Below are 144,179 nucleotides of genomic sequence, written 5' to 3'. Positions count from 1 at the left end.
AGTGAAGTCACTCAGTCATGACCGACTCTTAGCCACCCCATGGACTGCAGCCTACCAGGCTCCTCCACCATGGGATTTTCCAGGCAAGAGTACAGGAGTGGGGTGCCATTGCCTCCTTTTCATAGTTGACCCTATATCTCACTGCCAGGATAAGGACAGTGGGTCAGTGCAGCCCTTATCTAGGTCTTAAGAGATCTGGGTTCTGGTGCCAGCAAGACTGTGAATGTTCTTTATGTGATATTAGGGAAGATTCTTTCATTTTGCTGGGCCTCAGTTTCTTCCTCTGTCTTGTGAGTAATTTGGACTAAGGATTCCTTTCCAGGCCTGTGTCTTGGGAAATTCCTTATTTCCAGGCAAACTAGGATGGTTGGTCATCTTCCTTTCATCAAGTACTCAAATATTACACCAGATTTTTTTTTTATGCTAGATTAAATAGAAAAGTCTTAGCTGCTCAGTCATGTCTGACTCTTTGGCAAGAATACTTTGGCAAGAATTCACCAGGCAAGAATACTGCAGTGGGTTGCCATTCTCTTCTCCAGGGGATCTTCCTGAGCTAGGAATTGAACCCCGGTCTCTGGCTTTGCAGGCAGATTAAATAGAACAAAGCTGTTTACCTCTCCCCTCAACCCCCCAGGAAATATCAAAAGAGAATGCAGCAGCTGAATCAAGTTAGAACAAAATTCCAAATGTGTAATTTTTAACAGGCCTTTTGGGAAAGGGTTGATTTCAGATCCTGTTAAGAAGTCATCCCTCACAAATGTTCTGGTTAGGGAGGCTTGTATGTTAACGATTAGACAAGAGCTATTAAAATCTCAGCTGAGCAGCTTAAAATATTTTCTGCTCTTAATAAATAGCTTAGCCTCTCATAGAACCAACCGTAAAGCAGATAGGATTTTTTTTCCCCCTCAAAGTGCAGATTTATGTATTATGGAGGAAAAATGAAACAAACAGTAACAGTGAATGAACAAAACTAAACTAAGATGTGCTCTGTGTCTAATCCACAGCTAAAAGGAACGCTGAGCCTGGAAAATGTTGAAATCCCCCCTCCTTGTATAGGAATGTGCTAATGTGCTTGCCTCCAATCCCACATGAGTCCCCTTTACTGGGAGGACAATTCAGCCAGCTTCCAGCTGCCATAAAGGGGCAGGGCTGATGTGAACACAAGCAAAGAAGGTTTGAGGACTGTTAACTTCAAGGAGTGAAATGGAATCCTGGTTGATTTGGATTTCAGCTCAATTCATTGGTCACATATTTTGAGATTATTTGTAGTTTCAATCCTAGGTCCATGGGCAGTCATAGTGCATTATTGATTTGATTGAGTCTTGTTTTTCCAGTAGTTATGTATGGATGTGAGAGTTAGACTATAAAGAAATCTGAGTGCAGGAGAATTGATGCTTTTGAACTGTGGTATTGGAGAAGACTCTTGAGAGTCCCTTGGACTGTAACGAGATCCAACCAGTCCATCCTAAAGGAGATCAGTCCTGGGAGTTCATTGGAAGGACTGATGTTGAAGCTGAAACTCCAATACTTTGGCCACCTGATGCAAAGGGCTGACTCATTGGAAAAGACCCTGATGCTGGCAAAGATTGAGGGCAGGAGGAGAAGGGGACGACAGAGGATGAGATGGTTGGATGGCATCACCAACACAATGGACATGGGTTTGGGTGAACTCCAGGAGTGGGTGATGGACAGGGAAGCCTGGCGTGCTGCAGTTCATGGGATCGCAAGGAGTTGGACACGACTGAGCAACTGAACTGAACTGAACTGAACTGACATAAGACCTAAACAGCAACCTTGAGGCCATACAAGTACTTGTATGGGCATACTTGTACTTCTCCCTACAAGTGCATGGAAATGAAAAGACAATTCCCCACATCAATTATTATTGCCTATAGAAAGTGGTTTAGTGACCTGTTCTTTTCTGGTCTATCATGTTAGAATCTGTAAAACTTATTATAAACAAATGAGTCATTCAGATTTCATACATTAAGATAATCTATGTAAGGTAAGACATTATAACCCTGGGGACTCAGTCAGTAAAGAGTCTATCCACAATGTGGGAGACCTGGGTTTGATCCCTGGGTTGGGAAGATCCCTTGGAGAAGGAAATGGCAACCCATCCCAGCATTTTGCTTGAAGAATCCCAGGGACAGAGAAGCTTTGTGGCCTACAGTCCACGGGGTCACAAAGAGTTGAACATGACTGCCTGAGCAGCTAACACTTTCTTTTCAAGACATTATCTTTATTTTGTAAATGGAGAAATGGAAGCCCAGAGAAGTTATGAGTTTTTTGTACAGATACAAAATTGGTAAGTTGACAGAACTGGGCCCAAACCTAGGTCTTCTCAATCAAAATCTGGGCTCATTAAAATGCAAAGTAAAATGTGTTTCCCTTTTTAAAAATATTGCTTCTAGCATTTTTGCTAATCTTTCTCATGCATTGATATCATCTAAAGACAATGAGTAACAGGAGTTTAGGGAGAGTGTTAAGGGGAAGAAGGTCAAAAAGCAATGTTGGATAACGCTTCCACTTAAAGGACCAGCAGGGGGGAGAGAAGACAGCAACGAGGTTGGGGTTGGGGTATCTGAGAAGGAGCAGGGGACACAGTGGGCTTAGTGCTGCCTCCTAAGACGAGGGAGGGGAGAGGAAACTTGTCTGTAAGGACAATAACTGATCATGACCTGGGGGTTGGTGTTCAGGGAGATACTGATAACCGCAGGGATTTCATATAGCCAGAGTCTTGGGTTCAGTAAATTCAAATAATCACCCTTACTTCAACAAACCCTCAGATGTTGGCAGCTTTCCCACTTGACTCCAGTGACACTGATGAGCAGCTCTCCAAGCAGCCACTGCACCTTTGAACTTTCTCTCCTTAGGAGTTCATTCTTAAACAGTATGCCTACCGCATATTGGGTACTCTTTTAAGTACTATGTATGAGGGCTGTAAACAAAATGGTCAAACTTTCTGTACTCTTAAACTTACCTTCTGGTGGGGAGAAATGACTTAAACTAAAAGAAGGGCTCTGTCAGGTTGTACGAAGCGCTGTGAAGAAAAATCAAGCCTGAAGTGACTGTTCTTGGGTTCTCAAGGCAAGAATACGGAACTGGAATAACACTGAAGCAAAGGGCAAAGGAGAAAAGGAAAGATACACCCATTTGAATGAAGAGTTCCAAGGCTGGCATGGAGAGATAAGAACACCTTCCTCAGTGATCAGTGCAAAGAAACAGAGGAAAACAATAGAATGGTGGCTGGATGGCCTCATCACCTCAATGGGCATGAGTCTGAGCAAGCTCTGGGAATTGGTGATGGACAGGGAGGCCTGATGCGCTGTAGTCCATGGGATCGCAAAGAGTCAGACACGACTGAGCGACTGAACTGACCTGAGGAGACCCCTTGGTCATTTACTCATTCGTCAATGATTATTTGTTAAGCACCAACTGTATGCCAGGCACTGTGCTAACTGCTGCGTAGGTGGAAAGTGGAGAACAACACAGATGGTTACCATTCTCATGAGAATGACTGATACTGCCTACAGGAGGAGTGAGCTTCCCAGGCGGCACTAGTGGTAAGGAGCTGGACTGCTGATGCAGGAGACATAAGAGACAATGGTTTGATCCCTGGGTGGGCACGATCCCCTGGAGGGGGGCATGGCAACCCACTGCAGTGTTTTTGCCTAGAGAATCCCTTGGACAGAGAAGCCAGGTGGCCTACAGTCCATAGGGTCTCAAAGAGTCGGACAGGACTAAAGCAACTTAGCAAGCATGCATGCAGGGAAGGAGTAGAGAGTGAGAAGAAGAGTACGCAGGACCAGCCCCAAAGGACGCTAATAGTTCAGAGTCAGCTGGCCCACAAATGAGAAGCCGCCAAAGGGGAAGCCGCAAAGAGGCAGAAGGGAAAGCAGGAGAGGGCGCTTTCTCCTAGAAGCCAAGAAGAGAGATGTCTGAGGAGGTAAGGAGTAGCCTATCCTTAGACTACTGCTGAGACATCAGATAAGGTGCGGGGCTGTGAAAGATCCCTCCACAGTAAGATTCTTAATGGCAGGGCTAGAGTGGGTGTGTTGAAAAGTGGCTGGGATGTGCATTTTCAAATTCAGACCTCTTATTCACAAACCTGAGTCAACAAGACAAGAGCTGGATGGATGTGTGAAACTCAGGGAGAAAATTTTTTTCCCTTGTTTTTCAATTTTTACAATATGGTATTGGTTTCTGCCAAACAACAACACAAATCACCTATAATTATACATATATCCCCTTCAGGGGAAATTTTCACAGATGGAATATAATAGCTTATGTTTGGAAGCCGATGAAAAGAATTCATGAAAGCAAATTACTTAAGTCGCTTTTTAAAACACAACTCCTAGTTAGGAATATATCTTTTCGCTGGGACTCAGTATGTGCTCTACACACGTATGATTGAGACAAATGTTTCAGAAAACAATAGTTTAATAAAACAATGTTTGCCTTTATTATGTGTGATGGGCTCTGATAATTTCTATTTTCTTCTATCTCATTTTAAATTAAGTTATAAAAGTGCAACTGATTATGTACTCGATGTAATCAATTCAAACAAAGCAGAAATAGTACAGTAAAAGTGAAAATTCCTCCTTCATACCTGCTATCCTTCCAATTACCATTTCTTGGCTCAGAGGAGCACTTGGAATTAACAATTTAATGTTTTTCCTTTGAAAGCACTTACTAAGCATTAAGTATGAGCACGCACAAACACACACACACACAAGTTTGTTTGGTTTAGGTTTTTGTGAATGTGATCATATATACTCTTGTTCTGAAACTTGACTTTTTTTCTTTCTCTCTGTTGAAGGTATTTTATTTTATGTTATGTTATTTCTAAAGAATGAGGTGGATAATACATTATCATAATACATTATCCACCTCATTCTTTAGAAAGGCTAGTAGTTTTCTAGTGTATGAATGTACTGTGATTTATGTAAGTTCAGTTCAGTTCAGTTCAGTCGCTCAGTCGTGTCCAACTCTTTGCGACCCCATGAATCGCAGCACACCAGGCCTCCCTGTCCATCACCAACTCCCGGAGTTCACTCAGATTCATGTCCATTGAGTCAGTGATGCCATCCAGCCATCTCATCCTGTGTCGTCCCCTTCTTCTCCTGCCCCCAATCCCTCCCAAAGTCTTTTCCAATGAGTCAGCTCTTCGCATGAGGTGGCCAAAGTATTGGAGTTTCAGCTTTAGCTGAAACTTTTAGCTTTCCTTCCAAAGAAATCCCACGGCTGATCTCCTTCAGAATGGACTGGTTGGATCTCCTTACAGTCCAAGGGACTCTCAAGAGTCTTCTCCAACACCACAGTTCAAATGCATCAAAAGCATTTGTAGGACAGTGAAATTGCTTCTAATTTTTTATTGTTTCACACAGTGCTACAGTGAATATCTGTGTACAGATGTGAATATTTTTTAAGGAAGAGAATCTTGGAAATAAATAAATAGGAACATTTTGATAGATATTACCAGATGGGTTTCTTTAAAGGCCAAGGTCATTTATACACAATGACATATGATAATGATAATTAGTGATGGTCTACTGTCAATGACAGTCTGTAGTCAATTTGTCATTTTTTTGGTCTATTTCTTGATTTTGACTCACTTTTTAAGGACTTTCCCATTATGAAAATCATAAAAATTCTCCCATATTTCTGTTTATTAATTTATAGTCTTATTTTATATTTAACATACTTTAAAAATCTATTCAATTAAGTGGAGATAAATGTTATTTTTTTCCACTGAAACCCAATTTTTCCAACACTATTTTGTTAAATATTCTAACCTTTCCCAATGTTTTGAAATCTACCTTTATCTTATCTGTACTCTTATCTGTGGTTTCTGGGGTCTGTGTCACTGATGTATTATATCTTCTAGCAAAAATTCCGCATGATTTAATGATAGTAACTTTATGGTTTATTTGATAACTCAGAGAGTGATATTGCCCCTGTTGTTTTTATTTTTTTTCATTTTCTTGGTTGTTCTCATATACTTACTTTAATGTTCCACTGTGTTTTGCTTATATTTTCTGTGTGAAATATTATACAAAGTCATCCATTTACAGTAAGGCATGGAGGATCAGATGTTTGAGGAGAGTGAGCATTTGAGAAAATTGTAGTGGAAAGTAGAACTAATTTATCAAATGGTTCTGCAGAGAGGAGGCAGCCAAGAATTTATAACAGCATCTATCTGCAATTTGGGTGATTTTTTTTTTCATCCATCCTCAGCTGCTCATGAGCAGGTACAAAGAACAGTTTGGTTTGGTTCATGCTGGGACTGGGTGTTGCTAAGACAAGCATAACAGAGGGAGCCAAAGAATGAAAATATTTTTATTTGTTTATGTATTGGTCACACCATACAGCTTGCAGGACCTTAGTCCCCCAACCAGGGACTGAACTTGCTCCCTTGGCAGTGAAAGTATGGAATCCTAACCACTGGAGCACCATGGAGTTCACTTTTTAGAATTTTAAAATTTTTATTAGAATGTTTTTAGAAACGAAGATTTTTTTTTAACTTTTTATTTTATATTGGCCTATATTCAATTAACAATGTTGTGATAGTTTCAGGTGGACAGCAAAGGGACTCAGCCACACATATACATGTATCCATTCTCCCCTAAACTCCCAGCCCATCCAGGCTGCCACATAACATTGAGCAGAGTTTCCTGTGCTATATGGTAGGACCTTGCAGAAATGAAGATATTTTCATCTCTTTGTCTTCCTTTTGATAAAGATTGAAGACAAATAATTTTGTTTTCTATTCATCAAATAGGAATACGTGTGAATAAATGAAGAGAGGTGCAATTTTTTTTGTTTTGCTCTTGCTTTAAACATCTTGGTGGTTGTTTAGTCGCTGAGTCCAACTCTTGCAACCCAGGGACTGTAGCCTTCCAGGCTCCTCTGTCCATGGGATTCTCCAGGCAAGAACACTGGAGTGGGTTGCCATTTCCTTCTCCATGGGCTCTTCCCAATCCAGGGATCAAACCTATATCTCCTATATTGCAAGCAGATTCTGTACCAGCTGAGCTAAGAGGGAAGCCCATTTTAGTAAAATAAAAAATGTTAACTCGTGGGCAAGAAAGCTAAATTACAGTTGATTTTAGTATTGTATAAATAATTTATAATACACATATATAATCATGTGATACTTGAGATGTTTCCCTTATAATAGGAGAGCACTTTTGGTGTGCACACCTATTTTTTGAGTGTGTATATTTCCCTAACATTTTCTTTGGTACTGAGCATTTTCAAGTGTGTTCCCTGGGGAATCTGAAAATGTTGGTACATATCCATTTGGCAGTTTAGGAATCTGTTAGAGTGTGGGAAAATTCCAAGGTTATTTTCAGGTTACGACATCTGAATACTTCTTTGCAGGTCCAAAGAACAGTTTATTTTTAAAACTGTAAGGATACCTTAGTGTTGGTCCTCACTGAGAGAAGAAATTGCTGTTTGAAAAAAAGTTATTCAAAAAAATCTTGAGTTAGAAAATTGAAGACCTAAGCCCAGATGAAATAGAAAAATCTACTGATATTTCAAAGTGCTTGGTTTAATGATATTTTCCTTTACTTAGACAAGCAAAGTTAAGGCACTAGTGAAGAACATAGTCATAAGGGATATGACAATGGATATGATAGATCCGCCATGAAAATGATGGATATTACCATGGAAATAAAAAACAAACCTTTTTATATTTTCCCTCTCTGTGAACCTAGGCTTTCACAGCATGATTCTCTGTTCTACTCTGGGGAAATAACTCAAAGTCACTCCTTTGGGGCTTCCCAAACTCTTGAGATGCTCTCCATTCTCATTATAGCTCTTCCAGCGTGACTGCATTGTAGGTAGGGAAATATCCAAAAAGCTAAAGCAATCCCACTGATACCCAGGGCTCAACTACTTCAAAGAAGAGGACACAATGTCCTATAGGTTGGTCAGGAAATGGCCTCCCCTAAAGGCATTGACTGCTATGTCCATAGTTTTCAGCAGCCTTCAAAATATTCTCTGTATCTCCTTCAGTCGAGGCAAGCTGGACTCATGCAAATTTAAATGAGTTGTTGTAGTCTAGACTCTCATTGAATCAAAATGTGGTCAGATCTGGTGATCACATTTTTCAAGAGTTGCCAGAAACCTCACATTCAACTGCTCTACTCATGTATCCTATGGATGATCAACCACAATTTATTCCCTGAACTTTGAGGGAAGACAGTGAAAATAAACATGAGACATCAATGTATTCTTGGTGTGTACCAACCAACTAGAAAACTCGCATTTCAGATTCCGAGTCCTCTTGACACTGTCTTCCTCTAGTTATAAAACTAGTAAATTTTACCTAAAAAAATGTATATATATATATATCTTATATCCATCCCCTAATATCCATTGGCACTGCCAAGGCCTTGGTTCAAGTCTTCATCATTGCCCATCTGATCCACTATAAAGCCAGGCTCTTTCATCTTTTGAAAAGGTACATCTACTTCTCTCCTAACAATTAGCGGTGGCTTATCTGCTCAGATGAATCTTTCAGATGATCTGCCCAGATGATCTGAATTCTTTCAGGTTCTGGTCCTTACCTGTGTGTTTCCCGCCTTATATTCTGTTATTCTTTCACTGATGTTCTATGCTTCTACCACATAGATTGCCATGCACTTGCAGTGTTCCTCCCCTTGCCTAAGGCTGAAATATTAAATATTTATTTATTAAATTAATTTTTATTGGAATGTAGTTGCTTTACAATGTTGTATTAGTTTTTACTGTACAGAAAAGTGAATCGGCCATATGTATACATATACCTTCTCCCTTTTGGACTTCCTTCCCATTCAGGTCACCACAATACATGAAGTAGAGTTCCATGTGTTATACACTATGTCCTTGTTATTTATCTATTTCATACACAGTATCAATACAGTATATGTGTTAATCCCAACCTCTCAACTCCTTCCACCCCTCCTTTTCCCACCTTGGTAATCCAAGTGTGTGTGTGTGTCAGGCCACTTCAGTCATGTCTGACTCTTTGCAACTCTATGGACCATACCTTGCCAGGCTCCTCTGTCCATGAGATTCTTCAGGCAAGAATACTGAAGTGGGTTGCCATGCTCTCCTCCAGGGAATCTTCCCAACCCAGGGATTAAACCCCCGTCTCCTGCAGCTCCTGCGTAGCAGTCAGGTTCTTTACTACTAGTGCCACTTGGGAAGCCCTTGGTGTCCATACATTTGTTCTTTATATCTGTGTGCACTCTATCTCTGCTTTGCAAATAAGATCATCTATACCATTTTCTCGGAGAAGGCAATGGCAACCCACTCCAGTGTTCTTGCCTGGAGAATCCCAGGGATGGGGGAGCCTGGTAGCTGCCACCTATGGGGTCGCACAGAGTCAGACATGACTGAAGTGACTTAGCAATACCATTTTTCTAGATTCCACATATATGCGTTATTATACAATATTTGTTTTTCTCTTTCTGGCTTACTTCAATATATTTAAAGAACAGGAACAAGTCAATCAGAATGAACTCCACAACTACTGAGAACTGCTTATAAGGACAGTCTGCTAAACATCAGCTCTGACTGCTATTTCCAGCATCTTGACCATGATTCTCTTCCTGGGGAAATTCTATGGTTCCTTTACATGGTCCACAGAAGACTAGCCATTAAGCAGTGGCGGGAGGTAAAGGACAGCATCATTTAGAAAGGTTTAAGGACGCAAAAACACCATGATGACGTGTCCAGCACCTATGCAGAGACTGAAGTATTTTCACAGTAAGCACTACTTGCAGAACCTAAAATGACCATTTATATTTTTGAGATGTGCTAAACACACACACACACGCACACACACACACACACATGCACACACACACGCACACACACACACACGCACACACACACACACTGCCTTTTCTCTGGTTGTTTGTAAATAATTTTGCCTCCTTCTGTTTTTCAGAATTTAATCAGCAAGAGACTTCTACCTCTCAGGCCCTCCAGCAGATCAGTTCCCCCCACCCTAGCCTTAATCTTTTTATTTCCATGCTGACTAGGGAACATTATGTCCTGAACTGACCTAAAAGTTCAAGGAAAAGTTTCAGGATCCTCTCTAACAAGAAAATAATACACGTTTTTCTTCAATCCAGATAATGGTGTGCAAACTAGTCATTGTTAATTGTATTTCCTACATTAGCATTGTTAAGAAATTATCAATGGGACTTTCCTGGTGGTCTGGTGGCTAAGACTCTGTCCTCCCAACGTAGAGGGCCTGGATTTGATCCCTGGTCAGGGAACTAGATCCCACATGTTGCAACTAAGAGTTCCCATGTTGCAACTGAAGAACCCATGGGCTGCAACAGACCCAGCACAGCCAAGCAAATAAATTAAAACAAAATATTTTCAAAAAATACTTAAAAAAAGAAATGATCATCAAGTCATTGCTCAATACGAAACACTTACACTAGCATTGAGAGGAATTTAAAGAAGTAACCAACACAGTCCATATTCCCTGTGTGTGAGCTGGTAGTCTGCTGTGGAGATAAGACACAAACAACTAAACACTATGGCAATTCTGGGAAAGAAGTGTCTGTGCCTCTTTGTCAGTGAGGTGAGGCTTTCTGGGGGAGCTGAGTCTTCAGCTGGGCATTGAAATGCAGGTAGAGTTCCAGCACTGTCTCAACAGGAGAAGCGTGGATGCTATATGGACACAGATAAAACGCCACAGGATGAAGCAGGGCCCAGACCTTGAATTGAAGCTGGAAACGTCAATAGGGTCAGACTGCAGATCAAGTCGTTCCAGGAGGAGGCATCTGGGGTTTTTACCAGAAATAGACCTCTTAAAGTTTTGTTAAACAGAAGCTTGGCAGAAAGCAGCATTTAAAAATATTAATCAGGTGATAGTAGCTAGCAAGCAGTGTGCTGGGAAGAAATGTGGAATAGCACGAAACAGCAGGGGCCCTGTGTTGAAATACTGGATTTGAACCTGGCTCAGACACTCTCTGATTACAGGGACTTGGACAAGTTACTTAACCTCCAAGTCTCCATTTAATCAGCAATAAAAATAGAGATTATACTCATTCTAAGGCTTATGATGAGAATAATAATATTTCATTTATGCCTGTTATCTCATTTAATCCTTATATCATTATTCTATTGTGGCAAAATATACTTAACATGAAATTTACCATTTTAACCAGTTTTAAGTGTACAGTTCAGTATCTTTAAGCATATTCATATCACCATCCATCTCCAGATCCCAAAGTGAAACTCCGTATCCATTTAAAAAATAACTACCCATTCTCAGTTTCCAGGTCCTGGCAACCACCCTTCTACTTTTGGTCTCTATGAATTTGACTACTCTAGGTGCTTTATATAAGTGGGATCACACAGTATTTGTATTTTTGTGTCTGGCTTATGATGTCTTCAAGGCTTATCCATGTTGCAGCATGTGCCAGAATTTTCTTCCCTTTTAAACCTGAATGCTGTTTCATGGAGTATCTTACATTACTGTTTTATCACAAGAAACTTGGACTTAACTTATCCAAAATAGCACAGCTAATAAAAGAAAGAGGTAGGATTTGGACTAAAGGCTTCCCTTGTGAGTCAGCTGGTAAAGAATCCACCTGAAATGTGGGAGACCTGGGTTTGATCCCTGGATTGGGAAGATCCCCTGGAGAAGGACAATGCTACCCACTCCAGTATTCTGGCCTGGAGAATTCCATGGGCTGTATAGTCCCTGGGGTCGCAAAGAGTCGGACACAGCTGAGCAACTGCCGCTTTCACTTTTCAATCTGATTCCATAACTTATTATTATAAGCTTATATACTATATATCTTGTGTTTCCCTGTAATCCTGTCTCATATAAAGAACCCAGCACTGCAGCTGGCACAGGATGGCTATTGCAGGAAGATATTCAGTTGCTCTTGACTACCTAGCACCTCTTCCTCAGCTCATCCTGGTAAAAAATTCCTCTTTTTCTTTAGGAACTCCTTCTGTGACTGTTCCACTCTCCACACAAAGGCTACAAGTTTGAGCTCATTATCCAGGCTCAAATAGGGACCGTTTCAGGAGGGTGACAGGGATGCAGTCAGAATCCTCTCTGGTTGTAAGCCAGGGCCATGATGGTTCATTTTAAATTTAAGCAGGAAGATGGCAAGAGAGATGAAGTCCTGATCATTCATCTGATTCCTGGGTTTGGATATGGGCAAAGCCAATCGTCCCCATCAACTTCCCAGATACATGATCCAATATATTCCTGGTTTTTGCTTTTAAGCTACTTAAAATTGAATTTCTATAACTTGCAAGAGAAATAAACCTGACTAATACACTGGATCAAATGACCCTCATGGGAACAGAAAGATAGAAACTAACAAGAAGCATTGTGAAGGTATGTGGTGTGAAGAAAAGGGTCCTTCTAAAGTTTGGATACCTGGTGAGCAAGAATAATTTATTATTGAAGAAGTAGGAAAAGTTGCAGTTTGGGGTATGGAAAGGAAAGTTACTGGTACTCCAAGGAGTCTTGAGTGCTATCTAGCTTCCACAGGTAAAATGCACTTTATTTCTGATTACTAACCACTTCATCTGCTTCTAGGATCTCAAACTCATAAAGTGTTCAGGGTCTGTTTGGGGGTAGAGCTTTTGGATTCTCACCATTATCCTCCATCCCCACTTAATTACCTAGTACAAATTCTCCTTCCAAATGGAATCCATTCGTAATGTGCTCATTCATTCCTGTAACACATACTTGTTGAGAGCTCAGTGTATGTCAGGCACTGTTTTAGGTGCTGAGGATACAGTGATGAGAAAATAAACACAACTCCCTCTCTTTAAGGAGTGTGTCTTCTCGTGGAGAAAAGAGTCATAGAATGGACTAGCACACAAATGAATATAATGAGAAATTGTGTTACGGAAGGGCTATGAAGAAAATGGAGTTTCATAAAAGGGATGTTGGAATGTCTAATTTAGATAAAGCAAGGACATTAGGGATAGTTTCTCTGGGGGAAATAACATTTATACCAAGGCCAGGCCAGGGTAAGAGGTCAACACTGAAGTGAAAAGGAGAGGTGGGAACCAGAGAACAGTCTCCCCTACCCAGAAGAAACAAGTGATTCACCCATCAGGAATGTGAGGCAGGAAGACTTAAAACAGGTTTCTTTGAAGTGTAGCTCCACAGGGCCTTAGAGAGGGACCAGCAGATCAGTTAGCTATTGTAGGGACCCCGCTGCCTGTTGCCCAGTCACCTCTCTGTGACTCTGCTCATTCATTCATTTACTCATTCAAGAAATATTCATGAATAACCCACAGGTTGGGGGTGGGCATTGTGTTAAATGATGAGGATGCAGGAGTAGGAAGACAATCTCTAGTCTAGTTCTCAGCAGGAAGGCAGAAGTATGGGAGGGCTCTTCCTCCAGCGGCTCCAAGAGACAGCCAGATCCTTCCCTCAGGGAACAGTTAGACTCAGGTTTATGAGCTCGTTTCCTAAGCCTTCTTTCTCCAGGCACTCACCCCTAGCAGACTTGTACACTTTTGTTTTTCCTCGGAGATTTAAATCTAGTCGTTCCAGCAGAAGCAAAGCTCCTTAACCCACAAAAAACTAAGAAAGGAATCACGTGGGGCAACATGGCAGAAAGACACCCACCAGCAGGGCTGTCCAGCTCCTCCGGATAAACATAAGGAAAGGTCATCCAAACACAGGAAGACAGCCGTCCCCTTCCCTTTTCCTTTACCCCCTCCCCTTCCTCCCTCTGGCTCCCTTATCCCTAGAGGGTGGACCCAGCCTTTCCCAAAGTTTATTCTGAGAGCTCCAGGCTCCCACAATGGAACGTGCTGCGGACATGGGAATAAAACGGCCCAGCCAACAGGGAAAACCAAAAATATAAACGGAGAGATTTAATAGATTCCTTTCTCTCTCTCCCTCAGTTACAGCAGAAATGTCAGCTATTATTGCTTTTACTATTCTTGATATGTCAGCCTTCTAGGGAGGAGGCCTTCTGATGTTTACTGCATTTGTCAGCAAACACTTTGCCCAGAAAAGATCTTTCTTACGATCTCAGTGCCACTGACTTGGTCCATTAAAAAAAATGCAATAAAATGTTAGGAAGCGAAGTTCAGAAAGCCTTGCATCGCAAACCCTGGCCGTGAGTGTAATAAGAATATGAATAACACTAATACTGTAGGAAAACTTATAAGGCTAAGTTTCTTTTAAACCCACTATTGGAATTTTATAAATAGGAACCCTGAGCCCCAAAATAGGAAGTCATTTGATCTTTTACTGACATATTCTGATCAAAACAGTGGTGAGAATATAAGTTTTAGTTTTTATCCTCCACTTAGGAGAAAAAAAAGGTTTATACTACAGGACTGTGTACCTCAATGTTATAAACCAGCATTTGTGAAGAAATGTTCAGTACTAATTTCAAAACAAACATAGTGTTTGAAAGCAAAGCATAATGGTGACCTTTCTCATTAGCTGTTGCTCAAACAAAGATATGTTCCAGCAATATCCGATGCTTCCTTCCTGCCAGGGCCTCCACCCTGTGCAATTTAAAACACTTGTGTTACATCCAAATCAGAGCTGAGGATGTGGTAGAGCTGAGTTTCAACAGCATTGTGTTTATGGTTTATTATTACTTTCTAAGTTTTTAAACGTTTTGTTTTCATATATTTATTGTCATGAGTTGGATTTGCAAGATTAAGTATGTGACACCATACAAATGAACTAATTATTTACTTTTCTACCTCTTCACCTCTCTCTTTTTTTGTGGCAAATAGCATCATAGGTCTTTGACCATAAGGACAGATAATTATCTCATTGCTCTCTGGTAAACATTTTTATGAATACATTGACGGCAGCAAGCAAACAAAAAACAAAGAAGTTTTTTAAGGACTATGATTAACTTGCTTTGGGCAAACTGCTATGGATCTAAATAAACACAAATCTAAGAAGAGAATGAGAGAGATAGAAGGAGGGAGATTGAGAGACTGCTTTCATATAAGTAATCCTTGTGTTCATCATGACAATGCTCCTAAATTAGGTAATACAAGTTGAAGATTATCAAAATCGAGGTGAATTTTCCATGGAACTACAAATAATGAAGAACTTTTTTTTCTGGTCAAAGACTTAATGCTCAGTCTTTATAGAAGCTACCATAAACACTAAGTCCAACTATAAACAATATAGACTACTTATATTTTTATAATGGACATAATTTTATAATAGAAAAATTGAATGCATGTTATTTTTAAAGTAATTTTACCTCTTTGTATCTGTGCGGTACAAATTGTTCTCAAATATATGTACATGAGTTAAAAAGAGCTACACACTAATAAAACCCATGAAAGACCAGGGAGATGGGTGACTCTAATTAGCTGAAACCAGCCCAGGATTCTTCCTGCATCCAAGAGTGGAATTTGTCATCTTTTAACAACTTCGCTAAGAATGGGAGAACTCTGGTTTACCCCACAAAAAAATCTGCGCACTGCTAGGAAAGGAAAAGGGGGAATGGACAGTGAAGAGGCAACCAATGGCCATCCAATTCAGTAGTTCACAGGAATTTTCATGAAAATTAAATAGCACTGTAGACATGAGACAGTTTGCATAGTGCCCGGTGCAAGGAAGTGCTCAAGGGATGGGCTGAGACCTAAGCAATTTCAGTTTCAGTCCTTCAACAAAATTTGGTCTATGGAAACTGGAAGAGTCTCTCTTCCTAAAGGACCAGGAGGTGCCTTTAGGTGAGTGTAGAGTTGCCAGTAGCCATCTTTCCATATGGAGCGATGTGGAGAAAGTCTATCTGTTTTAAGAGGGCATAAGGAGTAGAAGCCTTAGAAATGAAAAAAAGAGAGCCTTGATAATGTCCTCCAAATCCGGGTACGTCTGAGGCCACTCTGGCCTTGGACCTCCTAAGTGAGCCAATAAAGTCCTTTTTATTTTAAGATAATTTGAGTTTAGTTTCCATTATTTATAACTGAAAGGACCTAGATGAATTGCAGCCTTCAAAATCATGCATTCAAGCATCGTGTTCTTTTCTATTACTTGTCTTTCTAAATAGTTTGTTCAACTATGTCTTAGCAAGGCACCCAGTCCTCTATCAACTCCTCTAATTCTTCCATATGGATTCTTCCCCCTCCTGCCTTTACTTTCCTCCCTTTGCAACTTAGATTTATGGTTCATCATTTCAAAAACTCCCTTGACTTCATTAAGCAAAAATTCCATCCATGGAGCCTACCTACCTGCTTTCTCCTTATTCCAACATGAGCAATTAAATACTGCTAGTGAAAAATCAGTGGTGGCTCAGCTGGTAAAGAATCCTCCTGCAGTGCAGGAGACCTGGGTTCTATCCCTGGGTTGGGAAGATGCCCTGGAGAACGGAAAGGCAATCCACTCTGGTATTCTTGGCTGGAGAATTGCATGGGCAGGGGAGCCTGGTGAGCTACAGTCCATGGGGTCAAAAAGAGTCAGACACGACTGAGTGACTAACACACAGAGAGAAAATCAGACAAAGAGCAGAGTGACTTTACCTTAAGTTCATGATCATACCTCAAATGGCCCTCAGTTCAGCAATCCTACTATAATCCTCTGGTTAGCTTTCTCTTATGTTCCTCAATGATAACATCAGAATTTTTATCATTCTCATCTCTTCACCCAATCATTTCCATTGATGATCTCTGCTTCATTGATGCAATAGAAACTGAAAAACAGTCTGCTAATATAGCCCATCCTCTATTAATTAGCCACGAGTCGGACACGACTGAATGACTTCACTTTCTTTCACTTTTTCATAATAAACGAGCTATCTTTCCTATTTAAGTCCCATTCTTCTGAGGCTGGGATCTCATACTGTCCCACCTTGTCAGAAATCCACACTATCAATTTGCCCTTCTCTAGCCTGTGTCTCTATAGGCACTTGGCTGATGAGCCCTGTCTTCCTCTCTGTGTTGCACTGTGCTTAGTCACTCAGTCATGTCTGACTCTTTGCAACCCCATGAACTGTAGCCTGCCAGGCTTCTACTGTCCATGGGGATTCTTCCGGCAAGAATATTGGAGTGGGTTGCCATGCCCTCTTCCAGGCGATCTTCCCAACCCAGGGATCGAACCCAGGTCTCCTGCACTGCAGGCAGATTCTTTACCGTCTTAGCCACCAGGTCTTCCTCTCTAGAGCTACTTTTATCTTATCTACTCTGCTGGGTAGAATGTTAAAACTCAACATTAAAAAACTAAGATCATGGCTTCCAGTCTCATCACTTCATAGCAAACAGATGGGGAAACAATGAAAACAGTGACAGGCTTGATTTTCTTGGGCTCCGAAATCACTGCAGATGGTGACTGCAGTCATGAAATTAAAAGATGCTTGCTCCTTGGAAGAAAGGCTATGACCAACCTAGACAGCATATTAAAAAGCAGAGACATTACTTTGTCAACAAAAGTCCATCTAGTCAAAGTTATGGTTTTTCCAGTAGTCATGTATGGATGTGAGAGTTGGGCTATAAAGAAAGCAGAGCGCCTAAGGATTATTGCTTTTGAATTGTGGGGTTGGAGAAGACTCTTGAGAGTCCCTTGGCCTGAAAGGAGATCAAACAAGTCAGTCCTAAAGAAAATCAGTCCTGAATATTCATTGGAAGGACTGATGCTGAAGCTGAAATTCCAATACTTTGGCCATCTAATACGATGAACTGATTCATTGGAGAAGCCCCTGATTGAAGGCAGGAGGAGAAGGGGATGACAGAGGATGATGATGGTTGGATGGCCTTACCTACTCAATGGACATGAGTTTGAGCAAGATCTGGGAGTTGGTGATGGACAGGGAGGCCTGCTGTGCTGCAGTCCATGGGGTCTCAAAGAGTTGGATATGACTGAGTGACTGAACTGAACTAAACTGACCCTGTTGGTGCTGGAGGACGCTGAAGTCTGTATGAACTGTATCAGCAGGCTTCTCAGCTCTCTGCTCTCTAGGGGTGTGGCCAATGGAAAGTACCAGTAGGAGATCTGAGAGAGGGAGGAGCATGAGATAGGAGTATTTATTTCTCTGACTTTCTCTCTTCAAAGTCTTCTTGTGTTTGCTGATTCTTCTGACCAAAGTCATTGTCCTCTCAAAACAACCCTCTCCTTTTGATTTCTGATAATATCTGGCTTCTTCCAATCCTTTAAATCTAAAGCTATTGTTCCACTGTTTTTTTGCCCCAGGGTACTCTACAATCCCGTTAGATTCCTGCATTGTATTAATAACTACACCATTGTAAAGGATCCCTTCCTCGGATTAAACTAATGTGAGTGTGTCATCTGTTTCCTACTGACTGACACTCTTTCTCTCTAATGAACTCTTCTCGTCAATGTAGAAATGTGTTTAAGTATCTTAGCCTCACAGATCCTTAATTATTACTGTTATCTACTTTTTCTATCCTACATTCTTGATTACACCCCAGGTCTCATCAACAATCAGAATTGTTCCGTCTCCGAGATCTTAAACTCCCATTACCTGAGCACCATCTTCTAACCTTATCAATGCATATTTTAAAATTGTATCAAAAGCACTAAGCCCCTTGACTCCTCCATCCTTCCAGCAATTGCTCAGTCTCGATTTGTTTTCACTTCCTTCTCTACGCAGTTTAAAAGACAAACATATATACATCTTTTCAGTCTCTCTCCTGCCTACTTAATACTCACAATTCTGTTTCTCCTCATTCTTTTACATATCCATCTAGGAAAAATCCCAGTCCTAGGTGAATTCAACTAACCACTTACTCCACCCTATACTTAACACTGGTGGAGAGAAATTCGCATTTGTACTTATTGGAATCACTATTATTTTATGATCTCCAACCTCATTTCTGACCCTTCCAGGTGTCCATACTTAATATCTTCTCTTTTCTCCCCACAAAATGTAATTTCAAACCTTCTTAAACTGAAAGGAGGGATCTATGCTTGCCATTTTAACTTTCTCACTCCTTTTCTCTCCAGTATCTTTCAGTCTCACACTGTCCACTGATGGTGCTTTTGCCACGTCAACAATGCAATTCCTAATTTCTCAACACAATTGAATTTTCACTCTTTGCCTTATTTGGTATCTTGAAGAACGTTGACCTTATTTTCAGTTTCCTTCTTGAAACTCCTCAGTCTTGCCTTCTAGGAAAATACTATCTCCTGCTGACCTCTTTTTCTTAAATGTTGACATTTTCCTGGGATTCCTCTTCCCTCTTCTCATCTCGCCAAGTATTCTTAGCCACGGCCAGTGTCAGTAGCACAAGCAATCTGTACACTGATGGTTCCTAAGCCTAGAAATCAAATTTTGCTCCTAAATTCCAGATCTAATTGCCGAGGATTTTGACTGTATATCTGACCAGTACCCAGAACTTAAGATAGTACAAATTAAATGATTAATATTTATCTCCATGTTACAGTCTGCTCAAAGTAAAAGTGAAAGCGAAGTTGCTCAGTCGTGTCCAACTCTTTGCGACCCCGTGGACTGTAGCCCACCAGGCTCCTCCTTCCATGGGATTTTCCAGGCAAGAGTACTGGAGTGGGTTGCCATTTCCTTCTCCAGGGGATCTTCCCAACCCAGGGATCGAACCTGGTTCTCCCTCATTCTAGGTAGACGCTCTAACCTCCGAGCCAAGCCATCCTTTATTGAATGGCCCCACTTTCCATTTTCCCAGCCACTGGAACTCAGCTTTCTGCAACCATCTTTGACTCCTCACGCACCAGTCCTTACTCATTCATTCAATCACCAAACCCTGGTTGATCTTATTTCTTTCTCAATAGTTCTGAAATCCATTCATCCTCTCTTTTCCTTCTGACCTCATTATTTCTCGCAGAGAATGTTACAACAATCTTCTAGTCAATCTCTATAATTCTAATTTACCCATCTTCCATACCACCAAAAGAATGGTCATTCCAAAACAAAAGATTTATTATGTTACTTCCCTTCTCAAAAAGCTTCAGTGGTTATTCACTGTCTTGAGGGTAAAATCCAGACACAGTATCATGATATAATAATAATCTTTAACAGTACAAATTCCTTTGGCTGAAAGGAATTTTTTTTTTAATTTCTGTTAAGTCAACAAAAAAAGGGCTCATTTATTGAAGCAATATTGGAGAAGCTTGTGGAATGGGAGGAACTGAACAACCAAGTGCCAAGAAGAACCTGAACCAGGGATGCTCTGAGGATGTCAGCAGCAGAAGTTTGAAAACCTTAACCAGGCTACAACTCATATGTGTGCACTGTTTATGGTGCCCCTTCTCTTTATGGAATGGCCATTAACATGACTCAGCTTAAAGATTCCCAGCCTCTGTGTCCCTTGCTTCTAGTTTTAAAATTCCCACTAATAACATTCTGATTAGCCCAGTATGGATACATCAGTTAATCTCTATACTCTGAGGAGCACACGGCACAAGTATGACTCTTGGGGGCTCCCTCCCGCGTGCAAGGCATTCACAAAGGACTGAGAAGCACTGTGAGCTGAGAGAATATCTAACGGGTGTCTATGATACTCTGTGTTTCTTACCTCTCAATTTTCTTTCTCCACTGTTCTTCAAATTGTACCTTGTTTTTCCCGCCATGGTGTGTGTTATGGACCGAATGGTTGTGCCTTCTCAAAATTCCTATATCGAAACTTTAACCCCAATGAGATTGTTAGAAAATAAATCACTGCTGTGTAAGCCACCTAGCCTGAGCTAAGACAGTGTGCTACTTGTTGTCTCCTGGAACAAATCACGTTCTTTAAGACTATCCCGTCCTTGTGACCTGCTTAGCTTTTCACCTACTGTTCACTGGGCTTTGAATTAATTTCTCCTTCTCTCTACCAGTATATCCCTTTCCTTCTTCATCTTGCAATACTCACTCATCTGTTAGGAATCAACTTAAGGATCACTTCCTGCAGAAAGGCTTTTTTGATTCTTTCAATGATTCCATTTTCCTTCTCTATATACTTCCCGAGCTTAACTTTATCACAGCCCTTATTGTTTTCTTCCCTGGTGGCTCAGACAGTAAAGTGTCTGCCTGCAGTGCAGAAGACCTGGGTTCAATCCTTGGGTAGGGAAGATCCCTCAGAGAAGGAAATAGCAAACCACTCCAGTATTCTTGCCTGGAAAACCCCATGGATGGAGGAGCCTGGCAGGCTACAGTCCATGGGGTCGCAAAGAGTCGAACACAACTGAGCCACTTCACTCACTAATTGTTTTCAAATCTGTCTCTCCCACTAGCATAGAGGAGTGTTGAAGACCCTAAAGAGGTTCAAATCCTATTCTGCCATCTTTCTCTTTCTCTTCTCTTTCATTCTTTACCAAGAATTAGCAAAATTGGATCATCACTTAAACCAATGGTTCCCAAACCTGTTGGATCACAGAAAGACCCATGGAACATTTTTAGAAGGCTCCAGCACAGATCTAAATCAGACTTTTGGGGTAGTAGGGGCTAAAAGTCTGTGTTTGTAAAGAGTTTCTTAGTGATTGTGATTATCTGCCAACTTTAGGAAGTAATAAGAGGCTTGCCAGGCTGTGGGTCACTATGATGTCTGCTTTTGGTAAAAGAACTGCACCTAGCCCTTAGATTATTTTGGAAATAGAGACACCTACTCAGATCCATGCCTCTCCTCACCACCCTCAGGCCCCTCCCTCACATATGCCATGCTGTAATGGTTGCTGAGGAGTGCAAACCTATGGACCAAAGAATATTCCTTGGAGGGGCTTTAGTAATTGCATGTCCACCAACACAGCAGTCCTCAGCCATGATATCCCAGGGGGGGAAAATCCCCCAGTAATGCTGCCAACACTGCATACATAGCTCAGAACTGATTTTCACCAACCTTAACTGCTCTGTATAGCATTTGTCAAAGAGTAGGCAGCTAGTCACTAGTTGATTTTATCCAGAACCCCCCTTTTTTCTTGAGTGCACATAAGCGGCAGAAACCCATTTAAAAAGAAAGCCTGCGTGTGCATAATTCAGATTCTACCTTCCCAGTGATAACACTATTATGTGTGATTGCAGTTCTCTAAATTCTTCCAGCTGATTTCCTGCCACCAGAGTGATGAATGCTTTGATACATTCCTGAATTTCTGTGATGCACTGCCATGAAGTGCTGTAACTCATCTCACTGATGGTGTTGATCTCAGGGTTAGCTTTAAGTGCTAGGTTGTTTCCAGAAAGAGCAGCCTCTAACGTACCTCCTGCCTCGTGCTTGCCCAGAGAGATATGATACCACAGGGGCCTCAATTCCTTCCCTATCATGCGGTCATATTTGGCAAACATAAAGATTTATGTTTGGAAAATTATAAATCCTTGCTTTAGAAAGTGTTTAAATGTGTATGCATATAGATCTACATGACTATTTTGTGAAAGTACATGTTTGGATACGTGTGCATATGGGTGTGTGAATGTGTGCTATATGGTACATGTGTATTCTCATATAAGATTCAACTTTTCTGGTTTTTTTTTTGTCTCTCAGAGAGCAATACTATGACCATCTCTATATCTAATACTCATAGCAGAGTACAACTGTCAGCTGTGGAAATATGATTAACTCTTGAAGGGAGTTAAAATATTTCTGTGTCACTGGAAGTCATTATTCAAAGTTGGGAAATGATGCCTAGAAGTTCAGGATTGATGGAGGACGTGACACAGGAGATGGAAAGGGAGGACATCAGTGTTCTCTGCTTACCCTACTGTTATTCCATCTTTTAGGTAATTTGACAAAACCACCCCATCCTCCCAGTTAGGAAAGAGGAATGGGTAATGTAACCGCTGAAGACTGGATTGCAGTTTACAGAAAAGAGTCAAGATAAACTCTAGGCTTTCTTTCTCTCCTTCCCAAAACAACTCTCCTTCCGGCTAGTGCCTGCCTGCCTGCTGTCCCCTCCCCCCCGCACCCCCCCCCCACCCCAGTCACCGCCGCCACTAGTTGTCTTCTTTTATTCTTTAATTCCCTAACTTCAGGGCAAAACATTTAGGGGATAAAATACAAATAACATAGTATTTCTCACTGTAACCGTTTGTAAGTATATAAATTCAGTGGCATTAAACTTCCATATTTAATGGTGAATTACCTGAGTCAGGCGTGCTCATTGTGATGAGTTTATATGACCCATGGGAGAGGTTAGCAAGAGTGTATATGCGAGAACCATGGAAGCCTTCAACCTTCCCATCTTCCTCTACAGAGTCCTTAATGGTTTCTTCACTTTTCAATTCAAGAGATTTCTTTTTTACTGTGGGAAAGTTACCTATAGAAGATAATGCCAAGTTGAGTCAGAAATACAACTTTGTAGACCATCTCCTGTCCTCCAAGAGCACCTCATTTGCTGAAGAAAGTCAAACCAAAAAACTAATCATCAAACAAAATACAATTAAAAACAAACAAACAGAAAAAGACCCCCAGAAAAACAAGTGCTAAGAGGGAGAAGAAGGAAGAATTAGGTCTAAGTAGGGGCAATCAGGGGATGAACAAAATTGCTAGAGAATGGTGGTCTTGGTTGAATACAGTAAGCAAAAGTGCTTAGCATATGGTAAGTGCTCTTTCTGAATGAATAAATGAGATGCAAACTATGTAAATGAATAATGTGAGTGAATAAGTGAATGAGGTCTAAATCTGAACCAAGGCTGGAAACTATGAAACTGTAAGGGAACTTTGATGGATGGTGTTTAATAGCTGGATATGGTCAAGATGTGTGGTAGAAGGTGGTATCAAAACGCTATGAGACAAAGTTAGAATCATATTAGGGAAATCTTGACCGAAAGAGCAATTCTCATGAGATGTCCATCAGAATAAATGGAAAGAAAGACCCCAAGGGAAAGACTATAAGTATAGTGAAAGTTCAAGTCAACACTACCCTTTAGCGTGAGGTTTAGTTTAGTTCAGTTCAGTCACTCAGTTGTGTCCGACACTTCCCATGGACCACAGCATGCCAGGCCTCCCTGTCCATTACCAACTCCCAGAGTTTACTCAAACTCATCTCTATTGAGTCAGTGATGCCATCCAACCATCTCATCCTCTGTCGTCCCCTTCTCCTCCTGCCTTCAATCTTTCCCAGCATCAGGGTCTTTTCAAAGGAGTCAGCTCTTTGCATCAGGTGGCCAAAGTATTGGAGTTTCAGCTTCAACAGGTGGAGGTGGGACCCAACAGTTAGGAGAGACATTTAGACCAGAGAAGAAACTCCACGAACACATTTATTGAGTGAGTCATGAACAATGAAGCAGTGGCATGCATTTGACAAGCATGGATGTAAAGGCACAGGGCCCTGCGGACACAAAAGAAGATGGTCACTGACTCCAAGGCCTCCGTTCAGCTTTTAAAGATAGGAAGGGTAGTGATTGTGTAAGTTCTGAAAGGTGCTATGAAAAGGTTGAAAGAAATGATGTAGAGTGGAAGGAGAAGTCTGTGCCACTCCTCAAGTTCAGAAAAACTTCCTGGACAGGTGACATTCAACCCTAGTCTTTGAAGTACAATGTAGAAGCTTATCAGTTAGACAAGAGGGTTAGGGCTCTGCAGGCAGAGGGTACAGCACAGTCAAAAGGGGGCATGAAATTGTATGGCAAGCAAAGAATTGCTTCATACCATAAGCAGCTGCCCACTAATCTTTGAAGAAATACTAAGACTGCTGGAGATTAGCCATCTGGAGGACCCTCACAGCTGCTCTTTGAGAGCAACAGTGTTACCAGACAAAAGGGAACCATGAGAAACAGCAAACCTGGCCAAAACAATCAAAGCTAGAAAGTAGGTCACTCTTGTCTGACACTCATAAGCATGTAGCTAGATTCATGACCTTAATTTCCTACAGATAAATGCACATTGCAATCAGTCTTCTTTGACTCCTTAACAAACATCATGACCATCTTATTCTCCTACCGGTTGGAGGTTAGTATTTCTCCTGATGCTCATGTGTGCACTTTTCCAATAAGACTATTGTCCCCATCACTTTCCTTCCTCTGAGGACTGTAACAAACCCAGGCAGCCACAGAGGTTCTTCCAGGCAGGCAGCTTCCTGCTATGGAGCTGCTAAGCATTTGCTTCTGTTTATTAACAGTCAGGTTGGTTCAAAACCCATCTTTCCAGGCTGGTATGTCTACTTAGCAATTAAAGTGAGGTTTTTATATGCCTTAAAATATTTTAATTTGACTGTGCCCGCAGGGTCCTCAGCAAAGGGTTTGGTTTAATAAATTTAATGACTAATTAAGACACCCTTAATTTCAACCTCCCTGAGGTTAATTTTTTAATGGGTTTCAGAATGTCTCAGAGCATTTCTCCCCTCGATGTGGTGAGAAACACATGCAGGCACATGTGCCAGGCATGGTGGATTTTAGCCTTTGATGTACCAGGTACTAGCTGTGCAACCTTGGAAAGAATCACTGAACCTCTCTGGGCTGCTTTTTCCTTATATAGAGAGAAAAAGGTTAGGACAAGGTATTCAAAGTTCTTGACTAGGCAAGGAAATTAATAAACTACCTTTTATTAAGACAACAATTGAATGCCTGTTCTCAGGACTTCCCCTTTAGGGAGGCAGAGGTTCCTAAATGGTACAAGACATACTGTGTGTGTGTGTGTGTGTGTGTGCATGTGTGCACGCTCATGCATGCTTTAATGAATATCAAATAATCTGATGGCTTTGTGCAAGTAGAATTAGGACTGGGTATATTTTCAGTATGCAGAAAGATTTCTTGAAATATTTTATTAACTGGTTGATGTACAGATAAAATTTGGAGACAATCTGGACTTACAAAGATATAGTTATTGCCCCCAAACTACTTAATCTTTCCACTCCTGAGAGTCTGAATTGCTTTCCTTCTAGGAGCTATATCCTGGAGGAAGACCCAGCAGCAACTGATGGAGAAGAAAAGCTCTAATCAACTTGTCTCCCTCCAGTAGGGATCTGATACTAAGAGCAAATCACCAGACTATCCTTTCCCTTTCTTTTCCCTGTCACTATGTCAGGCAGCTCACACACTGTGCAAAATTTACCTTAATCAGGGAAGGAGGAGAGAATTTCAGAGAAAAAGGAATAAGAAAAATAAAATATTAACTGTCTCATTGCTACAACGGAATTGCCCTTCTTCCCAGGTTGGAAAGTACAATCCCTTATATTTTTCTCTTCCATTCTGAAGCAACACACACACACGCACACACACACACTCTCTCACACACATGTACTCAGTTGCTAAGTCATGTCTGACTCTTTGCGATGGTATGGACTGTAGCCCACCAGGCTCCTCTGTCCATGAAATTCTCCAGGCAAGAATACTGGGGTGGATTGCCATGCTCTCCTCCGGGGGATCTTCAGAACCCAGGGATCGAACTGTGCCTTCTGTGGCTCTTGCATTTCAGGCAGATTCTTTACCGGTGAGCCCCCGGTGAAGCCCCTCTGCCCCCACAAGACAAAATCAAATGCTGAATTTGATCTACCTAGTGTCTACATAAATAATTGGTACTTAAAAAAATAACTATATTAGTTGTTTAAAATCGTAGTCAAAATTAGCATTTTCTTCCCCTTTGAGCAGTAATTTAGGGGAGCATGATCTGAGGAAAAACAAGGTCTGAATTGTCTCATTCAGTACAGCCAAATGTTGATGCCCTAAATCCATGACAAATCTGCCTTTCAGTTTCATTGTGACATTACTCCCTCCCCTTGCGTATTTAACTCATCTTTAAGAATGAGAAGTTGGCTTGCTCTCCGGATTCTTCAGAGTTGGATCTTCCCAGAAGGACGACATTATTTTACTTAAAGTCCAGTGAGTTCCCAGAATTCTAGAAACATCCCTATTCAAATGTTAAAATAAAAACACATTCCAGAGTGAGATGAAAAACTGCACTCTGCTCCAAAGCATGGAAAATTAAGAGTTGACTATTTGGGAAAGTTCCTGCTGTGTCAAAACCGGATGAAAGCAAGCCTGTTTTCATTTTTCATATTCAAAAAGGCCTCAGTAACAACAATTTGGGGGCCATAGCTAAGACTCTTAAGACAATTATTCGTTAAAGTTAGTTGGCCTTTTACAATGTCCAGGAGCAGCTTGACAAACATTACAAAAAAGAAGCTGAAAAGCATACAGGTTTTTTTTCAATACATCAACAATAGGAACTACAATGACAATGTAGAATTCGGACTCATGAATTTCTAATACTTTTATGTTTAAAAATATCTAAAATTAACGCTATACATGAACAATTAGAGCTTAATGCCACTATAGGCTTGTCTCGATGAGATTATATATTCACTGTGTAAACAGTCTAACAAGATGCTCTCTTCCTTATATGCTCTGAAGAGACCAATGTTAAGTATTTAATATCCAGGATGTCTTCTAGAAATTTTTTTAGGTTGAAAACCCTCCTGCTGGGCTTGTGGCTTTGCTTCTACCCAAATGCTCTAATTTAAAATTGAAGCTCAAATCCCAAGTCTGTGGAGTACCAGAAAACCCCAAACTCAATATATGGACTAATGTTTAAAGCAGAATCAGGAAATAAAGACTTTCTGCCACTCCAACATTATTTTTCCTTTTCACTGCCTTCTAACACTCCCTTTCTTGTATGTTCCTTCTCCTTTACCCTTTTCGTTCCCCTGCTTTTAACTTTTGCCAACTGGCACTCATTGACCCTGTGGAACATTAAACCAATTTGGATGCTATTAACAAGAAGACCTCCAATCTGGACCTGTCTAGAACCCGGAGGCAGGAAGAACCTTTCTTGTGCCTTGCTGGGTTTGATTAATACATAGGTGCTGCTCATTCACTATGCAAAGCATGCCTGAAATAAGCACGAAGGCAGATACATCCAAGATTCACATTTTCTCTGTAACCTAACAAAGAGGAACTCCTGGCCATTCTTCAGCATATTAGGGCAACAAAGTTGACTCCCACACAACAACCTATCACACAAACCATTGTCCCTATATGGCAGTGATGGGAAGGTAGAAACGGTGGTAAACATCCCCAAAACCAGTTAGAATTTTCCTTCCTTCTTGGTAGGATGTTTGTAAGTGTAGTCATGGCAATAAACACAGACTAGCTGGCTGGAAAAGTTAAGAGAAACTTTAGAAATCCGCCTGACCAGCAGTTTCCAAACATAGTTCATGCACATCAGGATCACTTGTGGCGCTTGTTCAAAGACTGGATTCTCAGACACTGAACTTCTAAGTCACAGTCTTTAGGGCCCTTGAAGTTTATTTCAAGTGAGTATTAACATCTCATAGATGGGCTTCCCAGGTGGTGCAGTGGTAAAGAATCTGCCTGCCAAAGCAGGAGACTTCAGAAATGTGGTTCAATCCCTGGGTCAGGAAGATCACCTGGAGAAGGAAATGGCAACCCAATCCAGTATTCTTGCCTGGAAAATTCCATAGACAGAGGAGCCTGGTGGACTACAAAGAGATGGACACGATTGAGCGCTCTCTCCCTCCCTCTCTCTCTCTCTCTCACACACACACACACATCTCATAGACAGTCAGGAACCACTGGCAGGCCAATCCACAGCTACCCATTTGGCTTATGTGCTGTTCTCTGGGGAAGTGAACAACTGAGAGTGAGCACAAAGGCTTCTTAAGGGTCAGGGTTCAAGGCAACATTAGAGAAAACTAAAATCCTTAAAAATTGCCTGGTGATTCCTTTTACCTTCAGGTGATAATGTCAATCCCTAATGCATGGGACATTTATACTCTGAAGAGCCTGAGAACACAGCAAGCTAAAGCTGTGCTCCAACTGTTTTATTCAAATAGCCTTCACTCCTGTAGAATGGAGCTGAGTGGTGGGAGCATGGAGTTGGCTCTCTATTATTGGACCATTTTGCCAGAAGACCCCAATTCCCCAGGCCAGGTTAGTTCTATGTTCCCTTGGGACCCTAATCACTGCCCCTATCATATAGCACTTGTCACAGTCTATTAATATAATAGTTGTCTATTTACTTGCCTTTTTCCCCCTGTACACTCCATCTAAGATATCACTGTATTACCAACATCCCAACAGTAGCCACTCAGCAGATATTTGCTGAATGAGCGGATTTATATTTTAGATAGCTTTAACTAGGTTAGAATTTTCTCTGCAGGACTCCAAATACATTGATTAAAAAAAAAAAAAACAATTGTGCCTCACAATTTAAAACACTGTTTCACCTGAGAAAAAGAACCAACATTCACAGAGATCAGACCCACCTGTCAAATCCAGATGAGCTTTTTCTGTAAAGTCCTACCGAAACACAGACATGTCCATTCGTTTACATTGTCATTTACAGCCACTTTCATGAAGCAACGACAGAGCTGAGTAGTTGTAACAGAGAGACGGAGACGGTGTGGCCCACAAAGCCCCAAATATTTACCATCTGGCCCTTTACAGAAAGGTGTGCCAACTCCTGCTCTAGAGTTGTATAGACCTGATTGGACACATTGCTTAATCTTTCTTAATTTCGCTCTCATCTGAGTACTGGGGTTTATCCTGGCATTCTACCTTATAGGGTTCTTGTTTGGAATAAAAGGGACAATCCTTATAAACCTGCACATAATAGGTATTCAGTGAATATTAGCTGTTATTTTAACAACCTTAAAAAACTTGCCTATATTCACTTTTGTCCTTTTTATGCTATTCTTCATCTGCTCTAAAAGTTTTTAATAAAAATAAAGCCAGAGCATTCTCTAGCTGTAACACAGGCATTGCCATTTGAAAGAACTTTGGGCTCAACTACTTTTTTAGTGATAAATTACTCAGCTCCTGAGAACAAAGACTAAAATACTCATTAATTCTATAAAAAAAATATCCAAGGCAAAATCATTGGCTGTTCAATAAACATGTTTTGATATGAGAGATTTGTTTTGAATAACTTTCAATCATAATAGACAGAGATGGGTCTCGTCTATTCCCTAATTTGGGATCTGTCCAACATATTTTTCCACTGCTTCTAAAACCAAACATTCACAGCCTTTCTATTAAATTTCTTCAAAAAATGTGGAGGTGGGGTAAGCACTAAACATTATGAAAGTTTTTTTTTTTTTTTTTGCAGCAAGAAATGTTTGCAAGAATGATAAATAAAAGACCAAGCCAAGAATCCCCAAAGGCATCTTTTATTTAACTTGTAACCATCACTGCTGGAAAACCTGCTGACCACTCTTGTTAAAATAAATTGCTTAAGTCCTTTAATCAGACAGATGTCCTGCAGAGTGGATTATAGCTCATGCAAAGGAGGACAGCTCTCTGACTCAACCAACAACTTATTTATTAGTTTCTCTTTCTGATCATGAAGCTTGAATGGAATTTCAGTTTTTCAGTTAGCATTCAAAATTTCCAAAGTCTTGGCATTGACCAAGACTCTCCTCTACAGGAACTGACAACAGCTGGACACTCCTCTCTCGACTCCAGTCAATAGTCATCTACCTGTCTGAGGAGTTACCTGCTTGGGCACTGTGTCTAAATCCCCATAGCAATAGGAATTTTACAGTTTTTGTTAACGTACATACCTAAGCTCTGAAAGTTGGACTTGTACTTGAGACACTCACACATTGGATTAGAAGTTATCTAGATTAAGAAATTTATTTTTTAGAATTTTACCCAGAACCCAAAGGGATAAGGGTTTTCCTTGTGGCTCAGCTGGTAAAGAATCCGCCTGCAATGCAGGAGACCTGGGTTCAATCCCTGGGTTGGGAAGACCCTCTGGAGAAGGGAAAGGCTACCCACTCCAGTATTCTGGCCTGGAGAATTCCATGGGGTCTCAAAGAGTCAGACGCTACTGACTTTCACATCAAGGGATAAAATCACTGCTTTGTGTCAGTCCTGGTGAGGATGTAGAAGAAACAGTCACTGAGAGGGAAATAGCCATGATCACAATCTCCTGAGGGCAAAGCCCATGAAGGATACAAGGGGCAAGAAAGAAGGAATAGGCAGGAAGAGCCTCCAGACTAGGATGTAGGTCTAACATAGGTGAAAGGCGAAAAGAAGGAGAATTGGGTGAAGGAAACTCCAACTGCAACACAACTCTGAGGAAGTCTCAGCCAGGCCAGCGGAGAGCTCAGGAGCTGAGACTGTTTATCAGAGGAGTCTCATGCTGGGCAGAAGCAGCCCAGCTCCAGTACCCTGTCATCTCAGTCACTGGTGGGGGCTTGTGGCCTCAGAGTGAACACTGGCGTGCTTCCAAAGGCTGGAGCCTCCACTACACAGCAAGCAGCTGGTTCTCTCGAAGGAAGGTCTGAGCCACCCACTTCCGTGGTCTTCACAGTCACCCTCACGCCTCACAGACACACTGTCCACACCAGGTCGAAGAATAGCTCCACCATGGTTCCCATAGTCCTCTCTTCCTGAGGAAAAGCTTAGAAGAGGGGGCTAGTGGGACACGCTGTAGTCCCATCTCTGCAGTCAGTCTTAGAGTCAAAACTGGTTCCCATCCTTTCCCATTTCTACTATGCATTCTGAATCTCCCTCATCCTCAGCCTTCACTTTGGCAGGTATTGATGACTCTCGCATTGGTTGAACCCAAATTCCCCTCCCTGAGGGATGTTCATAGTCTTCCTGTGCCAGGGCTGCTCTGTGTGACTGTTTGCAGTTATAATCAGGTAACAGATTACCAAGAGGTGCCCAAGTGCATAATCTTAGTTCTACATCTGTTCATCCCTGCCCGCTTTGTGTAAAAGCAGCCCTATCTTCTTGCTGATCAGGGTCAATTATTCCTGATTTTACTCCTGGTCTATTGGTCTCTGGCTATAAGGGTTTCAAAGTGTCCAGGTGGGATCTATAGCTTATAATTCAATGGGACTCTTTGCTCTGTCCCCTGGCAAGAGAGCATTTCCTTTAAGGACCAGTACTTTTAACCCTACAGAGCCTAGAATTACTAGGATAAGTCCTTGGAAGTAATGGTTAGTGAGACTATGCCTGCTTCTACTCTTTGTGTTCTTTGTAGAGGGGATATAATCTCATTAAGAGGTCTCTAAAATCTACTGTGTCCTGAAGAATGGCACTCCCACCTGTAGGACACCAAATTGACACCAAATTGGCACTCCACTACATCTGTAAGCCATTCTAATACTCTAATGGGTAGTTGTCCAGGAATCTATTGTGGAAAACAATTTCTAAGAAGGCTCCTGATGATCTCCTCCTATGGTAGTCATGCCCTTGTATAATCTCCTTCTTTTGAGTGTGGGTAGGACATAGCGGGGCTTCCCTGGTAGCCCAGTCAGTAAAGAATCTGCCTGCAGAAGACCTGGGTTTTATCCCTGGGTTGGGAAGATCCCACGGAGAAGGAAATGGCAACCCACTCCAGTATTCTTGCCTGGGAAATCTCATGGACAGAGGAGCCTGGTGGGCTACAGTCCGTGGGATTGCAAAAGTTGGACATGACTTAGCGACTAAATCACCACCACCAGGACATAGTGACTTGCTTTTAACAAACAGAACACAACAAAAATGTGGTATCATTCCTAAGACGAATTTCAAAAATGCTGGTTTCCATGTTGCTAGCCTTCTCGTAATTGCTCACCCTTATAGAAGCCAGCTGCCGTGTTGTTAGTTATCTTGCAGAGAGGCCCATGTGGCGAGGAACTGAGGGAATCTTCTGGCCAACAGGTGGCCAGGACCCAAGGCCCTCTGTCCAACATCCTGTGAGAAACAGTTCTCTGAACAACCACATGAGTGATCTTGGTTGTAGGCCCTTCCTCAGTCAAGCTTGAAGAGACTCCAGCTCGGCTGGAATGTTGGTTGGCACCACGCGGGAGACGCTAAGGCAGAGGATCCAGCCAAACCACATCCCATTTCTAACCCACAGAAACTGTGAGAGAGATGTTTTAAGTTTCTAAGGTTTAAAGTAATTCGTAATGTAGCAATAGATAACAAATACACTTTCTTATCTTGGGCCATTTCTTCTTCTTCACAAAGTAGACAATTCAGGTGTGTTGTTTGCAACTCTGCCTGTGGGGAGGATTTTCTTTCTTCATTCTCTTTCAAGTTTGTTCCTGAGGGTGGCTGTAACGTCGTTGGAGCCCATTTTCAGCTTGCTTCCATAAGCAAAGCAGATTCATCCATAACTCAAGCTCAAGATTTCCCCTCTATTTAAGCTAGTCATAGAGGGACCTCCTCCCCTCTTAAGGCATAGGTAGGGGAACCTGGAGGAAGAGATGCTAGTGTAACTGCGGTTGGTGACCTGGGGCTCTGGACTATCCGCTCAGGGAGCTTACTTGTCTTGTGGGGCTGCTTGGCCTTAATCCTGGATGAACCAGCCCTTTCTTGTAATGGACTACCCCCAATTTTATCTGACTTTGTGGGCCCCAAGTCATAAAGTCAGTATAGTCAAAGCTATGGTTTTTCCAGTAGTCATGTATGAATGTGAGAGTTAGACCATAAGGAAGGCTGAACGTGGAAAAATTGATGCTTTTGAACTGTGGTGTTGGAGAAGACTCTTGAGAGTCCCTTGGACTGCAAGAAGATCAAATCAGTCAATCCGAAAGGAAATCAGTCCTGAATACTCATTGGAAGGACTAATGCTGAAGCTGAAGCTCCAATAATTTGGCCACCTGATGCAAAGAACAGACTCAGAAAAGACTCTGATGCTAGGAAAGATTCAAGGCAGAAAGAAAGAGAATGACAGAGGACGAATTGGTTGGATGGGATCACTGACTCAATGGACATGAGTTTGAGCAAGCTCTGGGAAGTGGTGAAGGACAGGGAAGCCTGGCATACCTCAGTCCATCAGGTCACAAAGAGTCGGACACAACTGAGTGACTGAACAACAGCAACAGCAAATAACCCGACTCATGGATGATTATGGTACCTGGTGTCCCAGGGTCAAGCATTCTGTCCACCAGGGCTCAGCAACATATCAAGAACTATTTTTTTAACTTTCAAAAGATATATAATGTGTGGCTCCAGGTGGCATGGCCATCTCCAGAACTCCAGGGGTCTGCACTGTGATTCTCCCACTGGGACTTAACTATAAATTCCTTTTTTCACCACTGACAACTTGACCAGCATGGGTTTCCTGGAGCGTATGGCCCAAGCAACCAAGCTGCTTGCAGTGGCCCTACTGCAGAGCCCCTTTACATTCAAAGCTGGCAATCTTTTCTGACACCAGTATATGGCTTGCCACAATATTCCTAGGTGGAGAATATGTTGCTTCCAGAACCCCAAAGGCTTCTTTCTTTGTAGTAGAGAATGTAAGATGCAGTAATGTTTCTTACTTTGGAGGCACATTCTAGCACACTCTTGACCACTGGACCCTGAAAACTTTATTGATATGGCAGATTTCTGAATCTTTGCAGGTTTTATTTCCCACCCTCTGGTGTGTATGTATCTGAACAAGATCTCCAGCATACTAACTCTCTTTGTTGCTTTTTTTTTTTTTGCCTGATCAAAATGATGTTATCAAGGTAACTATGTACTGAGAGAAGTCCAGCTCTCTTCTTCAAACCATATCATGACAAGCAGGGTAGTTAACAAAACGCTGGAGCAGAATTGTAACATTATTGTTCATCCCCTTGACTTTCTTTATCTCCAGCTTCCGTGTTTGTCAACATCAATCATACACTTGAGAACAAGAGAAATGACCCCACTTAGATCCATGGATCCAACAGACCCACTGTAAACTGGGCTTCAGCTGGGACTTTAATCACAGGTAATCTACCTATTATTTGTTCCTTTGTTTATTTCTCTGCTGTATCTCTTGTTGTTTATTCTGCAAAGAATATGGGCTCTTTGAGAGCCATGACTTTGCAGGCTTTAGTCTCTGCGGTATCTGCAGCAACTTTAACATGCCTGGCACACAGTAGGTACTCAATAATTGACTAAATCTATTGAATTATTATTTTAATTTGTATTGCTTTAATTATTATAGTAAGATTTTATTTCTTGTTCTGTAAACTGCCTTTTCTACTTAATTATCATTATCACTAAAAATGTAATATTACTAGTAATAGTAATAATGATAATAATATAGTTTTCCCCCTCTATTCTGGCCACAAGCAATTGCCATTTCCGAGCAGACAAAGGGCTGATCTAATCTCAAAAATTTGATTGTCTAAAGGTGAACTGGGCAGCAATCTGGGTTATTAGAGACTGTGAATATATCCTAACCTTTTGTGTTCATTTAGCATCCTGCTGTCAGCTGTACAGAGGCACTTATACTTCATTATAACTGCCCTTTTACTTGCCCATTACTTTGCTTACATTATATTCCTTGAAGGAATGAACTTTCTCCTTTTATCATGTATTACATCATATATAACCAGGAGCTAACACAATGCCTGACAAAAGGCGAGAATGAATAAGTTAATTAAATGAATGTTCATGAATAAATGAATCAAGTCGGTCCACCAAGCAGCAAGAAGCAGATTTATTTAGTAAAATATATATTCCTTCTGAGCTTTGCTCTAAATGCTCCATACTCAAGTACCAACATGGTAAATGATTCAGTTGTCTGACTGGATCATGGCCAAAACTGGACTCAATTCTGGGAGTTTTGAAAAGGAACTTTTTCTGGACTTTCACCCCAGAGTATTTATTGCTCTGTAGGATATTTGAAGAAATATCTATGTCTTTTGAAATAAACATTGTCTCAAAATAGAAAAGGAAAAGAAAAAAAAACAAATATACTCTGTTGACAGACTTAATAGTTACTGCAACAAAAATTATCTTCTTACATATGTGGATATGTGTGCATTTATGCATATCACCCATGCATAAATATATGGGTTTCCCAGGTGGCGCTAGCGGTAAAGAATCTGCTTCCTGGCTTGGGAAGATCCCCGGGAGTAGGAAACGGCAACCCACTCGAGTATTCTTGCCTGGAAAATCCCATGAACAGAGGAGCCTGGCGGGGTACAGTTCATGGGGTCTCGATGAGCTGGGCACGACCGAGCACACACGCGCGTGAAAAGACAGAAGTTAGTGACTCAGGGATTTGTCTATATTTCTACCATAGAAGATAATCCTTTGGTAGTTTAAGTAGACCTACTCTAATTAAATATGCCAATATATGTATTCAACAAACATTCAACTGATATTGCCTGTATTTGCTAATCTTTTACTATATCCCAGGCACTGTTATAGGCACTTGGGATATATTAATAAAGAGAGAGAGAAAGAGGGAAACCCCTATCCATGTGGAGACATACAATAGACATAGTAAAATTAAATAGTATGTTAGATGATAAGTGCTATGGAAAAACAATTGAGCAAGATAAAGTGGTGCAGAGTGGCCAGCGTGTGTGTTGGTGGGAGGTGGGTGAGCGTGTGTGCGGCAGGATTGAGTGAAGGTGAAAGCTTGCAGAATTAAATGGGATGATCAGAGTAAGCCCCTTTGATAAGGTGAGATTTGACCAAAACTTTAAGAAGGGAGGGAATTAGTAAAGTGGATATTTTTGAAATTAACATATCAAATGTTGCCTACAGGTCTTGCCATTTAATACAAATATTTTTAATTAAACAGAGTTTGAATGTTACATTCAAAACGAATATCTGAATTGACAGACATAACTAATTAAAAAATCAAAGTATTAAACAAAACTATCACTTGTGAAATTTACTAATCATTCTTTTCTCTTTGTCAGAAGAAGCCTATGTTTTATTGAAGCTTATACAGTGTAAAAATAATTAAAAGAGCTGGAGAAAGAGGGACAAAGTAACAGGACAAATATCAACATTGCCAATATGCCAAAGAAATGCTGTGGTTTCATCTAATAACCTGAATATTCAGGCTCTTATTATATCATGAATTGAGGTAGTTTGAAGGAATACATTTGCTATTGGCCATACCCAGGGTTAATCCTTTTTCATGGATTATTTTTATAATTATTTCAAATAATACTTATTTTATGAAGAAGAAAATCAGATCTTGGAGAGATTATATAATTTGCCCAAGGTCACACATTTAGCAAGCGGCCAAGTCAAGATATAATTCCAGATTGGTTTGACTTCAAAATCCACCATTTCAGGCTTTTCGCTGAACTGCCTCTCTACTACATTTTCTATTATATTTGTGTCTATGATGGGAGATAAAATGTAGGTGAGTTAAATATTCACAAGAAGAAGAAATGTACACAGGATCTGATAATCATACTGTACTTTTGCCTCGTCCAAGAATTTAAGAAAGGGTTACTCAAGGTACAGGGTAACCGTGATCCACGTTCGAGCACCGTGACATGACAGCCACTGGAAACCAAGGCTTTAGAGCCACAGCATAAGTGAGAACACACCGAAACACACTTCCCCGCTTTGGGATTATCAGCACAACCTTTCAGGATCTAAGATCCAGTCGCAGACTTTAGAAGGCTTTATTTCCTTCCGGCAGAAAGCCAGAAAGAAAATGCTAAACCGGCAACTGACCTATTTCTAAGCTATGGAAATAATGTCAAGTCAAGAGAGGGTTGTGTCAGCCAAAGATGAACAAAGTTTTAAGGAAGTCACGACAGTGCAATGGAAAGATTTCCTGGACCGAAGACAGAAGATCTGAGTTCTTGTCCTAGTTCTACCATTAACTCATGCAACCTTGGCCAAGTCACGTCACATTTATGAGACTTGGTTTCCTCATACACTGGATGCCCAGTGCTGTAAAGCCTACAGGAGGCCGATGAGTGCACTTCCTCTAAGAGCTAAAGATTGTCACAAATAATTTATTTGTACATGTGTCTCTGGAACCACAAAGTTTGATTCAAAAAGCTTAGAATGGGAAACTCCACAGCACGGGAGGTTATGAACACTAAGAATAAGTTATTATGAACTTAGTAACTAAATGGCTAACAGATACTCCATTGACTCCAAGAATCATCTTTGGAATCAGATTTATTTTATGGAAATGAGTTGGTTCTCCCAGACCCTCTTTGTGTGTTCTATACCCTGAACCCCACCATAATGTAGATGAAAAGAAGCAAAGTCCGCAGCACTGAAGGGCATTCCGTCCATGAAGTGTGGAGGAGAGAAAAGTGGAGGGGAAAGAGAAGAGAGGCAAGGAGGTATCTTTAGCTCTTAGGTGGGCACAGTAAGCACAATACTCAGGAAAATTTAGTCCCTCTCTAGCAGAAAGGGAGAGAGCCTTAGAATCCTATTTGAAGCTCTGATAACTCCTCACCATAGCTTGGAGGGGAAAGAATGCAGACTCTGTGGAGAGCAGTTTCTAGAGCAGCATGAGCTTCGGAAGGTCCTCATCTCTGTATGGGGAGGAGGGAGCCCAGGAATAAGCATGCTGGCAAAGGAGGAGAATGACAAGGCCCAGTGTCCCTTTGGCCTGGCCTTTGAGCCTGGCTGACTCACTCCCCTGGATGTGTCAGTCAATCTGCCTGTGGAACCCACTGCTCTGCTAGTTCACCTTAGAGGGGCCAACCCCTCCTCTTATTCCATTTGCCTGAACTCTGAGGAGGTTTGGGTTTCTTTTCATCAAAAGCAGCTTGATCAGAGAGAATGTCACCGTGTGCCTTTCCTATGCTGTGCTGTGCTTAGTCGCTCAGTCGTGTCCGACTCTTTGCAACCCCTCGGACTGCAGCCCGCCAGGCTCCTTTGTCCATGGGGCTTCTCCAGGCAAAAATACTGGAGTGGCTTGCCATGCCTTCCTCCAGGGAATCTTCCCAACCAGGGATCGAACCCAGGTCTTCCACATGGCAGGTGGATTCTTTAACAACTTGAGCCTGCTGGCTCATAAAATAGCCCAGAAACAAGAACAGTGATTCTCCCTAAAATCCCTACATCCACATTCCTGCTTCAGTGCCAAGTCTGTAACAGCTGCTAGCGTGGATAGAGAGAACCAGACTCTCCCTGTGGATTTGGATTTGGTTTCACAAACCAAGAGATATCACCCCAACCTCTTGGTTGAGGTGTTCCCCATTACCTCTGGTGAAATAGCCCAGCCTTGTTGCACTTACTAAGGACATCAGCCATTCCACCCCTGAAGCAGTGGAACTCAGTCAGTTGCAAGTTTAAGGAAAAAGTCACTGGGGTTTGGGGAACAGGCAGCAACAGCAAGGAGGAGATGCCAGCTGTGTGCTGAAAGTGCTGTGGTAGCTCCCAGTAATTGATGATGTGGACTTGGGTAAGACTATCCCACAGGAGGATGATCAGGGCATTCTAGACAATGACTGATGGTTTGTTTCTTAGAATTTCTTTAGATCTGAGGGGCTGCCACTGTTTTCCACATTCCTTTCAAAGCCACGTCCCTGGAAAGGGTTTTCTATAAAAAGCTGGTCTGAGCCTGAGCTGCCCATGGTTAAGTATTAGCCCTTAACTTTTAGGGAGGAAACTGAAGGGGTTAAAATAGCCTATCTACATAACTTCTAGAGCAGGGTCAGAGCCAGGAAGAAGGCAGGGCCCCCAAGAATGCCAGGTCAGCCCTGCCCAGGCACCTTGTGAATACAGCCCATGGGGAAGCCAGACCATGCTGGTAATGCCAAGGCAGGAGGGGAGAGCCAAGGAGGGAACAAGGATATCCTATGGTGGGCCAGGGGCCAGAGGGAAGGTTAACCAAGATGCTGATGCCAGAGACAGACCCTTAACAAATGGGAGGCAGGAAGGACCACATGGAAGCTGAACAGGGAGAGGATAAGCCTGAGGAGCGAAATAGGGATTATTAAGATGAAACTGGCAAACTGCCACAGCCCTTCGGTGCACATTTAGTACACTCCCTTAATATCCTGGAGCAAGGCCTTGAAGTGTCAGTTTCTCACTAGACTTGCAGTGCAAGGGCCAGAGCTTGCTGGAAACAGAGAAGAAGCCCTGAGCCAAAGTGATAGAAAGTTGCCAGAGTCAGGGGCAAAAGTAGGGCAGAGGTGGCAATCCAGAGAAGATGATGGCAATAAGAGGCCGAGAGTATAGAAAATATTGCCCTACTTACCAGAAGTCGAAGTCAAAGGGCAAACTAACACAGAAGGGCAGCTTAAGAGAATGGCCTCACAGGCTCCCGGCTGAGATCATGAGTATGTGTGTGTGTGGAGGGGTCTGGGAGGTGGGATAAAGGATTAAGGATGGAGGATTGTGAGATGTAACGCTAAAGCTTCTAGGGAAATCTATCCAATAGAGGTAGAGAAGAGTGAGTGGCCCAGCCTCAGGAAATGGGACAGGCAAAACATAATGTAGGAGGAGCGGATCCCAGCTTGATGGTGGGGACAGGGTGGGACTCCCTTGAGCGAACTCAAAAGCCCATGGGAAGCAAGTGGAAGGAACTACAGAGGGACATTAGGGAGAATCACTTCCCAAAACCCCTTGAAGCCCCTGCATCTCATATTTCAGCCAGTAAGCCAAAGATCATTCCAGACCTCCACTGACTAGTCCAGCAAGGGCCATTAATGTTCTTCCCAAATGGAGCCTTCTCAGTCTCCAGATGGAAGGGGCAGCTTTGGATGTCTGGGTACCAATTACAAATGGTGGAGATGAGATGAGGATGATGATAGAATCCAACAAAGAAAGATTGAGAGAGGAGCCAGCAAGAATTCCTAAGGCTCAAAGCAACTAATGGTAACACATGGGAGAAAGAATTCAAGGGCTGCTGTGGTGAGATGGCAATTCTGATACGCTACTGCCAAGATTATGAACAGGTATATTCTTTCCGAAGCCCATTTGGTGATATGTAGAAAGATCCATAAAAATAGGCCCACCCTTTGACTCAAAACTCCACTTCTAGGGATTTAATCTAAGGAAAAGCTGATGTGGGCTCAGCTTTACATGCAAGGAGGTTCACCATTGTGTCATTTATACTCAAGGAAAATTGGAAGAAATGCAAACATTCAAAGACAGAGAACTGATCTGGCAAAAGTAAAGAACTTCTGGAAAATGTACTATTATGTAGCCACACTACATCATGCTTCTGGCGAATCCAAAATGGCAGGGGAAAATAAGTACATTGTAAAATTTAAAGTGGAAAAAAGCAAAAACAAAATAAGTAAACAGAAGTAGAAAGTTGTAAGTTTCAAGAACAGGGACCCACTTACTTTAGTTAATGGGGAGTCTGAGGGTGGGGATACAAAGATGGTGTCTTCTAGGGATGTAGAATGTGAGAAAGGGAACACTCCTAACAGCTGCACAGCTGTGCTTCAGGGGCCAGACTGTCATCTAAGAACTCAAAGCCACTTTAGAATATAATGCAGATTGGGTTATCCTGGGTGCCTGCAAACCTCTCAGCCTGACTCTAATGCTCTGCAAGCTTTATAGTGATGCAGCTACTCCAGGTCTCTGTTTTTACTACTCCTGCCACATCCAACTTCCTGTTTTCTTTTCTTTATCTCCTGGTTTCTGCTCACTAATGGCATCTGCTACCTCATGGTTTCTGCTTTCTGTGTGTCTTTTCAACTTCTGTCCGTACTACCAACAGCAGGGGCTCTACAATGACCTCCTATTGAAACTATCCAACATAGGTCTTCTTGCTGCCGTTGCTTACCCTTTCCCTCACTGGGTAGAGTTCACTTGCCAGGTTGCTTAATAGAACACCAGTAGGCCTATGGATGGGCTGGTCTGGGATGAGACATCCAAATTTGGTTGAATCAGCTGAGATCAGGATGCGGGAGCTGTGACTAGCTTTCCTCTGAAGGGAGCAATGGACATTTCAGTACTCAGAGGATAAGAGATTTCTTCCCAATGCAGAGAGTCCATCCAATTTGAGGCAGATCCCAGCCAGAGGTTAGAGTAAGGCAGGGATTTACCCTTGGAGAAATGAAAGCTGGTGATGTCAGAATCCCAGGAGAGAAACTGAGTCAGACACCAATCAGATAAATAGGGTACACGTGGCAAAGAATGGGAAGAGACTGCTACAGAATGCACACGCCAACGCCTGTGACTCACCTCAGCCGTATCAGATTTCAGGCTAGCACAGTATGATTAATGGTATAAGATTGGTAGAGGGATTCCCTGTTACAGCTAGTCTTGGTCAGGATTAGCTCAGAATTGAGCCATATTGAATCAACAAACTGGATGCCTCTGGTCCTCTGTAGAAATTCCACAGATGCTTTTGCATTATATAGGGAGAGAACTTTTACTCCCTGAATAGTTTGTTCTTTAACTAATGGTGAGTCATGAAATATTTCTTGAACTTTTGACTTATGAACTCTGAATTTAAATATTCAACACAGATTCCTCTGTTGCATCCTGAGAGGGAATTACAGTATTCAAATAGTTTTCTTTATGTGTATTAGTTTCCTGTGGCTGTTGTAACAAATGACCACAAACTTGGATGGTTTAAAACAATCGAAATGTATTCTCTCACAGCTGTGGAGGCCAGAAGCCCAAAATCAAGACACTGGTGGGAACATGCTCCCTCTGAAAGCTCTAGAGAATAATACTTCTTAGCCTTTTCCAGGGTCGGATGATTGCCTGAAGTCCTTGGTGTTCCATGGCTGACAGCTGCACTGCTCTAATTTCTACTTATCTTTATATGGCCACCTTCACTACGTATTGGCTATATGTCTCTTTCTCTTCTTATGTGGATTCTAGTCATCAGATCAGGGTTCTCCCTAATCCAGTATGACCTCATTTTAACTAATTAGATCTGCAAATACCTCATTTCCAAATAAGGTCACATTCTGAAGTCCCATGCAGAAACGAATTTGGGGGAGGTGGTTATTCAACCCAGTATAACATATTAAACATTTCCCAACCTCTGGCCAAATTAATAATGGAAAGAAAATCCTATGCTTTTCTTAGTCCCCATTAGATGAGGTCTGTTTGTTACCTGTATCTCTAAAATGGATACCAAATACAGAGATGACTGGGGTTATGCAACCTTAAATCTTTGACCAGCTGCCGAGCACCACTATAGATTCTCAAAGGGTCTGAGTAGAAGGGACACCTGGTAAATGAACAGTACTTATGACTAAGTGGGACTTTGGCTCTAAACTCCCTTGGTGCCCCCCATTCCCAGAGATTTTGGCTGAACCACTGGACCTCTGACCTAAAGCCCTAAATAAAAGCAAGAAATTGTCTTCTTACAGACCCAGTCAAGAGTATAATTTTCCACAGAGACAAGAGGTCAAAAAGGGTTTATTCAAATGAAAAATGTCCCAAGGGAAAGAGAAAGTTGATCTTTCCACCTTGGGAAAGCAGCAGACACAGAAAAAAGACATGGCCTTTGGAGCTTTGGTGTTAAGTTTGTTAGAAGCTCAGACCCTGGTTTCACCACTTACTAGTTGGGTGACCTCGTTCAGACTAATTAGTCACAAGTCTCAGTTTCTTCATTAGAACAATGGAGATAGCAGTGTCTTCTCTACAGACTTAAAGTAAGGAGTAAATAAGTAATGCATGAGGGGCTTCCTTGGTAGCTCAGTTGGCAAAGAATCTGCCTGTAATGCAGGAGACCCCAGTTTGATTGCTGGGTCAGGAAGATCCCCTGGAGAAAGGATAGGCTACCCACTCCAGTATTCTTGGGCTTCCCTGGTAGCTCAAATGGTAAAGAAGCCACCTTCAATATGGGGAACCTGGGTTCTATCCCTGGGTTGAGAAGATCCCCTGGAGGAGGGCATGGCAACCTACTCCAGTATTCTGGCCTGGAGAATCCCCATGGACAAAGGAACCTGGGGGGCTGAAGTCCATGGGGTCGCAAAGCGTCAAACACAACTGAGCGACTAAGCATGCATGTAATGCCTGTTCAGTTCAATTTAGTCACTCAGTCGTATCTGACTCTGCAACCCCATGAACTGCAGCACGCCAGGCCACCCTGTCCATCACCATCTCCTGGAGTTCACTCAAACTCACGTCCATCGAGTCGGTGATGCCATCCAGCCATCTCATCCTCTGTTGTCCCCTTCTCCTCCTGCCCCCAATCCCTCCCAGCATCAGAGTCTTTTCCAATGAGTCAACTCTTTGCATGAGGTAGCCAAAGTACTGGAGTTTCAGCTTTAGCATCATTCCTTCCAACAGGGGAAATGCTAGTTACAATCATTGCAAGGCCTAGAACAACAGATTTAAGGTGTTCATATTATAATTCCTGATCCCACACTGATTTCTATGGCCCTTCCTAGGGCAAGAAGGCCTTCTCTTGTGGGAAGAAACCTAAGACCCTTTGTCACCAGCTACAAGAGAGACATGTTCTCCAAACAGGCAAACCAAAGAACACTGTAGTATCAGTCCGAGGTTTTAATCTAGAGGCTGCAAACTGGCAGCTCCCAGGCCAGATCCTGCTCCTAAGTTTTCTTTGGTCTGAACAAAATGTTTAAACTTTTGGAATTTGTTGGCCACTTAAAAAAAAAAAAAATCCAAAGATGTTCTTTAAAACGTAAATTTCTGGCTTGAAAAATCAGAAGACCAGGCAAAACTTTACCTAAATTTTCCTATGACCAGACTGCCCGTACACTGTATTGCACAAGTTGGCATATTTCTAAGAGTGAGAAGAGGCTCTTTTAATAATTACAGCTGAATAACAGATATTAATTGAATCTGCCTGAGGTGTCCCTGGTGGCTCAGTTGGTAAAGAATCTGCCTGCAATGCAGGAGACTGCCTGCAGGAGACCTGGGTTTGATCCCTGGGTCGGGAAGATCTCCTGGAGAAGAAAATGGCAACCCATTCGAGTATTCTTGCCTGGGAAACCCCATGGACAAAGGAGCTTGGTGGGCTACAGCCCATGGGGTTGCAAGAGTCAGACATGACTTGGCCACTAAACCATCAAGGCAAATCAGAATATATGGTTGGTTACCCTACTCATGCAGGACCTCAGTGATCTGGAACTAAGAGTGAATGCCTCTGTAGGGAATCTGTCTCTCTCAGTTGCCCCTACTTTCCGGGTTTTGAGTTTTAAAGTTTTATTTTAACTAACCTTTGTATATCACACCTAATAATTGGTCCAATATCTCTGACCTGGGCTTCTATCATCTTCCTTCTCTTTGAACAAAAGAGTGTGGAGTGAGTCACCAGTCGTTGTATATACTGGACTTCATTCAGGTGCTATCATGGATTCTGAAAGAATTTCCAATAGCATAGCAACATCTATATAATCTCATTTATGTCTTATCATCATCAGAAGTCTTATTAGTCAGTCCTTCCCTGCATCTATAGAGCGTTTATCACTGGGGTATGGCATGTGTGTCATAATAATCATTTGTAGACATTGTGAGATTCTTGAAATGTCTTCTGAATCATATAAGGAAATTCTTAATTTTCAAGGAGCTCCCATCTAAGGCACTCCAGTGTTCTTGCCTGGAGAATCCCAGGGACGGCAGAGCCTGGTGGGCTGCCGTCTGTGGGGTCGCACAGAGTCGGACACAGCTGAAGTGACTTAGCAGCAGCAGCAGCAGCCCATCTAAGCAATGGATTGCATTCCAAAAGTTTGCTTGTACATCTAGCATAAAGAATCAAAAGGCACATCTTATAGAAACAATGTTGTTGCCCCCCACCTCACACACATATGCATGTGTGCGTGCTAAGTCACTTCAGTCATGTCCGACTCTTTGTGACACTATAGACTGTAGCCCGCCAGGCTCCTCTGTCCCTGGGATTCTCCAAGCAAGAATACTGGAGTGGGCTACCATTCCCTTCTCCAGGGGATCTTCCAGACCTAGGGATGGAACCCACGTCTCTTACATTGGCAGGAAGGTTCTTTACCACTAGCACTGCCTGGGAAGCCCTCACACACATATACATGCCACAGATAAAATATACTATATGTACCATAAAATAAATAGACCATAGAATATCTGAAGATTCATGCTGTGTGCTGTGCTGAGTCACTCAGTTGTGTATTGTACCCTAATCATCCCTGGGTATTAGTAGTTGGAACTCTGTAATTAAGAAAAAGTATCTTCTACAGTATTCTTTTTTTTTTAAGTACTTATTCTTGGACTCTCCTGGTGGTCCAGTGGTTAAGAATCCACCTTTTAATGCAGGGGACATGGGTTCAATCCCTGGTTGGGATTAAGATCCCACATGCCATAGGGCAACTAAACCCACCACCACAATGGATATCCCATGTGCCACAAGTGAGACCTGAACACAGCCAAAAAATAAATAAATAAATGTTCTTTTAAAAAGTTCTCATTCTTTAGAAATTCTGAATCAAGGCCAATGGTGTGAGAAGTAACTTATAGGAAGTTTTAGTGACCGTCTCCTCTTATGCCCGCTTACATGTGGCATGTGGTTTAGTCATGTAGGTTTGTAGGAGAGGTACAATTTCTGTAAGAAATATCAAAGATCTCTATTACCTAGAACACTTGATGAATACTGAATATGTCATCTTTTTAAATCAAAGTGGATTATTTGAAGCTTGCAGTGTGGAATACGTCTATTTAGAGCTGGTAGGGATATTGGAAAGGGTCCTGCTTGAGGAGACAGATGACCTTGCTTTGAGTTCAGTCTCTGCTCTTAGTTTGTGCAATGTTGGGTAAACAGCTTAACTTTATTAAGATACAGCTTTTTTTTAATAAGAAATCTGAATAAGAATGACAACAGTAACTCATATTTCACCAACTTGTTTTGAAGATAAATTGAGATAATGTAGCTTTGTACACTGTGAAATATTATAGAATCAAAAACAATAGAAAAAGTAAATGAACACTGATCAAGCTCTTATTATGAACCAAGCACTGTGATGAAATTACTAGTATTAACTAACTAGCCACCAACACTACCTACAGTGGCAGAAATAGTATCCTTAAAATTGTCACTCTCAAATCTTTCCCTACTGTATACAAATGAAGAGACCAGGGCAACCCTTCCACTCTGAGCAGAAACCAATCAGCCTCCTCCCACTGAAAATACTCACAAAACACCGGGCTTGTAAACATCCTGCCTTCTGATGTTAATGATAATATTACAGTGGATAGGATGCTACGTCCTGGTCTACACCCCAGAGTAGGAGTGATATTGACTCATTGCATCTCTTACGTATTACAAAGAAGATATAGCCCACTAAAAGAGTTGGGTAATGGCAACTTTCAGCCAGACTTGGACTTGATATTTCTATGGAGTAAAAGAAAGAAATGGTCTTGAGTCCAACTGGAATTCATTAATGGAAAAATTAGTTAATTAATTAATTTCTAGATCTTTGTGTTGTCTTACATGTTTGTTATGGCTGCCGTAACCAAGTGCCCCAGACAGAGTGGCTTAACAGAAATGTATTTTCTCACAGTTATGGAAACTTAAAGTCTGAGATCAAGGTGTTGGTATGATTGGTTTCTTTCAAGATGCCTCTCAACTTGTAAATGACTGTCTTCTCTGTGTTCTTGCATGGTCTAGACCTGGTCTCCCTTCGTCTTCACATGGTCTGTGTTCTAATCTCTTATAAGGATGCAGTCATATTGGATTAGAGCCTAGACTAATGGCTTCATTGTTACGTAAATACCTCTTTGAAGACCCTATCTCCCAATACAGTCACTTTCTGAAGTATTAGGGGTTAGGACTCCAACATATGGATTTTGAGGGGATAAAATTCAGCCTACAACACTTTGTCTGATAAATCAGTGATCTACTTTGTTCTCAAGAAATTTCCCCAGTAATATCTCTATCTCCTTTATTTTTGCCTCCTTGGCATAGTCCTGCCTCACCCACTACCAGAGCCACCTATTACCTACAAAACAATGAAAAGCCCCTTCAGTTTTCATGGTGCTTCAAACACTGCCATTGCCATTGGCAGCTCCATTTCACAGATTTGTTGGTGCTCAAGAAAGCTTGTGTAAATTGAAATACCAGTTCTCTGTGAAACACGTTCAAAGAGTCCTTCTAGAATCCACTGTTCCTTAGAATCCACATTCTATGCTTCTAATTTCCCAAGTAACTCCAAGTTTTATATCAATACCTCTTGTCTACCGGTCTATTCACTTCCTTAGATTCCGGTCTCTTGGTAAACTTGTTTTATCTTTTCAATAACTTTTTTTCCAGAATGGAACTCCCCTGCACACACACACACACTGATCCTTAGGTATTATCCAGATGGAAGATATTAGACATCAGCTTGATATTGTTCATTCTAACCAAGAGGATTGTCTTCATCTGTTTATAAGAGAGATACAAACCATGTTTCACCTTGCAGCCCAGCTCGGGCTAACTCTTAAGCAAGGCAACTGGCTGTCTTGATGCTTGTTTGTCATTCCATCTGTTCTCCACCCTGTGTATGCTAAGCTAATGGTTTCAGTTATGTTACATAACAGATATTTCATCAGCTTTTTGGTTATGCTTATGACCTCATGTAGTCTAATACCATGTAGCTCCTAGGAAAATTTAATTATACTGATGAACATCCTAAACTGAATATGTCATTGAGCATAATAAGTATGTCAAACCTTATTATTTGACATATTTATCAGTGGTAAAAGATGCCAATCCATCAGTGATACTCAAGCACTCTTTTTCAAGGTTTTTGACACTAAAGTTTAGAGACATTTTGAGATATAAATATTATAGGGTTAGTAAGTCATATAGTACTATTTTTCTCATATTTTATTTCTTCTAATTTAAGTCCTACATTGTCAGCTACTGAGATAGTTTCAAAATAAAAGAATTTAAACCCAGATAGCTACATGATTGGATAATAATAATTCTTCTGATGCTACAGAATGTGATAGTGTAACTAACCTGTTTTCAGCTTTTCCAAGCAGTCCCTTCTCAATCCTCTGGCAAGCATGCCACAGGCAGTCACCCCTCTATAAATACGCAGTTAGAAAGATAAACACTCATTAAAGTCCCTAGTGGTTGCATTGTTTCTCAGGGTTCCGCAATATTTATTCAGTGTGTAGATAAAGAAAGAGATTAGAAATGTTTCCACTGGGCTCTACTCCTTCCTGAAGCCAGCCAGCCAGCCTTCTCTCCAGGAGAAAGGCAGTAATCTGTGCATGTGCTTCAGAATGCCTCAGGACAACTTTCTACTTCAAAAGCAAACTGAGCTCCTCATTGGCTCCATGCTAAGCCACCCACTTTTTCAAGGGACATAATTTTTTAGTAACTTAATAAGTCAGACCTCTAAAATAATAGGAGTAAATTTGCAGAACAAATTTAATATTTAAACATGTGAGTATAGCTTAAATATTTACACATAAACTAAGAATGATTCAGGTAGGGGCTCTGATCTAATTTCATAGACTTATGGACATTTTAAAACCTTAATTTGTCAATTAGTATAGAAAGAGTCCTGGTCTTAGTTCCAGTCTAATTAGGCCAATGACTAACACTGTGATCTCTGGGAAAACTGAGCTGAGCTTTTTTATAAAAAAGCAAATAAAATTAAGGACAATGGAGTAGAGCTCTAACATCCTCTGGCTCTGAAAATTACAATATTCTTTCAGGGAAAACAGATCTCATCTTCCCATCTCATAAAGGTTTTTGAGAATTGGATGACAGGATTACTCCAAAGCACAGCATCATCCATTGAGTAGAATATGTCGATGAGGAGTAGCTGTATTTGTTTTCTCATCTAGTGAGCATTTGAGGGAATAGATGAAAGAAAAACAACAGCAGAAAATGTTCACCTTTCCACTTTAAAGAAAGAAGGAAATAATTTAAGATTCTAGAGTTATTTATGGTTCTTTCAGACAAAGATGAGGTTAAGTAATTAAACTTGGTATGTATTAGTATGTTGAATATAAACAGCAAATGTAAAATATTTGTCAAACAAAGTAATAAGGTCTTATCTGATTAAAACTTTCAAAATGTTAAACTTCTCTTTTTGAAAGATAAATCTAGTGTTTGGCCTGTTCAGCTCAGTTCAGTCACTCAGTCATGTCTGACTCTCTGACCCCATGGGCTGTACTGTTCTTTAAACTATTTATTGATTAATACCAAGTAATTTTCCAAGGGCAGGGGATACAATGGTGAACAAAACAGTGTCCCTTTCATCATGGTGCTGACATTTCCACACTAGTGAGAGGAAATAAAAAATATACAAATAAGCTAATAAAATTTACCAAGTCAGTAGAGGGATATGTGCTATGGCATTTTCTAGCATTTAAAACAGGGTAAGTGATGAGGTTGCCCAATTCAAGAAAATTACAGACACCCTGTGCAACATCCAGAAGGACCTGAAGGACTTGTGACTTCTGGCTGCTAGGCTGTAGAAACTTAAAAACTACAGTGTGATTAACCATGAACCTTTAGTTTTCATCCATGTACATGGAGTGCAGTTTGCTTGTATCTTCCGAAGCATGTGAATCTTGGCTCCCAGAATTACAGCCCATGCTTGGTTTAATGCTTACAAGATGAGTCCCTGAACAAATAAAGTTAACTATTGTAGTAATCAATAAGTAAGTAAATAAAGCAGGGTAAGGAAGATAGGGAGTGTCAAAGAGGGGAATGCTCTTTTCCATGGAATGGTCAGGGAACATGTCAATGACATGGAACATTTGAGGGGAGACTGAAAGGACGCAAAGTCAGGTATATGGGGCAGGGGAGCCATTCCAGGCAAAGGGAACCACAGAGGCAAGGGGTATCAGGGGAATAACAAAACATCAGAGGAAGAATAGGAGGAGTGACTCCCCACCATCTTTTTCTAAGAAAAGTATGGTCAAATTTATCATCATCCTAAGACCAGTTTTCATAAAATCCAATAAGAATCCTTTATGTAATCTCTTTTGTTCGGTGCCTCAATTTTTAATTTGAAAAATAGGGATGATATACCTCATAGGATTGTTGTGAGGACTAAGTGAGTTACTAAATATAAAAAATAATTAAGACACTGTCTAGCACAGAGTAAATCCTGTGTGCTCAGTTTCTAAGCTGTGTCTGACTCTTTGTGATCCCATAGGCTGTAGCCCACCAGACTCCTGTGTCCATGGGATTCTCCAGGCAAGAGTGCTATAATGGGTTGCCAGTTCCTACTCCAGGGGATCTTCTCCACCCAGAGGTCAAACCCACATCTCCTTTGTCTCTTACATTGGCAGGCAGATTCTCTACCACTGCACCATGGAGAGCTACTTATTACTATCATCATCATTATCTCTATCTACAACCATGTCAATAATTCAACTTTTTAGGCCAATAGTATAATTTTGCACCAACCATTAATTATCTGAAGAGTTTCCTCACATGTATTAGGATATTAGGTAGGGTCATGGTACATGGTGACTCAAGCACAGAGGTTTATGTCATTAAATGTCTTACAAAGAGCTTAAAATGACATAAACAAATTGGGGTTGAAATTTAATACCTTAATCTAGACATAAAACGAGTATGGTATCATGTTCATGTACTTAACTTTGTTTGTTTTTTATCTTTTTTTCAGTCAGTCTTACTCACTTCCCTTTCCTCACAACAACACAGAGTTCTTGGATCTTCGCGATGTCTTTCACATTCATCTCCAGCATGTGGGTCTGAATTGATTCCTTATTTCTCAATTGCAACCATCACAGAATCAAGATTAATAACCTGCTTGGTGAGTTTTGTCCACTTTGGAATCTGGGGCCTTTGTACTCACTGTGGCCCGGCGGGCTCTCCATGGTTCTTTCTGCGGGCTCTCAGCAGTGAGGGGCAAAGACAGCCGCAGTGACTGGGAATCTGCCTGCCTTTGGGCCACCCTGCCTGCTTCCACGGTCTCCTTCCCTCTCTCGGGCGTTTAGCCATGATTGAGGAGAGTCTGAAAGTGGGTTGAAAGTTCACTAACATAATAATCCCTGTGCTTAGAACAATGCCTGGCACAATGGAAGTACTCAGTAAGTGTTGTCTGTGAGTGATATTGTGCTCCCCTAAAAAGGCTGTCACTGAAGCATGACTGGCAGGAAAAGCACCTGTGCACTGGACTCGCCTTCGGGTTGGGCTCCCATCTCTATCACGTACCTGGAACAGCTGCTTTCATTGTCAGCCCCTTCACCCCTGGCCACAGGGTAACTGGGACTGTCTTTGCTTTAGACATGTGGTTTTTGTGGCCATTACACTTAATTTCACTAGTCACATCAGGTTGAACAGAATTTACAGTAAACAAACAAACAACGGATCCTAGAATTTTTATTCCTGAGCCCATTGGTCAGTCCCTCAACAGTCCTCCAGAAAATACTTAGTACGGACCCATTGTGTACTGGACACAGACTTGGGTAACATAACACTATAGACCTCTATAATCTAATTAGTATAAGTAAACATTGGTACTAGTATCCAATGAAAGAGGGCATGAGAATCACAAGTGCCCTAAATATAGGGTTCCAGGTACCATACTATGTTAAACAGGATGACTGATTTTCAGTGAGAACAGGAAGGCTTCAGAGTAAAGGTTGTATCCTGTGTATCATAGAAAGAATGAAGAACACTTCAGTTGGCAGAGTAGTCACGTGTTATTGATAAATACTATAATTATAAATAGCAATACTACATCATCTGCATGTATGTTACAATATTGATCCAGCATCCTGTTATGCCTCTGACTTGTGTTCGTTTGTCTCTGACTCCTTATGGTCCAAAGCCGTGACCCTGAGCCACTTTAACCAAGAAATATTTAGAGGTAAAAACCGGTTGGCTTTATAATAGCAAGTGCTGGGATACTGTTATCAAGTTTGGTGGAGGTATTTGTTTCTTATTTTCTTTACCAAACACATGAACTACTTGTCCCAGATAACAGATTTTTTCTTTTTTAAAAAAGTTTACGAAAGTACAGTTGATTTACAGCAGATAACAGATTTTTGATGTTCATTCTTTCTCAGTTAATAGTTGTATTTATTTTATTGTGAAAGTGAATTACCATTTTTCTGAGAATGTTTTGGAATATATTACTCCTAACTAATGAAGAACAGTGGAGATTATGGCAGATGCTTAATATATTTTGAAAAAGATTTAATGGGAGGAGAAGATTTGAGGAACTTTTCCAATTTCCGTTCCCATAATTTTACTTATTCAGTTAATATTCACAGAATGTCTGCTATGTCTTGGCATAGATGACAGGAAGGGTATTCTTGGTAGTTAAGTGTTACTAAGTACTTGAACTATTCAATAGAAACCCTGTATTTTTTCATTATGGTGTGTGATCCAAATCTAGATAAGTGGTTTAATTCTGGTTGTTCATTTTCCCTACAAGTGTTGATGAGTCTCATTAGTAAAGGAGCATTTAATGGTAAGAGCCAAGTAGAATGCTTAGGGAATCATGCATTCAACTAGCATCCATTGAGCAACTCCCACGAGTCAGGTGGTATTCTACATAATGGTTGACGTTTTGTGTAAATTAATTTTCTGAAAATGACAGTCAACAAAGAAAAGACTGTGGCAATTTTAAACATAAAATGTATTTTTGTTCCTAAACGGATAAGGAGGATGTGGGAAGGAGTAGGGTCAAACAAATTGAACACCAAATTTCTGACTGTAAATAACTCAGTGTCCACCTGAGAAATGTGCACTTAAACAACAAGGACCTGCTTCCTACTGGAGGGTGTAAAAGGTGACTGATTCCTAAGGTTCCTCCGTCCGTCCTGCCACAAGCCGCACGGAGCTGCTAACATGTCCTGCAGCTATTAGGACCGCCAGCAGGCCAAAGCGCAACTGACCATCGGAGCCCCGCGCGCTAGAGCCAGAGGCCACCCCCACCTGCCGCCCGCGTCCGGCCCCGCCCCCTGGGCGCGCAGGCCAATGGGCTGGGCCCCGGGGGGCGGGAGGCGCGGGGCCGGGGGCGGGGCGGCCGGGGCCGGCGCGGTCGTGGCGGTAGCTGCAGGGGCGGCGGCGGCGACGGCGGCGGCTTGGCCGGGCGTCCGCGGGCCGTGGGGGATGGGGGCGGCGAGCTCCAGCCCTCGGCGGCGGCGGCGGCGGCCGTGAGTGTTGGGCGGGCGTCCGCGTTCGGGACGCGGGATGGAGCGCCGCGGTGAGTGTCGGGTGGCGGCGCTCGCACCAACCGTGGCGGCTGAGGCAGGGGTCTGGGGTCACCGGCGAGTTGCCGTCCAGGGTCCCGGCGGCCCAGGCGGCGGCCAGAAGGGGAAGCGACTGCGGGCTGCGCTGAGGGTCGGCGGCGGGCCGGGCCGGGGCCCACAGGACTCCTGGTCCTCCGGGAGGGGTCCTAGCGGATGAGGGGCGCGGCAGGGGAGGGAGAGCGGGGAGAGCTGGAGAGGGCGTCGCAGGGACCCGCGGACCCCGGTGCCCCAGTTAGGCGACGCCGTCCCGGGATCTGGGGAGGAGAGTCTCGGGGTGGACTTTCCTCCCTTTCCAGGTTCCCCTCGAGTGTCCTGCAGCCCCTCTCCCTTTTCTAACCGCGTTCGCTCATCCGCCTTTAAGCGGAATTCTGGAAGGGGCTTCTTCACCCTCCCTGCCCCGCACTCTCTCTCCCCCCGGCACCACCCCCCACCCCCACTTTTGGTTTCCTTAACGTGGTCTTCACTTTCGTGTTTCTTACTTGGGATCTTTTTGGAAGTTTAGTGCCTTTTTCTCAAATTTTTGTCTGACAAATGCGAAAGCTGAGGTAAAATAAGACATTTCGTGTTGCCTGTCTTCCTTTTCTTATCACATTTCGCCTCACCTAGGCCCGGCTGTTTGTTTCTTTATTTATTTGGCGGGGGGAGCGGTAATGAAAAGTAGAAAAACACTCAATTCCGCTTCTACCCAAGTGCCCGCTCCGGTGCGTGTCTGGCGCTCTTCACACTCCCTCCCTCTCCCACCACTCCGACTCTTCTGTCACACCCCTGTAGCTGTTTCTTCGCACGCGCACACACGCACCCGCTATCCCAGCCTGGTCCTCGGCTAAGCCCTGTGCTTTGCAGAATAGAAATTGACAGGCGGAGGATTGCAGCTCCCAAGAGGAGAGCAGGAGAGGGTATCCCTGTGAGTTTGTTTCCCGGGCTGTCCCAGGTCCCACAATCCAAACCTTGGCCCGAGGGAAGGCCTTCCTTTGCCTTGAACGAAGTAGCCGGGGAGTCTCCTTGTCTTTGAGCCCCCTCTGACATTTCCAGGGTCCATCTCGCTTTTTCATCATCACTCTTCTTTAGAGAGGAGGGTGAGGTTTGCTAACCAACTAGGCTCATGGACTGTTTTTTTGTTTTGTTTTTGGTCGTTGACATCCTCTATCCACCTCTAATGGTGGATCTCTTAGGGACTGTTAGGAGGTGAAAGCTGCAACAGGCAGCGGAGCCAAAATAACCGAAGAACTATTTGTTTGACATTTACCTTTTCCTTTTCTCTTCTTTTTGGGAATTAGCTTCGTCCCCTAGTTCGGTTTGAGGAAGTGTGTGTGTGTGTTGGGGGGGGGGGTGGTGGTTAGTTTCTTGTTCAAGAAAAAGAATTCATAATTAAGTACGAAAGTGAATATTTAGAATGAGTAAAGGAATCGCAACAAATTATGGGTCTTGGAGATTTAAATCCCTTTCTTCAGAGATTTCTTTAGGCAGTTTGCCAGGAATGCATACGTAGAAATGCTTCCTGATTGTAGGAACTAAGCAAGTGAGGAACCCGGACACTTAAGCTTCATTAGCTTTATGGTTCAAATAGCCTTAGTCTCCTGATTCTGAGAAAAAGTCTAGAGTGGATTTGAAGAGAAGTAAGATAGGTCTGAATTGAAAATTTTTCAGTTCCCAAATTGGCAGGAAGTAAAACTCTGGCTGAGATGAAGAAAGCACTGTTCATGGAATCTATGGTGGCTGGTCATTCCTGCTCTACCCACCTCCCTAAAATAGAATATCCACTAAATTATCAGCACCTTCTCTTCCCAGTGGTAAAAGCCCTTGATCTAGGAATGTGTGCTGCTTCAACCACTGCTGTTGGTCTCAGTTGTTAGTAATGCTTGAACAAAGCTCATGACCAAAAGGTTCCCCGGAAAGATTTTCATTCCTGTACCATTGGTGATTGATTCAGCATTCGCTCAGAAAATTTAGTTTGACACCACTTTATGTTAGACAAGGTCTTGTGAAAACTTTCAGTCTATTGGGTAGAAGCAGGTAATTTCAAATAAATAGGGCCCAAGGCATAATATCTTGGGTTACCTGAGAAAAGTATGTTGAATGTCCCATGGGAAAGTGAAGGAATGACTTATTTTCGGTAGAGGAAATGAAAAGGCTTTTTGGAAGAAGTGATGTTTGTTGTGAGATTGAAGTCGATTAAGAGAATGATTTTAATAAGCACAGAAGGCCAAAAGATCCTTCTTGGCAGAGTTGCTGGTTATCCTAATGCACACATACAAGGGTGTCATCGGTCAGCTTCTATGATTTTGCATTGACGGCTACTTTGTTTGTTTTTGATTTCCCACCTCATCTCCAGTGTAATGATGAGCCACAACACAGAAAGATACATCCCTGTGTAAAGAAATAAGGAGGTTTAAAAGGAGGGTTAGCAACACGTTTGGATATGATGAGGATTTTTGTGGACGGCTTGTACTTTTTGCTTTGTCTTTATCTTTTACTCTGATAAGCAGGAGCCCTTTGATGATACTGACTCCCTGGGATAAGTTTTTTTCTTTTTCTTAAAAAAATGCTCCAGTATTTATCCCTGATAAAGTATTCAAATACTACAGACTTTCTTTCTAAGGAAGAAGGTGGAAAATATTTTGAAAAATATTAAGGGAGCGAGAAAGTTGAATTCAGGGATTATTTCAGTAGAACTTCCTGCAATTTTGTGGGCTTCCCAGGTGGCGCTAGTGGAGAAGAATGCCTGCCAATGCAAGAGATGTAAGAGACGTGGGTTCCATCCCTGGGTTAGGAAGATCCCCCGGAGGAGGGAATAGCAACCTTACAATTTTACTTTTAATTTATCTAATATTGCTTGAGTACTAAAATAATAAGAGATTTTTATACACTATGAGTGACTTTTGACAATTGTATACACTCATGTAATCCCCATAATCAAGATATAGAACATTTCCATTATTTCAAAAAGTTCTCATACATACAGAACTCCCCCCACCTTCCACACTACAAGCCCATCACCAGGCAGCCATTCCTGCGTTTTTGTTACTAAGAATTAAGTTCATCTTTTCTTTGTGCCTGACTTTGATTTAGCATGATGTTTTTGAGATTCACCCATGGTTTTTTGCTATGTTATAGATATTTTATTGTTGAGTAGTATTCCCTTGTAAGGCTGTTAGCATTTATCTGTTGGCACTCGGATTGTTTCCAGTTTTTGACTGTCATGAAAAAAGTTCCTGCATACATTTGTGTATAGTTTTTGGATGAATGTATTTTTCATTTTGGGGAGTTATATAAGGGAGTCGAGTTGCTGGGTTTTATGGTAAATGTATGTTCATGTGTATAAGGAACTGCCAGGCTGTTTTCCAAAGTGGTGTGCATTGCATAGCACCACATTGCATAGCACCAATGTGTGGGAGTTTAGTTGCTGTACATCCTTCCTCTCCCAGATTTCACTCTAGCTGAAACTGAGAATTCCAGTAGACATTTAGTGGTATCTCATTGTGGCTTAAATTTGTGTTTCTCTGATACTAATGATGAGCACTATTTCATGTGCTTATTGCCCAGTTGTGTATCTTCTTTTTTGAAGTATCTGTTCAGATCTTTTACTAATTAATTTCTTGTGCTGTTTGTTTTATTATTGAGCTAAGAGTTCTTGATGTAATTTGAATACAAGTCCTTTGTCATGTATTTTCTCCCGATTTGTGAGCTTAACAGTTGTCTTTCAAATAGCAGAAGCTTTACATTTCAATGAAGTTTAGTTAACCAGTTGTTTTTTTGTTTGTTTGTTTAATGGTTCTTGCTTTTTGTGTCTACGAAATTGTTCTCTAGGTTTTCTATCTAAGTTTTCTTAGAATAGAGAAATATATTCTTAAAGGACCAGATCATAAATATTTTAGGCTTACAGGCTACAGTACCTCAACCACTCAACTTTGCTGTTGTAGGGCAAAGGCAGCTATTGACAGTACATAAACAGTTGGGCATGGCTGTGTTCCCCCATAATTTTTTTTTATAAAAACATGCAGTTGCCTGTTCCAGCTCCAGCATTTAAAAGATTGATAGTTTTAGATTATGTATTTAGGTTTATGATATATGTTGAGTTAATTTTAGGGTATACTCTGAAGTAAGGATCATTTTTTTTTCTCATATGGCTGTCAAGTTATTTCAGTACCATTTATTGAAAAGAACACCTTTCCCCCTATTGAATTACTTTAGCACCTTTTGAAAATATGTAGGTCTATTTCTAGACTATTCTGTTGATCTGTTTCACTCTCTGTAATAATATCATGTTTTGGTAACTGTAACGCTATAGTAAATCTTAAAATCAGACATTATGGATCTTCCAAATCTGTTCTTTTTTCAAACATTTTTTGGCTGCTTCGATTTTTTACATATTATATACATTTCAGAGTCAGCCTATCAATTTCTGCAAAAACCTAGGAGAGATTTTGTTTGGGATTGCTTGAAATGACACATCACTTTGAGGGAAACGAAAGTCTTCAACAGTTTTCATTCTTCCAGTCTGTGAGCATGGCATACTTACTGATTGATTCACTTCTTTAATTTCTGGCCGCTGAAGTTTTATAGTTTTAAATTTAGGATGTTAGACATATTTTGTTAAATTTATTCCTAAAAATATCTGATTTTTTGATGCTATTATAAATGGTCTTTGTTTCTAAAATATCACTGTCCAATTGTTTGTTGCTAGTATTTAGAAATAAAATTGTAATATATTGGCCCTATATTCTGTGGCCTTGCTAAATTCATTTATTAGTTGCAGTAACTCATTTGTAGGTTTCTTAGAGTTTTTGAGGTATGCAAACATGTCAGTTTTTAATGAAGTGTTTTACTTCTTCCTTTTCAATCTGAATGTGTTTTATTTTTTTTCCTCTTGTACTCTTGTACTGTCTAAGACCTTCAGTAACAATAGTGTGTGTTAGACCCTCAGTCATGTTCAACCCTTTGCAACTCCATGGACTGTATAGCCTGCCAGGCTCCTTTGTCCATGGAATTCTCCAGGCAAGAACACTGGAGTGGGTAGCCATTCCCATCTCCAGAGGATCTTCTGACCCAGACATTGAACCCAGGTCTCCTGCATTGCAGACTCAGATTCTTTACCATCTGAGCCACCAGGGAAGCCCAGTAACAATACTGATCCTAATTTTAAAGTTGAAAACATAGATAGTCTTTCATTATTGACCAAGATGTTAGCTTCAGATTTTTTGTAGATGCCTCTTAAAAGGTTGAAAAAATTCCTTTCTATTCGTACTTTGCTGACTGCTTTAATCATGAAAGTTTGCAGAAGTTTGTCAGATGCTTTTTCTGCATTTATTAAGATCATCACATTTTTTTTTTTTTTTGTCTATTGACTATTAAACTAAGCTTGATTCTTGAGACAAAACTTTCTTGGTTCTAATGTGTTATTTCTTTTAAATATTGTTGGGTTTGACTTGCTAATACTGTGTTAGGGAATTTGATCCATAGTTTTCTTATAATATATTTGTCTGCTTTCAGTATCAGAGTAATACTGACCTCATAAAATGAGTTGGGATGTTTTCCAACTCTTCTATTTTTTGAGAGTTTCTATAGGACTATTTTATCTAGTTCAATATATTTCATTAGCGAGGCCATCTGGGTCTGCAGTTTTTCTTTGTGAGGTGTTTTAAAGTATGAATCCATTTTTTAAAGTACATATAAAGTTACCCCAGATTTTCTGTTTTGTGTGTTAGATCTGGTTATTTGTGTCTTTCAATAAATTTTTCCATTTTATCAGAGTTGAATTTCGTGGCAAAGTTGTTTATAATAGTCTTTTCCCTTTTAATATCTGTAGGGTCTGTACAGATGTTCCTTATTTTATTCATGATATTAGTAATTTGTTTTCTCAGTTTATTTTTTGATCAGTTCAGCAAGATATATATCTATTTAATTGATCTTTTCAAAGAACTGACATTTAGTTACTTTGATTTCTCTCTGTTACCTGTCTTCCATATCACTGATTTCTTCCTTGTTGTTCAGTTGCTCTGTTGTGTCCGACTCTTTGTGACCCTAGCTTTGACTCTTCGGACTTTTGTTGGCAAAGTAATGTCTCTGCTTTTTAATATGCTGTCTAAGCTTGTCATTGCTTCTCTTCCAAGGAGCAAGCATCTTTTGATTTCATGGCTGCAGTCGCTGTCCACAGTGATTTTGGAGCCCAAGAAAATAAAGAAATCACTGATTTCTACTCTTATTTCTACCATTATTTCCTTTGTTTTACTTACTTTCTGTTCAATTTGCTCTCTGCTCTATAGCTTGAAGTAAAAGCTTAAATCATTGATTTTAGATCCTTCTTTCTTTCTTTTTTATTGTTCAAGTATTTTATTTATTTTTAAAAACATTTTTATTTTATATTGGCATATAGCCAGTTAACAATGTTGTGATAATTTCAGGTGGACAGCAGAGAGACCTAGCCATACAAATACATGTATTCATTCTCCCCCAAACTCTCCTGCCACCTAGCCTGCCACATAAGATTGAGCAGAGTGCCATGTGCTATACAGTAGGACCTTGTTGATATCCATTTTAAATGTAGCAGTGTGTACATGTGGATCCCAAGCTCCCCATCTCTTCCTCCAATCCTTCCCCCTTGGCACCGTAAGTTTGTTCTCTGTGAGTCTGATTCTGTTTTGTAAATAAGTTCATTTGTATCATTTCTTTTTAGATTCTGCATATAAGGGATGTCATACGATAATTCTCCTCTGACTTTACTCAGTATGACAATCTCTAGATCCATCCATGTTGCTGCAGATGGACCCTCCTTTCTTTTTAATAAGGTTTCTAAAACAGTATATTTCTCTAACTGCTGCTTTTACTGTGTAACTTACCCATTTTGAAATATTGTGTTTTCATTTTTATTCAGTTCAAACTATTTTCAAATTTGCCTTGTGAAAATGTGACCCATGGATTATTTAAAAATATATAATTTCCAAGTATTTGGTGATTTTCCTCCTGTTATTTATTCTATATTTAATTTTGTTTGGGTCAGAGAACATACACTGTATGATTTCAGTTCTCTTAAATTTATTGGAACTTGCTGTGTATGGTCCTACATATATCTTAGTGAATATTTTATGCGTATTTGAAAAGACTGTGTATTCTGTCATTGGGTAAAATTCGCTATAAATGTGTGTCAGGCAAGTCAAGTTGATTGATAGTATTGTTTAAATTTTCTATATCCTTACAGATTTTCTCTTATTATCCTATCAGTTAATGAGAGAGGATTATTGAAATCTTAACTATCATTGGGATTTATCAATTTTTCCTTACATTTCTGTCAAGTCTTATCCTATATACTCTATTTTTAGGTGCTTACACTTTAAGATAATGTCTTTAAGATGAATTGACTCTTACTATTATAAAATGTTACTCTTTATCCTTGTCTGATTAAAAACTACTTCTGCTTTCTTATGATTAGTATTTACTTGGTGTATCTTTTTCTGATGTTTTACTTTCAACCTACTTGAGTCTTTTATATTTTACGTCTGTTTTTTACAGGCAGTTTGTAATTGTGTGTCTATGCTGTTACTTCAGTCATGTCTGACTCTTTGCAGTCCTATGGATTGTAGCCTGCCAGACTCCTCTCTGGTATTCTTCAGGCAAGAGTGGGTTGCCATGCCCTCCTCCAGGGGATCTTCCCCACCCAGCAATGGAACCCATGTCTGTTATGTCGCCTGCATTTTCAGGCAGGTTCTTTACCACTAGTGCCACCTGGAAAGTCAGTATGTAATTGAGTCTTACTTTTTTAGAGATTGTCCAGTTGTCCAGTTTGACCAGCGCTGCCTTTTTATAGGGGTGTTTAGAGAATTTATATTTAATGTAATTATTGATATGATTGGGTTTAAGCCTATCATCTTGCTGTTTGTCTTTAATTTTTCTCATCTGTTCTTTGTTTCTTTTCCTCTTGTTCTGCCTTCTTTTGGATTGACTAATTTTTTGAAATTCCATTTATAGCTACTGTTGGCTTATTAACTGTACCTCTGAAGATTTATTATACATTTTAAATTTATTATAATATGCCTTCAAATAATAACATACTATTTCACTATGGTGTAAGAAGCTTACTTGCATTTCCCTCCTCTCCTAGTTTTTGTTATTGTGATACCTTTTGCTATTCTACATATGTTGTAAATGCCACACAGATTGCTATTACTTTTGTTTTAAATGTCAGTATTTTTTTAAAAAGAGAAATTTACAAAATGAGGCTTGTGTTGAAGCTTCATTTGAGGTGAGTCTAGAATATTATTTTATTAGGGCTGGTCTCCACGTACTACTAACACATGTCCTTCAGGGATCTCTCCTTAAGTATTCATAGGTCTCTCTGCTCTGGGTGATGAAAACTCAGAGGTCTCCTAGCCTTGTGAGAGCCCTGGAAATTGTTCAGCTACAGCTCCTTGGAAATTCTTTGTCCACCCTTGTGGGGATTCACCCTGTACATATACAGCTTTGAATTCAGCAAGAAAATTCAGGAGTTGCCTATGCAAATTCCTGGAGCTCTTTCTCTGCCTACCTTCTTCCTCTCTGGTACTCTGCTGTACTGATGCCAGAGCTATGATTGCTCTTTCCTCAACGAGAGCACCACACTCTGTGTGGCTTCCTCCTTCTGTTCTGTGGTCCAGAATGTGCCTCCAGGCAGAGAGTTCGGGTGACTTGTAGGGATCACCTCATTCGTTAGTGATTCCATCTCTGCAGGATCATGGTCCTGTGCTGTTTATAGTCTGATGTATGAAAATAATATAGAAGGACTTCCCTGGTGGCTCAGACGGTAAAGCGTCTGTCTACAATGCGGGAGACCTGGGTTTGATCCCTGGGTCAGGAAGATTCCCTGGAGAAGGAAATGGCAACTCACTCCAGTACTCTTGCCTGGAAAATCCCATGGACGGCGGAGCCTGGTGCAGGCTGCTGTCCGTGGGATCACAAAGAGGAAAATAATATAGTAGAAGGGCAAATCTGACCTCAGTTATTCCTGCATTGATGTATTCAAAATTTTAAGACTTTTTTAAAATCTGGAAACTTTCTTTTCATCATTTTAGTGGCAGTTTATTTGTTTAAGAAACTGTTGTTTGCTCTATAAAATGGTGCACAGTCTAGACTTTACTGAGTGAATCCTGTGATATAATTTAACGTATTCTCTTGTCTTCTATATTGCTTATAAAGTGGTGATTGGATCTAGAGCAGAGTTTCTCAGTCTTGACACTTTGTGACCATTTGGGACTGGGTCCTTCTTTGTTAGGGGTGGAGGTAGGAGGGTTGAGGGGTGCTCTCTTGTGCAGGCAGGATGTGTAGCGGCATCCTTGGCCTCTGTTCACTAGATGTCAGTACGATTCCTTCCCAGTTGTGAGAACCCAAGGTGTCCACAGACACTGTAAAATGTTTTTGGAACAATGTTCTATTATGAAAAGTAGGCTACCTAAACTACAGAATCAATTTCAGGAATATGAAGATCCCTACCCAGCAAAAATAGGAATACTTATTATAAATGTTAACACTGAAGAGAACACATGGGAAAGATTTTAACAGTATGGAAGTTGAAGTTTCATAGAGTGACAGAAAAGTAACATCACAGAGGATAAGAATTTCTGTTTTAGAAGGGAAAAATACTTGAGACATTAATAATGTAAAATGGTAAAAACAATTTTAAGATATTAGACTTCTACGATAGATATACAGATGGTTTTACTTTTTCTTCTTTTAAACAGTTTATGATTTAATTATAAACCAAAAATTTTGGAGTTGCAGAAAGGTTTTAATAGTGTACTTTTTCATACTAGAAACTCACTTGTGTGACATAAAATTTCTTTAAACAAAATGTAAATTAGGGAGAATTAATAAAACAACCCCTTTAATTTAAAAGTGAACTACAATTTTCGCTGTTTCCAAATACCCTGTTCCTTACTAAGGAAAAAGAGTAGAAAAGATGACAGACAATTAATATATTTTTAAAAAAGATTTAAGAGGAGGATTGGGATTGAAAGACTTCTCAAAATTTCCCTCAGATAACAGTACTTATAAGTTAATCGTCCAGTATTCATCGAGGAGCCACTCTGCTGGTTCTGTGCACAATAGTTGGCTGTTTTGATATGGTTTAAAGGTAGATCTGGTGGGAAGGGTCTTGAGGTTAACCCAGAGCAGATCCAGGGGGCGGACTTTGCTCTGTTGAGCTCTCTGAAGGTTACCCTGCCTCTACCTTCCACGGCTTTAGAATGCTTTCCTCTCTTCCCCGTTGATGTGCTTCAGTTTAGTCCTCAGTGGTTTCCATGATGAGTGTTTGTGGTACATCATTCTCTTCCAGTAGGATTTGAAGGAACATTTGATTGTTAGATGTCCCCAGCATTGTTAGTACTTTTAATCTTGACACAGTTATGTTTAAAGTTTAATGGGTAAGTTTTCAAAAATTAAATCTGCAAAATGATAGTAGAGTCCAAGTAATTGAGGAGCCTGAGGTTCTCGTATTTATCTTTTCCAGTAACAACCTAGGCGCTTAATTAGGATCACTTGCCTAGAATTGTTTGGGTGTGAGAAGTGTCTGTCTTCCTTTTCTTGTTAGTGGGTAGTCCCCCTATTTCTCTTTCTGTCTTCCCATTCTGTCTCCATCTTATTTTCTCTGCCTTAACTTGTCCCTGAATCTTTCTTGGTCTTCTTTCTCTTCTCTCCACAATTGTTTCTCACCCTCCCACATCTTTCATGGTGTTTTTCCTCTCCCTCCCTCCCATGTGCTCCTTTCTGTCTTTGCACACCACCGCTTCTACCTCACACATGAGGACCTTGTGCACAACATTTTCAGTTTAACTTTAATAAGGAACACAATCCTCTTTATTAAGGGAGTGGTGATTAATGGAGTAAGAGAGTACAACATTATTAATATACAGGTATTTTATTTTTTAAGTCAAAAAGCATTATATTAAGTATGATCCATATTTTGCAACCATGTACTATTGTTTAGTCCCTAAGTTGTGTCTGACTTTTTGTGACCCCATAGACTGTAGCCCTCCAGACTCTAGCCTTTCCCAGGTAAGAATATTGGAGTGGGTTGCCACTTCCTTCTCAATGCTAATATATAGGTATTTTAAAATAGATATAAAAGAGTGTTTGAGATGGAGTAACTTTCTTATATTTCTTCCCCAAACCTTTTCTTAGGATTTAATTAGGGTTGCAATGCTCCAGCCCCTTTTTGGCCTGGGATCCCTGACCTCTCATTAGTTTGTTTCAGTTCAGGGCATCATCAGTTTCCACGGTGCGAGTCCATGGCGCATTGTTCTTTTTAAGTGTGGTTAGAAGGAGAGTTTGGATTTAGGGTTTCCTTAGTATCTATGGCATGTCCTTGATACTGTTGTTTTTGAAGTTTGAAGGGGTAAATTTGTGTAAGTTGAATCTGAAAATTCCACTGTGGAGCTAAAATAACCAAGGAGCTGAATGTTTTCAGATTTATCTTTTATAAAGTAGCACCTGAAGGGCCAAATTTGCTTTATTTCCCCAACATTGTTTTTAGTAAAAGAGTTCAAAGATATGAGAGATGTTCCTCTTCTCTTTGCCAGTGAGTATTTTCTCCCTTTCTTGCTACTTCCCTTGTTGGCTCTATCATGCTCACTTCCTTTTTCTGTTTCTGGAAGTAGGTGGTCGCTCTTTTCTCTTTTTTCCCTCATTATCTTCTTTCTGCCCTCACTTGTTTCTGTCTTCCTTGCTTTTGCCTCTCTCCCTATGAGTGCAGCCCCAGTTTCCTCCTCCTCTTCTTCCCCACACTCACTTGTCTTTTTCTGCATTCTCCCCGTGTGATCATTGTTTTTCTCTGCCTCCAACACTACGCTTAACCACACTACCCTCCCCATGGGCCCTGTTTCTCTATCGGTTCTTCAGTTCCTTCTGAATGTTCCAGCATGAAGGTAACTGATAAGGCTTGTTTTCCTGAGTAGAATGATGTGGAAACCCGTGTGCTTTCGGCCCCTGCTGCTTTCTTTAGTTATTCCATCTTTCTCAGACATTTTTTCTCATTCCGAGCGAGTTTGAGAGTGCAATTGAAGTAATATATAGGTCTAAGTGGGAAATAGGACCCTGTACAGAGAGTAGAGTAGTTAGTTGGTTTTGAGGAAGTTTATTTTTCTGAAAAGGAGTCAGGCTTGTGTTACACTTTTACCTGCTTTGGTTCGTGTTTTTGTTTTCTTAAGAGTTGGAGAGAGAGGAACGAGGTCGTCAAAAGAAGTACCTCATAAAAAAATATAGATTGCTTATCCAACAAATTTCCGTTTGTCAGATGTAGTCATCAGGTGACCTATTCCTAAGGTTCCTCCGCCCGTTCTGCCACAAGCCACACGGGGCTGCTAACACGTCCTGCAGCACTCAGGACCGCCAGCCCGCCAAGGTGCAGCTGACCGTCGGAGCCTCTAGCGCGTGAACCAAAGGCCTCCCCCACCTGCTGCCCGCGTCCGGCCCCGCCCCCCGGGTGCGCGGACCAATGGGCTGGGCCCCGGGGCCGGGGCCGGGGGCGGGGCGGCCGGGGCCGGGGGCGGGGCGGCCGGGGCCGGGGGCGGGGGCGGGGCGGCCGGGGCCGGGGGCGGGGCGGCCGGGGCCGGGGGCGGGGCGGCCGGGGCCGGGGGCGGGGCGGCCGGGGCCGGGGGCGGGGCGGCCGGGGCCGGGGCGGGCGGCCGGGGGGGGCGGGGCGGCCGGGGCCGGGGGCGGGGCGGCCGGGGCCGGGGGCGGGGCGGCCGGGGCCGGGGGCGGGGCGGCCGGGGCCGGGGGCGGGGCGGCCGGGGCCGGCGCGGTCTTGGCGGTAGCTGCACGGGCCGTGGCGGCGGCGGCGGCGGCGGCGGCTTTGGCCGGCGTCTGCGAGCCGTGGGGGATGGGGTCGGCGGCCGCGGCCGTGACGGCAGTGAGTGTCGGGCGGGCGTCCGCGCTCGGGACGCGGGATGGAGCGCCGCGGTGAGTGTCGGATGGCGGCTCTCGCTCCAGCTGCGGCGGCTGAGGCAGGACACTGGGGTCACCGGCGAGTTGACGTCTACGGTCAGGGCGGCCCAGGCGGCGGCGGCGGGAGGTGGAGGCAAGTGCGGGTGCGCTGATGACCGGCGGCGGTGGGCCGGGTCGGTGTCCCCAGGACTGCTGGTCCTCCGCGAGGGGTCGGACGGGAAGAGGGGCGCGGCACCGGAGGGGGAGCCGGGAGGGCACGAGCGGTGGCCCTGAGCGGATTATGAAGATAATAAAAGCAAACACCTAGTGCGTCCCACGCTCGGCATACTGTTTCCTAAGTGCGCTACATATTTTAACCTCCTGAGAGTTCCACGATTATTTAACTAATTTTTCAGATGGGAAAAACCTGTCAGAACACACAGACTAGTAATTGGCAGAGTGTGACTTCAACTCAGGCAGGTTTGCTCTAGAATCTGTGCTCTGTCGCTACAGAGTTGATCTGACCCCGTTCTACCCCACCTGCCTTGACAGCAGTCCTCTCTTCAGCTGGGTCTCATTCCCGATGTATTTTAGGATTTCCGTGGTTGCATTGTTTTCGTCTCTGTCTTTTGGGCTGAGTGAGGGGTTTTTCTTTCCGAGGCGGCGTAAGCCTCAATGGTCTTTCCCAGTTCTTCCGTGGACGTTTTAAGGGCTGGACTCTTTTTTTTTTTTTTGCCTTTTTGACGGCTGAATTTTCAAGCCTGAGACGTTTCATACTGCAGCTGTAGTAATTCACGAATCTGGTGTCTCCATGTTTATCTTTCTTGACTCTCTTCCTCAAGAGGGAATTGGGCTTATAACTTTTCGGAGAGCAGGATTGTTAGTTGCTAAAGGCGGGAGCTGAATGCACCTTCTCTTGTCCATCGCTATCAATGCCGGACACACTTTTTGGTTTATCCATTTTCCCACTCTGTTTAAACGCTGGAATGGGGAACGTGGTCTTTGGCTTTGGGTAGTTTTGGCTGGTCAAGGGAGAGCCCTGCCGGTCAGGAATGCTAGACATTCTGGAGGCGTGGGAGGTTGGGCAGCTTCATCTTTAAACGTGCTGAGTTCTGACTGCACAGGAATGAAGTGTATGAGTATTGCAAGCCTTCTTTTAGAAATTATTTGCATATTACTGAAAAAGTTTCCAACATTCCCCTCTTCTGTTTTAGTGAGGAGTGCATTTAAAAAACATAATCAAGGACCTCCAGGGTGAATTTTCCTGATTAAAAAAAAAATCTCTAAGAATCTTACCAATCAGAAATTGTGTTGAAATAGCAGATTTCTAAAATATATAGCAGTTTTTCCTGAGGTAGAAATAGTAAGATTGGGAATTAAATACAGATATTTGAGGTTGTTTCACTTTTCAATTAGGCAGCCCGGTGCCTAAAATGAAAATACTTGTAAGGAGACATTTGGGGTGGAGGAACGTGGGGCAAGAACATTTGATAAACACAGTCTACTGATGTCTTGGAAAAGACACATTCCAGGGTACCAGAAGTTAGTGTTCACATTTCTGATGCACATATTACTTAGAATTTGGAACATATAGAGAAAGTAGTTTTGCACAGTAGTTTTCTCTTTGCTACACAGTTCTTTGTGAAGTGGATAATATGTGTTTTTTTATATTGATGGCTTGGAAGAGATGCAAGAGAATTAGAAGAGTTTCACAAATATTTTGCTCAACAATCTGTTTGCACAGTTCAAACTTCACTTGGAAGTCATTTAATAGGCTTCCACAAAGTCAGTGACATTTCTGGAATTGTTTCCAGTCCTATATTTCATGGTCACAATTTACAGATATATTGTAATGAAGTCACATGTTGCTCATTACTTACGTATGTCTACAATCTCCTGCAGTAAAGCACTGCTAAGGGTAATGGCTAATGGTTATTGCATCTTCATGATGAACCAAGTGTTGTGCTAAGTGTGCTTTCTGTATTATTATCTCATGAAATTAAATTTACAGTTACAGTATCTGGTAACTACATTTTATGTTCCCACCAACTAGAAGTTCATTTTGGGACTTGAGAAAGTAATGTGGATGATCTTGGAAAGTGTATATCCTCCAAACTTTCTCATTATCATAGTTCAATTTTGTGAAAGTCTGGATTAACTTTATGTTAACATTTTTTCAACTGTATTGTTTCCTTTTTCTAGTTTGAAATATGAAAAGTAGTAAAGTGTATATAGTAAAAGTAAAGTGTAGTACATTACTCACCATAATCCTGACTCCTCACATCCCCATCATTTTTGTTTGTTTACTGATAGTCTTGACTAAAAATGTTCAAGCATTTTTGAAACACTCTTATAACTTTGAGTTACTAATTTGACAGTTGAAGTAAATTAGTTTTACTGAGGTGGGTGATTTGTTTTATTTGAAGCTGGTGACATACGTTTTAAAATTTATAACCATCTTTTTACCAGTGACAATGACCAGTTTTCTAATTTACTAAACTAAAAGCCATCAAAATTAATCAGAGTGCCTTTATTAAGTAAGCTGCAAAAGTGATAAATTAGGCTAATAGTCTTTAAATTAATGGTTTGTAAAAGAGCTGCCCAAACAAGACACTTGAGTGTTGTTTTGTTTTTGTTGGAGGGAGACTTAGGTATAATAGTGCCCCCTAAACTGTCCTAAGTTCATTTTAGAAGTTATTTACACATTTAAGAGTTAATGTTAGATAGGTTTGAAACTAGAGTGAATGTAGAAATTGCATTTCCAGAAATGATTTAAGGATAACAATATTGAATAAAGGACTTTTAAATGTTATTAAAGAAGTGTCAGGATACCTTATTTAATAATCAGAAGTAGAGGAACAGTAATAGAAATACCTTTGATTTCAGTCTTATATACTCTTGCCTTTACTCAACTTTATATGCCTTCTTTTTTGAAAGATACTATTTTAGAGACAAATTTTTAAAAACAATTTCTATTTTCCATTCTAGACACTGCAACAATCCAGAGTTAACCATTTTATTTCTATAAAAATTAATTGAAATTTTGTAAAATTATAAAGTTTATAAATTCATTGTAAATCGCTTAGTTTATAAATTCATTGTAAATCGCTTATTCATTATTATTCGTTATTCATCCTGCAAAATCGTTACTTATTCAGACAGCTTTGAGTTTTTCATCCCTCATTCTGCTATAAGCAGAGAACACATGGTTAGCAAACATTGGTTATGATTTCCTTGAGATTATAGTCTGGATAGGGCAAACATGAATCATCTATGGGAACTTGGATAAGTGCAGTGATGGAAAGGATAAGATGCTATAAAGCATCCAACAGGAAATTCTGCTTTAGTTTGGTGGAGGTGGTAGTTATGAGGCAGGGGAGGTCCAGGAAGGTTTCTTTGAACTGAGATCAGAATGAGTAAACAAAGAGGAAGGAATAGTCCAGGCAGATGGAACTGTATATAGACAAGACCCTGTTGAGTCCAACAATTGGTGTTTTTCAGGTTGTAGGGACAGAATCCATAGTAAGTCTGAGAGCAATTTGATGGGTTACAACTGGCATTTTAAAAAACGAAATGGAACAGGAAAGAAAACATCTGAGTACATCACCTGGCTCCTTGGCCAGTATCTGTTTTATGTTTATGCATTTCTGCATGCATACACCACACACAGACATAACATACTTAATGTGTATACTAGCTCCTGATGTAAAATTATTTCCCACTACAAGTCATGGTAAACAAATATTATTGGAAAAATGAGAAAGTGGTGTGTGGGTGGCCAGAGTGCTGAGAGTGTTGAGTAGGAATTTGACTTCAGATGACATTGCAGAGATAGGTAGGAGGCAGATCTCATGTTGAACCTTGTAATGCACGATAGCTTCTCATTGTCCTTTGGAAGAGTTTCGAACAGAGAAATAACATGATGAGATTCATGTTTTGAAAGTGAATACCTTTGTAATGAGACACTACCTATGGAATGAACAAGAATGAATGTGGAAAAATCCTTAGGAAATTAGTAGCAGTAGCTCAGACAAGAAATCCTGGTTATTTACCTAGTGTGGTAGTAGAGAGAGAATTAGATACAGTAAAAAACTGTAGATGGGCGGGGGGTGGAGGGGGCGGTAATCTATGGAGTTGGGCAATGTATCGTAAAGAGTAAATGATACAATTTTATATCTTACATGTAACCCAGAAATGAATATTACATAAAACTTTCTGCTATAAATTTCACAGAAGTCGTTAGTCATTCTACCATTTTGAAAGTATCCAAATATCCAAGACAAAACATTTGGTAAATATTTCAATTGTAATGCTTGAGCTAATTTAATTCCTCGAGTCATTTCCTTTTTGATTTCAAGAGATATAAACAAATTTAGGACTTTTAATTCCAGGAAGATAAAATGTAAGGATGAAGCAGAAACAGTAAGGTTTTCCTTGAGTTCCAACTGTGTACCAGGTTTAGGTGTTTTAAATGAAGTCTTTTAATTTTATGTCCCCTTTTAATCTTCACACAGCCTATAACCAAATTGTACAGGTTACTAAGTACTCAGCTAGGATTCAAATCTCAGTCTTTGTCATAACAAAGATTTTGTTTTTATTATATCACCCTGAAATTACCAAAAATATTGCTCCAGTGATCATATATTTATTTGTTCAGTCCAAGTGTGTTGTCGTTGACTCAAAGGACATGAGTTTGAATAAGCTCCGGGAGATGGTAAAGGACAGGGGAGCCTTGTGTGCTGCAGTCCATGGGGTAGCAAAGAGGCGGACACGACTGAGCAACTGAATAACAACAGTGTGTCAGATTTGTGGACATGCTTAGAACTTAATTTCAACAGAGAAGTATTCTTGATGAAAATGATAATCCAGAGTATGTGTGTGTATTGTTGTTCAGTCTATGGGGTCACAAAGAGTCAGACATGATTGAGCGACTAACACTTCACCAAAGTGAAGTAAGTAAGTAAAGTGAAGTTGCTCAGTTGTGTCTGACTCTTTGTGACCCCATGGACCGTAGCCTACCAGGCTTCCGCATCCATGGGATTTTCCAGGCAAGAGTAGTGGAGTAGGCTGCCATTTCCTTCTCCAGGAGATCTTCCCAACCCAGGGATTGAACCCAGGTCTCCTGCACTGCAGACAGACGCTTTACCATCTGAGCCACTAGGGAAGCCCAGAAGAGATGATTAACAGTTTGTCAGGTCAAACATAGTAATCCTGGAAGGGAGATTTTGAAAACAGGCGTTTCTATTTTCAAAGCTCATATTTCACCTTTATTTTTGAAGGTGATGTCATAGTGGGAGAATATGTTCTTCCACTAAGTGACATTTCAGAACAACTTTTATAGCTTAAAAAATTCTGTGCCCTAGGAATTAAGAGGAAATTTATTAAGAGCATAGATTCTGGTCACAAGGCAGATGTGGTTTTAAGTACCAATTCATCATTTATCAGCTGAGAGCTTAGACAAATCATTTAGCCTTCAAATCACTTTCCTAACTTGGGAATTGAGAATCTGCATATCATAGACTTGTCAAGATTATTGGCACTTAATAAATGGAAGTTGCTATATTAGTAATACAGAGTTTGTTGTTGGTTTTTTAAATAGAATATTGAGGTGGGCTTTGAGCTGTTCATGAAAACCTGGTGTTATAATGTACCTTGGTTAATGAAATATTTGCGTTTCTCTCTTTTTGTCTCCCCTACATAAGGAATTCCATTTTTTTGACTGTTATGTGAAAGGATGATTGCTTACAAACAGAAAAAGACAAAGAAAAAACGTGTTTTGTCAACAGGCCAGCTCTCAACTGATGTTACAACTTCTGAGATGGGGCTCAAGTCCATAAATTCCAACGCCATTTTGGATCCTGATTACATCAAGGAGTTGGTGAATGATATCAGGAAGTTCTCCCATATGTTACTATATTTGAAAGAAGCTATTCTTTCAGGTTTGTCAACTCTGTTTCCCTTAGCCTTCTTATTGGATGGTTTGTAACATCTTAAATGCCAGCCTCACTTTCATATAAGTATGTACATAGTGGTAAAGTAGAGTATTCTGCTTTAGCTATTTTATATATGTTTTGCCAAATGTTTGATGTTTACAGTGTAAACTATGTTATAATCAGATACAGTGCAATCCATAGTAGAAAGCTTGGGAAGTGAGGGAACAAGACCCATTTGATATGGGAGGTTTTTAGATATTTGGAATCTTAACCTTCTTGTTAATGGTAGCAATGCACTGATTGGTCTTTAATAAGCACACTAATAGTTTTAATTTACATTGTTAATACATCTGCCTAGATTCAGTTTTCTATATTGTTCCTGAAACAGTCTGAAATCACTGATTTGAGTGAATTTTTTCCTCAGAAGTCAAACTTAATTCTGTTTTGCTGTTCTCTTCCTCAAAAGAGAGTCACAGGATTTATTTTCTGTCTAGTTAGAAATGGATACTGGAGCCTGAGGCTTGATTGTCCTGAAATAAAGAGCTATATACATCTGTACTCCCTGACTTGATCTTAGTCCCTGTCTTTCAACTTTCTGTGCCTCTTTTATATCTAATTTTGATGGCAGTGGTGATTAATAATCATACAACTGATATTCTTTTGTAATAAGTAGCAGTTCAGTCCATATTCATAAAGGTACGTCTGGATGTAGAAAATGAAGTTTCCTGGTTATTTATATGAGACCTTTTGGGGTTTCATAGACATAAGATTTCAGTAAATATTTTCTGTGAATATAAGTTAGATACTCATTTTCTGATATGCATTCTGAAAAATAGAAACTAAAAAACTATGCCTTCTGTTTGTCATAAATACTGCTTTTAAGAGTTTATTTCTAACCTACCTGTAACTTTCCATTTGAAATGCCCAAAATACCTGGACTTGAATTGTAGCCTCAAATGTTAGTATTAGATTTACCCTTAAATGACAATCACGTAAGTCATTCTTTTGAGACTATATATATATGTTTTTAGAAAAGAATTTACCTACATTTCTGTTCATTTTAATACTTGATTTTGAAGTCTAACTTTGGATAATTAAATGGTAATAAAGATACTTTGTTATTGTGGAAAGATATTCTAAATAACATTAAGCATTATACCAGTAACAGATTCATTATTAAAATGACATATCTGCCATTTATTTAAATAAAGCATAGCTATGTAATAAAGTTTTGTTCTTAACTGGCTTTTAATTTTTTTTGATTTACGTATAGTAAAATTTTTTCTTTTTGATGTAACTGGGTTAACTTTTAACTCAAAATTTATATTAATTGGCAAATGATTTACTTTAATGTAAAATCTGATCTTAATGTAGCGAGTAAAATAGGTTTCACTAATATAAATAAGATTTTTAGTTAGAATATCTATTTGTTTTTGTTTTCCATAGGAAATTCTACATCATTTGGAATCTTTATCTCACATATTTATCCCCTGTTTCACAGATTTAAAATGGTGGTAATTTAAAACAAGTTGGACCCACTTCTTATATCCATAATTTTTTTAAATGAGTTTTAATTCGTAAGTAGACAGTTCATAGGTTAGGAAAGAAGAGGATTTAAAGTTGATCCTAAGTAAGAAGAAAAGAGGAAATTGGTAATAAGATAGGAAAGGGAAACTACCTTTTGAGGTAAAAAGAGGTATATGGAAATATATTTTTTACAGAAAAGTAATGTTAAAAATCTGTAAGGATGTTGTTCTTTAAATAAAAAAACCAGTACTTCAAAATTTAGAATTTGAGTGTATTGCTAATAGTAAAAAAATTTTCCATTTATGGTTGGTAAATTAATGCAAAAGACCATCTTTTGGGTAACTAGCTCTCATTAGTAAGCAGTGGCCAGAGAATTTCCATTAATTTATCTTTGGATTGATTTTAATGCTTGATTCTTCAGTCAGAGTTAAAAGGATTTATGTGTGCCATCTCAAAATAAATCTTGGATTTAGCAAGAATTTATTTTCTATATCTTTGCGTCATTGTTATCAAAATCTGGAAATATCTTCTTTAGTTTATTTGAACTGATAGACCCTTTCTGTTTGTTGTTTTCCTTAAGGGAGTATGTACAAACAGCATAAATCAACCGCATTATAAATGACAAATGCCACATAATAAAGTTTTTGATTTTGATCATGATTTTCAGCTTGTTAGAGTGTCATGCTATTTATTTAATAGAATTATTGCAAAAATCACATGAGATATAATCTTCAGGAAAGCAGGTAAAATGTTTGAATTCTGTAGCTGTCTAAGGTAGTTTAATAAACATATGTTAGTGGACATAGGTCACGCTTTTGTCTCTGAGCACTGAGAAATGTCCCTGGACTTCTGCTGTTCTGTATGGTTGTAAACTGGCCAGACAACAAAGAGCTGTTTCATATTTTCCTTTTGGAGTGAAGAGACCATTGTCGGTATTTGATTGGTGGCTTTGCCACTAGTTTGTCTTTTGCCTCCTCAAGAGGAGGGATGCCACATTTTTGATATTGTTTGTTACCTTTCAATTCATGTTGGTTGGCTATGGAAAAGCTAAAAAGTTGTCTTTTAAGAATGTAGGTGTGGGTATGCAGATCACCTTTGGTGTTATCTGCATACCATTTTCTTTATGTACTTTACCTGTCATGAAGCAGTGGTGTGCAAAATCATGTAACTGCTGCCTCAGGTGTTCAGTCATTGCTGAGGCTCGGTGTACATTAACAGCTTTGTGATAGGTTTACACCCACATCTCCCTTTCCTTGACTAGTTACAGAGATTATTATAATTGTATATGATGCTTTACGTTTTACAGAGCACTTTCACATGCAAACAGTATTTAATCACACAGTCCCCGCAAAGGCAGAGTTTAGCCCGTTTCATAGACGAGTTGTATGTATAATTTAGATTATGTGATTTCATCAACTTCTGATTGCTGATAAATAACTACTATTTCATTTGGAACCTAGAGGTCATGAATGCAGAATGGTGTGTCCTTTTCTCATGCTTTATTAGCTGCTTTACATGGCAGTATGATACTATAATGGAGAAGGCAGTGGCACCCCACTCCAGTACTCTTGCCTGGAGAATCCCATAGACGGAGGAGCCTGGTGGGCTGCAGTCCATGGGGTCGCTAAGAGTTGGACATGACTGAGTGACTTCACTTTCACTTTTCACTTTCATGCATTGGAGAAGGAAATGGCAACCCACTCCAGTGTTCTTGCCTGGAGAATCCCAGGGACGGGGGAGCCTGGTGGGCTGCCGTCTATGGGGTTGCACAGGGTTGGACACCACTGAAGCAACTTAGCAGCAGCAGCATGATACTATAAAGACACTGCTCAGTTTTCATTTCATTATATTTCATGTGGTAGTTATGTTGACTTACCCAATATGGTAGCCTCTAGAGATATGGCTGTTTAAATTTAATTAGAATTTAAAATTCAGCTCCTCAGTTGCAGTAACTGCTTCAAGTGCTTATTACCCATCTCTGATTAGATACCCATTTTGAATGGTGAAGATATAAAAATTACCATCATTACAGAGATTTCTGTTGGGCAGTGATGGTATTGATGTTTGGTTTTCATCAATCTCTGGAATTTTGAGATGAATTTTTGAGCTATCAGTATTTTTTATTTTTATAGCCTGAAAAGAAAACCTAGAAAAAGTTGTTACTGGAGCAAAATTTTACCTAGAAATAAGAATTCTTGGAAATCATTTGAATTCTCCTTCCTTAAATTGCCTTTGGGATGTGTAGCTTTCATGCAGTTCTTTGATTTGAACCAGCAGATCACTTTCTAAGCAGTTTATACAAGTTGGTGAGATTGGTAATAAGGGATGGCAGAAAGAGCTCAGGAAAGAGAATCACACAATCTAGGTTGTAGACCCAGTTCTGCTGTTGACTAGTTTTGGAATATGGCTTAAGTCATTTAATACTTTGTTAAAAATGAGATGTTTACATCAGATGCTATTGATATTATAATTCTGATTTAAAAATTTATTGGAGTTGGAAATTCTACATTGTTCGGAATATTGACAGTTCAGAGCTGAAGAAGGCAGCTAAGTATTGGTATTCAAACTATATAACACATTTTAGAGGACATCTGTCTCCCACCAATTTATAGGGTTTTTTAATGTGAATTTTATGATAACTTTATTAAATGTAATGTAAATGAAAATTTCCCAAGTGAGCATGTTATGCTCATATTGCAGTAGGTGTTGATGAACTGATTACAGAAAATTGCTGTTGTTCAGTCGCCAGATTGTGTCTGCCTCTTCATAGCCGCGTGGACTGCAGTACACTAGGCTTCCCTGTCCCTCACCATTTCTTGGAGTTTGACCAAGTTCATGTAATGTCTGCCAAAGGACTCTCTGCCCCCTAACAGAGTTAAGATGTGCGTGCACTTAGTCTCTACTGTTTTTATTTACAAACGAAAGTAGAGAGCTTATTGTGGGAGATCATGGGACTGTGAACACAGTTGCTTTTGATATAGGGTAAGTGATAGTTTATTGATTCTCTGTCCACTACTTATTTCCAAGAGGAGGTTACCCTGTGAGTTTTTTTTTTGGTGGGGGGAGGTCTGTGCAAGATCTTTGTTGCTACACAAGCTTTTATGTAGTTGATGCGAGTGGCGGCTACTCTCTAGTTGTGCACGGGCTTCTCATTGCTGTGGCTTCTCGTTGTAGAGCATGGGCTTTAGGGTGCTCAGGCTTCAGTAGTTGTGGCCTGTGGCCTCAGTAATTGTGGCTCCCAGGCTCTAGAGCACAGGCTCAGTGGTTGTGACACAGGGGCTTAGTTGTTCCATGTATGTGGGATCTTCCTGGATCAGGGATCAAACCCGTGTTTCCTGCATCGGCAGGCAAATTCTTTACCACTGAGCCATCAGGGAAGCCCCCTTAGTCTTATGTAAGTAGCAGATGTAAAATTTGAAGTTTTAGATCTCTTTCCAGTGCCTGGAGAATCCCAGGGATGGGGGAGCCTCGTGGGCTGCCCGTCTATGGGATCGCACAGAGTTGGACATGACTGAAGCAACTTAGCAGCAGCAGCAGCAGCCAGTGTCATTATGGTACATTATGAATAATTACAGGGCAAAATTTGCAACTTATGTTAAAATGCTGAAGGCACGCTGTTATACCTATATCCCCTGTGTTTAAATATAGCACTGCAGATTAATGTATGTGCAGTACCAATTCAGGTTTATGTTGCCCCACTGAGAAATAGTGTGTTCTGAATTCCAGAGATAAATGCTCTTCTAGTTTTACAGTAACCTTAAACTCTCCCTTTGTGATATACCTTCTCCATTCCCAAGTGAACACCATGTATGGAAGTTCGAAATTTGGAAATCTGAAAAAGTGCAAGGCTTTTAATTGGGCTAGAGAGAATAGTGCACATTGCTTGCTTTGTCTAGTACTCAGTGCTTGGAAGTGTCCATTGCCATTATAACATACATTTGAAGAAAAAAATTGGCAGTTAAATCTAATGCTTCTTATAGATTTTTTGATTATGTAACTTTTAAGAATGGATTTTAATAAAAGTTTACTATTGTGACAATGGTGGCATGTTTTTCTGTTTTGTTTTTTAAATAGGTTGGGAAGGAAGATAAAACTTCATCATCAGTTTCAGATAAAGTTCTCTAATTGTTAAAAATGATTTCTAGTTGAAGAGTGTATCACTTTTAATTTGTAAAAATGTAACTGATCTCATAAGTGACAGCTTTTGATGAATTCTGAGTCCTAAATTTAACAGAACTGTAGTCAGAAATGGTATGTTAACATTCTAAAACAAACTGCTGAAGGAATTAAGTAAAAATTTTAATGTCATTAAATACTATGTTCTGTTGTGAGAGGCAAGTTGTGTATAAACTTTCAAAATCTGAATTGAAATCTTGTGGATTACCCCATTTTTTACACAGGAGAATGTGTAAATTTATTTAGGCAAATTACAGTGAGTATTAATTTTACCATTGTTGGCTAGTATTTTACTTTCAACCTTTATAGTGTGCAAGAAATTTTGTGAAATACTGGAAACATAAGTTGCTAGTCCTCCTATTGTGTTTTTCAGAAGTAAACCTCTCTAGAAGTGATTTCTAATCGTTATCGTTTAGGAAAAGCTAATATGGATGTTAATAGGTTAAGGCTTAGTGTCTGGAAGGTACAAAATAAATCTTTGAAGAAGGGAGTATGAAATACAGGTAGCTCATTTATTACACACGTGCCAGCTTTAGGAGATTGCTTTCTTCTTCTTCTTCACTTGCCTAGTACGGCTTACACAATTTAACCTCATTTGTAATAGTAACTGGCATATTCAGATGGAAGTTGAAGCCTGTTAAATCAGATTGCAGAGTATACCTGCCATTAAGCTATAGCTTTTTTAACCATGTTGATTGCCATGGTGACTAAGAACATAAATTCTAGAGCCAGAGCCCTGAGGTGGAATTCTCATTCTGCCACTATATGTATATAACCCTGGGCAAGTTACCAGTATTCTCTTCCTCAGTTTCACATCTCCTAAAATAAGATAGTAGTACCTACATTATTGGGTCATTGTGAAAATTAAATGAGTTCATACTTCATATATGTAAGGCTCATAGACTAAGTCTTTTAAAATGTCAACTGTCACTATTTTTACAATCCCCAAGTGATTGGATAATGAAAGTTGCTGTTAAGGCTTCACTTTTATCCTGTAAATTCAGAAGTTATTACAGAAAACACAAAAATGAGTTTCCTTGTGATAAGTTCTGAAAACTTTTCCCCCCTCCTTGTTTTCATTGCTTTCTCAGAGAAGTTAAACTGAATTAATAAGACTGAGTTAAAAAATTATTGTCAGTTTTTATTTTTTTAAATCAAGGAAAACACCATGGCCTTTTCACTTATTTATTTACCCAAGTATTTCCATGAAGTGTTTGCAATATAAACACTGTGGTATTGTGTTAATGCATGAGAACCAAAAAGTAGAACTGGCTAATCTGTTCTCACTTGATAAGCTGAGTGAAGCAGAAAATAAATGGCACAAATGAAAGAAACAGTAAATTAAAATTCAGATGACCATATAGGGATGGTAGATAAGCAAATGTTGGGATACAGTTTTACTCTTTTATATAGCTAGTATTAAAGTTGATTGAACCTTATAATATTTGCATATTTAATACCTTTGTACTATAATTTAAATCTTATTACCTTTACAATATGGCCACTATAAAACTTAAAAATTATCTTGTAATTATATGACTAAATTAAATACTATCATTTACTTGGTAGGTATAGAAATATTTTTATAAAATATATTCTTAATTATGTTTTATTTCTAAGTGGTTTACTAATTTAGATTTTACATATAAAATTAAATTGAAATTTAATATCTCTTTTTCATTAAAATATTGTGGAACCATACTGTAATTTGTTACTGAGTGTAATTCTGTGTGAGACAAATCTGTTTTCAAAGGTATTTAGTTTGAATGGCTTTCAGATTTAATAGTAATAGTTTGCATATATTAAGACTATAAAGCACTTTTGTTTCTGTCAATTTATTTGATATTCACAACAAACTTATAAGGTAACTTTATGAATTAATGATGAATCTGAGGTTAGAGAAACTGAGTTTTGTATATGGTCATTTCAAGGAAGTGGCAGATTAAGCATTGGAATGGAAGTTTGATTTAAATCTATTGTCTTCTACCACACCAATGAGCCGCGTACCTTTCTTCTGTATTGAAAAAAAGTAAAAGTAGTTCAGTTGTGTCCAGCTCTTTGCCACGGACTACCGCTGGACTCTAGCCTGCCAGGTTCCTCTGTCGATGGGATTCTCCAGCAAGAATACTGAAGTGGGTTGCCATTCCCTTCTCCAGGGGATCTTCCCCACCGTCTGAGCCGCCAGGGAAGCCACTGGCGAAGAACAATTACTGTCTTTTTTGCTAAGCTCATTATTGCTGCTTTTGGTGGTTTGGAGATATTTAGTGTTGGTGAAGGAGCTGCCTAAAGGTAAAACTTTCTGAAAAAATAAAAGTTCAAGAAGCTTTTGCTTCATAAAAATAATTTGGGATAGCTTTATTCTCCTATAACGAAAAAGAACCTTGGAACATTTTTTAAAATTATAAAGCATAATTAAGGGCTTGCTATTTTATAACGTCCCAGCTGAAATATTATCAGAGTATTCTCATGTCCTAATAGTTATGTTAAACTCATCTACTCAAATACATAGGGGAGTTTATGACTCTTTGTACGTAAGGCTTTTTAAATTATCATGTTCATTTCCATTGATTTATATACTTCAGAGATGTGTCCAGTCACAGAAAACAGGAATTATTTATAGAGTAATTTGAGATATTTCTGAAATTTCTCACTAAATAACTCAGTTACTGTCTTTCAGTATTTTGCTTTAAAACAACTTCAATATCTGTTTATAAGGGCTTCCTTGTAGGAAAAAAGGAATTTCAAATTGGTAGAACATCTGTGTTGACAATTATAGGAATGTTCTGCAGTGGTTTTTAAGAAAACTTATAGCAGTCATTCTCAGGCCCCTCTATGCTGTTAAAAATTAAGAATCCTGAAGAGTTTTTGTTTCTGTGGGCTGTATCTGTTACTATATACTGTAAACCAAGAACATTGAAAAATATAAAATATGTTTTTAAAACATATGAAACACTTATAATTTTAAAATATATTAATAAACAATAATTTTGAAATATATTTATTTCCACATAGTTAATTTCTTTGATTCTGAGAAAGCCAGAATTTATTACCTTGGTTTATTTAGGCATTTAAACCATTAGTATTTTGTGCATATGTGCTAAGTCACCTCAGTTGTCTCCGACTCATTGTGACCCTATGGACTGTAGCCCACCAGGCTCCTCTGTCCATGGACTCTCCCAGCAAGAATACTGGAGTGGGCTGCCATTTCCTTCTCTGGGGATCTTCCTGACTTAGGGACTGAATTCGGATCTCCTGCATTGGCAGCAGGTTCTTTGCCACTAGCGTCACCTGGGAAACCTTCTTGTTTAATATCCAATACTCATTTTGAATATTGAGGATTCTTGCTGACCCACAAAGATCAAGCTCTTTTTCCTGAGACCTCAAAATAAGACAATATTTTTACCTACTGTTTCCTAAGTATGTTAATATCTGTAGAAATTAATCTGAAACAGCACAGTAGGGGACAGAAATGACTGGCTTTCCTTTCTCTCTTTTTTTCTGGGCTCCGGGGAGTGCCATGCTGGCTCCCACCATCCACCATCCAGTTATGCAGTTGTTCACTTTCGGGGTACATGTAGAGCAGTATCAGCATTGTTAACCTGAAGTCTCATTGAAAACTTTATCAACTAGAGTCCAGTGCGTATGTGCATTTCCTTTGCCTTTAATGTTATACTCTCTACTCATTTCCAAAGCTACTTGAGCCAGCACCTAATCTCTTGGGTTTATCTATTATTAAAATTTTTGGATGAATGAGTGGAAATTTTACTGAAGGCACTCTATTCTCTTTCCTCCCGTCACTACCTGAACTATTCTTCTTTACCTCTACCTGAGATACTTTTTGCCCTAATATACCCAGCTCCCCACCTTGCCTGCTCCTTTTATACTACTTATTTCTCGCTCTTGATAATGCTGTTAATGAATGGAATGTTTGGTAGATAATAGAATTTTCTTTTGTTTATCCATCCTGTAGATTTTCTTTCTAGTGGCTGTCTTTTAATATTTCTGGGAAATTTGCATAATTATAAAGCATCTTTAAAAATGTTTTTTAAAGCTTTTAATATTTCAGTAGGGAGACAGTATAATGTTAAGAGCTTAGCTTTTAGAATTATACAACCTGGGTTCAAATTCTGACTTGGTGAACGTAGATGTGCCTCAGTTCTCTCATATGTACAATGGAAATTTTTAAAATTATCTACCTAATAGAATTGATATGAAAGCTAAATGAGGTGATAGGCTTTAAGTGCTTTTAACAGTGCCTAGCACATAAGGAAGCATTTAATAAATGTGCCATTATTAAACACTAGTGCTATATCTATAAGTTGTAGAAATGAACATTACATCAGAGTTTTGTATTTCAGGTGGTTGTCTTTTCAAAGTTTTGAGGATTACTTCAGGGGTTTTAAAGGTTAGAGTGACTATACTTTCTGGTTTGCCAGGAATGGTGATCCAGAAACATGCCTGTTTACTAGGAAGTGCCCCCACTTTCACTTGCTAGAGTATTTTGGTTTGAAAGATAAATTATATGGTCACCTTATTTCCAAGGGTTATAAAAGGTTGTCTGTAAGTCTTTGGCCAGGACTACTATAAATGTCAGAGCAGGCAGGTGGGCGCTGGGAAGGAAGCAAGCCTAAAAGAGTGCAGTGCTGCTGTTTCAGCTGCTTGAGGCCAAGGAGGATATGGGCCTGGTATAACCAGATTTTGATTTTTTTCAAGAGTAGGCGTAAATCTGGAGTTCTTGTAATGATCCCCCAGTTTTTCATCATTGGCAGTTAATTCAGTTTTTCTAAAAGTATAAAATTTCATTGAACCATATAAAGATCTATGCATTTTATTGTATGTAAATTGTATCAGTTTTTAAAATATATAGGTGAAATGGTGGTACTTACATATATGCCTCTGAGTTGCTCATTTCTGATATCTGATAATAGCTTAATGAAGAGTCAATTCTTATGTGGTAACTTAACATGTAAGTGCCATTTAATATGGGTTAATATTTCAGACATTTATAGGGCGTTAAGTGTTACCATATGTATTAAAAAGTATATTAATAGTAAAAACTGTAAGACAGGAAAAACTTATAAAGTTGCCGCAAGGGAAATCTGGAAAGCACATTTAGACGGAGAAAACTGCAAAAGGTAGTGCCTAAACTGACTCTGTGAGTGCCTTTGAAATCTTTAGTGAATTAAAATGATTATGGAGTTTTTGAAGGCTAAATGAGTTACATGTAATTGCAGTGGTGAAAATAAAAGTGAACATACTGTAGGCAGAAATTTTGGAGCCACTGCTTCTGTTTAAAATGTGCTCCCAAATGGTTTTTCATGGTTTATTTAGACTCTTGTAACATGGTTTGGGAAACAAATTAAAAAAATTTTTTTTCCTTTAAGAGTGTTTTAAAGAAGTCATTCATATACGTCTGGATGAACTTCTTCGTGTTTTAAAGTCTGTAATGAATAAACATCAGAACCTCAATTCTGTCGATCTTCAAAATGCTGCAGAAATGCTTACCGCAAAAGTGAAAGGTAAGAAAGACACTATTAACCGTGGGTTGGCATGAGCAAAAAGGATCCACATGATACATTTTGGTTCATAATGTCTGTGGAGCCATCTCTCATGGTGCCTGTATGATGTGTATCAGTAGGATACACATTGATATTTAAATATTCCTAAGTCACCCTGGAGAAGGGAATGGCAATCCACTCCAGTATTCTTGCCTGGCGAATTCCATGGACAGAGGAGCCTGGTGGGCTACAGTCCATGGAGTTGCAAAGAGTCAGACATATCTGAGCAACTAACACACTAAGTCACACCTAAAACTCTTTTTGTTTTAAAAATTAAACTTTATTTGGCAGGAAACACTCTAAAAATACTAAGTAAAATTAACTAAACAACTGACATTTAAAATTTTTGAGTTTTTTGAAAGTATGTATGCTCTTTTGAAATAAGTTAATGGTGCACAAAAAGTCTTTGTTATCTGAGGACAGTTGATGCTGGAAAATGGCCGTTTGTAGTGACTCCACTTAAAGGGGGGAAACAAATGGAAAAAAGTAGACTTAATTGGTACTTTATTTTAAAATGTGGATAAATGAAACTAAAATTGTAGAATAAGTTTATCATATATGTGTATATAAATGTGTATGTATATATTACATGTGCTAAAAGAAATAAGAATTAGGACATTACCCTTTGATGAAATAATTTGGACCAATAATTGTTAAAATCTATTATTCTAGGCTGCATTATATAAAGATTGAGAAAAATGAGACTAGAGACAAAGGAGTTCAGTTAGGAGATTATTGGAAATAATGGGCTAGAGGAGGGTTGACGATCTGAGCTAAGGCAGAAGCTGGGATGTGGTAGAAGTAGAGTGTGGCTATTACAGAAGAGGAGATGGCTGTTGATTTGATGGAACATAGGACAGGTTGAGTGTTAGGGATGAGGCTGAAGTTTGAAGTTGAAGATGGAGTGAACTTCGATTGTTGTTGACCTGAGTGGTGATGGAAGAGGATGACACCAACTCAGAGTGTGCAGACTGAGTAGAGGACTGAGTGTGAGCTCCCAGGGACAGAGAGAAGATGAGAAACAAAAGTAGGTAGACTATCTGGAGAACCATGTTACGGAATTTTAAAAATGTTAGGTTCTAAGAAGTGATTGTCAGTGTTGAATGTTAACCTGATAGGTAATGCGAATTCAAATAGTTTAACAATTTAGTTTAACAATAGTTTAACTCACTAAAAGTGAGTCACCATGGCTTGAGTAATGAATTGAGAGGCTATTTGGGGGAGAGGGATTACCTGTCCTGAGTCTGAAAGGTCAGGTGAACATTAACTGGGCTAGGGCAGGGATTGGAACTGCAATTCTGGATGCTTGTAGAACTCTGGATGTGAAGAACATAATGTGATTGATGTAGAGAGGGCAAAGGGCAAGTGTCAAGGGATTAGGCAGGAAGAGAAAAACCTTGTCAATACAGTATAGTCCCTGTAATTAAGAACTGCCTTCCCTACTTTTTATGTAGATTTATCCTGTTTGCATGGTTCTCTTTTTTTCTGTATTTCAAGCACTGGAAAAATATAGATGGTTTCAAAGTGGACAGCTTCTGCTGTGACTCTTAAAAATGCTTAGTAACCAAATTTGTTTTAAAATAGATTGTTTATAAGCGCAATTTAATGTAAGTTAGAGTAATTTGTGTCTATAGATAGTAAAATTTCCATGCTTGAAAATAAGGACCACAGTTCATTCAATTGTTGTCAGTAGCTATTGTGTGTAGTCAGGATGTCCTGGGGAAGGAGAGTGTCTGTATTCCAGAAACAGACTTAAAGAGACTTCTCCACTGCTTTACAGATCTTTTTTCTTTTCTGTAAAGCAATTTTTTGAGTATTATTTTCCACTAAGAGTGTCTTTACCCTTGGAATGATTGCTACAGTCTGTCTTTTGTGTTGGATGAAATTTTGAAGATTACTTTGTTATTGGGAAATTTATTGTTTCAGTAGGACTTCACTTACTCTGTTTCAGTAGGACTCCATGACACTAGAAAACTAAAAATTGTGTTTTCTTTGGTGTAAGTTTTAAGTTTCTAAATGCCCCTCTTATATTATTGTTGAGGCCATCTAAAAATGTCATTGATACCTCAAATGAAAAATATTCAGTAACCTAGAAAATTGATGTCAAATTAGAGCTTATTTAATTCTTTCATTTAATCTTAATTTAGTTTTCAAACCCTGGAAAGGCCAGGATTTGAAGTGTAGAAACCATTTTTGAATATCATTGTTGTTTAGTTGTTCAGTGGTGTTGGACTTCTTTGTGACCCCATGGACTGTAGCCCGCCAGGCTCCTCTGTTCATGGAATTTCCCAGGCAAGAATACTGGAGTGGGTTGCCATTTCCTCCTCCAGGGGATCTTCCCGACCCAGGGATTGAACCACAGCCTCCTGCTTGGCAGAAGGATTCTTGACATTTGAGCCACCTGGGAAGCCCTAAAGACAGTTAGATCAAGGAGGTATCATTTTGTTTGTGCTGCTCAGGGTGTGAATGCATGAAATCTATGCGTTTCCTATGCATAGTAATAGTTGCGTTGAAATAAAATTGAAATCCTTTAACTTCTCCTTATTTTTCATTTTAAATGTGGGATTTACCTTTTAATAACCATAAAAGAAAAATCCTTAGCTTTTCCTCATTCATTCTAATAGTGATTTGTATTTCCTGTGTCTTCTTGTTTCCAAGCAGGAAGCTCAGTCTGACAAAGTATTTGGAATATGGTAAGAGAGATACAGCTTATTTGTGAAGCAGATAAAGACATCGTAGCACTCAGTAGTTTATTATGCATGTAGTAGTTGTGTTTTCATCATTTACAAGCATTTTGATAAACCTCATTTGTAATACAAAAGGACAATTTTTAAGGTTTTTCATGATCTGTATTTTGCCCTATATTTAAAAATTGGCAAGCAAGAAAAGTAAGTTTTAATTATGTATCCAAAATTGTAGAAGCCTTACATGTTTTCTTTGTTTTGAAACTTAATTTTTTAATAGGCAGTTCATTCACATGATTCATAGTGCAAACAGTATAAAAAGGTATTCACTCAGTGAAGTGTCTTTCTACCTCAGACCTTAGCTACCCATTCCTTTCCCTAAATAAGCAACAACTATTACTGGTTTTTTATGTATCTTTCTGGAGACATATTACATATACAAAAGCAAATAACAGTATGTTCTCTTTCTTATGCAAAGGGTAACATTCTGCTCTTTGCTCATTGTTCTGAGTTAACTGTATATAAAAGGTCTTCTTTTGCTGCTATTTGTTTTTTCAAAGCTGCATGATATTCTGTTATATCGATGTACTATAATTAATTTAACCAGTTCACTACTAATAGATGTTTGGATTGTTTCTAATTTTTTTATTACAAACAATACTTCAATGAATAGCTTGTGTATATTTCTAGGTGGGTAGTTACTAGAACAGAGCACTTTTGCATCTATGTTTTTTATATTGCTAACATCCTCCATAGAGTTTCTGTCCTTCTGATAGTCATGCTGAAGAAGCTAATTTCATACACCTTTGCCAACAGAGCTGGTGACCAGACTTTGTTATCCAATCTGGTAGCAAAAACTGGTATCTCAGTATAGATTTGATTTGCATTTCCCTCGTTTTCGGTATAGTTGAGTATCTTTTCATATGTTTCAGAGCCATTTACACATCATTTTATGTGACTTGACTGTTGATTCAGATTTTCTTCTTGATGGTCTTTTTTTAGTACTGAGTTAGTACTGATTTATCGGAGAAGGCAATGGCACCCCACTCCAGTGCTCTTGCCGGGCAAATCCCATGGACGGAGGAGCCTGGTGGGCTGCAGTCCATGGGGTCGCTAAGGGTCAGACACGACTGAGCAACTTCACTTTCACTTTTCACTTTCATGCATTGGAGAAGGCAGTGGCACCCCACTCCAGTACTCTTGCCTGGAAAATCCCATGGACGAAGGAGCCTGGTGGGCTGCAGTCCATGGGGTTGCTAAGGGTCGGACATGGCTGAGCGACGTCACTTTCACTTTTCACTTTCATGCATTGGAGAAGGAAATGGCAACCCACTCCAGTGTTCTTGCCTGGAGAATCCTAGGGATGGGGGAGCCTGGTGGGCTGCCGTCTCTGGGATCACAGAGTTGGACATGACTGAAGCGACTTAGCAGCAGCACTACTGATTTATAGAAACTCTGTATAAGTGAAATTAGTCCTTAATCTTTGATATAAGTTGCAGGTTTTCTTTAGTTTGTTTTTATCTTTTGAGTTGCTTATTTTATTTTGCATCTATATCTCAATCTTTTGTATGTTTTTTGAGTATAAGGGAAGGATTTCCCTGCTTGGAGATTATAATAGCATTCGTCATTGTTTTTTCTTCTAATGTTTTCATGGTGTTATTTATTAAATTTAAATCTTTGGTACATTCTAGAGTATCTGTGTTTCTGGCTATAATTCCTATTTTCCCCATTGGTTTAAGATGCTATCTTTATCATAAATACTCTACACTGTCACATATTTAATATCTATTTCTAGAGTTTATTCTCTCCCCTTGATTTGTTTAGTTATGTGTCAATACCTTATTGTCTCCATTGTTTTATAGTGTTTTAATGTCTGGTATGGGTAGCTCCTCTTTCCAATACTCTTTTTGTTCAGGATTTTATTTTTCCATAAGCACTTTTCAGTTGATTTGTCCTAGTTCTAAAAAATATGTGCTAGTATTTTGAAGGTGATTTGAATTAAATTTAAATTAATTTGTAATTAAGTCTATAAACATAGATTATAGTTAATTTATAATTAAGTTTATAAATTAAATTAAGGAGCAATTTGTATATTCAGCATTTCTGAGAATATAGGATGCATGTAAGTTCTTCACGTTGTCTTTTTTGTTTCTCAGAAGCAATGTGAAGTTTTCATTTTATAAATCTTGTAGCTTTTGGTTTGTGTTTTTGTAATTTTCCCCATGCAAATGGTGAAAATTTTCTTCCATTTTATCTTTTAATTCAGCAGTTTTCAAATTATGGCCTCTGCTTTATGACATCACATTAATGAATTGTAGCCAGCATTTTTAAAATATGAAAGTGAATTGAAAATAAGTTTAAGACTTAAGGATGTTTCAGAAACTTTAAAAAATGTTATATAACTGTATATATAGTTATCTATTATATATTTATGGTATACTTGGTCATGATGTGATGTGTATTTCTTACCAAAGGTTGGTTATTGTAAAATTGTTTGAAAGTTGCTGTTCTAGTAGAGTATATGTATGAAAACTATTCATGTGTTTTCTTAAAGAGATACTTAATGTGTTTTAGTGCTCCTTGTTGTGACTTAATAGGGAACCCAAGGGAGATATTTAAACTTTGCACAAAGTTTTTTAAATTTGATTTTGAAGGTCAGCTAATAGAGAGGAGAGAGTGGAGACAGAGAGGCTAATTAGCAGGTTGTTAAATAGTCCAGACTAGACGTAAAATGTCGTCTTTGAACTAAGTCAGTGTCGATAGGAATGGGATGGAAGGAAAAAACTTTAGAGACATTTTGGAAGCAAAACTAATCAGCTAGGAAATGTATGGAAAAGAGTAGGCTTGAGGGGCAGAGCATATGAGAAGATGAGAGTGTGGTTTTGTATGTGCTGAGATTGCAGTGCTGGTGGATGAAGGCTAGAAAGGAGGGGGAGGAACGTATCAAACAGACCAGTGGAGCTCAGAGGGGAAACCTAGACCCGTGGTTTGAGGATTGTTTCCTTAAAGATACTGGAAGTGGGTGAGATTCTGTGGGGATAATGTATAGAGAAGAAGGCCAAGATGAGAACTTTGGACTGAGTGGAAACAACTGTTTGAAGCACAAATTGTCTACAGATAGATGAAGAACATGAGGGTGCTCAGATTTACTAAACACCAAGTTCCACACCCTAGGTGCTTTACATTTGTTTTCTTAGTTCCTTTCATTTTACATATGAGAAATTGAAGTTAGGTGATGTATCTAGAGTAAAACCGGAAGTGATATGGGTCAGATGTAAACTCAGGTTTGAACCTCTGAAGTTTTGCTTCCTCTAGTTAAGTATAATATATTGCTTCTAAGCAAAATGCTTCAAGTCAGATGAAAGTGGTTAATACTTGTAGTAATAATAGCTGACATAATATATTGAGGATGTACTTACTGTTAAGCTCTTTACATGGATTACCCATTAATCTCTATAGGAAATTATTATATCAGCTCCTGTTTTGCAGATAAGAAAGCTGGGACATAGAGAGATTTGTCCAAAGTTACATATATAATAAGTGGTAGGGTTGTTGAGAGTTGCAGAATGGTCAAATAGGATGAAAACGTAAAAGGGAAAAAAGACTTCTAAGTTTGACTAATGTAGTTGCAGATTACTGACAGTGTTGTTGAGTGGTAGTGAGTGAGACTTTTATTGAGTATTTTCTATGTAAAAAGCTCTCTTCTATGTTCATTCAGTCTTCACAGTGGTTCTCAAAATACGTATTATTGTCCCCATTTTATAAATGAGGAAACTGAGGAACAGAACAGTTAAGCTATTCAACCTCATAAGAGATAGATTTAGGATTTAACTGAGACATGCTGGCTTTGGAACCCGTCCTTTTAACCAGGGGTGCACAAACTATTATTACTACCAGTGGGCCAAATCTGACCTGCTGCCTGTTTTTGTAGGTAAAGTTTTATTAGAAACAACTACTCTTATTTATGTTTGACTCCTTTATACAGAGTTGAATATAGTTGCAACAGATTGTATGACCTGAAAAGTCTAAAATATTTACTATCTAGCCCCTTACAGAAGGAGAAGGCAATGGCACCCCACTCCAGTACTCTTGCCTGGAAAATCCCATGGACGGAGGAGCCTGGTAGGCTGCAGTCCATGGGGTCACTAGGAGTCGGACACGACTAAGCGACTTCACTTTCACCATTGGAGAAGGAAATGGCAACCCACTCCAGTGTTCTTGCCTGGAAAATCCCAGGGACGGGGGAGCCTGGTGGGCTGCTGTCTATGGGGTCGCACAGAGTCGGACACGACTGAAGTGACTTAGCAGCAGCAGCCCCTTACAGAAAAAGTTTTCCAACCCCTGCTAACCATTAAACTAGATAAAAAGTCAAATCCTAGTAAATTCAGTCATTATCTATTTATAGAGGTTTGGCAGTAAAGAAATGCTGAATTAGGGTGATAGCTTTAAGGAGAAATATGGTAAATTTAATTTTTTCCCATAGGAAAGATTTGGGTATGTTGTTAGTATCATAAGAAATGTCAGCTAGTGGGAACGAGGGGAGCCTTGAGAGAGGAGGACAGAGGAGCCTGGTAGACTACAGTCCATGGGGTTGCAAAGAGTCGGACATGACTGAGCACAAGCGCAAGCAGTGGTGGTGTAGGGGTTTGGAGAATGCAGGGGAGAATGGGAAGATTTATTATTGGAAAGGAGCTGAAGATTATTCTTTGAAACCCAGGGCAGGAGCAAAAGAAGTGAAAGGATATTAGAGAGAGAGCGCTGTTTTGAAGTGGAGGCAAAGGCAGTAAGAGGAATTTTCAGTAGATGGCTGTAACCTCATTTGAGTAGGGATGAAGGTAAGGACTGAAGATGGTTCAAATAATTGTCTTTTCACTACTTACAGTTATTTTTTGAAGTCTCCTAGTCCTGTTTAGTGCTTTGAAAAATATGTTTATAAGAAAGGATGAATAATTAAAGAATTCTGCCAAGTGTTATAAAGTATTTTTTTTCTTTTCTTTATAAAGTCTAACATGTTAAAATTAGGAAATAGAAGTAGGCTTTACGTTTTTTTCTGGTATTCCATTTTAAATTATGTTTGAAGTCTACTTTCCAGTGCAGTTTTTAAGACAGCATTATGGAGGTATAATTGACCTATAGTAAACTGCACATATTTAAGTTAAGGGTACAGTCTGATCAATTTTGATGTCCATTCTCTTGTGAAACCATCGCAGTCCAGGTGATGCGTGCCCCTTGGTAGCCCCTCCCTTCTGCACCTCTTTGCCCCCACCTTCACCAACATTGATACAGTGTATTTTCATTGTGTTCAAAATACTTTCTAATTTCCCTTTTTCTTCTTTGATCCATGGGGTTATTTAGAAATGTGTTAGTTTCCTAATATTTGAGGATTTTTACAGAGATTTTTATTGTTTAATTCCATCTAGTCACAGAACATATTTTGCCTGACTTGAATCCTTTTAAACCCACTGAGACTGGTTTTATGGCCCATAATATAGTCCATCTTTGTAAATTTACAATGTATGCTTGAAAAGAATATGCTGTCATTGGGTAGAGGTTCCTTAAATGTCCATTTCATCCATGTGGCTGATAGTATGGTTGAAGGCTTCCACATCCTCTACTGATTTTCTTTCTACGGGTTCTGTCAGTTATTGAGAGAGGGTTTTTGAAATTTCTGACTGTAGTTGTGAATTTGTCCATTTCTCATTTCAATTCTATTAGTTTTTGTTTCATACATTTTGAAACTGTTAATTAGGTACATAAATGTATAAAATTATGTCCTCCTGATGAACTGACTCCATCATTATAAAATGGCCTTCTTTATCTCTGTTAGTTTCCTTTGCTCAGAAATCTGTGTGTGTTATGAGACAGTAAGTTTAGGGCAGTTGCAGAGCTTACCGCATTTGTTTCTTGTATGTTAGGATTCTTGTTCTTTGTTGCTTGATAGCTAGTGTCTTGAAAACTGTTGTTTCATATATTTTGTATGGATTTCTTTCAGCTGTTTAGGTTATATAAGCTACAACCTAAATTTTGAGATATTTAAAAAATTATTTGTGGTGGTTAAGTTTTTCTTCATCTTTGTATCAGGAATATTTAGAGGAATATGATGAAAGGTGTGGACCTTAGCCCCTCGTGTCTATAAAATCTTGGTTGTAATTTCCTGAGGCTTCCAGGTTTGAGGTTTTAATTCATCCCTTCTTAGGAATCCTGGCTTCATTTTTAACTCTTGTTGCACATTAGATTCACCTGGGAGAAATTTTGAACAAATATCTGTGCTTCACCAGGCTTTTAAAATCTGAATCTTGGATGGTGGGCCTCAGATTTTGTTTTTAAAGCTCCTAAAGTAAGTCTGATGTACAACCGAGCTTAAGAACAACTCTGTTTTAAAACAAAGTATAGCTTCCTCTCCACTTGGTTTCTTTTCTTCTAGTGATTGGCAGGGACCCTAGGGAGGGTGACTGGCAGGGACCCTAGGGAGGGTGATTGGCAGGGACCCTAGGGAAGGTGATTGGCAGGGACCCTAGGGAGGGTGATTGGCAGGGACCCTAGGGAGGGTGATTGGCAGGGACCCTAGGGAGGGTGGGATACAAGGAGCCAGTTACCCCTTAAACTCAGTCTGAGTAGAACCTGGTGCTTCGAACAGTTTACCCATTCAGCCCTCACGTTTTGTCTCTGTAGATTGTATCTGGGCTTTTAACAAAGGTGTGTAAAGACAAAGTTATAATAAAAAACTTTTTCCAGTTATGTTTCCTAATTTTCTTTAACAAAATGCAAAATGTTAGAATATCACTCTGATAAACAAAAGACAGCTATATATCAATTAAATGGACCTCAGAGCCTAAGGACCTTACAAGAAGAAGGCTTTAAAAAGGAAGAAATAAGGAATTTAAGATTTTTTAAGTATTGGGTGTTGTTAATATGATATGCTTTGTGTATAGGTTTTATGCTATGTCAGATGTATATATGCCTTTAGATATTGGTAATTTGTAGCAGAAAATGTGCTTCGTATTGACTTAAGTGGGTCACAGTGCATTTAACTGTTCTTTAAAAATGCCGTGAAGCAATAAGCAAGAGAAGATAGCACAGAGCTCTCTTACTGAGAGAGGGCTGATGTAACGTAGTCTCCATGACTCAAGATCGAGTGATTTCACATTGAGTCACTTTTTGGATGTGCCGAATAAATGCAGTGTGTGTGGAGGAGTCATATTGGAATGCCAGCTACTTTTATGCAAGGTGATTCTTTTGTGTGATTTCTTTAATGAAGAACTTGAACATATTATTTTGTTTATTAGGTTTTTTAGTTTCTGAATCTTCTAATGCTTTTAGAAAGTAATGGTGGATTTTTATGGGATTAAATTACTTTGTATAAATCTAGTTTATTTCCCCCCTCATTTATTGTAATCCCTTTTCTCTACAGCTGTGAACTTCACAGAAGTAAATGAAGAAAACAAAAATGATCTCTTCAGAGAAGTGTTTTCTTCTATTGAAACCTTGGCCTTTACCTTTGGAAATATGTAAGTAGAGGACTGTCATTTCAAGAATTTAGGGCCTGAGTGTCTCAGTGAGAGTATGTGTCATGATAATTCAGTATGTAAAGCAAAGCAAAGTATTCACAGCTTTGGAAACGCCATATCCTGTGTTGCTGTATTGCTGGATTTGGAGGTGTTCATAGCCATTCAGAAGCAGCATCCATCCGTGAGTGACTACTTAGTTTGCGTGGATAGAGGCTTAGGAGTTTATATCTAAGGCTCTTTTAATCTAGATGACATGTTGAATGTACAGCTTGTGACAGAGCAATGTAATGACTTGGGTTTTGTCTTTGTGTTTTTAATTTCTATTTCTTTTTTTTTTTAAACTTCCCCTGGATAGCTTGACAAACTTCCTTATGGGAGATGTAGGCAATGATTCATTATTGCGACTGCCTGTTTCTCAGGAAAGTAAGGTAGGCCAAGTTTATGTGAAAGCAAAGACTTTAATATTTTTGACTTCCTATTTTAATAATATCCTAATCTTAATCTCAGCGTTAGTCTTTGATAGTTTTTTAGTGTAGCAAGAAAAATAGCTCGGTTCATTTGAAGTATGATAATTTATGGCCAGTTTTGGGGCCAAAAATTTAGTTGTACTTTTGAAGTGGAACTATATCATTTTAAAAGAACGTATCTGATAATTTTATAATGTCTTATGTAATGAATCTGTATGTTGTATGATCCAAAATTTTAATCAGTGGTTCTTAGCCGTTTTTCTTTCTTGATAGTGCCGCAGGTCTTAAAGACTGGTGGAAACTTAGAAAAATAATACAAGAAGTGAAGAGGGTGTTAATCTTTTCACATGCCCTACAGTTTGTTTGTTACCATGAAACACCTTATTAACAAAACTATAGGTCTTAATTCTCCCTAAGAGCATTGTTATAAGTATGTCAGAGAATTAGGGTTCTGATTCCTAGTTGAAGAAAAATACCTATAAAATAATAGAATATTAGGAATGTATGTAGAATATTGCTTTAAAGATTTATAGTAATTGTAGTAGTAATATTTTCATTTGAGTACTATTTTTTCACCAAATGCAAGATATTTAAACAGACTGCATTCGGGACATATGTTGATCATTTCCTGTTAAGGATTTCCAAAAAGTATTGGAATTCAGATCCAAAAGGATTTCAACACATATTTGGAAATGTGCCAAGTACTTGTTATTATGTCAAAATAACATAAGAACTACAGCCTTTCTTAAATAATACAAAATGTGAATGACTACTTAAAGGCCATTTGTTATATGTACTACAGTATTTAGAAAAAAAATGTGACATTCTGAAGTCATCCATTTGATGACTGAAGGAGGACAGTGTAGAAACCATATCAGAATTATGAAGTATTTCTAGATCTTTAAAATATTATGCTGTTATTTTTAATTTTTCCTCAATTATATGTTTCAAGCTTGCTGCTAATTTAGAAAGTGTAATAAAACATTCTATCAGTGTAACAGGGGTCTAAATAATTTAAATTTTAGGTGTGAATCATATGTCCTATTCATGTGCTCCTGCTGTGGCCCATGTTTCTGTGCATGAGTGTCTCATTGCAGTGGCTTCTCTTACTTCGGAGCACAGGCTCTAGGGCGTGCAGGCTACAGTAGTTGGGGTACACAGGCTTATTTGCTCCGTGTGGTATGTGGGATCCTCCTGGATTAGGAATCGAACCCATGTCTTCTGCATTGGGAGGAGGATTATTTACCACTGAGCCACTAAGGAACCCCCAAACCTACATCATCTTAATCTTTAAGATAGACTTATGAAGTGGTATTCTTATCCTCATTTTATGAAGGGCCAGAAAACTTAAGTGAGTATAAATACGTAGCTCAGTGTCATATAGCTACTAAGTGATAGAGCTTGACTTTAAATGTAGGTTTTACATGATTCCTTTTGCATTGAATAATAAGCTCTCACAATTTTGGTAGATAACATTTTCCTGCACTGTCTATTTCAGTAGCTGTGTGTCACATACAGTGCATTAAATTAAAATTTTAATTCTCATTTACATTAGCCACTTTTCAAATGCCACTTTTCAAAGGTAGCTGGTAGATACTTTATTGGACAGTGCAGCTATGGAACATTTCCATCATCATAGAAAGTTCCATACTAAGCTGTCCAAACGACTTTGCATGACATGCTTATCATATAATAAAATGGTAGAGGATGGCTGAAAGAGAGTGTCTTTGTCTTCTGTTTAGATAGCAGTCTATTTAGATTGCTTCCATAACTTGCTGACTAATATTTTTGAGATCTTCAGGATTTAAAATTTTGAATGGATTCATTAAGCTGTTAGTAAACAAAGAGGTTTATTCATTCTTGGACCTTGAGAACTGCTGTTGTAAAAAGCTATATAGTTCTTATTAAATGTTCTGGCATTTAAACAGGCTTCTCAGGCTCTTTGAGTTCTAAATGCTTGAAATTCTTTAGTAGGAATTATCTCAGAGTAACAAGTTAGAGTGAAAAAATTTTGAAGCAAAGATCTGTTATCTTCTGCTGTAATCTTAAATTTGTTTTCTTCCTTTTTTAAAGTCTTTTGAAAGTGTTTCTGTGGAATCAGTGGACTCAGCCAATGAAAAAGGTAATGCTTGAGGTACTTAAAACTTTAGTCAGACATTTTACAGTTACTTTTGATAAATGTTTTGGATTATTTAATCTCCTTGCTTAGTAACCGAAAGTATTTATTTTAGACATAAGATGAATAATATGTAAAGTTTTACACATAAAACTTAAGGGGAAAAAACCTACTAGAGTAGATAGTGTGATGATAGAGACTGATCAGCAGTTATATAGGGTTTGTAACTTGATGAATAGTAGAAATATGCATTAAGATTTTAAAATGTAATTTGAAATTATTTTCAACTCAAGCCGTGACCCTTTGTTTCTGAATTTGTCGCATTTTTTTCAACCAGTTTTCATTGAAAAACATCTTAGGATTTTAATGCTTCTTTAAAGGTTTCATGTTATGAGCTCATATTTAATATATACTTACCTTGACATTTTTTTTATTTTCAGGAAGTTTTTCTCCTATAGAATTAGACAGCATGCTGTTAAAAAACACTAATTCTATAGAACTGGCTTTGTCATATGCTAAAACATGGTCAAAATATACCAAGAACATAGTCTCATGGGTTGAAAAGAAGCTGAACTTGGGTGAGTTGCCCTTTGGGGCATCTGATTAACTCTGGAACATAAGAACTAAATTCTTTGTGATTCATTTTCTACAGACTGTAAATAATGATTCCAAATTAGTAGTGCTTTCATTAGTGAATAAAATCATTGTCCATTTTCTCTTCTTGAAATAGGGAAGGCTCTCCTTAAAATAAATATATTTATTGAACATTGAACTGTGGACCAACCATTAGATCTGGGGACACAGAGACAGTGTACTGTCTTTGCCTTTAAAGAAGTTATACTCTAATAAGCAAAAAGAAATGCAATCAGATAATATAGTTAAAGGAGATAAAAAACAACTATCAGATAAAAATCTAGCTATCAGATCAGAAGACAGTGGAAACATATATAAGGAACTTCTTGATAGCTAATATTTTCCCAGTGTTTTACAGTTAACAAAGTGCTTTCACATTCATTTTCTGATTTAATCATTACCAAAACCCTGGGAAGTAGTCAAGATAAAATTCTTATTCCTGTTTAACAGAGGAGGTGAATGAGACAGGGAATTTGCCTAAGGTCAGCAGATTTGCCTAAGATCATTTTAGTAACTGGCAAACCACAGAATTTACCCAAAACCTGTGCTCTATTACATTATTTGCCTTTAATATGGGATGCCCATCAGATTCACCTAAATAGCCTTAGAAACAGATAATAAACAGGCGTAGGCCCCAGTCCCCTAGAGAGGTGAAATCTATGCAAGTGTATTTTGGAAGTTTCCCAGTTGATTTTGATGAATAATTTCAATTAAGAATCATAGCTTCATACCATGATGCAAGGTAGTATTTGTGATCACTTTTTAATTGGGGAATTTTAAAAAAATTCCCTGGTGGCTCAGATGGTAAAGCATCTGTCTACAATGCGGGAGACCCAGCTTCTATCCCTAGGTTGGGAAGATCCCCTGGAGAAGGAAATGGCAATCCACTCCAGGACTATTGCCGAAAATCCCATGGACAGAGGAAGCTGGTAGGCTACAGTCCATGGGGTCGCAAAGAGTAGGACACAACTGAGCGACTTCACTTTCACTTTAATTGGGGGATTACAGATAATTTTAGAGTATGGAGAAGAAAAAGTAAGTTGGACTTACCTTCTGATCCCTTCTTTGACCTTTTCAGAATTGGAGTCCACTAGAAATATTGTTAAGTTGGCAGAGGCAACTAGAACTAACATTGGACTACAGGTAGGTGGTCAGTGAACTACTAGGGTTTTATACCAAGCGATTACTCAGCTCCTGATAATACCATGTAAAATCAGAAAATTTTGTCCTTAATATAGGAAAGAACTTGAATGCTAAATAACCTTTTTATTGACAAGATAAAATCTTTTTAAACTTACAGAGATACTCATTATGAAGAAGCTAAGAAATTAATGGTTTTATATATATATGAATATTAATTATCTTGTTAGCTACTAATTTTGCTGACTAGTTTAAGAATTACTTATTATTAATTTTCTTCAGTATTTTCGCATATGGTCATACTTATGAATAGTCATTTTTCTGAAAAAAATTGAAACTTAAAAATTTCTTTTTTTGAAGAAAGATAACAGGGGAGGATCTAGACCTCTAGTACATTTCTATTGGAAAATTTTCTTTTCAATTTTAAATTCTAGGAGTTTATGCCACTGCAGTCTTTATTTACCAATGCCCTTCTTAATGATATAGAGAGTAGTCACCTTTTACAACAAACAATTGCAGCTCTTCAAGCCAACAAATTTGTGCAGGTAAAAATTTATATATACACTATACTTTTTATTTTTTTAAACAGCAGTGTACCTTTAGAAAACAGCTTTTTTCTCTCTCTTCTTCTTTTTTTTTTTTTTTGTTGTTGTTGTTTTAAAATGCCCTTGGCAGCCTCTACTTGGGAGGAAAAATGAAATGGAAAAGCAAAGGAAAGAAATAAAAGAACTTTGGAAGCAGGAGCAAAATAAAATGGTTAGTATTATAATAGTTTCATCTATTTGTGAACATCTAAAAATCATGAGCAATCTGTCAGCATATATACCCTGGGAAGATGCATATCTTATTCTATAGTTTATCTAAAATGCAGTCGTAACTATCTTGCTGAATATGCTAAAGAGACTTGTACATTAGGATTTTTCTTATTTTGTATTTAATACTCTTTTTTATACTGTGTAGCTTGAAACAGAGACTGCTCTTAAAAAGGCAAAATTGTTGTGTATGCAACGTCAAGATGAATATGAAAAAGCAAAATCTTCCATGTTTCGTGCAGAAGAAGAACATCTGAGCTCAAGTAGTGGATTAGTAAAAAATCTCAATAGGCAGCTAGAAAAGAAGCGAAGACTGGAAGAGGAAGCTCTTCAAAAAGTAATCATCTTTTTTGTTATTTGTTACTATTGAATTAGCAATAATCTGCTAAGGCTTCAGTTCTCAAATTTTAACCTGCATCAGGACCACCTGGAAGACTTGTCAAAACAAACTGCTGGGCCATGTCCTCAGAATTTCTGATTTAGTAGGTCTGGAGTTGGCCCCAGACAACTTGGATCTCAGAGAAGTGCCCAGGACTGCTGCTGCTGTTGCTGCTGGGGATCCACACTTTGAGAACCACTGTGCTAAGAGATTTTTGCTTATATTTTGAATATTGGGGTTTATTTGTGAAGAAAGTATCTCAGGGCAATCATTTAATATTTTCTGCTTGATTGTTCAGGAGGTTCACCATTTAGGCAACTGGCTATATATGTGTACTTATTCTAGTACCTGCTAGCAAGACTAGGCAGAAGCTTTGTATTATTAATATTTATGAAATATAATTGATAAATTCTGTAAGAAGATTATAGGAAATGGTAAATATAAATAGAAAAGTTTATTAATGGACATTTATTTTTAGACAATGTACTAATTGTAAATTATACTTAACTATTCATAGAAGTCAGTTGTCCTTGAATTGCTGACCAAAACAATTTCTCTTTAGGAATATTATATCTAAAACATAGAATGTTTCAGAACTTTCATGCATAAGCCATTTCAATCATTTAAATTGAGCTTTACTAGAATAAGTATATTTATTTTAAAATATAGATTCAGTGAACCAGCGTCACTTTTTTCTCTGATAACTCCTAAAGGTAGAAGAAGCAAATGAACTCTACAAAGTGTGTGTGACAAATGTTGAAGAAAGACGAAATGATCTAGAAAATACCAAAAGAGAAATTTTAACACAACTCCGTAAACTTGTTTTCCAGTGTGATCTTACCCTTAAAGCTGTAAGTAATTTCTTCAGTATTTCAGAGAGAAAAAAAATTAAGTCTGTATGTCTGTAGATATACAAACTGTATAACCTCTAGAATACTTGATGAGTTGCAATTCTTATAGGATTTAATTTCTGAGATTATAGGAAAGTTTAGAGTTTGAAAGTTGACTCTCAGTTTTTAATTCTAGTACATGGTTTGAGCTCTTATCTATTCTCTTCTCCATGGATTGATGATTTGTTTGGTTAAAATTGAAGGGTGAATGTTTGAAATTGCCTGTAAGCCACTCTTTCTTGGGTTGACTAACAAAATGGATTTAATCCCTGAAACATCTATCAGCACAGTGAGATCTGTTCTCCAGAATTTGAGTAAACTAAATATTGAAATTGAACCCAGTGGTTTATTTGAAGACAAGGCATTCATGTATCTCTTTAAAATGGCTTTTATTAAAAATTTATGTGCAAAATACAGTCAACTTTCCATATTCATGGGTTCTACATGAGTGGATTCAGCCAACTGTGGATTGAGAGTATTCAGGGGAAAAAAGATTTCCAGAAACTTCCAAAAAAGCAGAACTTGAATTTGTCTGCATTGGTAACTATCTACATAGCATTTAATTATATTTAATAGCTGTTTGCATAGCATTAGGTATTATAAATAATCTAGAGAAGATTTAAAGTCTGTAGAAGGTTATGCCTAATTTACATGCAAATACAGTGCCATTTTATATAAGGAACTTATGCATCCATGGGTTTTTGGTATCCATGAGTGGTCCTGGAAACAATTCTCTTAGATACTGAGGGATGACTGTACTTGTTTTTGGCATACGTTTCACAAGTTTTAAAGCATATATAAATTTCTGTAATCACTACCATCACAGTTAGGATTCGAAATAATTCTATCCCTCCAATAAAATTTCCTCATGGTACCCATTTGTAGTCACACTCTCCACCTATCCCTTATCCCTGGCAAGTATTGATCTGTACTCCATCTCTGTAGTTTGATCTTTTCCACAGTGTCCCATAAATTGAATTATAATATGTATCTTTTGAAGACTGGCTTCTTTCACTCAGCATAATGCTTTTGAGATTCATCAGTGTTATGCATGTATCAATAATTCATTTATTTTTATTGCTGAGTAGTATTCCACTGTGTGAATATACCGCAGTGTTTACCCATTCACCAATTGGACAGTTGCAGTTTGGGGTAATTAAGAATAGAGTTACTATGAATATTCATTTACAGTTTTTGTGTGAATGTAAGTTTTACATTTCTGGGGTAAACACCAAGGAGTGAGATTACTGGGTGGTACGGTAAATGTTTGATTTTGCGAGCAGTCACCAAACTGTTTTTAGAGTTTTCCATTGTAACTAGCAATCTGTGAGCGCTGCAGTTGTTCTGCATCCTTCACAGCACTTGTCAGTTGTTGGTTTTATGTTTTAGCTGTCCTTAGGTATGTAGTGGTAGTGATTTTGTTTTGAGAATGACTTACGATATAGAGCATCTTTTAAAGGGTAAGTGTGCAATCTCTGTTTTGCCTGTTCTTTTGGATTGAGTTGTTTTCTTATTGTTGAGCTTGCATATATTGTCTTCCAGTTTGAAGCTTCTCTTTATTCTTTTAGCAGTGTCAGGGAACAAAAGTTTTAATTTTGATGGAATCTTACGTAACAGTTTCTCCTTTATGAGTCATGCTCTTGGATGATACCTAAGAGTGCTTTATCTAACCCAAGATCTCAAAGACTTCTTTGGTTTTCTATAAAAATTTTATAGTTTGATATTGAGAAATGATCCATTTTGAGTTAATTTTTTATAAAGTGAAGTATAAATTGAAGTTCATGTTTTGCATGTGAAAATTATACTCATGGAACTTTATTTTATAGTGGTGACTGAATGTTGGCATGGAGAGGTCAGTGTCATTGAAAAATGGATTACCTAGATTTCCTGAGAGAAGGTACCAGGATTGGTGAAGTAGAAGCATGAGGGAGGGGAGAAGCAAATATGAAGCCTTTATTAGGGTTTCTGAGGGAAAATCTAGGTAGGACAGGATAAGCAATATAGGATTGTCTAGTTTGAGTTATTCCAGTGGGCTTTGGGGAATAAGGATGGCCTGAAACAGGGAATAGGAATTGATACCTGACCTGGAATGATTTAGGGCAGTGGAAAATACTGGCTTGGTGTGTGAGTTAGAGATGGTTGGAGTTACATGTGAAAGACATGTGTGTCCCCAGCTAAGAATTGGCTAGCATTCAGAGGAACAGAAGTCCCCAGTCAGCAAGTTTTTAAAGATAATAAATGATCATAAAATACAGAAAATAAAAAAGGTGATTAATACTTGTTTGCTTGTTCTATTACCATTTGTTGAAGACATTGTATCATCACCAGTGAATCGTCACCATTGAATTGCCTTTGAACCTTTGTCAACATTCAATTGACCATATTTTTTAGTTCTATTTCTAGATTCTCTATTTTGTTCTGTGGATATATAATATATATGTATCTATCCTTTTGTCAGAACACTACTATATTGATTACTGGTGTTGTCTAGCAAAGTCTTAAAATCAGTTACTATGTTACTATAAGTCTTCCAGTTTTATTCTTTTCAGAATTGTTTTGAGTATTTAGCTCTTTTATAAAAATGTTAGAATCAGTGTGTCTGTATCTACAAAAAAAAAATCTTGCTAACATTTGAATCGGAATTGCATTAAATTCAGCTTAGGGAGAATTGACTATATATGTATCATCCTAACTATGTATCAGTGCAGTTCAGTCGCATAGTCGTGTTCGACTCTTTGTGACCCCATGAATTGCAGCATGCCAGGCCTCCCTGTCCATCACCAACTCCCGGAGTTCACTCAGACTCATGTCCATCGAGTCCATGATGCCATCCAGCCATCTCATCCTCTGTTGTCCCCTTCTCCTCCTGCCCCCAATCGCTTGAGCATCAGAGTCTTTTCCAATGAGTCAACTCTTGGCATGAGGTGGCCAAAGTACTGGAGTTTCAGCTTTAGCATCATTCCTTCCAAAGAAATCCCGGGGCTGATCTCCTTCAGAATGGACTGGCTGGATCTCCTTGCAGTCAAGGGACTCTCAAGAGTCTTCTCCAACACCACAGTTCAAAAGCATCAATTCTTCGGCGCTCAGCCTTCTTCACAGTCCAACTCTCACATCCATACATAACTATGTATAGAGTTCTCCAATCCATGAACACAGTATGTGTCTCCATTTATTTAGGTGTATATTATTTTTAATCAGCACTTTGTAGTTTTTAATGTTTCTTTCCCATGTTTTGTTAGATTTAAACCTATGTATGTATGTATTTATTTATTTGAGGGGTTCATTGTTAATCTGATATAAGTACACGATATTTGTGTACATATGTATATATATCTATGCATACACACATGCTTATTTAATTTCAAATTCAGTTGTTCATTGTTACTGTTGAAAAATATGAGTTATTTTCGTATCTTGATCTTGTGTTTTGCAACCATGCTAAACTCACTTATTACTTTTAGGAGCTTTTTTTGCGGAATCATAGGGTTTTCTTACATTAAAAAATCATGTTTTCTGCAAATAGGGACAGTTTTCTTTCTTTCCAAACTCTGTTCCTTTTTTTTTTTTCTTATTACACTGGCTAGATATTAAAATTCATTGTTGAATAGAGGTGGTGAGATAAGACATCTTTGTCTTAATCTTAGGAAGAAAACAGTCTCTCATCATTAAACATGATAGCTGTAGGGTTTTTTAAAATACTTACTTTTAATTAATCTATTTTGCTGCACAGGGTCCTAGTTGCAGCATGAGGGATCCTCAATCTTCGTTGTGGTGTGTTGTTCAGTTGCTAAGTCATGTCTGACTGTCTGACCCCATGGACTGCAACACGCCAGGCTTCCCTATCTTTCACTGTCTCCCACAGTTTGCTCAAATTCATGTCCATTAAGTCGGCGAGTCTGTCTACCCATCTCATCTTCTGCCGCCCTCTTCTCCTTTTGCCTTCAATCATGAGGTCTCTTTAGTTGTGGCATGTGAACTCTTAGTTGCGGCAGGTGGGAAATGGTTCCCCCAACAAGGAGCAGACCCAGGCCCCCTGCACTGGCAGTGCAGAGTCTTAGCCACTGGGCCACCAGAGAAGTCCCTGTAAGATTTGTTATTTTTTGAAGATACCTTTTATCATGTTAAAGAATTTCAATTTTTTTCTAATTGTTGAGAATTTTGTCATGAAAATATTGGGTTTTGTCATATGATTATTTTTTTTGCATCACTTGATGTGATAATAGAGTTTTTCTTCTTCAGTCTGTTAATATGATGAGTTACTTCATAATACTGATACTGATATTTAAGTTTTGATCTATCCTTGCATTCTTGGGATAAGCCACTTTTGTTTGTGACACATTGTTCCTTTTATAAATTGCTGGATTCAATTTGCTGATATTTTGTTGAATAGTTTTTTCTTCTCTGTTTATGAAAGATATTGGTATTATGTTTTTGTTTACTTTTTTTTTGTCTTATACTGCCTTTATCTGATTTTGGAATCAGGGTAATTCTGACCTCATAAAATAAGTTGGGAAGTGTTGCTTCCTATTTTATTTTCTGGAAGAGATTGTATAGAATTGGTGTTATTTCTTTAAATGTTTTGTGGCATTTCCTGGTGGAAATAGTTGGCTTGGAGTTTTCATTTTTTTGGAAAATCTTTCCCTGTGTATTCAGTTTCTTTTGATATAGGCCTGTTTGAATTAGTTCTTTTTACGTGAACTTTGGTAGTTTGCGGAATTAGTTCCACCCTTTCATCTAAGTTATTGTATTTATGTGTTGTTTAGTGTGTATTTAGTGTTGTTTATAACTCTTAACCTTTCAGTGTCTCATTGAGCTGTAGTGATATCCTCTCTTTCCTCCCTGATGTTGGTAATTTGTGCCTTCTCTCTCACTTCCTCTCTCTTTGGTTAGTCTGCCTAGAGGTTTATAAATTTTGTTGATCTTTTCTGAGAGACAGCTTTAGCTTTCATTGGTTTTTCTCTACTTTTCTTCTTAAATTTTTTTTCTGCTTTTTTTGGTTCCTTTCTGCTTACTTTAGGTTTATTTTGCTTTTAGTTTTCCTTTTAGTTTCTTAAAGGTAGAAACTTAGATTGTTCATCAAGACCTCTCTATTTTAATATAAATAGTTAATGAGTTTAATTTCTCTCTAAGCACTGCTTATCTACATCCCACAAATTTTGAATTTGGATTTTCATTTTTATACAACTCAAAATATTTTCTAATTTTCCTCAAGACTTTGATTTTACCTATGGATATTATAGAAGCTTGTTTAATTTCTAATTATTTGAGGATTTTCTGGACATTTTCCTGATATTGATTTCTAGTTTAATTCTGTTATAGTGAAACAAATACTTTATCTTGGTACTGTTCATGTATTCACTTGAAAGAATGTATATTCTGCTGTGGTTGGCTGGAGTAACCTATAAATGTAGATTAGTTCCTCTTGGTTTATGGTATTATTTATTTCTTCCATATCTTTGACGATTTACTTTTTGTTTCTGTCAATTACTGAGAAAGGAGTTTTGACGTTTTTAGCATACTATATATTTTTAATTCTTTCAGTTTTTCCTTTATATATTTTGAATGTCTCAATTGCTTATGTACACTAATGATTATTATATATTCTTGGTGAATTGGTCATTTTATCTTTATGAAATGTGTCTTTTTATCTGGTAATTTTTCTTGCCTTTTACTCTACATTATTTAATATTGATAGAAGTAGTTAAGGTTTCTTTCGAGCATTTTTAGCATGGTATATCTTTTTCCATTCTTTCACTTTTAACTTAAACATGTATTTTACATAAAGTTATTATAGCATAGTGTTCAGTGTTGACCTTTTAAAAATCTCCGTCTTTTGATGGAATGGTTAGACCATTTATATTTAATGTTAAATATATGTGCAAATTTAGGCCTACTATTTTTTGTTTTCTCTTTGTACCTTATGTTTCCCTTCATCTGTTTCCCTTTTGATGCCTTTTTTGTATGAATCAACAATTTTTTAGAATTACATTTTAATTGATCTATTTAATTTATTTATTATAGACTTAATTTAATGTTTTATTTATATACTAGAATTATATTTTAATTTATCTAAAATGATTGTCTAAAGTTTAATTTATTGTATATATTTTAATATATCTATTGGGTCTTTGATTATATCTGTTCATTTGTATAGTGTTTTTTCTTTAAATGGCTGCACTAAGATTATAATGGCTGCATTTTCAGTTTACTTTGAACTAATATTTTACCAAGTTAAAATGGAATGTAAGAACTATACCACCATATAAGTTATTTTATTCATTTTTTGTTGTGGTTGATATCTACATACAGTGTTGTATGATCTGCATACATTGAAAACCTTACCAGACAAACTCACAATTTTGGTTTTCAGAAGTCTCAAAGTTTAGAGAGTTTAAGAGAATAAAATTAGTTTTTGAATTTATCCAGATATTTACCATTTCTGTTATTATTCTTTCACTCTGAGGTTCCATCTTCTCTCCCATATAATTTCTCTTTTGTCCAAAGAACTTCTTTTACCATTTATTTTATAGTTGGTCTACTGGTGATGAACTCTCTTGGTTGTCTCTCATCTGAGAATGTCTATTTCATCTTCATGCATGAAGGATATTTTCACTGAATTTAGAATTCAGTTCTTTTAATACTTTATTTATAAAAATGTTATTCCACTGCCTCTGGCATCCAGAATTTCTATGCATAGAAACTTGAATCATTGTTCCGCTAATATGGAGCATGTTGTTTTTCTTTGCTTGCAAAAATTTTTCTTTGTCTTTGGGTTTCAGCAGTTTGATTACAGTGTATTTGGATGTGGCTTTTGTTGAGTTTCTCCTGTTCTTAGATCTACAGATTTAACTCTTTCAATGTGTAAGAAGTATTTGGCTATTTTTCCTTCAGATTTTTTTTTTTTTTTGATAACAGTCCCTTGTCTTCCTCTAAGACCCTAAAAACTCAAATGACAGACCTTTTGTTATTATCCCACATGTAGGACCTTTTTCCCCCCAATCTTTTTTTCTCCTGATTGTTTATGTTGTTCTACTGATCTTTCTTCAAGCTCAGTGACTTTTTTTGTTGTTATCTCCATTTTTCCATACAGTCAATCCACTGATTTTTTTTTGTTTTGGATATTTTTTTAGTAGTAAAATTTCCTCTTGTTTCTTTTTTATGTCTTCAAATTCTCTGCTGAGACTTCAGTCTTTCCACATTTTGATATTGTTGGCCCTTATTTCTTGAAATGTAATAATATCTGCTTTAAAGTCTATGATAATTCAAATAGCTGAGTCATCTCAGTGTTGGTATCTCTTTGTCTTTTTTCTTATGAGTTGTTGAGATTGTCCCAGTTCTTTGTATGACAAGTAATTTTGGATGATATCTTAGGCAATTTCAGTATTACCTTATGTGACTCTGGGTTTTCTTTATAACCTGTATTGAGTGTTGATTCTTAAAAAGTTTAGCAGGCTTTTGATCCAGTTAGGTTCACTCTTCAACTAAGGACTCCCTTTGAGGCCTTCTGGCTGGGAAACTGAAGTCAGCCTAGTCTGCTGCTTTGAGAGCTGAGTTGGGGAAGGATAAAGAAAAAGAAACAACAGGAATTTCAGACTCCTCACTCTTCAGACTACAGTTACAGAAAAGAATTCCCTCAGCTTTAGACGTCTGTTCTGCTGCTACTGCCCTCACTCACCCTGCCACAGGACTTCATCTTAGGGCTTGGGGCAAGAGAGAAGACAAACATACAAAAGAAACTAGAGAATTTCCCCAACTCTTTCAGTCACATGTATTTGAGTAGGAGTAGTGTACTGACTGGGAAATACTAGCAGGAAAAAAATGACAGGAAGCAAAGCACGGATTGGTCAAAACTTGATTTGTAGTTTGTTTCCGCAATCTACTTGCTGCCATTTACTTTTCAGAGCCCTCAGATAGCTAATCCATGCATTCTGTCCAGGGTGTTTAGGGAAACTGAGTGAGAGACTTTGGAAGTGAGCTTATTCCATTTGAATCACAAACCTTCCTTATAATATTTCTGGGTGTTTAAAATTGTATCTCATTTGTTTATCAAATTCTGATTAATTAATATGTGGTTAATTTACAGAGTCAATTTTAATAAAAATATTTAAAAGAATTACAAAATCCCAGGATTCAAAATTCCTGTGTAAGTTATTTAAGCCAACTTTTTACCTTTCACAAGTCCTTTTACCTCAAACAATAGCTAATGATAGTTAAGATTATGTGTTTGCCAGTGTATTGAGCTGTTTGTCTTCATTAACTCATTTAATTACCACAAATCATATGGGGTAACTATAATTGTTTTAAGCTCCATTTTACTGATGAGGAAACTAAAGTTTAGAAAATCTTTCTTCTCCAAGTGTATTCCTTGTACCAGTCACATTCTCCTTACTTTGGAAGTACTATGAGGAATGCAGAATTTTGGATTTTGGCCTAGACTTTTGATATCAGAATCTGTATTTTGAACAGGATCCCCTACAAGATTTATTGCACATTAACTTTTTTGGAAACAAATGTTTAATGTAGTTATAAACAACTTGATATCAAAGTCACCCACCATATAAGTTGGAAAGCCAGACTTGAAGAATGACTTCAGAGCTGGTGCTTCTAAATACTATGCTATCTTGCTGTGAATGATTACCCAGCCTTGATTTGAACAACTCCAGAATTAGTATGACATGTATATTGAACTTCAAAAAAAACCCGTTTTCTTGTAGACCTTTCAAGTTGTGCTGTATTGATATAATCCCTCTTCCACAAGATAACACTTTAAATATCTGTCCCTGGATTTTTTTTCAGACTAAATACCCTCAAATCTGACTACTGCATATAACATAGTTTTGAGTTCTCTCATGAGCTTAATCTTATTTGTCTGCCTCCATCTAAAAAAGTGATGCTGTTTGGTGATCCAACAATTATGATTTCTTTTAATTTGATGTGATATAAATAAGAAGTTACCTAATTTTGTTGGAGAAGGACATGGCAACCCATTCCAGTATTCTTGCCTGGAGAATCCCATGGAGCCTGGCAGACTGCAGTCTATGGGGTCGCAAGAGTTGGACATGACTGAGCAACTTAAGCACACAATTTTGAATATAATATTTGTATTTGTTAATGCCTATTGTACAGTTGCTAAGTTATGCCCAACTCTTTGTGACCCCATTGATTGTAAGTGCCAGCCTCCTCTATCTTCCAGTATCTCTTGGAGTTTGCTCAAATTCATGTCTATTGAGTCAGTGATACTATCTAACCATCTCATCCTCTGCTGCACCCTTCTCTTTTTGCCTTTAATCTTTCTCCAGTGAGCCACCTCTTTGCATTAGGTGGCCAGAGTTTTGGAGCTTCAGCTTCAGCATCCATCCTTCCAATGAATATTCAGGGACCCCCCTAAAGGGTTGATTTCCTTTAGGATTGACTGGTTTGATCTCCTTGGAGTCCAAGGGACTCAGTAGGGTCTCTTCTCCAGCACCACGCTTCGAAAGTATTAGTTCTTTGGTACTCAGCCTTCTTTCTTTATTGTCCTACTCTCAACAGCCATACTTGACTACTGGAAAAACCATAGCTTTAACTATATGGACCTTTGTCAGCATAGTGATGTCTCTACTTTTTATATGCTGTTTAGGTTTCTCATAGCTTTTCTTCCAAGGAGCGAGCGTCTTTTAATTTCATGCCTGCAGTCACCATCTGCAGTGATTTTGGAGCCCAAGAAAGTAAAATCGGTCACTGTTTCCACTTTTTTCCCTTCTATTTGCCGTGAAGTGTTGGGACAAAATGCCATGCTCTTAATTTTTTAAATGTTGACTTTCAAGCCAGCTTTTTCACTCCTCTTTCACCCTCATCAAGAGGCACTTTAGTTCCTCTTCACTTTGTGCCGTTAGAGTCATAATATGCATGATGATACCACTATTGTTATTGCCTACTATTTATTTAAAAGAAATATACAACAGATACCCGCTCTCAAGGAGTTTTAGCATTTATCTAGGGAGAGAGAATTAATACATCTGAAAAATTGTAGAGCAGTACTTATCCATGTATGAAGTAGACTTTGAGGTACAAGTTCCCCAAACTTGAACAAATACACAAACTCCTGAAAATCACTACAGCATGTAATGTATAGTCTGTTTATGGGAAGTTTCTCCCTATGTATATTTGTGAGCAGAATTTCTTATTAGCTGGAGTTCTTTTGAACCAGTTTAATCAGTTTTACTCCTTCTCTTTGACATTCACATGCAAATCCAAGCAGATACCAAATCCAGCATTCAGTTCTTGAATGTAGGTGCTTTTCCCCCAAGGTAAGAGCCATAATTTTCTCAGATTTCTTTGTTTTCTTCTCCATCAGAGAAGAATTGGGGAATTTTGGGTGACTATTTTGCATCACCATCTCTCAAATTGTTTTCAAAAGAATTTTGTTCTCACTCTAGGATCTGTTATTATTACATCTATCATTGAAAAGAAAACAAAGTCATCTGAAATACAAAGATGCTGGACACTCAGTTATATTCACTCACTATCTTAAGGAAAATACATAAATCAGTCCCAGCAAAATTGTAAGTTACAGCATAAACATCAGGAATTACTCTGTATTGAATTAGGAAGTGTTGAAGGATATGAGATGTAGGATAATTACATTACGTAGGGCATTTCCAGGCAGTTGAGTGGCTAGGACTCCGTGCTTTCACCGAGGAGAAAAGTGAGTTCAATCCCTGGTCTAGGAACTAAGATCCTGGAATGCATGTATCTTGGCCCCAAAAAATTACATTACCGTGAGAACAAGGAGAAATGACCAAACCAATTACCAAAGGACTAATTAAATTAACGGACTTTGAAGGATGGGAAACATTAGCACAAGAGGTTTTCCTTTCCTTTGAAAGAACATTCATGAAAATTTTATCTCTTTAAAAAATGTAGGACAGAAATATTGAACAAAAAATTTTAGATTATTGCTAATGTATATGAGAGAAACTTTTCCCATTGATTGGAAATTATGAAATACTCTATTTCAGCAACTCTCAGAAAAATTTGTGCTAATCTGTATGCCCATGGAGTAACTAAAGATTAAATGTAGATGATGAAAGCTGGGCATAGAGTTGAAAATCCTCTGTTCTTGAGTGAACAGTAACAGAAAACATGCAGGATTTCAGTATGACCTTGACTGATAACACTTTCTACTACTATTCATTTGGTCATTTACCCTTTATGAAGCACTTAGGCCACTGTGCTGTTATTCATTGGGGACCTACAAGAAAAGGACAAAGTCCCAGACTCAGGAGGGGATTAGGGGACAAAAAGATCTTAGAGACATGATGATTTTTGAAGTACCCATGAGCCACCCCAGTGAAGATTCCCAGCAAGTCCTGCAGGATCTACCCCATGGGGACTTCAATCTTTAGCATTTCTGTTAGGTGAGGGAGAAGACTGAATAATTTAGGGAAAAGAGATTTTAAGATTGGACTTCCAGTACATATAAGGCTTCATTTATAAGTACCCATAGACAAACATCGGAGAAGGCAATGGCAACCCATTCCAGTACTCTTGCCTGGAAAATCCCATGGGCGGAGAAGCCTGGTAGGCTACAGTTCATGGGGTTGCTAAGAGTTGAACAGGACTGAGTGACTTCACTTTCACTTTTCACTTTCATGCATTGGAGAAGGAAATGGCAACCCACTCCAGTGTTCTTGCCTGGAGAATCCCAGGGACGGCAGAGCCTGATGGGCTGCCATCTATGGGGTCACACAGAGTTGGATACGACTGAAGCGACTTAGCAGCAGCAGCAGCAGCAGCATAGACAAACATTAAGTGGATGAGTTGATTGATTATGCCTGTGTATTTATTTGACTTTTTAAAATTATTAGTGTTTCTAACTAGATTCATAAAGTTTATTAAAAAGTATTAAAAATGGACATAAAATTACCTTTAGGATCAAGAGAATTCAGTTCAGTTTACCATTAACCAGAGAATTCCCAATTACAGCTAATTGTTTGACTTAAACTTTACCATCCACAATCTGAATTTCCCATGTTACTTGAAGGAGGAACAAGTGATTCTGTTATGTGCACTTTTTCAAATACTATTTATGCTGACTCCTAGTTATCCTTGGAGAATGCCTATCTACCTTGGAAAGGACTTAGAGTCTAATCAAAAGTTCAGCATATCATCTGGTAATCAAAAGAGATGAAGAGGAAACATGGCAGTCTTTGAAATAACATTATGCTGATCGAAATTTGGCTTCATTCACACTTCCCGCACAGCAGTGGGAGTGGCATTTAGAAAAGTCAGATCATGTTACAAACCCTGTGCTGTGCTGTATGTTGTACTTGGTCGCTCAGTCCCGTCTGACTCTTTGCAGCCCCATGGACTGCAGCCTTCCAGACTCTGACCATGGGGATTTTCCAGGCAAGAGTACTGGAGTGGCTTGCCATACCCTCCTCCAGGGGATCTTCCCAACCCAGGGATCGAACCCAGGTCTCCCGCACTGCGGGTGGATTCTTTACCGACTGAGTCACCAGGGAAGCCTCCACTGGCTTCCTGTTGTACCTTACCTTGGTTTAGACGCCGTCTTCCCTGTTTGGCTTTATCTCAAACTGAAACTCCACACTGACCTTTCATCTGTTTCTTGCGCATGACAGGTTCTTTCTTACTCACTTTTGCCCTAGGGTCTTTGCACTATCTCTTCTGTTTGTATTGATTTTCTCCCTGGAACTTCTCTCTGGTTCTCTGTTATATCAGGTCCAGTTCAGACACTACCTCCTCAGAGAGTCGTTCACGAAACTGTCATATCAAAAGTACCCTTTTGCAAACACATACCTGATCATATTCCATAACCTGACAATCTTATATCATGTTTGTAGCAGTTTTCAGTACCAGAAATTATCTTACTTAATTTTTCCTCTGTCTTCAACTCCCACCCTCAGGAAAATGCAAACTCTTATATGAGGACTGGGATTTCATCAATTTATTTGCTGTAATATACCCAAAACTTGGATTTTTATGAACATGAGAGTAGTTAATTCATGTACAGTTCTCACGATGGACCTGGTATATTATAAACACTCTCTCTGCTTATTTTTGTTGTTCCTGTAAGTGGCAGTCGTGACAGTAGGCATGTTAGGCATTTGTAGAAATTCAATGGAATAATTATTTTGAATAGATTCAAGATAGTACCTAATTATAAAAACTGAGTGCTGTAGGACACATTATAAGTATAAAGCATTTCTATTTTTATAGGATTGAAGAAGTGAAACTCAGTGCTCTGATTGGAATTTTTCCTCCATGTTTTTCAGTGTAGACAGTTACGGTCAGACCATTAGAGTACAAAGCTGGGATCATCAGAAACACATCCATCTCCTAAAATTGTGAACCTGTAGGGGCATGGGTTGTGTTTTTAAACCTTTCAGATTAAAGCCAGCTTTGCTGGAAATGATTGATCCTAGATACTTGATTAAAACTACTCTCCGTGCCCCCCTGCCCCAATTTAGTCCTTGTACAAAGTCAGGTGACATAGTGTGCTCACGATGATATTCACTGTTGAATTCTTCACTGTGTGGCTTTTTTCTTGGTACTGTTACTTGAAATAAATGTGTATGTACATAGCATTCTATGTAGCATGACTCTTTTACCTTTTTGTTTTGTTTTGTTTGTGACCATAGGTAACAGTTAACCTCTTCCAGATGCAGCACCTGCAGGCTGCCTCCCTCTCAAGCAGTTTACAATCTCTCTGTGATAGTGCCAAACTCTATGACCCAGGCCAAGAGTACAGTGAGTTTGTCAGGGCCACAAATTCAGCTGAAGAGGAGAAAGTTGATGGGTGAGAATTAACATATAGAAGAAATTATTTCTCGATATAAAATCTTTATTGCTGAGTTTACTATCTGGTGTCAGGTGGTGTCGTTTCTAACACTGACAGCATCAACTTTAAAACTTTCTGAATTTTTAAAATATTTAAGATGTAATTGACTTAGAGTAAAGCTTTCCATTTTGACGCAGAGCTATTTGAGATTTAGAAATCCACACAGGTTATACTTGAAAAGTTTAACCGTGTTATGAATAATTGACTGTATTTTTGCTCCTCTTTTTCAAGTTTCAACTGTAATAAATAAAAATGATTAATAAGTTTTGTTCACATCTTTTAAGAAGTTCAACTGTATAATATGTTTCTTAATATTTAGTTTATTTGATTACTCTATTCGTTAAATTAACAGATATTTCTGAAAATAAAGTGGGCTGATGATTTGTCATTTTTCTGTATGAAGAATTTTATTTGGGTTTTCTTAGGAATGTAAATAAACAATTAAGCAGTCCTCCCATTTCTGGATACGGACCTTCTGACTCTTTAGAAGACGTTGTACGCCTTCCTGACAACTCTAATAAGACTGAAGAGGACAGATGCTCTAACAGTGCAGACATAACAGGTAGTTTTTCACACTAAAAAGAGAACTAATTCATGAAAGCTAAAATTGTTTAAATGTGATCATTAAATGAGTTGCAGGTCTGGAATTTAAAAATCAGGCCTTGAATTATAACCTTATGAAGCTTTATTCATAGTTGTGAGCACTGTGCCTGTCAGCTGTGTCACACTGTTAGAGAAGTTTGACTTGTCTCATTTTAAATAATGTCAGCATTTTGCCTTATGAAATTCATCTGTAGCCAAGTTTGACTTTAACTGTTTTTTTCTTAAAGGTCCATCTTTTCTAAGGTCATGGACATTTGGAATGTTTAGTGATTCTGAGAGCACTGGGGGAAGCAGTGAATCTAGATCTCTGGATTCTGAATCTATAAGTCCAGGTACATAAGTATTAAGTCTGGAGTGAAAATTCAGTGAAAGATGAAAAGATTCCTTTTTGGGGATATCTTAGCTACTTTATTTTCCTTTTTCTTTTTTTTTAATTGAAGTATAGTTAATTTGCAATATTGTGTTAGTTTTAAATGTCCAGCAAAGTGAATAGGTTATACATATATTTAGGTATATATCTACATACTTTTTGGATTCCTTTCCATTATAGTTTATTACAAGATACTGAATATAGTTCATTGTGCTATGCAGTAAATCCTTGTTGTTTATAACTATCTTATTTTTATAATGAACTGTCTCAGAGAGAGAAATATGTACATGTATATGTACAATTTAAATAAAAATCATAGAACAAACCCATACATATTCAACACCTAGCCTAACAAAACATTATGAGTATATTAGAAGGCCCCTGTGTATACCTCCTTGATAACCTTGCCTTGTCACTCACCAGATGAACCATCATCCTGAATTTTGTTTATCTTTCCCTGGCTACTTTAAATATTTTAGTATTCATGTAGTTGAGCTTTGCCCTCTTTGGAATACTAGGCAGACAGAATCATATTGTTCTTTTGTGACCTCTTTTATGAATTCTGAGATTCCTATTGATATGTGAGAAACTGTCTTTTATTTTATGCTATATGCTGTATAGTTTTCCATTCTGTGAACATAATTTATCTTCTGTCTTTTGGGTTGTTTTGTAGTTAATCACTGTAATGAGTCATAAAATGAATACCAGTTCTTGTGCCTGTGATAACTTACTCGTTTTTTATAAATGTGCTTTAAGGTACTTTGATAAAGATAATCTCATCCTCTTTAGAGAGGCAGAATAGATGTTTTGAATTCTCTCCTAATGGCTTCAAAGAGAATGACTTGTAAACAGCTAGCAAGAGAAGAATGGGTCACTTGAACCCTTGAGGTTATTGCTTTCCATGTTCTTTCTCCTTCAGTCTTCTACCAAAGACTGTTCCAATCCTGTTCTTCCTGGCTACGTTTCTTTCTCCTAGGATCTTGGCATTCCAGGAGATACGTTATAGGATTTAACCTTCCTCAAAATAAAAGACTAATGACTATTTCTTTGGTGTTCTACATAGTTCAGAAATTTTATTCATGTAAATATATCTTTGACTTTAAAGTTAGAAATGACTTCTGTGTAGCACTGGGGTTTACAGGCAGGTTGTCACCAACTAGTTTGAGGCCTACTTTAAAATTATTGCTGTTCAGGAACACTTTGGAGATGTGAGACTAACTATTTAACTGAATATTTATAATTAGCTTTATAAAAACAGGTTCTAGCTATTCCCATGAATTTAGACTCAGTCTGGAGCAAGCCCTAAATTATTTGGAATCCTGTAAGACTTCATGTGATAAAGATGAAAACTTAGAATCTGGTCACATGATAAATGGGTAAAGACCCAAGGATGCATAGCCTTGTGACAGCCATCTCAGACACTGGAAGTGGAAAGGGATGAGAGTCAGAGTGCTTTGTGAGGAGACATGTGACCAGGGCTGGGATTTATAAGTGGTAGGTTTCTGCTCAGTAATGAAAGGAAGTCATTTTTACAATTGCTGCTGCTGCCGCTGCTTAGTTGCTAAGTCGTGTCTGAGTCTTTGCCACCCCATGAATTGGGTGTTTCCTATTGGGTTCCTCTGTCCATGGGATTTATCAGGCAAGAATACTGAAGTGGGTTGCTATTCCCTATTCCAGGGGATCTTCCCGACCCAGGCGTCGAAACTCTATCTCCTGCTTGGCAGGGGGATTCTTTACCACTGAGCCGCCTTGGGAGCCCTTGTTTTACAGTTATAGTAGTTTTAAAATGAACATGTGGCTTCATGATCTCTTAGTCATTTGGGGACACATTCAAAAGAAAAACTAGATGACCACCTTTTAAGCATAGTTTGAAGAGGGGAAGGAATCTTTTGAGAGAGAGGAAGTGGTTTAAATAATTAGTGAAGTACTTTCTAACTCTGAACTGAAGACTCTTAAAGCCGTGAGTTAAATGTAAACTTCCACTTAGAGACAGCCCTGTTTGTAGGGTCAGCACGGAGCAAATAAACCTCATTACCTGGTTGGGCTGCTTCCAAACACGCTTTGAGACAACTGGCAGGTTCCTTGGCTGACAACTTATGTCATGAACTCTTAGCTCCTGGCCAGGATCATTGTTCCTGGTTCTCAGGCTCCTGTCTTATTAGCAACATAAATGTGATGGTACTGTTACATTGCTGTGTTTGTAGATTTTTGTATATTTTATTATAGAAAGCTTTAGGGTACACTATATTTGTTTATCACTTAATTCAACAAACAAGTAATGACAGCTTTACTATTCTGTCAGATATTAGATATAAGGCTTGAATAGAAAATACTCTCTATTCTTGTAGAGTTTATAATCTCTAACACTATCAGAAGTTGACAATTGAGGTCTCATTGGAATATGTGACCCTCAGTTTGTTTTAGATTTATTTGGAAAAGTCAGATTTGGCTCATTCTCTTTTGTTCTCAGTAATAAGTATTAGGATCCTGTGTATCCACAGTCTGAATGGAAGCAAATGTTGATACTGTAGCTAATAAAACAGCATGACTTGTGTTATTCAAAAAATGCTGTCATTACCCATTTCTTAAACTCTCAATGAATTTTCTTTTAGGAGACTTTCATCGGAAACTTCCACGAACTCCATCCAGTGGCACCATGTCTTCTGCAGATGATCTGGATGAAAGAGAGCCACCCTCCCCTTCAGAAGCTGGTATTACTCTCACCTGAATCACGTTTCCACTAAACTAGCTGAATCAGTAGCACTGCATGATATTAGGAAGAAGTAGTATGGTTTAAAGAATTACTTTACTGTGTATTGTATTGACTTAGATATATCCCAACAAATTATTTATGAGTTCATAGTGTATTAATCAAATGTTACAAATAAAAATATAAGAATAAGCAGGAAAACTATTAGAGCTAAAATGTGTTGGTGTGATGCTCAAATAGGCTAGATATTTTTTAAATATATATTTATTTATTTTTGGCTGCATTGGGTCTTAGTTGTGGTATGTGGGCTTGGTAGTTGCCCCATAGCATGTGGGATCTTAGTTCCCCCAACCAGGGATCAAACCTGCGTCCCCTGCATTGGAACACAGATTCTTAATCATTGGACCACCAGAGAAGTCCAAAAGGCTAGATATTTTTATCTTTCAGAAACTTTATAGCAACTTAATTGTTCAGAGTGTACAGAAGAAATTCTATTTCTGAGAATTTCTATATGAGAAAATCCTCTTCAAAAGAAATAGTGTAAGAAGCTAGGCAGGAAAAGTAAATAAAATACACGTACTTCTTGAGGGCAGGGAAATCTATGGATACAGAAGGACATAAAAGAGCAGTCAGTTACGTTAATGGCTTCACTTGAGACCTCCCGATACTTGTTTTGGCATCATTTTCTAAAATAATACAGAATACCTGACCTCTGGTAGGATATTTATAGATAACTACTATTATCTGTAATTTTATAATAAATCAAGTATAGCTTTATCATTAATGCAAATAATCCTGACACACTAAACTCATAGAGCTAGTTTTCTTCCAAACTTTTATAAGGTCCTTCTCTAAGAATGTAATGGCGCCTGTGAAATGAAGGTCTTGTTAATAACTGTAAATTTTCTAATTCTGGAAACCTTGTGCCATGGTATTTTAGAAGTATGTTATTGGTTTGATGATGATTTTTACTCATAGCTTAAATGTTTGATGAATGTGTGCCTTATAAGGGATCTGTACATTTGGTGCTTATTTTGATGTTACAGACTAAAGTCATAACTTTTTGTAATCTTATTTAAAAATCTTTTAAAGTATAGTATCATGTGGTGTAATTTTTTCTGTCCTGCTAATCATTCTTGTATGCTACCCTGCTTCTGTTGGAAGGACCCAATTCTCTTGGAACCTTTAAGAAAACGTTGATGTCAAAGGCAGCTCTCACTCACAAACTTCGCAAACTGAGATCCCCCACCAAGTGCAGGGATTGTGAAGGCATTGTGGTATTCCAGGGTGTTGAATGCGAAGAGGTAAGATCTTTCTGAAATTATATTAGCCCTTTTATCCTTTTTGCTTTATACATTTTTGATATTAATTTTACCAGTTAAGATCTTTTGCAAATGTATTTTTAAAAAATTGAACCACAGTGTTCCTTCTATAATTTTATATTTTATTTTGCTATCAAATGTATTTCAAACCCAAGTAATACCTTTTAAACTCATTTTTGTTATTTTATCACTCTACCTGTAGTTTGTCCTTTTGTGAACAGATTTAAGGTGAATTAACCATTTTAAACTGTCATTTTCTTGTAGTGTCTCCTTGTTTGTCACCGAAAGTGTTTGGAAAATTTAGTCATCATTTGTGGTCATCAGAAACTTACGGGGAAAATGCACTTATTTGGAGCAGAGTTCACACAGGTTGCAAAAAAGGAACCAGATGGCATCCCTTTTGTACTCAAAATGTGTGCCTCAGAGATTGAAAATAGAGCCTTGAGTCTACAGGTACACTATAATTTTTAAAGTTAATAATTTTAAAGCATAAATGTGATTTGTTCTAGTCATAAGGATACACTAAAGGAGAACAATGCTCTCAGTTTTTACTAAGTAACTGAATTTATTCAGATTTATTTGAAAAATATTACCTTATTTGGTCCTAGTTTTTTTCCTAAAATATTAGTAAGAATCAAAGTATATATAGCTATATGCATTTAACCATTTGTACTGAAGCAAAATTTTTTGCAAAATTTTTTCTCTTTTCTCAAGGGAATTTATCGTGTATGTGGAAACAAAATCAAAACTGAAAAACTGTGTCAAGCCTTGGAAAATGGAATGCACTTGGTAGACATTTCAGAATTTAGCTCACATGATATCTGTGATGTCTTAAAATTATACCTTCGACAGGTAAAGTTTTTACCATTGAAACTTACCATTAAATAGAGCAAAAATACAATTTGCAATTTGCTGATAATGTTTGCTGCACACATTTTTCATTGATATAAACCATATCAATATCTTTCCAATTATTAAAGTACAGATCAAAGAGTGTATAAAATGTATGTACAATTTAAAGACCCATAATAATAAAAATCCTCATTTTCCATCACTTAGCTCCTTAGAATATTCCTGTACTTTGTAGGCCCCTATATGCCACGCCACAGTTGCAGCCTGCATCTCTACCCAGTGGTGTTTTGTAACCGTGTTAATACCTCCCTGTCTTTTCTTAACTGTTTTAATACCTGTTGTGTATTCCTAAATATTGTTCATATATTTAGGAATAGTGGTTTAGCCACAAAGTTGTGTCCAACTCTTGCAACCTCATGGACTGTAGCCCTCCAGGCTGCTCTGCCCGTGGGATTTCCCAAGCAAGAATACTGGAGTGGGTTGCCATTTCCTTCTCCAAGGGGAATCTTCCCAATCCAGGGATCAAACCCAGGTCTCCTGCATTAAAGGCAGATTCTTTACCAACTGAGCCACAAGGGAAGCCTCACAATATATGTACAACAGAAAGTATCAAGTTCTAGAAAACTGAGTAGAAAGCATAAACCTAACTGTTTAAGGAAAGTTTACTATTCACACTGTTATATGAAGGATTCAGTAGTGGTTTGGCTTTAGTTTCACTGGTATTTTAAAATAGCTATTGGGGGAGGTTAGTGATTGAGGTGTGAATGCGTTCAGGGAACATGAAGTTCACTATGGTTGGGGCATCAGTCAGGGATATCCTATAAGCTTAGTACTGCAAGGTCAGCAGGAATGTGGTCAGCAGTGAAGTGCTTTATATTTTCTCTTTGTGCTCACTCTTATACACGCTTGTTGCAGGAGTAGGTCTGAAAAAAATGCTGCTGTGGTGGATTAAGTGGCCATAGTGTCTCAGGCAGTAGCTCATGGAAGGGTTGCAGGAAGAATCAGCACTTTGTCATGATAAGCCAAGTTCAAAAGATCTGGGCCAGGGCCAGCTGCATTCTGTCCTTGGGTAAAGCTCTGTCCTTGAGTGAAAATGATGACAGTTGCAGAGAGCATAGTAATGTTGGTCCTCAACGTGTCCAACTCAGGAGCTCTGTTCTTCTGGGTCCTTTTTAATATGGGAAGAGCTGTTATCCTGGGATCTCTCTTCTCCACTCTCTTCTGTGAGGAACACCTGTCTTCTGTGTCATGTCTTCTTGTTTTTAATTTATTCTCCTGTTTTGGTCAGGGCCATCCTGGAGCAAAGTGGACTAAGACTAAACATTTGAAACTGTTTGATCTGTAAATGTCTTTACTTTGCTTCCTTGAATAAGAATGGAAGAGTGGGTAGTAAGGAAGGTTATAATATTCTAGGCTGGAAATTATTTTTCTTTGAAAATTTGAAGGCATTTTTTAAAATTGTTTTCTTTGAAGCCTAAAATCCTTCTCATTCCTGACTATTTATATGTAGCCTATTGTTTTCACTCTGAAAACTTGTAGAATCTTTTGCTATCCACTATCCTCAAATTTCACAGCCTATGCCTTGATATGGGTGTATTTTCATCCACTCTTTCAGGCACTCCACAGTTTCTGTCATTCTGATTAGTTGTCCTTTAGTTCGTGGAACTTTAATTTTCTTGCTCTATTTTTCCCCTCTATTTTCTCTGTGTTTTTTTTCTGGAACTTGCATTTGGATACAACTTGCATTGGTTCTCTAGCTTCCTTCCCTTTTCCCTATTCTTTCTTTCTTTTGTTTTTGTTTTCTTTTAATTCTGTCTAAAAAATTCCCTCAGCTTTATCTTGCATTCCTACTGTAAACTATTTCATTTCTGAGATCATGTGTTAATTTCCAAGAATTCTAGTTTTTTGTCCCTTTTATAGCATTCTTTTTATTTTATTGAATGCAGTATTTCTTCTACCTGAAATATTCGTAGTTTATTTAATTAAAGAATTTTTTCTCTTCTCAGCTTCTAGCCCTGTCCTATAAAAATATATTATGGGCTTTATATGTAATATTTAATTTTTTAGTAGCCACATAAAAAGAAACAGTGAAGTTAAATTTTAATATTTCATTTAACAAATGGAAAGTATCTGAGCATCTAGTCAGTAATTTTAAATAATTAATGAAATATTTACCTTTTGTGGAGTTTACTGGGTCTTTGAAATCTGGTGTGTATTTTTCATTTAGAGCTCATGTCAGTTTGGAACAGCCATATGTCCCCTGCTCAGTAGCCATATATGACTAGCAGCCACAATATTGACAGCAGAGTTATAGGCCTTTGAGTTGGTTTTTTCCTATTTATTTTTATTTCTGTCTTCTATAGTTACCTCCTTAAAATGAAAGCTTTGGGAATTGAAATCTCTCTGGAAGCTTTTTTAATTGTAAACTATCTTAAAGATTTTATTGAAGTATCATTGATCTACAATGTTGTATTAATTCCTGTAAAGTGATTCTGTTTTTACATATATATATATGTGTGTGTATATATTCTTTCTATATTCTTTCCATTATGGATTATCACAGAATATTGAATATGGTTCCCTGTGCTACTGTCTGGAAACTCTTGAATGCATGAAGACTTTGAAGATTTTGAACTTTACTGTAGTGAGTGTAGTGTTATCTAAGAGGGCTGTTTGGGAAACACCTGGCATTCGTATGTCTAGGTCTCTGCTTGTGGGCCAATCTAATAGCACAGATAAGAGTCTCCCTGCCTATGGGTATGGTTCCAGAACTCTGGGAGCCTAGTTAGGTAAGAAGGCTTCAGCAGGCATGCAGTCACTAAATCCTTATTTAAGATAGTTACCCACCTGTTCCTTATGCTTGGCATTACCCTTCCAGAGACCCTCTGTTTTACACTGCCCAGAGAAGAAATTTCCAGTCTTCTGAGGTTGCTCAGGAGCATGAACTAGAGGTAAAGATCTAGAATTCTAATGCTTTTTGGATAGCTCACTCTTTGCCCAAATTAGAGGACCTAGTCTGACAATCCCTGAGTTTCCTTCAGTTCAGCTCAGTCGTGTCTGACTCTTTGCGACCCCATAGACTGCAGCATGCCAGGCCTCCCTGTCCATCACCAACTCCCGAAGTTTACTGAAAATCATGTCCACTGGGTCGGTGATGCCATCCAACCATCTCATCCTCTGTTGTCCCCTTCTTCTCCCACCTTCAATCTTTCCCAGCATCAGGGTCTTTTCAAATGAGTCAGCTCTTCACATCATGGCCAAAGTATTGGAGTTTTAGCTTCAGCATCAGTCCTTCCAATGAATAGTCAGGACTGATTTCTTTTAGGATGGACTGGTTGGATCTCCTTGCAGTTCAAGGGACTCTCAAGAGTCTTCTCCAACACCACAGTTCAAAAGCATCAGTTCTTCGGCGCTCAGCTTTCTTTATAGTCCAACTCTCACATCCATACATGACTACTGGAAAAACCATAGCTTCAACTAGACGGACTTTTGTTGGCAAAGTAATGTCCCTGCTTTTTAATACACTGTCTAGGTTGGTCATAGCTTTTCTTCCAAGGAGCAAGTGTCTTTTAATTTTATGGCTGCAGTCACCATCTGCAGTGATTTTGGAGCCCAAAAAAATAAAGTCTGATACTGTTTCCACTGTTTTCCCAACTGTTTGCATTGAAGTGATGAGATCAGATGCCATGATCTTAGTTTTCTGAATTTCAAGCCAACTTTTTCACTCTTCTCTTTTACTTTCATCAAGAGGCTCTTTAGTTCTTCTTCGCTTTCTGCCATAAGGGTGGTGTCGTCTGCATATCTGAGGTTATTGATATTTCTCCCAGCAATCTTGATTCCATCTTGTGCTTCATCCAGCCCAGTGTGTCTCATGATGTACTCTGCATATAAGTTAAGTAAGCAGGGTGACAGTATATAGCCTTGACATACTCCTTTCCTGATTTGGAACCAGTCTGTTGTTCCATGTCCAGTTCTAACTGTTGCTTTCTGACCTGCATACAGATTTCTCAAGAGGCAGAGTCTCCTTCAGTTCAGTTCAGTCACTCAGTCGTGTCTGACTCTTTGCGACCCCATGAATCGCAACACGCCAGGCCTCCCTGTCCATCACCAACTCCTGGAGTTCACTCAAACTTACGTCCATAGAGTCGGTGATGCCATCCAGCCATCTCATCCTCGGTCATCCCCTTTTCCTCCTGCCCACAATCCCTCCCATCACGAGTCTTTTCCAATGAGTTAACTCTTCGCATGAGGTGGCCAAAGCACTGGAGTTTCAGCTTTAGCATCATTCCTTCCAAAGAACACCCAGGACTGATTTCCTTCAGAATGGACTGGTTGGATCTCCTTGCAGTCCAAGGGACTCTCAAGAGTCTTCTCCAACACCACAGTTCAAAAGCATCAATTCTTCGGCAGGAGCCTCATGGGCTGCCGTCTATGGGGTCACACAGAGTCGGACACAACTGAAGCGACTTAGCAGCAGCAGTAGCAGCAGCTTTCTTCACAATCCAACTCTCAAATCCATACATGACCACTGGAAAAACCATAGCCTAGACTAGACAGACCTTTGTTGCCAAAGTAATGTCTCTGCTTTTCAATATGCTATCTAGGTTGGTCATAACTTTCCTTCCAAGGAGTAAGCGTCTTTTAATTTCATGGCTGCAGTCACCATCTGCAGTGATTTTGGAGCCCCCCCCAAATAAAGTCTGACACTGTTTCCACTGTTTCCCCATCTATTTGCCATGAAGTGATGGGACCAGATGCCATGATCTTCGTTTTCTGAATGTTGAACTTTAAGCCAACCTTTTCACTCTCCTCTTTCACTTTCATCAAGAGTCTCCTTAGGATCTGGTAAATCATATTGATTCTCTGTTTAGAATTTTAGCTTTCTTAGGAGTGCTAAGTCAGCACATGTTTATGTCCTCTTCAGCTTGCGAAGTGTTTTTTGTCTCCATCCCTGTTCTCTTAACTGTATGTCAGTGGGATTGTAGAAGGGAAAGAAATTAGGTACAAATTGGATGTACCATGTTAGCCCAGGAAACTTTTGATATCTCTTTAATCACATTTTATATGATTCTCAATTGAGAAATGGAGACAGTATTTTCAAATAACTTTTAATCTCACAATGAATCATCCTTTATTTCTTCTAGTCAGTCAGGGAGAGGAAATAAATGGGGTCAAATACTACCAGCTTTCAGTCTTCCCAGGTGGCTCAGTGGTAAAGAATCTACTTGCCAGTGCAGAAGATGCCAGAGATATGGGTTCAATCCCTGAGTCAAAAAGATCCCCTAGAGAAGGAAATGGCAACCCACTGCAATATTCTTGCCTGGGAAACCCCATGGACAGAAGAGCCTGGCGGGCTACAGTCCATGGAGGTTGTAAAGAGTTGGACATGACTTGGCAGCTAAACAACAACAACATACCAGCTCTTGTTCTGTGCTAGGAATACTATGGGACCAAAGCTTTAGTGTGGAAAGCCATGCTCAGTTCTTACAGTGTTAAGAGAATAGCCTTTATTTTACTCAATACTGTGTGGGAAGTCTGAAGCTCCAAGAATGACCTTCTTCAGATCCTCAAATGGTAGAGGTAGAAATTAATCTTGATATGCCCTCTTTGGGACCAGCAGGGGAAGCTGGAGAAGTAGGTGCCAACCTCACCACAGATAATGTAAGACATCAGCTAGCAAGAGAGATGGTGTATATTTTATCACCACACAGTGCAGTCATTGAAATCAGTTATGCCAGTAGACAGATCAAGGTGGTATGCCTGTGGACAGTTTGAGAGAGGAACTTTATCTTTTGACCTGCTTATGGCAATTAAAGTGGTATTTGAAAATTAGATAACAAAATTTTGGCAGTGTCTTCTTGTTAAGTCATGTTGTCTTTTGCTAATCTTCAGTCAGGTCCAGGTAAAACACAAGGACCTTATAGCATTTTGTTCTCTCTGTCTCCCGTACAAACAGAAAATAAGTATTTTCTATTTAATTTGATATATATTGTACATTATTCTGGATTTTTTTCAATAAGATAGCTGAAGATCATGCTGACTTTGGTGCAGTCTTGAATGTAATTGGTATAGAGTATCAGTTTTAAAATCCCATCATGTAGCTTTAGGTTTATAGTGTTATTTGATTAGTAGTTAACTCATTTTTAATGTGGATATGCTTATGGTGACTGTAGCTTGTATATCTATGGATATACTTGTAGATCATGCCTAGCAAACATACATGCATTTCTTTTTTTCTTGTTCTAGAGTTTAATTTTTTTCTTCTGGTTGTATTGAGCTATAACTGACATATAGCACTGTATAAGTTTAAGGTGTACAGCATAACAGTTTGACTTACATCATGAGACGATTATCTAAATAAGTTTAGTGAAATCCATCATATGTAGATACAAGGTTAAAGAAATAAAAATTTTTTTTCCTTGTGATGAGACATTACATACATTTCTAACTGTGGATTGACCTTAAGTCCTGTTACTCTAAAAAGGATGTGCTAAACCACTCAGTAGCTATTCAGTAAATTATTAACAGTGAAAAACATGAAAAGAATGATATTTCTAATGTAATGTTATTTCTTTAGCTCCCAGAACCATTTATTTTATTTCGATTGTACAAGGAATTTATGGACCTTGCAATAGAAATCCAACATGTAAATGAAGAACAGGAGATGAAAAAGGATAACCCTGAGGACAAAAAATGGCCCAGTACATCTATAGAAATAAGCCGAATCCTCCTAAAAAGCAAGGACCTTCTAAGACAATTGCCAGCATCAAATTTTAACAGCCTTCATTACCTCATAGTTCATCTTAAGCGGTAAGAACTTTCAATAAGACAGGCATTGATTAATGGGTGGATAATGGGTCAGTTTTTTTTGTTTTGCTTTTATGGTTTATTTTTTTAATTGTGGTAAAATACACATAACAAAAATTAACCCTTTTAGCCATTTTTAAGTGTACAGTTCAGTAGTATTAAGTACATTTCACATTCTTGTGGTATTGTTTTTAGACTGAATATTTCATTTCTAATATGTATGAGGGAAAGGGAGACACTTTGTATATGTTCTTGGAGCCAACATCTTTCCGTATATGTTCTTGGAGCCAACATCTTTCCGTCAGATGCCTGTTCTGTGCCAGGCTCTGGCTGGGGAAATAAAGATGCAAATGTCAGGTTTCTTTCATGTGTTCTGCTGTGAGCTTGAGGGGCAGACCCGCACAGAAGTGCAGTGCAGTGTCATTCTTATTCTGAGGGTACTTTGCTTAGCATGCAGAGGAACATGGGGGAGGGAGTCATGAGTCAGAGACGGTAACCCTGAGCCAGACTTGAAGAATGGTTTGCTGATGTGCAAAGGGGCAGTCCAGGCAGAGACACAGGAGATCACTTTGCTTTGGGGGACATAAAAGAAGTTCAGTTCGGCCACAGTCTAGTAAGCAGTAGCACAAAGTGAGCTAGGTGGAGTCCTGGTAAAGTCATACATGCCTGGCAGATGAATTGACTGTCTTCTTTCTGTACTCACTAAAGGATTTGGGGCCAGGAATTTAACATGGTCAAGTTTGCCTGTTAGGTCTTTCTTGTAGCTATATCGAGAATGGCTTGGAGGAGAGGTACTTAATTATTCCAATTCAGGTCTCCTTGAATAGTCAGAGAAATAAAAGGTGGCGAGAACTTGAAGTAAGGCCAGAGCAGTGGGGATGGCAGTGGAGCAGCAGAGAGATCTGTAGGATCAGCTAGGCTTGAGGACTAGCTGTGGGCAGTGAGGCAGAGTTTCCACCATAGGTACCAGGGAGGAGCAGCGTTAGGGGTATTTTTTTTTTCCACTGGTAAAACTTTACTGATTCCTTCTGCTTATTTATATTTAATCCTAATACCGTGAAACCCAACTTGCTGTGTGGTCAGCATTTAAGCAAATAAATAGATCCTTTTCCTAGATTTCAACCCATTTTTCCTCCACCTTTCCCAACCCATAATAAACTGCCATCAAGGAAATCTAATACAGCTTTATGTGTTCTTTGTCGCAGAGTTGTAGATCATTCGGAAGAAAACAAAATGAACTCCAGAAACCTGGGTGTGATATTCGGACCAAGTCTCCTTAGGCCGAGGCCCACAACGGCTCCTGTCACTATCTCCTCCATTGCTGACTATTCAAATCAAGCACGGTTGGTAGAGTTCCTCATTACCTACTCACAGAAGATCTTCGATGGGTCCCTGCAGCCACAAGATACAGCTGTATGTAGTGCAGGTGGCATCGCATCTCTGGTTGACCAAAGCTATCTTCCGAAGTCTCTGTTATCACCAGAAGAAAGAGATCCAGAACATTCTATGAAGTCATTGTTTTTCTCTTCCAAAGAAGTGAGTTTTGCTCATATGGAATTATGTTGGAACTTTGTAAAGTTTAATGTTTTAAGTTGAAAATCTTTGAACTGTTTATTTTGAAGTGTGTTTTGCTTCTTCAAGTTTAAAAACTTTCTTCTATCAACAGGATAGCCAAACTACAGAAAGTGAATGCAAAAGTTTTGAATCCACTCCATCATTTGAGGAATCAGAGCGAAAGCAAAATGCATTAGAAAAATGTGATGCATGTCTCATTGGTGAGTGGCCATGTAAAATGCATGCTTACTGACTTAAAACTGTCCCAGTAAACCATGATTAAAAGCCAAGGTGAGTGAAGTTGAAAGAAGTCAGAGGAAGAAAGTTCTTTAGTAAGTGCATCTTTTCCAGATGTTAAGAATGCCTTTTAGTGTACCTTGCATTTATATGAATGCCATTCTTTTCAGTAATCCTTATAAAAAGACATCTTGGAGTTCATAGGGGTGTTTTGTGCTCTTTCTGAAAATTTTTTTTATTTTTGCAATTAATGTATGTCAAGAATGCAGAAGTGTTTTAAGTAGTATGATGATTCATTAGCATCTTCTGTAACCATAGAACATTGTATTGATCTTACTACTTGTAAGGAGTCACGTAGACTCCTCAAATTCAAAAACTTTAGATTCAAAAAACTCAGAAAAATTTTTTTCAAGTGCCTTTTCATATCCCCTGTCATTAACACATTGAGCACACATGGTATTTTTTTATTTCCCTGTCTGTAGTCATTCACTGTATATAATTTTAGTTGCAGTGATTGGTGGCATCCATTTGTGGAAAGGCTTTCATTTGTTACTGTAATTCTGTACATCACTAAAGCGAACTTGCAGGTTTTTTTAAATGTAGTCATATATGTTAAATTTCATCTGTAATTAAATATTAATGATGACAGCCTGACAAGATCTGAAAAGCAACGGAGCCTGCTCTGTGCTAGGCACTGTTCTTATTGTTTGATTCTGTTTATCTGATTTGATCTCAGAAACAGTTCTGTGCTGTAATATAGATAGTATTAACCCCTTTCAACCCATAACCTAGTAATCTGAGAGAGGTTAAATAGTGCCAGAGGTCATGCCCCTAATTGATTGTTCAGTATTTGAACCTATGTTCATGATAATTTCACTATTCCATTATCTAGGGCTCCCAGTTAGGAATTTCATTTTTTTAGTGCCTGTACCACTTCATTTATATAATAGATAAATGAACACTTTTCATGATTAGATCATTTAGGCCACATATCATCAAAGATACAAGTAGGATTCCTTTTGACAGGTGAAGACACTGAGGGTCAGCAAGATTGCCTTGCCCAGTGCAAAAAGGGTAGAGTGGAGCTAAATCCAGAGGCTGGGCTTCAGAGTCTGCACTGTTATCCATTACACTGTAGTTTTTTCCCTTAGAACTTAAGAATGCACTTTGGTGCCTGCAGTGGTTTGCAAAACGTCCTTTAGGATGTTCTATATACCTGGGGGGAGGACCTGGGAAATCAAAATAAGAGAGCATTGCCCTGGAAGCCCAGGAAAGAGAGATTCACAGTAAGGAGCTATGGAGGAAGGTCAGATGAGGTGATAATTAAGTCAGTCTGATGGGCTCCTGTCTCCAAACCACTCCTCAGAAGAGGAGCATGAGCAGAGGGCTGGAAGTTACCAGAAACTGGGATGTGTTAGGGGAGATGCTACAAAAAAAGGACAGGGTTTGAAAAAGTTTAGGATTCTAGTTTGAGAAAACATGGACCATGGGTCCAGACTTGATAGAAGAGAGAGGGAAGAACATCTGGAATTGAACAGTGAATAGGGAGAATGGCATTTTCCACTTAAAACTATTCAACTCAGGATGAATATTATAGTCCATTTATTAATTGATCATATAAGGGCCTCTAAGGCATTTAATATAATACCTTCTTACTGTGGGTTGAGTATAACTGTGAAAAGCAGATGGAGTTGGAAAAAGCCTTGGGATTCAGCGTATACTTACATTTGGTTGGCGTATAAATTGGTGTAACTTTTCTGAGGATAACACGCCAATATCAGCCTGTTGGAATCGTGACAGCCTTTTTAGTCAGCACTTATGGAGAAGGAAATGGCAACCCACTCCAGTATTCTTGCCTGGAGAATCCCATGGACGGAGGAGCTTGGTGGGCTACAGTCCAAGGGTCACAAAGAGTTGGACATGACTGTGCGACTTCACTTTCACTTTACTATCATGGGCTTCCCTTGTGGCTCACCTAGTAAAGAATTCACCTGCAATGCAGAAGACCTGGGTTCAGTCCTGGGTTGGAAAGATCCCCTGGAGAAGGGAAAGGCTCCCACTCCAGTATTCTGACCTGGAGAATTCCACGGACTGTATAGTCCATGGAGTCATGAGGAGTTGGACACAACTGAGTGACTTTCACTTCACTTGTTCATACATAGCATATAAGCTATTGTACATCAGTAAGGGTGTTTTTTCCCCACAACCTGCAATGAATCTTGTAGCTATTTATTATATTTATTTAAATAAATATAGACTTCTAATATTTTAAATCAAAGTGTACCTTTAATATTTTATGAGTATTTTACTCCTCTGCCTAGAAAACTAAAAAATAACACCGAGAAAATACATGAAGACTCTTGTTTTGAGAGGGTGTTCATCTCTAACTCGTTTTGATACTCTTGTTAACTGTATACCATAAAGTTTGATTTTAAAATGAATCTCTTCCTTTACAGACAACAAAGGGCGTTTGCTTGTAGACCAAGAACTTGAGTCAGCATCAAGAAAGACAGAAGATGCTTGTAAAACCTCCAGGCTGCCTACTCTGAAGTCCGATAGGGAAATAAATGGTGTTGAGAGGCATCTTCCAAGGACCAGGATTAGACCTGTAAGTTTGCCAATAGACAAACTACTACTACTTGCTAGCTCTCCTACTGAGAGAAATGGCAGAAATATGGGAAATGTAAATTCAGACAAGCTTTGCAAGAATCCTATCTTTGAAGGAGTTAATAGAAAAGACACCACAACTGTTGTTTGTTCTAAATTTGATGGCTTTGATCAGCAGACTCTACAAAAAACTAGGGAGAAACAGTATGAACAAAATGACCTCACTGCAAAGACTGGAATGATTGTGCCCAGTGCATTCCAGGAAAGAGGTGTGACACTGAACATCAGGAGCAGTGGGGACCACCCAGTCAGCATCACCCAGCCCAGTAAGCCATACACAGAACCTGTCAGGTCAGCAAGACAGGTGTCAGAGAGACGGTCCTCTGACTCCTGCCCTCCTGCTTCTGTCAGAGCACCCAGGACACTGCAGCCTCAGCACTGGACAACATTTTATAAACCACCTGCTCCTGCTGCTAGTGGGAGAGGGGATGAGGAGAAACCGGTGACACCCTCCATAGCTGTGCCCCCTGGCACAATGCATGCTCCCCAGGAGCACGTGCTGAAATCAATTCCAGGGTCTGAAAATGCATCGGCTGAGCCTGCGCACCCAGTTAGTAGGCCTGAAGAGAAGGCTGAAGAGCGAGAGCAGCCTGATGTACCCACGGCGTGTCAGAGACCAAGGCTAAAACGAATGCAGCAGTTTGAAGACCTTGAAGATGAAATCCCACAGTTTGTGTAGGGTTGTCAGAATTCAGTTTTTTCTCTTTTTGTTGTTTTGTTTTGTGGTATTGTGTTTGTCTTCTGAAAGAAATTTTTGCCAGGGCCTCTCTTGTATAGGATTGCTAAATTGTGGAGTTAGCTTTTTGTCATTGTATTGTGTTATCCTGTGTCAATTTTGTTGAATGGCAGAATGTTTTGATAGGGCCCACCTGTGCCTCACTGGAATTATATGTATTTTTGAAGTTGTGAATAAATAGACTCTAAAATTTTTTTAAAGTTCAGTTGATTCCCCATAATATGGTCCATTTAAGTGCATCCCTAATATATGATATGCTCTCAACTAATAGGTGCAATTGAGGGAAATCAGCTTTATTTTTTTGAAGTTGAAACTACATGCTTATTTATAAAAGGAATGTTTCTGAGTGCAAGTGCTTGAAAGATCTTTATTTGGTATGATTGTTTTTTTCACACAATTTTATAGTGTATCTTTGACCATTTATGCTTTTGTGGTAAGTGTGTAACATTTTATTTTGCAATTGGTGATTCACTTAACTTTTTCATATTTACATCATGGCCAAAAGGCTTGCAAATCTGTATTTAATTCCATTTTAATTAATTGCCAAATTTTGCATGTGGTAGCCAGCTTAACTGTACAAAAGAAAATACATTTAAACATGTTTCTAAGTTGTATAGTTTAGTCATGTCTTATTTGGTTTTAGATAGTACACATTTAATAATTTTTCACTTTTTGGCTTTGTTCTGCATAAACTTTTGTTCAACAGTTCTGAACCTTTTGATATTTTATATAATAGTCCAAAACAATGTTTTAAAATTCAGTGTATTTCCTTTTAATATTATCTGGATTTTTTAAAAAACACTTCTTTTGTTTGAAGTGTTTTCACTTATGAATAATTTTATGTGCTTTTTCTACCTGGATTTATAACTGTTGACCATGTATGATTCAGGTGAATCATACAGAGATTTAGAGTGGATTTTAAGAGTATAGTTCAATAAGCCTCAATGTTTGGAATTTGAGAGGGAGTGTAGATGATTGGATATATTTCATTTATATTTCCCAGTTTTTTAGAACTAGCTCAGTTCTGCTAGTTTCTTGGTTTTGTCATTTTGCATAAAATAGGATATAAAAGGGACAAAAAATAAAATAGCCTCTTTTTGTATGTGTGAATTATATTTGTAACAAATGCTTTTGTATGACCATGTTATACTTGATAAAAATATATATATTAACCTGTTAAATTATTTCAAGTTCTTGTGGTTTCTGTGAAATTGTTGCCACTTAGGGTGTAAGACTTTGAGGTTTATTAACCATTGGCTTAGTGGTAAACACTTGGAACTCATATGTCCTTTGACTGCAGCATGGAGTGCATTTTATGGGAAGTTGTTTTATATTTTTATATAACATTAAGGACTAGGGATAAAGAATTACCCACCCTTTTGTATTGGAGCCTTGTTTGTAGTCCTAATTGTTTTAAAAATGTAGAATTGTGTTGGTATGAAAACCTAAAAAGAACATAAGAGCCAGTATTTAATTGCGTTCTTTCTGCATGCTATGAACTCTGCTGAGTTCCTTGTAAATTATTTCATGTTTACAGCAGCTTATAATGGGTAGGTAAGTACTTTATTATTCCCATGTTACAGATTTGAAACTGATGTTTAAATCTACTCTGGGTTCCACAGACATAAAAGTTGAAGTCAGGTCTCAAACACAGGGCAGTCAGATCCTGATGTAACATTGGCGCTCTTAACTACATAATTACTAAGTAACATCAGGTAGTGTTTAACAATAGAAAATGCACCTTTGAAAATTTTTAATTGTGGTAGAATATGCGTAACATAGAATTTACCATTTTACTAAGTGTTAAATGTACATTTCAGTGCCGTTAAGTACACTCACGTTGTTCTGCAACCATGACCACTATCCATGTCTAAAATTTTCTCATCATTTCATTTTGTGACTCAGAAAATGTGCTTTTTAAATTTTTAGACTTTTTATTCATAATTTTTTCATGATGTTCATAGAGTTTTATGTTTATTTTAAATTTTTTCCCTTTAGCATATACCCCCCCCCCCAATTCACATCTCAACACTAAGTTATCTTCTTTATTTTCCCTTTGTGGACCAGGTAAAAAGATGAGTAGGGTACACTGCAGGTTGCTTCCCTGGTGGCTCAGTGGTAAAGAATCCACCTGCCAGTGTAAGAGATGCAGGTTCAATCCGTGGTTTGGGAGGATGCCCTGGAGAAGGAAATGGCAACCCGCTCCAATATTCTTGCCTGGGAAATCCTACTGGCAAAGGAGCCTGGTGGGATACAGTCCATGGGGTCACAGAAGAGTCAGACACGACTTAGTGCCTAGGCAACACCACCACCACAGGATAAAGTCCTCAGGTGGGGTATCCCTTAGGCTAATCCTACTAGAAACTACTAGGAAATCGCATCCAGGTTTTCAAGTCTTTTATCTCTTTTCCTAAGGAGCACAAAGCGGATACAGCAACTCTGGAAATGGAATGTCATGAGTGACCTGTGCCTTCTGCCACATTTGTTTAAGGAATACCAGCCGGTGACCTTTCACTCAGTAGAAAATGTACTTTTAAACTCTTGCTCAGTTGTGTCTGACTCTTTGAGACCCCATGGACTATAGTCCACCCGGCTCCTCTGTCCTTGGAATTTTCCAGGCAAGAATACTGGAGTGGGTTGCCATTTCCTCCTCCAGGGGAACTTGCTGGCCCAGGGATCGAACCCGGGTCTGTTGCATCTCCTGCATTGGCAGGCTTATTACTGCATAAACTCTTAATTTTCTTTTAATCTACTGGGACAAGCCAAAGAGTATTTCATCAACAAGTGGGCTCTCTGTTTCCCCTCAATTTTTAAGCCTCACAAGTTAGAGTTCCACTTTTGGCTCCTGTCTGTCTTGAGGGCTCTCTGGCATCTTGTCCAGCTGAAGCTATCAGTCTGTAGATGTTTTGTGGTTTCCTAGGACATTAACAAGTATCTCTTGGGATGTTGCTGTTTCCAGAGTACCTACAACATCCACTATGCTCTGCTACCCAGTAATGTGGTGGCAGTCATTCATTAGAACTTGTTTTATGTCACATGGAAAGAATATGAGCCTAGGGAAAAGGCAAGAGTTGGGAGTCCTTTAAGAGCTGCCAGACCACCAGAAAGCTTGTGGAAAGCATACTGTTCAAGATTCTAAGAAGTCATTTGTGAAGGGTTGATCATAACTTCCCTAGATAGACTTGTTTTACGATGGTGTGAGCACTCACATAGAGCAGACATCCTGGAATGTGAAGTCAAGTGGGCCTTAGGAAGCATCAATACAAACAAAGCTAGTGGAGGTGATGGAATTCCAGTGGAGCTATTTCAAATCCTAAAAGATGATGCTGAGAAAGTGCTGCACTCAATATGCCAGCAAATCTGGAAAACTCAACAGTGGCCACAGGACTGGAAAAGGTCAGTTTTCATTCCAATCACAAAGAAAGGCAATGCCAAAGAATGTTCAAATGACCACACAGTTGCACTCATCTCACACACTAGCAAAGCAATGCTCAAAATTCTCCAAGCTAGGCTTCAACAGTACATGAACCATGAACTTCCAGATGTTCAAGCTGGATTTAGAAAAGGCAGAGGAACCAGAGATCAAATTGCCAACATCTGTTGGATCATAGAAAAAGCAAGAGAGTTCCATAAAAAACATCTGCTTTATTGACTATGCCAAAGCCATTGACTGTGTGGATCACAACAAACAGGAAAATTCTTAAAGAGATGAGAATACCAGACCACCTTCCCTGCCTTCTGAGAAATCTGTAAGCAGATCAAGAAGCAACAGAACTGGACATGGAACAACAGACTGATTCCAAATTGGGAAAGGAGTCCAACAAGGCTGTATATTGTCACCCTGCCTATTTAAGTTATATGCATAGTACATCATGAGAAATGCTGTATTGAAAGAAACACAAGCTGGAATCAAGATTGCTGGGAGAAATATCAATAACCTCAGATATGCAGATGACACCACCGTTATGGCAGAAAGCAAAGAGCTTAAGAGTCTTTTGATGAAAGTGAAAGAGGAGAGTGAAAAAGTTGGCTTAAAGCTCAACATTCAGAGAACTAAGATGGTGGCATCTGGTCCCATTACTTCATGGCAAATAGATGGGGAAACAATGGAAACAGTGAGAGACTTTATTTTTGGGGGCTCCAAAATCACTGCAGATGGTGACTGCAGCCATGAAATTAGAAGACACTTGCTTCTTCTAGACACCAACCTAGATGCATATTTAAAAGCAGGAACATTACTTTGCCAACAAAGGTCCATCTAGTTAAGGCTATGGTTTTTCCAGTAGTCAGGTATAGATGTGAGAATTGGACTATAAAGAAAGCTGAGTGCCAAAGAATTGATGCTTTTGAACTGTGGTGTTGGAGAAGACTCTTGAGAGTCCCTTGGACTGCAACGAGATCAAACCAGCCATTACTAAAGGAAATTAATCCTGACTATTCATTGGAAGGACTGATGCTGAAGCTGAAACTCCAATACTTTGGCCACCTGATGCAAAGAGCTGACTCATTTGAAAAGACCCTGATGCTGGGAAAGATTGAAGGCGGGAGGAGAAGGGGGCGACAGAGGATGAGATGGTTGGATGGCATCACTGACTCTATGGATGTGATTTTGAGTAAACTCCGGGAGTTGGTGATGGACAGGAAGGCCTCGTGTGCTGCAGTCCATGGGGTCACAAAGAGTCAGAGACGACTAAGCAACTGAACTGAACATGCTGAGAACTTAATTAGAATTTATGTGTATTTAAAATTACTTTGAGTGCACATTTTAAATTACTTTTGGCAACAGAGATGAAGATATGATCCTTGAAAGGGACTTGTTGCCTAGAGGTCTCAACAGCAAATAGAATCATACATTCTTGATTTTAAAAATTTGAAGAATTGACAAAATATACAGAAGATCTTTGTGGAAAAAATTTTAGACTCTATCAAGAGGCATTGAAGGAGGTCTTAAATGTTATAACATTTTATAACTATGTTATATATGGATTGGAAGTCACAATATTGTAAAGATATTCATTTACCTTATTGATAGGTTCATTGTGATCCCATCCAATATAATTTTTGAACCATCTGAAGGTTGTATAATGATGCCCCATTAACACTGCTTGAGTGATACTTTCTTAAAACAAGAATACTCATGCATAACCATAATATGGCCATCAAAATCAGATTAACATTGACATATGGAAACAGCAAACAGCTCCAGTATTCTTGCCTGGAAAACCCCATGGGCAGAGGAGCCTGGCAACTACAGTCCATGGGGTCGCAATAATGGACATGACTTAGCGACTAAATCACCATGACTTCTAACCAACAAACCACATTCAGATTTTGCCAGTTGCCCCAATAATGTTCCTCTCTGCTCTAGCATCCCACCTAGTCCAGGATCTCATGGTGCATTTTAGTTGTCCTTTTTTCCTCTTCAATATGAAACAATTTTTCAGTCTTTTCTTTCATGACTTTGACACCTTGGAAAAATATAGGCCAAGTACTTTGTATAAATGCCTCTCAGTTTGAGTTTATCTAATGTTTCCTCATGATTAAACTCAGGATATATACATTTTTTCCCCCCAGAAATACCACAGAAATGGTGTTGTATTCTTTTCACTATATCATACCAGGTAGTGTACCATGTCAAGTTGTCCCATTGCTAATAATACTAACTTTGATCACTTGGTTAGGATAGTGTCTTTCAAGTTTCTCCACTGTAAAAGTTAAAAGAACTTTGTGAGAAGATTCTTTGAGACTGTGTGAGTGTCCTTTTTCTCATCAGATTGTCCCCAGTTAGAGTCCAATAACACTTCTTGCCTGAATCAGTTATTACTATTGTGGCTGTCAAATGGTGAGTTCATTCTTTCTTATGTTTTGACTGATGTTGGCTCATTTGTTTATCCATCTCTTAGTAGTGGACTCAGATTCCTGCTTTATACAGTAAGTTACGTTACTGTCATTTATTTTGATACTGAACTTTCCCTAAACTTGGTCTCTTGAAATTCAAGCTCACGTCTCTGTCCTTTTGACTCTTTAAGCTTTTATTTTTGGTGCATCAAGGTGTCCCAAGCTTAAAGTATTTTTTTCCCCTCCTGCCTTAGTCATACTTCCAAGGACCTCTGGTTCCTTTAAATGGAGAGTAGTATATGGAAACCAAGAGCTGAGAAGTACTTCTTGCTACTCACAAGTCATTGGTTTTAAGCATGATTGATGGACAGATTAAAAAGATACATGCATGTATACAGTATATATATTTCTATCATATAAATTGAAACCCTTGACTTCATATTGATACCTTCATTTCTAATTCAGTATGTCAGGGTTTAATCTAGTCTTTTCCTTTCTATACTTGTAACTCTTTCTCTCATAGTGAAAAACCTGACTCCGTAATCCTAAATACATTATTTGCCTACTCTTCATGTTCCAGCCCCCTGCCAGCACTAGCTGCTGCATTGATTCACTAGCCCCAGATATGTCAAGTAAGTCCTCAGCCACTGCTGCACTAGTCCTGACCACACTGCTCCCTAACATGCCACTCAGAGCCCTAGCTTCAACTACAAGGAAGACCAGGCCAGCTGAATCCTTGACTCCAGTGATGTCAACCCTAACCATGACATTTTAATTCCAGATCTTGGTCATCTGTCTGAATTGACCCCAACCTAAAAGGAAGGAAGGGACAAATTCATGATCTTTTGATAAAGAGCAGCTATTAAAGGCTGTACACTATCACTCTACTTATTTAACTTATATGCAGAGTATATCAGGCAAAATACTGGGCTGCATAAATATCAAGCTGGAATCAAGATTGCTGGGAGAAACACCAACAACCTCAGATATGCAGATGATATCACTCTAATGGCAGAAAGTGAAGAGGAACTAAAGAACCTCTTGATGAGGGTGAAAGAGGAGAGTGAAAAGCTGGCTTGAAATTCAGCATTCAAAAAACTAAGATCATGGCATCCAGTCCCATCACTTCATGGCAAATAGATGGGAAAAAAGTGGAAACAGTGCCAGAATTTATTTTCTTGGGCTCCAAAATTGCTGCGTACAGTGACTGCGGACATGAAATTAAGACACTTGCTTCTTGGAAGGAAAGCTATGACAAACCTAGACAGCATATTAAAAAGCAGAGACATCACTCTGCTGACAAAGATGTGTATAGTCGAAGAGAGCCAGTAGTCATATATGGATGTAAAAGCTGGACCATAAAAAAGGCAGTGGCACCCCACTCCAGTACTCTTGCCTGGAAAATCCCATGGATGGAGGAGCCTGGTAGGCTGCAGTTTGTGGGGCCGCTAAGAGTCAGACACGACTGAGCGACTTCACTTTCACTTTTCGCTTTCATGTATTGGAGAAGGAAATGGCAACCCACTCCAGTGTTCTTGCCTGAAGAATCCCAGGGACAGCGGAGCCTGGTGGACTGCTGTCTGTGGGGTCGCACAGAGTCGGACATGACTGAAGCAACTTAGCGGCAGCAGCAGCAAAAAAGGCTGAGCACTGAAGAATTGGTGCTTTTGAATTGTGCTGAAGACTCTTGAGAGTCCCTTGGACTACAAGGAGATCAAATCAGTCATTCCTAAAGGGAATCAATCTTGAATATTCAGGACTGAAAGGACTGATGCTGAAGGTGAAGTTCCAATACTTTGGCCACCTGATGCAAAGAGCCGACTCACTGGAAAGGACTCTAATGCTAGGAAAGATTGAGGGCAAAAGGAGAAGAGAGTGGCAGAGGATGAGATGGTTAGATGGCATCGCCAACTCAATGGACAGGAATTTGAGCAAACTGGGAGATAGTGGAGAATAGAGGAGCCTGGCATGCTATAGTCTATGGGATCTCAAAGTCAGACACGACTTAGCAGCTGAACAACAGCTATTAAATATTTGTTTATTGAATTAACTAGGAAAAGCTTAAAAATGAGTTATTATACATACTTACCAGAAATGTCTAAACATGGATTTATGAACTACATGTAAAGTTTTAAATTATGATTTTGCTTTTTGTCTCAAAATACTTGGGAATAATTTTAAAGTATTAGTATTTCCTGTATAACTAAACCATATCACATATTACGCTGTTTCTTAAAATCAACCAGTTTAATTACTCTGCATACATTAAATTAGCATACTTTTCAGAAGATAAGAGTAAAAGCAACTAATTGTCCATGTTTCTGAGTTATATGTTTTATTTGGATTCTTTGTCAGCTTTTAAGTAAGCAGCAAATAAATAATATTCACGCAGCACATGGAAACCTGGCATAATTGTTCTGCCCACTCACTATGCAATATCATGTCTTCCTTATAGTGTTGGAAGAATTGAAGGGATGGAATAGCACTGTGAATAGATCAGTGAGCTTTTCATTGTCTAAGGAGTGCTGATTAATAAGTGAATATGGCTCTGAAATTTAAAAATTTAAGAGACTAAGTGTGGTAAGATCTTATTTACTATAGTAGGCACAGAGCCTAGAGTATAATAGTTGCTGTCTTCTAAATCCATTTTCTATATCTTATTTCACATCAGAAATTTGCTTTTTGAGATCCAAGGAAATAAAATTTTTCTTATATCCAACTATTTTCTTCCGAGTTGTGACTAGTCAATTGCCAGTCAAATCAGAACCTGTAGTGATTAAACACAGGAGAAAGCAGTGAATCTTCCATCTACAAGTTTAGATACATAATAATTCAGAATCAGAGTTTCAAATGATTTTCTGTTTTAATTGACTCATAAATGCATAAGTATGTATATGGGTGTATGTCACATATAAAGAATAATTGTAGAATGAATTCCCATTAACCGTCAATCCCCTTTATAGAATGTTAAGAAGCCACCAGAGCCCCCTCCCTGATCATGTGACAGTCATTCCCTCTCCCCTCCCAGGTGTAACTGCCATCTTGAATTGCTAATCATTCTCTGACTTTTTAAAAAAATTACTGTGTAATCCATGTATTATGTAATTTTGCCTGTTTTTGAAGCTTTTACGAAAGTAGAATCATGATTGATTCTTTTGTGGCTGGCTTGCTTACATTCAACCTGTTTTAGGGATTAGTTCATGTAGATGTTTGTAGCTGCAAACATTTTTCCTGTTTTTTTTTAAACTGAAGTGTTCCTGTGGAAAATACATATGATTTAGTATTCATCTAACCACCGATAGATATTTCATTTGCTTCTGATTTTTCATCACTATCAACAATGCTGCATTGAAAACTTAGTCTTTGCTTTTTTTTTAATTTCACTTAAAAAAAAATCTGTTTTGTCATTATATCATTTAATCATTACCATAGCAGGTATTCTTAACTGCCTTTTTTCAGATGAACAAATAGACCTCAAAGAGATTAAAAAACTTATTACTGGTTATAACCTAATAAGAAAAGGTAATAAGGCTTGAGCCCAAGTGTCTTTATTTCAGGCTTCCCGGGTAGCTCAGCTGGTAAAGAATCTGCCTGCAATGCAGGAGACCCCTGTTCAATTCCTGGGTAGGGAGGTTCCCCTGGAGAAGGGATAGGCTACCCACCCCAGTATTCTTGGACTTACCTGGTGGCTCAGATTACAAATTCTGTCATTTCTAAATTATTTCATCTTCATTTTTTCAGCCAAAAGCTGTGACATATTGTATATAAAAGTTTTCAGGCTTTTATATTTTTGTTTCTAATTGCTAGGATATTGAAGTTTAGGGTTATCATATCCCAACATCAAGGTCATTTGTGAGTGTATATGTATGTGTGTGTTTTATTTATTTGGTTAACACGGGTCTAAAATTGCTGAAATTTTCCTGGGTTGTAGTGAGTTTTGTAGACAAATTTTGCTGATAATGAGAGAACAAAAGAGCAGATAACAAAAAACAGTTCTACCCCTCCACACTCTATCTCAAAAGAGTAGTTTGGAAAACAATTCTGTAATGGAGAGCAGCTGAGGATTCTTTACATAGAGAGAATAGGGTTTGCCTGAGATCTCTTACCATCTGCTTGTAATGGGGGAAGGAGTCAGCAGTACAGGTGAGAAATGGGCCCTAAATTAAGCCACTGGCTATGGGGATGATGACCTAAATTCCAACTTATTTTTAGGAACATAACTGACAGGGATTAGGGACCCATCATGAATGTGGAGTTGGTAAAGGTTGAGGATGGACTTGGGCTGGGTGGAGAAAGACGTACTTAACCTGGAAGCCAGAACATAATACCTCTCTTCATTATCCTAAGTGAAAACAATTTAAGTTAAATATCTTACTTGCTCCTTTAGAAGGATACATTTCCATCACTGGGTGTTAAACAGAGGCAAATTTCATTTCAGTACACTCCTAGGAAGTCATTTTATCATTAGAATTTTTTTCTTTAACTTTACAATATTGTATTGGTTTTGCCATACACTGACATGAATCTGCCATGGGTGTACATGTGTTCCCCATCCTGAACCCCCCCCCCACCTCCTTTCCCATCCCGTCCCTCTGGTTCATCCCAGTGCACCAGCCCTGATCACCCTGTATCATGCATCGAACCTAGACTGGCAGTCTATTTCACATATGATAATTTACATGTTTCAATGCCATTCTCCCATATCATCCCACCCTTGCCTCCACCCATGGAGTCCAAAGGACTGTTCTATACATCTGTGTCTCTTTTACTGTCTCGCATGCAGGGTTATCATTACCATCTTTCTAAATTCCATATATATGCGTTAGTATACTGTATTGGTGTGTTTTCTTTCTGTCTTACTTCACTCTGTATAATAGGCTCCAGATTTTGAATGGAATGCATTAATTTGTGATTTGCTGAGCTTGCCCAAACTGGAAAAGTGTTCAAGGCAAAAACAAAATAGCCTCCTACTAGGATTGTTACTAGGGAGGAAATTGGGCTAGATGATCTGTAGTCTTTTCAAACTCTGATCATGATTCTGTGACCTTGAATTTAAACTGAAGGAGATGTTTATTGGTGCTGAAAATCCTAAAATCACTGCATTAAGTGATTTCAATGTTTTCAGTATGCCACTGTTCTTGATGTCAGCAAACAAGCATTTAAACATTACCTACAGGACAGAAAGTAAAGAAGAACTAAAGAGCCTCCTGATGAAAGTGAAGAGGAGAGTGAAAAAGTTGGCTTAAAGCTCAACATTCAGAAAATTAAGATCACGGCATCTGGTCCCATCACTTCATGGCAAATAGATGGGGAAAAAGTGGCAGACTTTATTTGGGGGGGGCTTCAAAATCACTGCAGTCATGAAATTAAAAGACACTTGGTCCTTGGAAGAAAAGCTATGACCAACCTAGACAGCGTATTAAAAAGCAGAGACATCATTTTGCCAACAAAGGTCCATCTAGTCAAGGCTATGGTTTTTTCAGTAGTCATGTATGGACGTGAGAGTTGGACTATAAAGAAAGCTGAGCGCCAAAGAATTGATGCTTTTGAACTGTGATGTTGGAGAAGATGCTTGAGAGTACCTTGGACAGCAAGGAGATCCAACCAGTCCATCCTAAAGGAGATCAGTCCTGACTATTCATTGGAAGGACTGATATTGAACTTGAAAACTCAATACTTTGGCCACCTGATGTGAAGAGATGATTCATTTGAAAAGACCCTGATGCTGGGAAAGACTGAAGGCAGGAGAAGTGGATGACAGAGGATGAGATGGTTGGATGGCATCACCAACTCAATGGTCATGAGTTTGAAGAAACTCTGGGAGTTGGTGATGGACAGAGAGGCCTGGTGTGCTGCAGTCCATGGGGTCACAAAGAGTCGGGCACAATTGAACTGAACTGACTGACCTACAGAACATCCTTAAAGTGCTAGGGGAAAAAATGTTGACTAAAAGTTCTATATAGAGTTTAAAATATCTTTCAGATACAAAGATGAAATATAGATGTTTTTGGCAAACAAAAAGGAGAGTTGGTCACCAGCATGCCTGTGTTAATCAAAATTCTATAGAGAGGTCTTTAGTCAGAAGGAAGCTGATCCCATATGGAAATACAGAAATGCAGGAAAGAATGAGGACTGCTAGAAAGGTTGAATATAAATGAATATTGACTGTTAATAAAAATGATAGTAATGTGGAGTATAAAATTTGTATAGAGTTAAAATATATGGCAACAATAATGGAAAAGTAAAAAAATGGAAGTATGAATTTCCAGCATTATCAGGGGCAAATGTACTAATTTGTAATAAATGCAGTC

General features: G+C 38.9%; 1 protein-coding gene across 6 annotated transcripts; it reads left to right on the top strand.

The window, feature by feature from the left end:
- On the top strand, positions 53,409 to 133,214 carry ARHGAP29 (Rho GTPase activating protein 29). 6 transcript variants are annotated; one of them, XM_018045783.1, is made up of 23 exons: positions 53,409 to 53,575; positions 72,209 to 72,445; positions 83,527 to 83,661; positions 93,796 to 93,892; positions 94,248 to 94,320; positions 96,433 to 96,481; positions 96,916 to 97,053; positions 98,187 to 98,251; positions 98,683 to 98,793; positions 98,924 to 99,004; positions 99,209 to 99,397; positions 100,153 to 100,290; positions 113,973 to 114,130; positions 114,598 to 114,734; positions 115,003 to 115,107; positions 117,758 to 117,856; positions 119,020 to 119,159; positions 119,442 to 119,630; positions 119,892 to 120,029; positions 126,607 to 126,839; positions 128,042 to 128,372; positions 128,503 to 128,611; positions 131,084 to 133,214. In XM_018045783.1, exons 2-23 carry the CDS (start codon positions 72,241 to 72,243, stop codon positions 131,971 to 131,973), a joined length of 3,810 nt encoding a protein of 1,269 aa, XP_017901272.1. In that variant the 5' UTR covers positions 53,409 to 53,575; positions 72,209 to 72,240; the 3' UTR covers positions 131,974 to 133,214. The 6 variants fall into 6 exon arrangements, with proteins under 6 accessions (XP_017901272.1, XP_017901274.1, XP_017901275.1 ...); XM_018045785.1 differs by lacking the exon at positions 53,409 to 53,575 and adding an exon at positions 66,414 to 66,660; XM_018045786.1 differs by lacking the exon at positions 53,409 to 53,575 and adding an exon at positions 66,414 to 66,670.

This window comes from Capra hircus, chromosome 3 (genome assembly GCF_001704415.2).
Source record: "Capra hircus breed San Clemente chromosome 3, ASM170441v1, whole genome shotgun sequence".
Taxonomy (NCBI): Eukaryota; Metazoa; Chordata; class Mammalia; order Artiodactyla; family Bovidae; genus Capra; species Capra hircus.
Note: the sequence above shows the minus strand (reverse complement) of the source record. Positions and strands in the feature narration are given on the sequence as shown.

Bases quoted from the DNA above. Each gene is read 5' to 3' on its own strand.
- ARHGAP29 (XM_018045783.1), top strand. From the start codon at position 72,241: ATGATTGCTTACAAACAGAAAAAGACAAAGAAAAAACGTGTTTTGTCA. The intron at 98,252-98,682 runs GTAGGTGGTCAG...TTTAAATTCTAG, and splicing joins GAACTAACATTGGACTACAG to GAGTTTATGCCACTGCAGTC. The intron at 100,291-113,972 runs GTAAGTAATTTC...TTGTGACCATAG, and splicing joins GTGATCTTACCCTTAAAGCT to GTAACAGTTAACCTCTTCCA.